Raw genomic sequence first — 144,179 nt, forward strand, 5'->3', positions numbered from 1 at the left:
TGAGAAACGCGTTTACTGTGCCAGCACTTCCCCACAAGATAAATAAGCTCTTCCAAATAAGTATTGCAAAGCTGCACTGTCATCGGATGTGTTATAAGTGACGCGTGCGCAAAGCGCACTATATGTTGTTTAAAAAAAATCATGCTCCACCGCCGCCTTTGTGTGTATATATATATACGCGCCCCCATTTGTCGTTTGTATCATCTGCATATACGCATTGTGTGGTGTGTGACCATGTGCAGCGTGCGCATAGAAGCGATCTTGGTGTTCGGCTGCTAACTTCATAGTCGCATGCTGGATCCCGGCCGCGCTTAGACTGAGTCGAAGTGCTATAGAGGTACCATGTACGGAGGTTTAGGCGCAAGTTGCTGAAGACCAGTTGGTCAAAACTTCCGGAGCCCTTCACTACGGCGTGTCTCGCAATCATATCGTAGTTTTGGGGCGTAACATGCCAGATGTTATTACGCAATGTACAAAAAAAAACAATCCCCCATTTTTATAGTTTAATGACGTGTAGCATTAACCACTTTATACTCTATGCTCGATTTTCTAATAAAAAAAGTGACTGTTAGGTTAGTTTGTATTTTGAAAAGAAAGTGATCATTGATTCATTTTTTTCTCCAGCTTGCACCCCATTTCTTTCTATTCGACATCATGACGTCTTTTCATTATTCGTATGCGAAGAGGAGTAGCCATTACCATTGTTGGAAACAATTTCTTCCTCTCGTCTTATGAAAAGAGAGAGAGGGGGAAGAGTGCTGTCCCCTAATTTGTGGACAAAGATAGCATATACATGGTGTGTAGACCATGGCCGATAAGTTTTTGATAGATAGATAGATAGATAGATAGATAGATAGATAGATAGATAGATAGATAGATAGATAGATAGATAGATAGATAGATAGATAGATAGATAGATAGATAGATAGAGTGATTGATTGATATGTGGGGTTCAACGTCCCAAAACCACCATATGATTATGAGAGACATCGTAGAGGAGGGCTCCGGAAATTTCGACCACCTGGGATTCTTTAACGTTCCCCCAAATCTGAGCACACGGGCCTACAACATTCCCGCCTCCATCGGAAATGCAGCCGCCGCAGCCGGGATTCAATCCCGCGACCTGCGGGTCAGCAGACGAGTACCTTAGCCACTAAACCAACGTGGCGGGGCGCCGATAAGTTTTTAAATACTTATTAAATGTTACCACACAGTTGACACCGAGACTTCACAATCTACACAAAGGAGTGCCTTAATTATACCAAACAATGCGAAGGCGCTTTGAGTGCGTGCCCGGGCCGCGGCAATAGGCAGCGTGCGCTTATACTCAGCCATAGATTTGTTGAAAATGTTTCACACGCAAATTAAGCGCTTCGTTGGCAATTATTTCTGGTGTAAGTGTCTTGTCGGGGCTTGGGCATTCTGTTGCATCTTTTCTTTATATTATCATTTTGTTTTTCTGTGCGATAACAAATAGTTCGCGAAGTGCAGCTGAAATGTTCGTAATCTGCATGTTCCTAGTCACAGGGCGCTTTTGGCCATTTAACTTGGACATCCCGGTTCAATGTGGTGATGAATATTAGCTTTAATCATCATCATAGCCAGCCTTTTTTACGTTCATTGGAGGACGAAGGCGTCTTTCAGTTATCTCCAATTTACCCTGTCTTTTGTGAGCTGATTACATTTTATTCTTGTGAGCTTCTTAATTTCGCCACTTTGCATCTAACTCGCTTTCGGTGGCTGCGTTTCCCACCCCTTAGTATTTCAATCGGTCACTCCAACTGACCCCGTGCCCGTGTCTGCGCTACACATTATGTGGCCAGTGCAGATCCAATTATTTTGCTTAATGCCAACTAGAATAGTGGCTAACCCCGTATGTTCTCTGACCCACGTGGTCCTCTGATCGACAATCTGGCCATCGCGTTCCGTTCCATTGCACGCTGCTTGGTCCCAAACTTTTCCTCTAAGTTTCTTTGTTATCTTTCAAGTTTCAGCCCGTAGTGGCAGCATGTGATAATTGTTCCCTTTTCACTTCCGAGGCAGCGACAGTAGACGTGGTGCCAAGACTCTTATTGGGAGGGGGGGGGAATCCACGGCAAGGGAATTTCTTCAGTGGGGCAAAGAGGCTATAAGAACATATGCGTTCTGTTTTGGCTATGCTTCCTCTTAGGGGGGGTGGGGGGCAGGCGGAATTGTCTTGGGGGCTCCATCCCCCCACCCCCCACTGTCACCGCCCCAGAGTGGCAGATTGCCAGTCATAATTTGGATAAGCCTGCCATACGTGGCCTGGTAACGTCATGGTATGCGTGTGTCCAAATATCTATAAATAGGCGAATGAAACCATTCGTCAATAATATTTCACTATAATAAACAGATATGTTGATGACAGAGTTAATGAACGAGCAGTCCCATCTACGCTTCTAAAAGTACGTGAGATCTATCTACAAAGAAAGCGGTTCAACCACAGCGACAATGTAAACAGGCATGCCATCTCTACCAGTTCGTAAAGGTAGTAAAAGTGCGGGAAGAATGTTCCCGCGACTGACAAGACAATCCTCCGATGTTGCGTGTCAAAACACACGCGCCCTCCATTAATGCGATTTCCACGGTGTGTGACGTGCTTTATTCAGGTGGCGCTCTGTTTCCTCGACAACCGGCGAACATGTGGTTTTTGAGGACATTGAACTCATAGGACCACCGTGCGAGGAAATCAATGGGAGCGGCTAGTGAGTGGCGCAAATCCAGAAAGATCCCAAGGGAGGGCACACATCTTTTAGTGGCGGCAATTTAGTTTTTATAAATGTTGTAGGTTTTTTGTTTGCTAATGTAAAAACTAAAAATTGTGCCTTGAAATTAAATTGGGAAACGAACATGGGTTCCCAGTTCACGTAATGGCATTGTTCTGTGGGGTTTTTTCGAAAACTGATCGAGGGGCAGTTACAATTTCAGTTGTGGCACACAGCTGTCAGGTATTGAACCCTACATATTAAAAAAAAGGCATTAAAAGAGCTGACTCCACTGTCAAGCCATTCAGATATATAATTAAGAGATATTTCACTCCTAGCCTAAGCTCAAAGGGGGTCAGGACCCCTCCAACCCCTTCCATGGTTTACGCCACTGCTTTCTTCACACATCAACTCCTTCTGCGAGCGTGAAGTACTCTAGGAATTGACTAAAGGACCGCGAAGCAAGGCTGCGCAAGTTTGTCCTTGTCGCTTCGACAGATGAGACCGGTCGGGTACTGTCTTGTAGCCTAGTTTAGAAGGCTGTTCGCAACTCAAGGTAGGTAATATGTACGAAATATGCCGAAAAGAAATTGAATACTGATCTTGTCGAGTGCCGAGGACTAGACAGGATTAACTGACATTGAATTTTTTAAAAAATATAACAACTTCAAGGACGACAAGTTTATTGAGTTTGCGCGTACTTCAATTAGGTTAGTAAAACATATAGGGTGAAAACATACAGGATAAGAAATAAATTCGAGAATAACTAAGCGCTACGCTTCGCAGGATGAAACGGACAATGACAGGCGTAACCTTAAAAAAAGACAGCAGATGGCTCCAGAGAACAAAGACGGGTAGTCGATATTATAGTTCACATTAACACAAACAAAAATTCAAAATGGATTCGGGGAGGTGGGGGGGGGGGGGCAGACAACCACTGGTCAGTTGGAAAACTGAATGGATTCCAAAGGATCGGAAACGATGACCAGGGTGACACAGCCCGGCGAGGCAGGGAGGTGAATTTAAGAAACTTGGAGGAATAAAATGAAATGAGCTCACACGCCGTAGCAGAAATATACCACCGTTCGCGATCACTGCGTGACCTCTACGTGCTGCAGTTGGCATGAAAACAATCTGTTGGTGAAGGTGTTGAAATCCTTTATACATATGCGAGTGCCATTGTATAGACTCCACAATCGTTCTCGGGGAACACCGTACTTCTGGGTGGCGGGCAAAGCTTATCTCGATAACATCGAAAAGCTTTTTTATTAATTTATTTTCCCAGAGAAAGCTGTGTCGAATACGACCGAAGCATTTATCTGTTCCGTTCTGGAGACGCATTTTGGATACGCGACAATCACATCGTTACTGCCATGGTAGAGGAGGAAGTGAATGTTGTGAAATACAAATTGAGTGGAAGCGATTAGTTTCTTTCTAAATTCGCCGCCACAGGACCTCACTACACTTGAACAGGCGAGCAAACAAAATAAGAACCACTGACAACGAAAGTAATAGTCCGTCCATTCATTCGAGACAGCAGCGAAGCCTTTACTGTGCCCTGCATTTACCGCAGCAGTCATAAATACACGGGGAGAACACCGACGCTGGATTAATGGTTCACTCCGTAAGCAATAACCAGTCATATCTTCCTTTACGTCGTCTTTGTGGCATCCAACTAACGAACCCCTCTCCTCACACCCCGAGTTTAATACATCTCTTGATACACCCGCAATCCCCCCCCCCCCCCCCTCCCCGATAAGGTTGCTCAAGCCTTTGAGTTTCTTCAACCACTTGACAAGTACAGGAAAACGCACTGTAGACGTGGTCTGGTGCGAAGAGGTGCGAAGGGGAAAAAAAGCTGCATGTCACAGCTTGACTGGCTTTTTCACCAAAAAAAAATTAAATTGCAAAATTACAACAAAAATATTACAGGCAGCGGAAAGCGACAACACAAAAAGAACACGCGTGTGGCTCATGACAGCAAATCATAGAATAACAGCTTTGAAATACATAAAAAAGTATTCTTAACAAAGCAATGTCTGAACGACTGAAACTAAGTAACCATTACAGAAATCATCTCACATTCATGAACAACACAATCAGCACATCCGATTTAACATGTCAATTTTAGACAATACACGCAGATTATCAATAGTTAATTTCCATTATTTCATTGCACTTAAAAGGCTCTAACGTAGCGTTTCAAATTTACAGTTAGCGTGAGGACGTGACAAGTCTCCGTATACCGAGTAACGTGACTGTCAGAATGTAGCTGCAAGGGGGCCAAAGTGCGTAAAAGGATACTTCCGCTGCGTATTTCTGATGTAAAGGTTGACAGAAGCTGGTACTCGTAGTAACTAGTAATTCTTAACATTTTATGTTTTGCGAAATGCTTCGAATTCGTTCATTCATAAGGAGCATGCATATATAGCACGCGCAGTAACGTCCCCAAGCGTTGCGTGCAGTTGACAGCCGTTCACGTTCACGTCGGCTTCCCGGCGGAGCCGGCCACGATGACATATGCAGCTATCCTGACTCGCCTCACGTCTCGGCGTGCAACGATAAGCAGCACATGACTGCCCCTCTCAACGACCCGGCTACCTCGCATAATGGAGCCTGGAAGAGGCTCGAAGCTCCGATTCGGCAGCCTCTAGAGCTCACTTCGCCGCCCCACGACTTCAGGAGCCTCCAGCCATATCCAGCAATGTATCACACAAACAAAAGCGAGCGAGAGCTTGAAATAAAAAAAAATATCGAGAAAATCAACGCAACGCCGGCTGAACTCGCAAGAGAAAAAAGCGGAGGGAAAAACCAACCACTTGCAGTGCAAGCAAAACGAGGGGAAACGCCATGGTGGAGAGGTCGGGTGATGGGGAGGAAATAGAGGGGGGAGCGAAGGGGGGGCGTCGAACGTACTCTCCGCACCAGCAACCTTTTTTGTCACGTGATTCAGTTGCTGTAAAAAGATGGGCGCCCCGCGTGAGGCTAGCCCGCGACGCGGTTAAGGGGGGGGGGGGGGGGGGGGGCGGAAAACTGGCATAGCGGAAGTGACGTTTACATTCGCCTGAAGGTGACGTCAGGGTTCGATCACGAGCGTGAACGCGCCTGCCTTCACCGCCTTCACTATATCTGACACGGCGCTTCAGGGTCGACGCAAGCTGCGGTGCTAGTTGCTCATATCTTCGACAACGCAAGCTATACGCCAGTGTCGCACACTATCATTCACCTACACTCCCATCACATTCGTATGCAGTTTACCGTACTGCAACACAATTAATCACCTGCGAGACCTCAGTCATTGATTGCAGTAATCGATAGTGGTATGGGGTCTACGTAAGTAAAAGTGTATAGGTGACAAGAAATACTTTAAATATTTTGGATTCCCTCTAAAGTCTCAAGTCACTTCACTGACACCTCTTCGGTATTGGGACTATGTAATATAATTTGTTTTCTTTATAAGCCAACTATAAGTGATCGCATCAAGTATAGTACACAATTCTCCCGGATATAAGTGCCATATAGTCCTTGCACTCATTTACATCCCCCCCCCCCTCTTTTTTTTAAACGATGTATATCTACTGAATAAAGGAATCAAGTTTCGTGATATATAATGCAATAAGCGCCGTCGTGCTATGACATATACGAAAGGTAATGGGGCATAGAAAAATGTGGATGTGATGTCTTCAGCGGCCAACAGCAAAATTTACTGTAGGATGTTAGTGAAGGTCACCCTATAGCTCAAGATTAAAGATCATTCGCAGTGGGTAGTACCACTACAGCTGAGCTTGTGAGAAAAAGCAGCCTATGTTTTTTTTTTACTTTTTCCAAATATATATCAAGAAATCACCGTTTACCTTTTATTGAAAAAGACGACTTCACCAGAAATGTCGATGTGAAAGTGACAACATAAATGGAAAGCAGCAACACTCAGCCACTAAAACATTGGACAGTTAGATGAACAAAATTTTCATTAGTACTTTTCTCTACGCTTTCATAAAATAACAATTTCTTTCTTTTGACACGTTTTTATGCAAGAATATATCAATGCGTATATAACCAATACGGCCAATACGTCAGTATGAAATACTCATTTGCCAGTATGAGCAAGCATTATCAGCAGATACTTTCTCATTTCGTGATCCTCGATTACACCTTAGGAAGCACAGCTTAACAGAATTATCATATCTCAACCAGTCTGGTCAAATACTTGTAGAGGAGTTACGGCGAAACTAACACTATACATAAATACTTGCGACCATTCAGAACATTATGGTGCTGAGAGCAACTACATAAGCTCCGCGCTATAGCGCACACTGAAGCAGTAACACTCGCTCTATACCGCAGCTGCAGTTAACTGCATTTTTGCCAATGGCTTGATTGATTGATTTGTGGGGTTTAACTTCCCAAAACCACGATATGCTTATGAGAGACGCCGTAGCGGAGGGCTCCAGAACATGCACCCAAATCTGAGCACACGGGCCTACAGCATGTCCGCCTCCATCGGAAATGCAGCCGCCGCAGCCGGGATTCGATCCCGCGACCTGCAGGTCAGCAGCCGAGTACCATAGCCACTATAGACCACCACGACGGGGCTTGCCAATGGCTTGATGAGGTACGACTTTCGTTCATTCTATCGGTAAAACCATTCTTTTTGTTGATTCTCACATGGCAAAATACGTCCGTGCGATATTTCTTTGTTTTTTTTTTAATATTACTTGCTTACACCACTTGGTGTGTCAGAAACATCAAGGTGTGTAAAAGAGCAGAGTAGGGTGTTGTGTAGCCCCTGCTACAAATCAACAGCTTTAACAATCAAACGAACAAACAAAAACATACAAGAGAAATAAATTATATTAATGTACAGAAGTCATGTTACCTTGGGCACAACTGCTGGTTTTGAAGATGTATAACTCGAGGGAGGTTTGTGAAGAGGCATTTCTGCACCTCGTGAGGGTTGCATATTGATGAATAATCATAAAAAAATTGGTGCATATTATTAATTGGATACTTCTGGTGTAAGCCGGTGTTAAAAGTGAACAGAACAGAAGTGAACAAAAAGGCTATCGGCGTGCTGCAGTGCACATCATAGTTAAAAACAAACCAACAAGCAAACAAACAAACAAAAATAGTTTTGTTTTTTTCATAAAAAGGTAGCACCAAGTGAAAAGAGAGACTAATTTGAGGATAAGTGTGGTCATTAGTGCGAAGTGCGGTGTTGATTAATACGCCTATGATGACGTGTAGCATATAAATAAATGTTATCGTATCGGGTACCGGATTTTGAAAAAAAAAATTCTTGAATGTCTCGCGAATTAATGTGGTGCAACTATATATTGCACCGACGCCACATTTACGCATTTGTTAGATAATTTAGTTCGTGTGATCGCCGGTTACGGTACATTGTGTAGCTTCGGAATAAAAAAAAAGGAAGTTTTTTGTTAAATAGTCGAAGCAGAAATTAGGAAGCTTCGGGTGCGAGCTGCGAAGCACACGTGAGCGCATTTTTAATTAGAACTGGGCCATACTCCGTTCTGACTGCGTTCTGAGGCGTTACATATTCGTTCTGTAATACCCGTGAAACCCATTCTGATGCGTGAATGCTCTTTGAAATGCCTGACAGTATCAATTGTGATGTTGTACCAGTAAGGTGTAAAATAGGCACCAAACATGGCGCGAGGAATATCAATGTCGGGCTCGTAATGCAAGCGAAAATAAATGGTTTCTTAAACAGCTCCTCCGCTTGAAATAGTAGCATAGGGAGGGATTCCATATATTTCTTTCCGACTGTAGCATAGACAAAATATGCTCAAGATGATAAGCCATGTACTTTCCACAATTTTCAAAAGCGAAATAACTCAGTAAAGTTCTGCTGAGAAAGATAAACTGTTCTATTGACACCCGTTCACAGGCATGTCTACAAGTGGACAAAACGCAAGCACAGTGGATTTCGTCTTTCACGTCCAGAGATAGTCAATAGCTTCAAACAGCACTTTTAACCAACGACATACCACATGACCTTTCGGTTGATTCAAGAGCAGGATAAAACGTCATCGGGGACAAACCTGCAACTAGATAAGACACGAACACAAAGAGAGTACCCTACGAAGCGGGTTATCTGTAATGTTTAGTGCTCAAAACGATGCAATTCCTCAAAGCGATAGTGCACGTCGTAAAATGGACGCACTGATCCATTCTGAGCTACGAAACGAGAGGAGATCTAAAGCTAATCGCAATTTCGGCTGGTTCGAAGACACAGTGGTGCCGCCTTAAAGAAACACCCCTTAAAACAGGTTGATCATTTCAAAAGCTTACGTGTTACCCTGATTATATAACAATGAGTCAAGTTAACTTCAAACCAAACCAATTTTATTCTCCAATGTACAGACTGAATGGTCATATTGGGCTAGAAGCTATAGTACGTATTTTGACCTCGCTCGAAGACCCGTCAGTATCCCGAAAGCACCGACGCATCCATTTTGAAATTAGAAAAATGCTGGGAACCGAGTTCATATGCACGGAGGAGTTAGTCTAGGCATCAAAAATAAAGTAGACGGACCGACACCTTGGGTTACACCGATTTTCATTGTTGCCAAACGACATGATCGCAATGTATCCAGGGTGCGTGTTAACAACGACGAAGTCAACGAGACCGTCGGTAGACAAAGGCACACCATAAACCCTTTAAAATCTGTTATCAGTGTTCTGAAGGTTTTAGCCTCTTTTTCAAAGTTGGTTCTAAAAGGGGGCTACCATCAGCTCAAACACGATGGAGATTTTGATGGGTGATAGCCACATTCTCAACCAATTTCGGCCTTAGAAAATACAAAAGACTCCTGTTTGGCGCCGCTGACGCCGAGATTCTCCATGATGCCGTAAAAGAAATTCAAAATGAGGAAATAATAGTTCATGTATGAGATATCATCCTTATCTTTTCGGTGCACCACAACGGAATATGACTGAAGACTACGTCAGGTGTTCACGCATCTGCGAGACGTATAGATGAATCTAACCGAAAACAAGGGTTATAAAACTTAGCAAACAGATTGTTTGGTGATGCCTCATTTGTGGATGTCGGGGTTTAACCCGGGCGAGATTGAAGCAATGTCCAGTGTGGCACTTTCAAGACATCCAAATAAGGTCAAAAACCTTGTTGGCATCGTAAAGTACAGCAGTCAATTTATTTCTCAATTGGTTCAGACGGAGAATCCAAAAAGAATTTGCCCACATGCTGGTTCAGAATTCTTACATTATGCACTGCCACGAGAGACAGTTCATGGTAACCGAAATCCCGTGACTGCAACTGAACAATGATAGATGTTCGGGTCTGGGAAACTCTGCGTCTTTGTGAATCGTCAGCCACCAGGAAGCCAGCACGGCTGGCAGCTGAATTTGAGCTTCTCAGACTTTAGTCAGAATCAAATTATGCTTCACATATTACAGCGAAAGCTGTTACGAGATCGAAACTCGAGTCACGCGCGGCGCCGTATAGTTGTCCGCCGCCGCCTGTTTGCGTAACCACTGTCAAACAAAATAAGAAAAAAAACCTAGTACCAAGGACATAGCGGTGCTCAACCCGGGTACGCTGCGTGCCAGGCCAGTATTCAACCATAGAGCCACGCCGGGGCGTGGTATATGTTCGCAAACTTGCTTTATAGCAGACTTGATGTCTGAAAAGGAACCACATTAATACGAGTCATAAAGCGTTAAACAAATAAAGAACAACCAGGCGTCACACAATGCGAAAAGCGTAACGAGTGGGTCGTCCAATGCTCCAAACCATTACAAAAGTTTGTTCTTGATCACCTATTAACTGTGGCGCATAATCATCGTCAGCCACTGCATGAGCGATTGGCACAAAATTCTTAAATCAATCAATCAATCAATCAATTAATGTTTATTAGCATCATAAATGTACATTGTGAGTAAGTATGCAGGAGGAGGTCCCAAGGTAGTAAACCGCTGGCGGGACCTCCTATGTTAATACAATGAAAAAGCTAAAATACGAATAACGAAACAGCAAGTCAGAGAACATTTCGAACTGCAAGTGTTTAGCGGATATCACGCTTCTCAGAAGAATGACGAAGGATAGCATAGCGAACGCCGGCCTACTGTTCAGAAATTATTATTATTAATGTCGTAGTGGGTACCCAGCAAGTGTGCTTGCACCAGTTAACCAATGAGTGTTTAGAAAAGGCTCTGAAAGGACGCTTTTGCTTTTGCTGTGACGGTGCTGCGTCTTCCGCGCAGGCCTGGCTTTTTAAGCAACGCTGAAAAACGAACATGCCACACGAAGAAAGGCAGGCGCTAAGTATGTGCATGTGTGAAACGTCAAAAGAACAAGGCAATGGTATCTTAAGCCAACTTTTCTTTATTTAATTTCCCGGGAGCACTTTTCTAAGTAGTCACCAAGTTTAACTACCAGATATCTGATTTTGCATTGAGAAGCGTGTATGTCGACCAAGGAGGTCTAAAAAGTCTGGAGTAGAAAGAAGCTCTCGCAACACCTTAGGTGAAGCCAGCGCTTAACCACTATAGTACTTAACCTGAGAAAAACTGTCGTTTCGAGTAGCGCCTCCTTAGAGATTACCCTCCTTTGCTCTGTAAATGGAAACGCTAGGCTAATTATCAAATACGATGATGATATGTGGGGTTTTAACGTCCCAAAACCACCATATGATTATGAGAAACGCCGTAGGGGAGGACTCCGGAAATTTCGAACACCTCGGGTTTTTTAACGTGCACCCAAATCTGAGCACACGGGCCTACAACAATCCTCCTCCATCGGAAATGCAGCCGCCGCAGCCGGGATTCGATCCCGCGACCTGCCGGTCAGCAGCCGAGTACCTTACCAACTAGACCACCGCAGCGGGTCTAATTATCAAATACGAGAGCGCTGTTCCTGACAAAAGTAGCATATCAAACTGAGCCTTGACGACTTAATCACCAATAATATTTGCCAGGACCTTGATGCTTTTTAAGGAAACCAGACACAACGACGCACGCTGGGCCAGTATCAGTCCGAAAGTTTTCATCATACTACAATGGTGATTATACTATAGGGCCTAACGAAACTCAACAGAAGTGCTACCCTTTGTCGCGGTGACCGTTTCGCGTCGCGTATGGTGGACAAACCACTGAGGGTAGCGCCGTTTATTCAAAACAGTGGCAACGTTCGTTTCTTCGTGTTTGCTCGGGGCCTGCGTCGACGACAGCACGTCGCAGCGTCACAGAAGTGCACGCACACTGACATATTGGTGTTCCGCGGGGTGGGGCGAATCGAAACTCAGCATGTGGCCTCTATCACAAGATTTGCAGTTCACGGTGGTCTCCCAACGAATCACCCTCGCTCCGACGTGCGCGCACATCTCGAAACGCTAGAGCGTCACCATTACTTCGCAAGTGAATAGGATGGCAGGATGGATGATATTGAGACGCCCATGCATCGCATGCAGATTGTGCTTTTCTACAATGACGAAAGTGTCGTCTATGTAGTGATTTTGATTGGTAAGGGTAGAGTTGACAAAAATACAGTTTCCACGTGTTCCGTTAGCAGATCTGCCGTGATTGCCGGCACGGGACTGCCCACTGGAACACCGTGATGCAAAGTTTTAGCAAAAGTGAAATATGTTTGCTTCAAGCAGAATCTCAGCAAAATCATAACGTCATCTGCTGTCAGAGAAGCGCAACTTACCAACGTACAATCGTTTTGCAGGTATTTCTCGATTACATCTGTAGCCAAGTTAACTGGTACATTAGGGAACAAAGACACGGCATCAAATGATACCACAACATCCTTATCAACAAGCTTCTGCTGACGTATCATGGTAACAAGTTCTTTGGAATTCTTGAAAGTGTTTTCTTCCGCAAGTGGCTTTGAAACTTCACACAATATTTTTGAGAAGTTGTATGTATAGGAGAAACTAACAAAAGAAACAATAGGCCGCAGGGGACAGCCATCCCTGTGAACTTTCGGCAATACTTAGACTCTCGGAGTCGCCCCTCGTAAGACGAAAAAAGACGACAGTATGACGTTTGGTCAACCATTCTTCTCATTTTTGGCCTGCGCAAATAGTCTACCAACTGCATTTCACAAATTAAAGTTGGATCATGCTGCATTTTTTGAAAGGGCAAAGGATCATCCAAAATTAGTTGCATTTTTTTCATATATTCATTTCAGTTCAATTCAACAATGTCTCTAACCTTATGGGCTTCCAGGACTACGACAGATGAATCGGACGTCAGGTTCTCAAGCGCAGCACGTTCATTACTCGTGAGAATTGACCGAGGCGTTTGGGAATTAGCCAAAATGTTCACCATGCGCCTACGAGCAAGGCTCACGGCCGCTGTATCTTTCATGTGACGGAAACATTCCCCAGTCTCTACAATTATGTCACGTTTTGGAAGCGCATAAGTTGCTATAGCAAAGTTAATCCCCTTTGAACTCTTCAAAAGAACACTCACTTGGTCCAGTGACAGCCGTTTTCGAGACAGGTTGTGTATACGCTTGTGACCTCAGAGTGTCCTTGTGGAAGCCATAGTTTGCAAAAGGGCAAATTTCTTGTTGTGGGCACGCGCACATTTTTCTAGTTCCAGAGATTCCGCCCTTGATAGAACATCACTGAAATCGGCGCCACGTGTGTGATCTTGATAATGTGTACGACACTGGCACGGGAAGAACGCTGGGGCCCAAGAAAATGTGCAGAATCATGATTTATTCATTGTAATCAAACCACATACAATAGTAATCGCGGTACTGTGCCGGCTGTTTACGGGAAGATATAAGATGTATTCTTTCATCGGATGTCATCTGTGTATACTGACGATGTCACCCATATAAGTGTCGAAACGTCTTTTTGTTGTTTTTGTTGTTGTATGAAGCCAGGGATAAAAAAAAAACGTCGAATATGAATTTCCCTGGCTTTTGGAACATTTTTTAACGTAGTCAAGTATGGTACGACAGTAAAAGGCTAATTCACTAGTGTTTTTGGATGCTAGTATTTTCAAGACGTTAAGTGCATTGTTCGCCTTCCTTTTCATGTTGTTCAAATGACAAATGAAGTTTAGTTTGTTGTCAGACAAGGTACAGGAACTGGTGTTCTTGTTTGAGCGGTTGTATATTGTTTATTTTAAAAAAATATGATCCGGATGTATTGTAGCAAAACAGCCATTTGAGCTAATTGGTAACGGTTCCTTATGACTTCAAAAAGTGAGGAGCAGTACGTAACAGTGACTAGAAAAAAAGTAGAGTGCGCCTGCGTTGTTCCTCTCTTCTCCAGTCCCTGTTACGTGCTGCGCCCCGCTTCATGCAGTTGCAATGATTCGGATACAAGCCACGCTTTTACGAGAACAGAATGGTCACGGTTTTCTGAGTAGAGAAGAGAAAGACATGTTGATCTGCCCATCTGGTTAGTTCTTTGATGGTTTGCTGGATCTGTCTTTCGCTTGTTGATATACTAGAAGCCCGCCATGCTATTAGAAGGTTGTCAACATAGACTGAATACATGACGGAGGGTGGGATAACGGTGTTTCGAAGGTCAGCTGTTATGTAGAACTCCCGATAATGCGCGGACTTGCAATTCCCCACAGGCGCCACTCTGCGAGTTGCGTAACGCGCGTGCCGACCATACACCGGATGCTTCGCGCACCGCGGCGTATAAGCAACGTGTTCACGCGAACGGAGCGCCACACGTATACAGAGAAAAGCCTGCGTTATTTTCTGCAAAGAAAAAAAAAAGTCACGCCTGTCGCACAGCGAAACGGCCATGCATCGATCGATACACAGGTTGCGAAACTGTGTCACGTGATCGCAAACGCGCCTTAAGCTACGGACAAAGCGCCGAGGTGCCCGTTATAATGTCGTTTTAACTGGTCTGAACGCTCAATTAACCAGCGCCACGCGCGTTCTGTCACCACAGGTCCACAAATCGTCAAACTTTCGTGGTGCGCAATATTATACGACGAGTATATAGTGGTGTCTCATGCAACCCTAAGACGCCCGATCAGGGTTCAGGAGTTGCCATTCCCGAATTGGAATGACTCCAAAATCACTCCACATTTTGGCGAACCCGGGTGGAATTGAGCGCCTTTTGCACGGAATGAAATGGGAATGGAATCACGTTTTTTTTTTCTCTTGAAAATAGAGCACATTTTTCTCTACACGCTGTTTTTTCAAACTTCGAACATTGTTAAGTCAGAGCCTCGAATTTAACAATGAAGCAGTGTTTTTAAAATGGCTTGGCTGATTACAAGCATGGTATGTTACAGCAACGCGCCTTCTAGAATGCTATACTTATATACACTGAATTGCTCCGAAGTTTGTATCTATTGTTCTCGTAACCGCAGTTCTATGCCGTTGGTATTTCGTGCGGAACTACGGTGGTGACATACTGCTTGTCATTTCTTTCTCCTCAGTGATACGCCAGCCGTCTGCTGTCTACGCACCCTTCACATCTTTGTTCTTGCTTCTGTCGCTGTCGGCTACTTGAATGCACATTCGCAAAAAGTGCTTCTCTAAGTTGTGAGGCGTATTGACGCTGGCGCGATGCCTGTGTTCGCTGCAAGCTTTCGTACAGCAGCTTGCGTGCCGTCTCACCTCATACTCACCCACTCTGATGTTTTGGAGAACCGTGAGTGTCGTGACCTTCCCATCTCGCATAACGAACTGACAAAATATTTTTACCTGGCGCGGAGACAATACCCTTTACCGCACAGAAAACTAAGCACACCTCAGGCTTCTTCAAGTCTGGGCGTACCCTAATCTCACGCTATTGAACAAAATTCATCCCGAAATGCAGCCAACTGATATATATATATATCAATGAGATCTAACAGACAATAATGCCAAGGAAGGTATAGGGGAAGTTATTAGGCCAATTGTAATGTAAATGAGAAGAAAGAAAAGTGGGTGAAAAGATAACTTGCCGTGGGCAGGATCCGAACCTGCGACCTTCGAATAACGCGTTCGATGCTCTACCACTGAGCTACCACGACAGTTATGCCCCCAGCCACTTTATTGGGTATCTATGTCCATATAAGCGTGGGAGTGTCAGTCAGCGCCACTAGTAGCCATGGCGGCAAGTGTGGCACACTCTTTATGAGCCTGTTTGGCGTCACGTAGCATGCGAACTTATTATACTAACTGGCAGCTGACCAATAGTCCCTCTTATACAACCTAAAGGCACCAAGTCTGCCAGTACGAGACCCTCGTTAATGAATAAGGGAAACAAGTGTATACTTAAGGGCTCGTTTTAGATGCGGAGCATCTAATACTCGAGGCTTGTAGTGCGGCGCCGTCCGCAAGCTTCCTCCTCCTTCTTCCACCATCTGTGCATCCCTTCCTCCTCTACACACCGCGCGCGCTTCACTCCTCCACCATCTGTGCACCCTTCCTCCTCTACACACCGCGTGCGCTTCTCCTCCTCACGAACACTCACTAGCTGTATAATGTAGCGCGCATGCGCCGTCACGCTTCGAGAACATCGGCAGCTGACGCGCGCGCATGCGCCGTCGCGCTTCGAGAACATCGGCAGCTGACGCGCGCGCATGCGCCGTTGCGCTTCTCCCCCTTCTCGAACATTCGACAGCTGACAGTGCATGCGCCGTCGCGCTGTATATATACTCAAGGTCGGTGCTCGCTCGCTCAGTTGCCGCTCGTCGGTTGGTTTGTACGGCGCGTCGACGTCCGAGGTCGCAATGATCGGCGTCCCTTCGACCAGCGCCGGCCAAAGTGTTGGCGGAACCGCAACCAAGTCGTCGTCCGAAGACAAGGCAGCGCGAAGAAGAGCTCGCGACGCCGAACGTAAACGTCGGCGTCGAGTGGAAGATGCTCAACTTAGAGAACGTGAAGCCGCTGAGAGACGTCAGCGTCGAGCAGCAGCACCGGATTCGGCCGCTTTGAAACGTAAGCGTCGACAAGAGGACCCGGACTTTCGAAAACTGGAAGCCGAGTGCAAGCGTCGGCGACGAGAGGCCGATCCCGATGCTGCCCGCGAGCGCAAGCGCGCCGAGGTAGCGGCGTGGCGCGCCAAGCAGTATGCCACGCCCAACGCTCGCTTCAAGCGCGACTTCCTCGACCGAAGCTTCGGCCACACCTGCAAGGTGTGTGATCGTCTTTGGTTCGATAACAACTTAACTCGGATCGGCAACATTCAGAACAACTCCAAAGCGTTGTCGGTTCTTTGCGATACGTTTGGAAAGGGCACCGACTATGCCGACTACGTCGTGTGTGCTACGTGCAAGCAGTCGTTGATTGCCGGTCGAGTTCCCTCGGCTAGCGTGAGTTACGCTCCGCATCCTCCTCAGTGTTCCCCCGAGGGAAGCTGCGGGCAATTTTTTTCGTGTTTACACTATATATATATATATATATATATATATATATATATATATATATATATATATATATATATATATGTGTGTGTGTGTGTGTGTGTGTGTGTGTGTGTGTGTGTGTGTGTGTGTGTGTGTGTGTGTGTGTGTGTGTGTGTGTGTGTGTGTGCCTTCTGCGACGATATAGCTAACTTGGAAAATATGCTCTGGCGGTGCCCCCGCGTTACGCTACATGTGGGGAAGACATCACGTCGTCTGAATGGGAGGGTGCTATTACAAGCTACGGACTCGAACTACAGTTATGGGCAGTTCACCGGGCCCGCGACGCAGCAGATAAACTTGGTCTTTCTGTTCCGACGTGGGAGCGGCCAGCAACGTGCTAAAGCACGTTCTGAAGGACCAAATAAAGCTCGTCTATCCATACGAAGCAGCTTTTGCTCGGGGCTGTGTCCGTCTTTTCCTCATGCGTCCATTGCCTCACTGCACATGTGCGTCTCCCCCCCCCCCCTCTTTCTCTCCCGTGTGGGCGGCGAAGGCAACGAAATACTTCCTTAGTACACAAGCTCGCTCCGTAGCCGTCGATTGTCGGTATCGCGGCATTCCACGTTTTTGTGAGACAGAGCGCATCTGCTTTGGTTAGCGCAGGATAACGTTCGATGTCTGTGGCGTACGCTTTCAGGAACCGGCTGTTGAGCTGATCTATATTTATGTTCGCCGGCGTCAAGCGATGGTCACCGGCAGCGTTGGTCAAGTAGAGGCCTTGAATGTTGGCGCACGTGCTTAAGGCGACATAGACGAGTTTCTGTGGGTGCCGTTCACCATGTTCCCGCTGCTTCGCGTCACACATGATTTTCTTTAGTGGGAGATGGCGTAATTTTTTTAATTAACCGCAAAGAAACCAGACAAGCTGCATGCTACAAGCTTCGCTCCGAAATGGTTTAGTCAAAGTGTCATCTAATTTCATTCGACCCCCTTTAGTTAGCCAGTCAAAAGTATATGGTGTAAAAGTGTGAAAGGTTTGCACATTTCTACAAAGCGGAACGGAGGCATAGGTTAGAGTACAAATAGATGCATTAGTCAGCACCAGATACTCCATGCAATGGTTCCCTTGGATACTCCCACACGAAAGTGGCGAGTACAGATACTGGTCTTTTAACTCGCAAGCAGTTTAGTACCTGACACACGTAAACAATCTTTGCGACAAAGAAGAAAGACAGTGCCCACCAGCGTGCAGGCGACCACAGAAAATTCTCTTCCCCCCTTCATGCTTGCGAGAAGATAATGAAAAGCGTGAGTGCTGACAGGCAGTGCGGCCTGCATTGATCCCTATACGATACAAACTCACAAGGTGCACAAATAGCGCACTGTTCCAATTGATACCAGCAGATCTAGAGGGTTTTTTTCCGCCTCACCAAATATTAGTTTTCTACATATTCACGACCGCTCCAGACACGTGGCGAAACTGCTCAGTCTTTTTGAGCCTTACTTTTATTAGCATGAAAATACGCTATGTCATCATTTTAGCATTAACACATTTAAACTTCATCATCAGCCTGACTACGTCCACTGCAGGACAAATGCCTCTCTCATGTTCCGCCAGTCAACTCGGTCCTGTGCTTGCTGCTGCCAATTTATATCCGGAAACTTCTCAATTTCATCTACCCACCTAACCTTCTGTCTCCCCCTAACCCACTTGCCTTCTCTGGGAATCCCGTTAGTTACCCTTAATGACCAGCGATTATCCTGTCTACGTGCTACATGCCCGGCCCATGTCCATTTCCTCTTCTTGACTTCAACTATGATATCCTTAACCGTAGTTTGTTCCCTAATCCACTCTGCTCTCTTCTTGTCTCTTAAGGTTACACCTATATACCATTTTTCTTTCCATTGCTCGCTGCGTCGTCAATTTAAGCTGAACCCTCTTTGTAAGTCTCCAGGTTTCTGCTCCATAGCTAAGTGCCGGCAAGATGCAGCTGTTATATACCTTCCTCTTGAGGGATAGTGACAATCTACCTGTCAAGATTTGAGAGTGCTTGCCAAATGTGCTCCCCCCCCCCCCATTCTTATTCTTCTAGTTACTTCAGCTCCGTGGTTCGGCTTCATGGTTATTACCTGTCCTAAGTAGACATAGGCTTTTACGATTTCAAGTGCACTATTACCTATCTCGAAGCGCTGTTCTCTTCTGAGGTTGTTGTACATCCGTTTTCTGCAGATTAATTTTAAGACCCACCTTTCTGCTCTCCTTGTCTAACTCCGTAATTATGAGTTGCAATTCGTCCCCTGAGTTACTTAGAAATGCAATGTCGTCGCCGAGGCGCAGGTTGGTTGCTAAGGTATTCTCCATTAACTTTTATGCCTAACTGTTCCCATTCTAGGCCTCTGAAAATCTCCTGTAAGCACGCGGTAAATAGCATTGGGGAGACTGTACCCCCCTGCCTTACACCCTTCTTGATTGGTATTCTGTTGCTTTCTTTATGAAGCACTATGGTAGCAGTTGATTCCCTGTAGATTTCTTCCAAGATGTTTATATATGCTTCGTCGACGCCCTGATTCCACAGTGTCTGCATGACTGCTGATATTTCTACTGAATCAAACGCATTCTCATAATCTATGAATGCTATGTATAGTGGTTGGCTATATTCTGATAATTTCTCTATTACCTGATTGATAGTATGAATGTGGTCGATTGTTGAGTAGCCTGTTCGAAATCCTGCTTGTTCCTTTGGTTGATTGAATTCTAATGTTGTCTTAATTCTGTTAGCAATTGTCTTTGTATATAGCTTGTATACTACGGAAAGCAAGCTGATCAGCCTGTAATTCTTCAAGTCCTCGTCATTTCCTTTCTTATGTATTAGGATGATGTTAGCATTCTTCCAAGATTCTGGTACTCTTCCCGTCAGGAGACACCTCGTAAACAGGGTCACTAGTTTTTCTAACACAATCCTTCATCTTTCAGCAGATCAGATGTTACCTGATCCTCACCAGCAGCTTTGCCTTTTTGCATGCTCTCCAAGGCTTTTCGGACTTTTTCTATCATTACTGGTTGGGTGTCATCTGGGTTACTGCTAGTTCTTAAATTAAGTTCGTGGTTGTGCTGACTACTGTACAGATCTCTGTAAAACTCCTCCGCTAATTTTACGATCCTATCTATATTGGTAGTTACTTTGCATTCCTTGTCCCTTAGTGCATACATATGGTTTTTGTCTATCCCTAGTTTCCTCTTCACTGCTTTGACGCTTCTTCCGTTCTTGAGAGCATGTTCAATTCTCTCCATATTATGCCTTCTTACATCAGATACATTACGCTAATTAATCAACTTCGAAAGCTCTACCAACTCTATTTTGTCTGTTGTACTTGAGGCTTTCGTGCTTTGCCACTTAATGAGACTCTGTTTCCTGAGACAGCTTGCCAGTGTCCTGTCTAACTACAGTACTGTGAACTTACTTACAGCGCAACACCAGAAAAAATACAGGACAGGGAAGGAGTAAAACAGAAAGAAAAGACGGCGCTGTTTCTTTCTGTTTTACTCCTTCCCTGTCCTGTATTTTCTCTGGTGTTGCGCTGTAAGTAAGTCCACGATGGATCCTAACCAACTGGCCCAACTTACCGTCTTAACTACAGTACCTCCGACTTCCACTGCACACTCCATAATGATACTCACACCATCGTTAGTTCAAACATGCTGACCATGCAAATATTACAAGTAAAGCGGGAGAACTGTCCTATGGGAATTAGTTGGGTGGTTCTATATACTGCACGAGATATGTCATGCCACATCAAGCTACTATACTGTGACTTTGGTAGCGCGTTTTGCATCATTTTGCACTAGTAACAGCTTGGTGAGGCCTAGTGGCTTCATATTTAGAGCAAAGAAAGTAACGGCGCGAAAGGAATAAGGATGACAAAGAAGCCATTCTGCAGTTGTTAATGCATCTGATAACATCTGCTTTATGGGGCGTCTGTAACAGAATGAGTACATTGATTGATTGATATGTGGGGTTTCGTCCCAAAACCACCATATGATTATGAGAGACGCCGTAGTGGAGAGCTCCGGGAATTTGGGTCAACTGGGGTTCTTTAACGCGCACCTAAATCTAAGCACACGAGCCTCAAGTATTTTCGCCTCCATTGAAAATGCGGCCGCCGCAGCCGGAATTCTACCTCGCGACCTGCGGGTCAGCAGCCGAGTACTTTACCCACTAGACCATTGTGGCGGGTTGACTAAAACTAAAACCTGGACGCCGATTCTGAAGTTTTTTCGTCCTACATTGATGTTCCAGCTCAGAGCGAGAAAAAAAAAATCGAAAAGAGTCCCTTCTCTGTAGCTCATCCGAACAAGGCACTATGAATTGCAATTGGGGAGTAGATTCACAAAACTAGTCCTTGAGAAGCCGCGGGCCACGTGTTTGAGACCCCTGCATGTGGAGCTAAGGAAATGTGGACAATGTGGAGCTAAGGAAAGTGTTGGGGAGCGGTGTGCGACTAGGGGGGAATTGGCTCGGGACCGGAGCCATCCAAGTATCGGCCGCGAACATGACACACCAAGGAACGTGGAAACGTCGTCGTATACGGAGCCCAGCCGCTGGGCCCTGTGTACTTTGACGACCCAAGCAACGCAGAAGTGACCACAGCTTAGATTGCCGATAACCCTTTGTAAGCAATCCGTCGGTCAAGCGTGTGCAAATGTGGTTGATTTTTTTTTTTTTTTTGCGAGGCGAGTTTACGGTTTTTCGAAATTCGCAGTACGACTGCTGTGTTGTCGCCTGTTTCTAGACGCATGAGGGGGCCCTGCAAGGCCGGAACAAACCGGGGTAGCGCTAGCCGAAACCATCCCATGCGTCCAAGCGGCGCCAAGACATGGGTGCCGATCACAATAGCGCCTAAGGTAAGAAAGACAAGTCTAGGAGGAGTGCCGAGGACTCGGGAAGCGAAAACTCTCCTAGGTGAAGTGGAGAACTTAATGAAAAGCAATAAAAAATTCCAAGGCGGGACAACACAGATATCCACGATCCGAAGGCGAGCATCGTGATCAGTATGCTATCGAGGCGTGGTAGCTGAACAAGCATTCCTGCGAACAGTACGATAGCGCTGCTATGGGCGAGAGTAGGAAAAAACAATAGAGAAATAATGGAAGAGAGAAAGAAAGCAGATTATAGCAAAGAGGTGTGATGTTGGGTTAACCGACCTACACTGCGAGCCGACTTTCGGCCGAAAGCGGGACAAAACATCGTGCCGCAAGCAGGTTGGCGGCACCAGCCGCAAAAGCGGGACGTCTGAACCTAAACGTACCGGGCCCGACGGTTTCGACTCCGACTCCCTTGCCATTTTATCCTAAATGTCTTTTCGTGTACATTTTACGCCATTCTAATTTGAGTACGTTTTAAAGCTTTCGAAAACATTTTGTAGAACATGACATCGATTTCGGTTGTCCATGCTTTTTCGTACGCCAATTCAAGCTCTTGACTTTCCACAGAGAAAGTTCTCATGGAGCACTAATGGAGAAAAAACACTCCATGAGAAAGTGACGGCCCTCTATGAACGAAAAGAACACGCGAATTAATGTGCCCCTATTACGTGGACGCTCAATTTAACATTTTAGCTGATTTTTCCTCAAAACATGTTTTTTTATTTTATTTACATGAGTAGCAATAGTTTACCTCCAAATATTTTCCCCATAAAATTCTGCATGTTATTCCTTTAATATGAAACAGTGCATACAAACTGAATGAACGAAAAAGAGCAGTAACGTTTTTGTACTATCACAAATTGTGCACAAAACAAACCTGCCAAATATTAACTTCATCGGTATTTTTACATGAACGCACCTATAGGCACATCGATTTGGTGATTTTGGTGGTAGAATGGCACAGGCTGTCCTCCTTGCATACATACCAAGTCTCGTTTAAATCACTTATTTTGGAGTTACGACTGTTAGCGCAATATGCTTACTCTAACGCAGATTTATACAAGTTAATTTTTAAAGATTTTTAGCAATTTGCTCATTTTAACATTTCAAACTACTGTAGCTTTACAAACCAAACGTATAATTGCGACTTTTGGACTACAAGTGTAAACACATTTTTCTTGAAGGTGGTGACCCACCTTCAGTGATGGGCACGTTACCAGTAAGACAGTGTTACAATCACCTAAGCCAAAAATGTAACTGTTACAGTCCCACAGTTACCAGTTTCCAAAACTTGTCAATGTTCAATTACCACGAAAAAGTAACGTGGTTACTTTTCTGTTACCGCATAAAACAAGTACTGGATTAGATACCAAATGATAGAGTTCAATAAAAACGTACGAAGAGGTACGGGAAGTGCGTAACGAGCGATGACGACGTTCATTCTCGATGTTGTTCAAGTTGCACAAGACCCTGTTCACAGAGTTATGCGTCCGGTGAGCATACAAACCGATTGGGCCACGTTTTCGCAAAAACAAAAGACCTGTGGACGATCAGTGCAGGGCCACCTACAAGTACGAGATTGCAACTGGGAAGCAACATATAACATCGGTGAAAGGGGCAGCAAGAGATCAAGGTTGCTCTAGAGTCCTCTGTGCAACGCGTTCTTAGATGCAGCTTGTTGAACACTGCTGGACGGAGCATAGTTTTAACCTAAACAATGCGACGATGTTGCCTCATGAGCGGACGAGGAAGGGGGGGATGGGGTGGGTTCTGCAAACGTTTGTGATCGACACCCAGTTATTTTTTTCCTTTTGTTGCCAGTATATACTGAGGATTCCACTTGACATAGAAGGCGAAACGATGGTCGTTTTATCAGTGGAAGTCGACCTATGTGAATTGGTAGCAAAGTTTCAAAGAATTGCTTTGCCAATAGCGCACGGCCTTCTGACCTTCAACCATTTAGCGCTGTTCTTTTCTGGCCACCTGTTAAACCAGAGCTACCTAGACTGCTAATCTAGGTGGCTCTGGTTAAACACGATTAGCTGAAGAAATGGTGAAGAAATTCTCGGCCAGCACATCAAGAAGAGAAAAGGACATTAACTTGGGAATCAGTTGCAACGTGGTTGATTTACGATATGCAGTTTACAAGTAAACTTTAAATACGGACTTCTGCATGGAAGATGTTCCTATTAACAGACTCTTTCCCTTAACTGTGAAGCGAGTTCTATAGTAGAAAGTTTATAAAGGGAGAGAGGATCTGGCACCGAAGAAAGTTATAAGTGAAAAGCGTACAACATCGCTGTTTAACGAGTGTTTCTGTTGGAAAATCTTTTATAAAAGCAAAAGTTACTGTTCCCGTATTCTCCGTTGCAACTAGTGTAAAAAACAACGGTGTTAAAGTTACAAGTTCCTCTAATTAGAACGTAACTAGTTAGTTCTAGTTATTGCCTAAAGCTGCCTACCTGAAGTTCAACACATTATTTTTTCTAACAATGAAGTGTATTCCTCCTTCCTGCTTATTAACATGTTGATATTCGTGCACGTTCCGGTGGATGCACCTTGTTACATTTGTGTGCAAAATAAACTTGCGCGTATATCAGTCAAGAGCCATAACCGAGAAAATGATGCGATAAGGTCAAAAGGAACAAAATGTAGAGGAAGAACCCAATAGGGCAATCGAATTTTATAGTTGTGGCTTTGTAACAAGAAAACGCGTTTCGCAACCTCAAGCTCAACATCAATGACTTCATAAGCCCTAGCTAACTTGTCCTGTGCGCGTTGGCACGGGAGATTACCGCACACATTTTCCTTTAGTCAGACATTACTGCATATAGTGGTACATAACGGGTCGAGGAAACGAAGTAATGTCTTCAAAATTTAACGTAGGGTGCTCAAAATGAAGCGACGCCAACAAAGATGCCGCACTAAACGTTAGGACAACATTTTTGATGTTTTCATTTTTACAACTATTAAGTGGGGTTTAGGCAGTCTGTTCAAGCCAGCGCACACATGCATGCACACACACACATACAAACACAAGGGGAATCTTAAAGTACTGTTTATTCGTTTCATTTGTACAAAAACAAAGGAAAATTTTTACAGGTCTGGGAAGCTGACAGCAAGTAAATATATCGGTCACTTTGAAGCACATTTTTTTCGATTCGCCTACGACAAGACACGCGGTCGCGGCACCGAGTATAAATAGTGGACGAGATACACGTGGCTATAAATTAGCGAGAGACGCACGCGCATGCACACACACACAAGACGAAAAAAAAAAAGCTAACATCGCAAATACAAAAGAAAGCAAAGCAGAATTCTTTGGCCACCTGAAAACAAGTCTTCTCTTTCTCAACACATATTTACTATATTTATATGTATACATATAGTATGTGCAACTCGAAAAAGCCGCGGGTATGCAGGTCGCAGCGCTCTGTAAGCCCGCTGCCTCGAAGCAGGGCTCGAACAGCGAGTCGGAAGAGCACCACGCTCTGCTGCGGAACGGAATGTTGCGTGGCTGTTCGTGCGACAGGTGCAAACACACCGCGAACCTATGGCACACGCTCTCTCTCCACCCGCGCTGTTTCCAGCGGAGGAGGGAAAAGGAAACGCAGCCGAATAAAAACAGGCGCCGACACACAAGCGCAAAACGACGACGACACAGAAGCTTGAGCTCATTTCGGCCACCTTCCACCCCTGATTCACCTAATCCTGTGACCGCTATCCACTCTTCTAAAGTCGAGCACTTTTCGGGAATGGCACTGCCACCCAGCAATAAAATATCCACAATTCTTGACAATTCGCCATGCTAATTGACACGGAACGTCCTTACAACAGCTCATGCCGCAAAAGCGACCACGCTGATATCGCACCCTGCATGCACACTACATTTACTTAAAACGCCAACCACGTGAAATACTAAGAGAGCGCTGGGCATTCGTAACACGTGGTTCCCACTTCCGACACACGCCTCCTGGTAAGTACCCAGCGCAAAGCGTTGCAAAATGGAAGTGCACACCAAAACACATTTATGAGAGTCGAGTGAAAATATGTGCGAGTGCGGTGCCGCAATGGGAGAGACGAATGGGCGCTGGAAATCGCGGTTGTACGGAGACATCGCAGAGGCAAGGTCACAACCTACAGCAGCAAGTCTCCATCATACAGCGTCGTATATCGAAGCTCTCTGTACTTTTTTAAAAAGCCTCTCGGGTCTAAAACCATGCGCACTAGCAAAGGCACACGGCACATCGGCCGTGTGTCAACTTAGACGGGTCACGGCACGCAATCAACAGAGAAGAATGTTAAGTAGACGTGCCGGAAAACACACGGCGCACCCTGAGGTTAAGAACATATATGAGGCGTGCTTGAGCGAGAGGGCGCCACTTCAGCATATTACCCACAAGGCGTGTCACGCGCTCGGACACTTGCGTAACCGCCACGCGAGCTAGGAGATCTGAATGCAGCAGCGCTCCTGTTTCGTATGGAGAAAGGAGCGTAAACCGGCGAGCAATGTTGGCACACAATGACATCGTTGAATTGAATGACGGGCAAGCATATGCATCTTTGCCCCGAGCGCAGAATAAAGAAGAGTGAACCTATATGAGAGAGACAGCAATCGTTCCCACGTGCAGCGCAGTTCGTTTGCTTCAACAATGCCCTTACGCATGCCTTTTTTACCGAAAGCTATGCGCATGTCCTCACATCTGAAGTGGCGGCGACAGCTTGATTGGGACCTATGACTGCTTCCCACCGATTCTCGCCGATGATTTTTTCGTACTGTTACCGCAGGCGTGTGCGCACAGTGAACAAAAAAACAAAGATTAAAAAGAAAGAGAGAATCTGTCGCCTTGGTCAAGCGCCGAAGGACACCCGGAAGACTAAACTAAAAACGAAAAAAAAAAGAAGTTTGAGGCTGGGGCATTGTGGAAGCATTGGGTCCCTCTTGGCTGGCAGTTCCTTTCGACAGCCCAGCAGGCCCACGCGTCTAAAAAAGGCCCTTCTTTTTTTCCTTACGCTTCTCCTTCCCGTCCAGTTGTCTGCAAAAGAATAAGCAGGGGGGGGAAAGGGTGCTTCATGTCAGTGACAATTGTGAGGGCAAGCTTAATTGCAGTGAGAAAAATGCATGCCCACTACACTCTACTCACTTGTAGCCTCGCAGCGGATGTAGGGAACGAATAAGCTTAGTTTTAACATTATGAATTTCTATATTTCCCCCACATCTAAGACAAAAGACAGCTTCCACTGCTACTCTGGAAGCAAGACTTACTTGAGCACATTGGTTCATGGTTAATTGAAAAAAAAGGGGGGAGGGGCAATAAATATAGCACCAAGAAAGACACAGCTCTCATCCAGCATTCTCTGCCATCTCAACACCTGTTTTTGCACCCTGCTCCCCCCCCCCCCGCCCCCCATTTAATGTACAGGCCAATTTGCATGCTGGGCCTTTGAGTCACCCTCTCACATGCACGCCAAGTTTTTAAATATGACTGACAATCACACACAATACATTACAACCATTCCTGGAAATGCCTTGAGTGGAATGTAGATTTTCCTAAAGTAAAAGGAAATGGGGGGACCAGCAATACTGTAACGAACCATAAAAAAGCTTCAACCATCCAGAGACAGCCAAGAAGAAAGCTGCCTGAAGCTTTAAACTTTGGAATTGATAAACTTTTGTGTGAAGTGTTCTCTACGAGGCCTGGCTATTGCTAACACAGTTGTTTTCGCCAGCCCTCTTTGATTGTAGCTCAGGTTCACAGGTTACAACTTGGGTGATGGATGGCTTTCTCTTTTTGCCGACTGTAGCACACAGCCTCTAGCAGGCTGCAATAACTATCGTAATATGCACTATTGTGACCCTAGTAATACAATATTCTAGTAAATAGCTGTAACACAGTTCAAGATTTTAAGTCATGCCAGCAGGGGCGAACAACCTTTCATGACGTAAATCAGGAGTGCTCAATATCAGCGAGGCCATGAAACCTCCAAGTGCTGAAAACAATGAACTAGTGATTTCACAAGTGTGCAAACACTTCACGACACTAGGAACATGTGGGAGATGCTCCTACCAGCATATCTGTCAACTTTAACATCATACCGTTCTGCACATGCATAATGCTTTCGTGGTTCACCCGTCCTTATTAAATGGCAAGTGTCATGAATGAAAAATTAAAGCCAAACTGTCAAAATTCTAGCCGAAATGAACCAGCCAACCGAAGTGCCACCTCGTGGGGTCATAATCTTGGGTAAAAACACCCTTCCCCAGCAACTCCTCCACCCCAAATTGTCCCAAATAACATTCTCACAACTGTCACCGGATGAACTCGTCAGAACCCTTAAACAGGAGAAACAGTTGGCCATCATTTCCTCTAAAATTCTGCGCCAACACCTTTCATGCTCACATATTATGGTAGTAGCATAAATCTCCAAGAGATGAATTCAAATACATAAGTGTTTAGGGCTCTGTGTCTTCGGATAAATAAAAAAATAAGTCCGACAAACACTCACGAGAAGAACTTTTACAAAACATTTCTGATAATCAATTCAATTTTAAATGTTAATATGACCCTGTTCCGTTTTTCATTGAAAAGGCATGTTCTAAGAGCTCATTGATACATCTGACGGTTTTGCCAATATTAACCTAACATCTCATCAACAGTATTTTGTAGACCGCACCTGTCGAATATTAAACAATTTAACAATGCATAACATAGTGAAATAGACTAAATTTTTAAACATATTTTAACACAGCCCACGACTACGCGGACACAAGAGAAGAAGGGGCAAAGTCACGCGCTGTGTTAAATTATGTTCAAGTACTGTCACCAATTGACCCAGCTTTCAGTCCTTCTATAGACTACATTCTGTGTGGACACCAAGGCATTGTACAACATGTAGAAGTAGTTGGCAAGATCCGATGCAGTGACCATAGAGTGGTAAGCGCTCGTAATCACCTAGATGTAAAAAAGCAAAGACAAAAACTGATAGGCAAAAAGCCAATGATTGAACTAGCACCGAAAGAGAAAGTACAGGAATTCAGAGTTTCTCTTCAGAATAGATTCGCGGCACTAAACGAGGTAATCGACGTTAGCGTTGACACAATGAATGATAACCTTACTACTATCATCAAAGAGTGTGCAATGGAAGTCGGAGGTACAGTCACTAGACAGAACAGTAGCAAACTATGTATCTGAGGAGACAAAAAATATCATCAAGAGACGACAAACCAGGAAAGCCTCAAACGCAACTGAAAAACCAGAGCTAGTGGAGCTTTTGAAGTTAATAAATAGGTATAAAGTAGCAGACATAAGGAGGTATAAGATGCAGAGAATCGAGCAGGCTGTAAAAAGCGACAGAAGCCTAAAAGTTGCGAAGGCAAACTTGTGCATAGGCAAAAATCGGATGTATGCAATGAGGAGCAACGGAGGCAATCATCATACCCAATATGGATAGGATAGTTGAGGTGACAGAGGAGTTTTACAGAGAGCTGAACAAAAGCCGAAACAACCAGGATGATATCGTAAGAAGCAATAATAGCCCAGAGAAATTCGACATCCTACCAGTAACGACAGGGGTTAGTAAGGAAAACCCTTGAAGGAATGCAAAGAGGCTAAGCTGCTGGTGAGGATAAGGTAGCAATGAAAATGCTGAAAGATGGCGAAGAAATTGTGTTAGAAAAACTGGCCACATCATATACGGACTGTCTCTTGACAGGAAGGGTACCAGAATCTTCCAAGAATGCCAACATCGTCTTAATCCATAAGAAAGGAGATGTCAAGGACTTGAAAAATCACAGGCCGATCAGCTTACTGTCCGTTCTCTACAAACTATACCCAAAAATAATAGCTAATAGGATTAAGGCGACATTAGAGTTCAATCAACCAAAGGACCAAGCAGTATTTAGTACAGGCTACTCCACAATAGGCCATATTCAAAGTATCAATCAGGCAATAGAGAAATACGCGGAATACAACCAACCCCTATACATAGCCTTATTAGATTATGAGAAGGCGTTCAACTCAGTCTTGACATCAGCAGTAATGCAGGCAATACAAAATCAGGGCATCGAAGAACCCTACATAAACATACTGGAAGAAATCTACAGTGGATCCACAGCAACGATAGCTCTCGATAAAGTAACACAATCCCAATAAAGAGGGATGTAAGGCAGGAAGACACAATCTCTCCTGTGCTATTCACCGCATATTTAAAGGAGGTGTTCAGGACCCTAGATTGGGAAGAGTTAGGGACAAGAGGTAATGGAGAGTTCTTAGTAACCTGCGATTCGCTGATGACATTGCCTTGATGAGTAACTCAGGGGACGAATTACAGTTCATGATTACTGAACTGGACACAGAAAGCAGAAAAATAGGTCTAAAAATTAATATGCACAAAACTAAAGTAATATGCAACAATCTCGGCAGAAAACTGCACTTTGCGATAGGTGGAGAGACGCTGGAAAGTGTAAAAGAAAATGTCTACTTAGGACCGGTAGTAACCGCAGAGCCAAACCATGAGAGTGAAGTGACTTGAAGAACAAGGACAGGGTGGATCACATTCGGCAAGCATTCTCAAATCATGAATGGTAATCTGCCACTAACCATCAAAAGGAAGGAACAGTTGCATCTTGCAACTACGTACTTATGAAGCAGAAACCTGGAGGAAGAGGGTTCAGTTTAAATTGAGGACGACGCAGGGAGCAATGGAAAGGAAAACGATAGGTGTAGCCTTAAGAGACAAGAAGAGAGCAGAGTGGTTCAAGGAACAAACTAGCGTTAAGGATATCACAGTTGAAATCAAGAAGAAACGAACATGGGCCGGGCACGTAACACGCAGGCAGGGTAAGTGCTGGTCATTAAGGGTAACTGACTGGTTCCCAGAGAAGGCACACGCACGAAGGGGAGACAGAAAGTTAGGTGGGCTGATGAGATTAGAAAATCCGCAGGTATAATGTAACATAAAACACAAGATTGGGTTAATTGGCAGATCATGGGAAAGGCCTTTGCCCTGCAGTGGGCATAGTCAGGCTGCTGCTGCTGATGATGATGAACATAGATTTGTGGGGTTTAACGTCCCAAAACCACTATACGATTATGAGAGACGCCGTAGTGGAGGGCTCCGGAAATTTCGACCACCTGGGGTTCTTTAACGTGCACCCAAATCTGAGTACACGGGCCTACAACATTTCCGCCTCCATCGGAAATGCAGCCGCCGCAGCCGGGATATGATGATGAACATAGTTGAGTTCCTGTCACTTGGGAGACTTCACACAGTTAAGTCGCCAGTGCTTTTTTACTCGGTCATCAATCGAAACGACCACACTTCTATCAGTGACAGCAACCTCATAAGAATGCTTGCATCTATTACAACCTTTAAGGTTGTAATACTCACAAATATAGGTGTTTTGCATTCAAAAATTTGTGCTTGTATGTATACGTGTTTCAGCATTCAAAACTTTCCGACAACTAAAATATGTTTCATGTGTCGAGATGTTTTCGAAGATATTTGATCCAAGATACTGGAGCGTTAGGAATAATGCCAAAATGAACCCTTTAATGCCTGATTTATGAAACTACTGAACAAAATAAATAACATTGTCATTTTCCAGCTTGAAATAACAAACTCTAAATAATTCCACAATCAAATTGTACAAAATGCTACTTGAATGCAAGCTTTTATGCGTGTTGCGAATTCTCTACATGCCACAGAAGCGACGACCTTCCAACGAAAAACTTGCTTCAAAAGTGTATAGTATGCCCTGTGCCACCTCTTGGGTGCGTACACACCAAATAAACAAAATTATTGAAGATGGAACTCGCGTCGCCAAGACCAGAAAGAACAAAGAAGTGAGGACTGTTGCACGCGCTTCACCCTCTTCGCCATCACCTACGAAATAATTGGTTCTAGCATAAAATACCCAAAACAAGACGGCGCTAGATTTTTCATGCTGAAAGCTATGTTCCTTGCAAGTACTCGACAACCAGCATTAAAGGTGGCACGCGTTTCGTGACTTGCTTGCTCGAAGTTTTTCAGAGTGTCGCGAATTCGCGACACTCGGCACTAAAGGGTTAGACTACGAATTTTCACTTAAAAATGAACTCTATAAAACACCCTCCAAATTTCAAAGAAAAACAAACTGAAAACACAGAGCCCTTATAGTATTGTATTACATATCGGGTGTTTCAAGAAATGTGTCCAATATCCTTAAAAAATCGAGAAAATACGGCATTTACTCTCTCTGTCTTCGAAATTGCCTTTTCTGTAGTGGCAGGCATCTTAAGATGATTGAAGACATCATTCGGGGAAGTAATCAAGAAGGTTAAATTATTAACTTTTTAACTGGCAGTTAGGTGGTTAAGTCAAATGAAAGAATTTAAGTCTTTCATAGAAAGAACCCATTGCAGCTTTGACTTTTCCGCCTCTGGTAATAATTGCGAATTAATGCGATTCTCCCAAAATCTGCAGTGAAGCCGAAATGTGGAAGAGCGCAACTGCCATATTCATCCGAGATGTCCAAAATGAGTGAGCATCGTTATATGAACCATAAACAACTTTGATGTGTAGACGTGTGGGCTGCGCTTGCAATAATAGCTTGCATGACGCACATACATTAACAAACGGGGAAGAATTGCACCTCTGTAATCGTCTTGAACAGTGATGTCATTCTAGTCGTCTGCTTATTGCGTGCATTAGAGCTTCGATTGCATCGTTGAATTTGCCTGAAATTCATTATGCCACAGCAATTAATAGAGGCCACCTTTTATAAGCAGTGGTGTTTCACCTCTCCCATCTGACTTAACTGCATAGCTCCACCTATTAAAAGTTAATTTAACTTTCTTAATTACTACCCCAAATGATGTCTTTGTCTTAAGATGCAAGTCACTACAGAAAAAAGCACCGCCGTGGTGGTCTAGTGGCTAAGGTACTCGGCTGCTGACCCGCAGGTCGCGGGTTTGCATCCCGGCTGCGGCGGCTGCATTTTTTATAGAGGCGGAAATGTTGTAGGCCCGTGTGCTCAGATTGGGTGCACGTTAAAGAACCCCAAGTGGTCGAAATTTCCGGAGCCCTCCACTACGGCGTCTCTCATAATCATATAGTAATTTTGGGACGTTAAACCCCACATATCAATCAATCACTACAGAAAAAACAATTGTAAAGACAGTGAGCAAATATCACATTTTTTTCTAATTTTATGAGGATATTGGACACATTTCTTGAAACACCCTGCATAGGCATAGCCAGATGGAAGTCAACTTGCCTCGCCCTCGTCGACATTTTTCTCTTTGTATGTGCAACACACACACAGACACACACACACACAAGTACACATGCACAGTACTGATGTATTGAAAGGTCACATCAAATTTTCAGTATGATGATTTTTATGTGCGATTGCTCAAGACAACCATGCCATGTCGTGATGGATCTGGTTATAAAGATAATGTTCGCTCTTGCCTATGTGTTCTGACCAGTTCAGGTTACGCCGTTATGACTCAAACTGAAGATTGTGGAACCTAAAGTACATATGTGCACTACTTAGCCTTAAATGGTTCCGTTTCAATCTATGAGTACTGTACATAGATGTATAGTCTCCACCCTCACAACAGAATCCTGCCTACACCCCTGACAGATTCTATTCGTCCAATAAAGAGCTAAATCCTTAACTAAAAAAAGAATCCCAACCCTTTTATACAGAAAACTGATGCACTTGACCAAAACTTCAGAACTATCAGCTCCAAAAGGTCTACTTTATCTGTCGCAATAGCAATCGTAGTAGCTGCCAAGCAAGAACAGAGCTCACAAGAAAAGTTCAGGCTTCCATCTTTGATAGGACTTCTGTACATGAATGGTCAGCTTTCTTCAAGCATTCGAATGTTTCAGTGGCAATGTTCACAGGGCAAGTATTGCTTATGCCCCAAATTTATTAACGAAGAAAAAGTGACATTCGAAATTTCAGTGTTATATTATCAAATCAATTTATTTTTCACAGCATATACACTTAAAAATGGGTACCTGGGTAAAGAGATCGTCAAGTTACTTTAAATGAGGCAAGGCAAACTAAAAAAAAGGATGTTTTCAACTGCACCCAAATAAGTAAGATTTTGGCATTTCAATATTATATTTTAATGACTATATGCAATTATGCAATGCAAGAGCAATATGCTAAACTTTTTTTGTGGCAACATCCACACCCAGGCCGAATTTCCCCCGAAACCAGTCACTTAAGTGACATTACCACCTTTGAACTACAATGCATTATTACTGAACACAAAGCTCACACATGGATTGGACAACGAAACCATGCCCAAGCGATACTCCCCAAATAACCATTACAAATGAGGAAAACCTGCAATGACTGATGTAATAATGTGTGCATGAAAAATGGCTAACATTCAGGACCACGAACAAGAATCATAGCATGTATGACAAATTACTTTACTGCTTTTTTTTATCCCCTAAGGCATGAGCCAAATGTGATCTCTGCCATGATCTCATGAGTAGCGAGCTGCAGCCCCAGATAGCTACAAAACATTCACAAAAGTGTTAAATTTTGGTGCTTTTAGATGATCCACTTACAAAAGGATATCGAGCAATCTGCTAATGTCAATAGTCATTATTAAAGTTGTTCAACTCAAGACTTATCTTTTGTCACTGATTTGATTGGCACATTGGAATTGAATAATCATGAGCCTGTTTTACGTGCAAAATGTTTTGGCAACACTTACTCTATCACTAATGATAGTCGTCCCCAAAGTTTATACCAACCAGTATTCCCTACAATACAAAAAGGGCTAACGTGGCTTGCAAAAACACAATGTGTTACTGGGGAGCCATTTGAATGTAATAAATATTCAGTGCAATTTTTGGCAGGATTACATTGCCCCCCACCTGAAGAAGTGGCAAATCTTCTAACTACTCATTCATTACAGTCTTAGACCATTATCTATTTCAGTCCTCAGAAACTTCCAAGTTTTGTTTTTTAAGTACCAGCTCGCACACTTCGCTAGCCTTTCCAAAAATGCCTGATGCTACACCACAAAGGCAAACCACAATATGTATAAACGACCATACCTGCATATAGAAACTGTACCACTCACATGTCCAGTAATTTGATGAGTACTCCAGAGTACTGAGCTTAGTGCTACAAATTTCGATCACCTAGAAGATTTATTTCAGCTGTGCTACAACACTTCAAGTGAGCAGTTGTCTGGGAACAGACATATGAACGGCAACTAAAAAATGTATCATAGCTCTCAGTGGCTTCATCTCGCCCCTTTCGATCTATAATGGAAGGCAGGAGCATAGCACACTTTACAAAAAGCCTTTCATCATAGCCTCTACAAGATAAGCAGATTATCAATTAAAAACAGCAATGATACAAACTAATTAGGCCATGAAAGAGAAAAGGAGCCCTGTGTCTATGGAATGACCAAAGACTCCTAAAACAGGTTTCTGCCATGAATGGCACTGCTCATTATAAGTAAGCAACATGAGGGCTGTCTAAAAATAAAATATAATGTGAATAATCAGAATGGATATGAGCATCAAAACTGAAGAAAGCATGCACAGAGGAAGCATTGGTTGTTGCCTAGTAAAATTATCATCAGAAATATGCTAACATACAGTCCATATTTCAGCAGTTATATCATGATGCTAACTTTTATAGTTATAAGCCACAGAACCTCATATTGACTGAGTTCCAGGGCTTTGATGTATGCCTTTCAATTCAGTGCTGATATGACACATATGCCAAAATATATTTCAAACATAAAACCCTGCCATAGCTGTTTATGTTCAGTCAGAACAAAACTATCTTAAACTATAAAACAGAACGAAACATAAAATAATCAACAAAATAAAAAATAATAACTTTTTGGTATGTGAAAGCCCATTAATATATGTAGCTGGTATCAACAATGCAAAACACAATGGAACACATAAGCAGGAACATATTACACATGACAATGACGTGTGTGCAAAGCTGAAGCATTGGGCAACATCTACCAAAATATGAGAGAAGAGGTAATGTCCTTTTGCTTAGTTAGAAAATGAAACTTTACCACTATACAGATATCAAGGTGCAAGTTTGACTTGATAAATATAAGACATCAAGGTGCAAGTTTGACTTGATAAAGCTTATACTTCTGATAGCAGCAATAAAAACTTGAAGCTCCATACTTGACAAAGACTGCAGTCTTGATTATTGGCGACAGGATACAGCCAATCACTACTTCAAACTATTACAGGGGTGGAACAGGGTACATGGGTTTGGGAGCAGTCCTGGGAGCAGACAAAAGTGCTTTTTGTCGCAGGCTTGGAACAGCCAGAAGGGCCTTTTCGAGCAAGCTTAGAGCAGGTTTAGCCCGGTTTAAAGCACTTGTGAAGCTACATTTGTTCAATGTTACATTTTTTAAACACTCAGGTAAATTGCACAATAGCCTCATTATTGCGATAGAAATTATATGGACACTCCCGAGGCATTTTTGCTGTTCCCACCATGTCCCGTCAACTTCTAGATTGATAACATACTCCCGCACATCGTATGTTCTATCCGCGAATAAAAGGGCGCGAGAGGGGGTGACGAACACGGCTGGAGCAGAGGTCAAGCGATCCGGTCCATTTCCGCTGCTCAGAGGGTCCGTGCAACAGCATTCGATACACCCGCCTGAGCGGCCTCTAGTCGAAGCAGAGAGGTGCTGCGACGCACTACGGCGCTGATAGGAGAGTTTGGCGCAGCAAAGGTGGTTCGGCACCGGATGGCGCTGGTAAGAGAGTTTGGCGCACAATGGCGCAAATGGCACAGCTGTTCCACCCCTGCTGTTAGATTGACCCATAAAAGGCCCCCAGAGCAGGGTCATCTATTGAGATCAGGCACTTGCTTCAAATTAATATCAGTCTGCATGAGCAAAGATGTGCGTGCAATCTTAGGCATGGCTACTGATGACCACAGACATGTATAAGTTGTGCTGGTGATTGTGCTCTCACTAACTGGCAAAAAGCATTCAGATCACATGGTAGGCTGAATGTGTCATGTGCTTCGTTACAAAGGCACGAAGCTTAAGAAGTAGTGGTTTTTTTACATCCTTTGTTTGTAGAGCTTACCCTGCTGTACCACAAATTTGTTCCGATTCAATAGCAAGAAATGACATATTTAAAGAACAACTTGTTCTTTATTGTAAGTTGGTGTTACCAGTCACTGGAATGCAGACTGTATAGTTCCCTGTATCATATTCTGCTACTAGTCACTGCTGTAACAAAAAACCCACACAGATCTTGTGTTTACTAATTACCTAAGAAAGCATACATTTGAAACACGCTATTAACTATTCAGTAACAGATTAAAAATGTAGCTGACATGTGGTTTCCTAAGGCACAACAAATATGTGTTGGACTAGAAAAAAACAAGTGTGCTCCTTGGTCACGTTTATCACAAAATTATGCCCCAGTTATGGGCACGTACAATAAAATATAAATATATTAAACTGCATCAGAAGTAGACACAGGGTGATAGGTACCAGAACTTTTTTTTAAAGGAAAGGAAATAAGTTCAAGCTGCAACACAGTACCCATGCTTCAGAACAGGAAAGCCTATAATATGCCAACCTTCTGGCCTGACAGAAGCACAAAACTTGAACACACTATATCATCAACACTATGACAATATAATATATAACAATGCAACGAAGGACCAAGAACATAAAAATAATGTAATAACAATGTGCAAAGTATAAGTGCAATAAAAAACAGTTGTGACCAGATCATTTAGCTCAAAATGACAAGGATGTGCTGCCTCTGAAACAACAACTACAGTGCTATTTACAATGCAGAATTGAATAACCACAGCTCAATGGTAACATGTAATTAAGACTGCAACATAGGGAACAAAGTTAAACCTTGACATAATGTCGCAGAAAGTGCAAAGTGGAAAAAAAAAACATGCAAGAAGTCTTTGTCATAAATATCATGTGCAAGATGATGAAGTGAACAGCACTGCAAGGTATGCAGGGATAGTTTTTTGCCCATTTTAGGCTGCATGGAAGGCAGTGGCACAGAACACTCAAAAGAATAGAGAGTTGTGGAAAATCATATAATGAAATAATGAAAACACTATAAAATACGTGCCTTTCAAGAGATGCAGGCTATGTAAAAATAGAAATTCTTATTGTGGGGTCGGTGGTGGGGTAGTAACCAAACCTACAGCATGCCTGAGAGTCTGCAAACAGGTGTTCTACAGGTTGCTAGAATGATGCCAAAACGGCCCACAAAATCAAGGGCACTAATCTTGCACATGTCATGAAGCATTCACACAGCTCTGAAAATCTTCACAGAAGTGAAGAACTCAAGTGAAACAAGCGACATCGACAGAAAAATAACTTTGTAGTGTGCTGTATACACAGAAGCAAAAGAAGAGAAAGATGTGCCAGTCCACCGTAATCTGGGTGACAAGCAAAATAAACAAAAGTAACTATAGCCGGCCAAAGCCAAGGTGGGTGCCGAGGAGGCGGATGAAGGGTTGGTAGTAGGGGCGTGCATCACTCTCTACATCTGCTTGCAGTTCTTTCGGACAGGCGCAGCATACTGCATGCATTTGCGGCTACTGAAGTGGTCCTCAGAGACAGACCGGCGCAATCTGAAAGAGCCCAACAACATCGACAAGGGCCACTGTACAACCAGGCATTGTCACAAGCTGCTTCTTCTGCACTTGCACCCGGTGTTCATAAGCACGCACAATTTCCAATGCAACTGCCTCTTGTCAATGGTTAATGCTCGATTACAAAATGGAGTTTGTAGCAACATTAGAGAAAGTAACTGGTCATAAAAGCTTCTCAATATGCAATTGATTATGGACCTTCCTTTTTTTGGAATGCAGTGGCAGCAGTGTGTTTACGACTACATTAAGTTTCAGTGCAAGTATTCAGAAAGCTAACAGGGAAAATGAAGTAATTTCTTCAGTAGTTGACTGCAGGTGGATGTACTGACATGAAAGTATAAGAAACATGCCCCTATACTGAGCTGAAGCATGAGCTATCGTGAATTTCTAAGTTAACTTATATCACTGTTCCAACTGCAAGGCAATATTGATTCCAGCTAGAGATCGAATATATTTGCAGCACATTGCAACTCGCCGCAGAGGTGGGTGAAAATTCTTAATGAGTGTAATTTGAAAGCTGCAGGTTGGGTCCCTGCTGATGGCAATGGCAAGTTATTTTGCCGCCCACTTTACTTTATTCACATTTATATCACAATTACTACAAATAACATCACTTATGCTTTCCTTGGCCTTATTGTCTGTTAGTTCTAATTGATATTGTGTCAGTAAAAACAAAGTTTTCAGAATCAATTGAAATTATGTAAGCGTCAGAATACAATCAGTATATGAAAGTCAGAAGTGTACATCATGGAGAGAGCAAGGGAAAACCTTGTCCATTTCCAGATATGCATAAAAGGTGGAAAAGATGACATTTAGACAAACCACAATAAAAGCTTCAGTTTTTAGTGAAACAATATAACCACCAGTTAAAAAATTAATAAGAAAGAACTCTACAATTTAAAAATACTAACAGTGCAATGACCAATATGAACAATATGAACATATAAGTGTGGTCATCACGAAGTATGAAACTTTATGCTAAAGAATGCAAAATAAGCATACAAAACTGACTGCAAGTCTGGAGTGCAAGTTGTAAGGTGTGCGATCCTGTGAAGTAAACTTAATGCATAATATTGCCATCTCAATATTAGGCACTACTTGTGCATTACTTGTGCAAGCTTGAAGAACTTCAAGGAACGGTAGTCACTAAGATCAGCTAGTAAAATGCTGTAATGGTAAAGTGCTCAGCTATGAAGCCAAAACGAATACAATAAAACCACTTGGTATTTAAAAGGTTATGTATAGAAGACACCGACAAAAGAGAACATAAAAGAGCAACAGAAATGCCTTACGAGTGCGTTTCTTGCATGTCGAACCTTCAAGTCGTCCTTGTACATAATATTAGACTAATGTGAAGATGCCTTTCCTTGTAACTCAACAAAACTGGCACAGTCATTATGGTGGCTCATTTCCCCAAATTATTTGACTGAATAATATAGAATAGAGAAAGCAGTTCTGTGCTAGAAATGATTCTTATATTTGAGTAGAAGAGTGCAATAAGTGACGGTGTTGTTTACAATAAAGCCAAGATGTACAGAACCTTCAAAATAAATCCAGAAAAGCAATATTCAGAATTCATTACAAAAAGCTATATTTCTGCATGAAATGTTTAACAATTTGAAATTGCTTTAATATTAAGATATTAACAATAACAGAAGTAACTTGAAGTTCAGATAAAAGGATAATACAAACTTGCCTGATGATGTACTTATCTACTTTCACATGTGGGTCTTGACTAACTTTACGCATCATGCCTTGTGGGCTTTGTGGCGATGCCCCCCCCCTAATGGCAATAAAAAATTAGACCTTTCGTTACCTCAACTGATAATTACACCCTCTAAAATTTTAGCAGCAGTAGATGTCATCTGGTAGTTCTGCATGCTAGTGCATGGCAGCCAAGTGCCACCTCCAAAAGCTCATGCCCATTATTGACACACACAGCATTAATGGAATCCACGCTAAGTTGCAAGAGAAAAGATTTCTGTTATTTTGCAAAGTCTGCATAGAACATACGGTAGCATGTGAGAAGGCAACATTAGCATTTTGTTCTCATCACCTCACTTTGGGCTGACACGGAAACTACACAGCCGATTTCAAGTTGAAAGTGATTGTATTCTTCAGAAAATGGCAATTGGGCAGCCAAAAAGTTTTGCATCCACTACTGGCAATGAAAGCATGAAGAACTAAAAGCCACCAATATGTACTGGGCCTCTGGTGGACCAAGGAGAGGAAAATACTCACAGGCTAAAGTGGCCTTCCCTCAATATGTCCAAACACTTCAGCAGAACGATGTGCCATTTTAATTAAACACCCCAAATCAAGCACACATAATCAGGCACAAGGAAGAAGGGCATCCCAGCACAAGATTTCCAAGCTGCCAATGAATAGACCACACGATTCATGCTATACCTACAGCCTGACGAACTCTAGCCTAATATAATAATAATAATAATAATAATAATAATAATAATAATAATAATAATAATAATAATAATAATAATAATAATAATAACAATAATAATAATAATAATAATAATAATAAATTCAGCAGATCTCATGTACCTCGGAATCGACGTTATGAGAAGCATGCGGAAGGAAGGTTACCGTGTTGCAACTTCTTTTATTGAGTGACACGTCATGAAATGACGCTAAGTATATGTACAAATGTTGCACGCATAGACAGATATTGAAGACTTGCAGATGTTTGCATAACCAGTTGTTTGCACTTGCGCAACGTGCCAACTGGAACATGTGTATTAGCAACACCAGAAGCTGCTAGAAGCGCTGATGCTCGCGAGGATGCTGGCAAAACTACCCGTGTATTGATGCAAGGTCGCCTTTCTCGAATTGCCGTAAAGCCAACTTGCGCACCGAAATTCTTGTATAACCCGCACCATGACATTAACTCCAAATTTCCTGTACATTTTGATCGCGTGATACGCGATAAAATATATTCACTTAGTGTGCGGCAAGGTACGTCTCAGTTAGCGAGAGTTCAATGAATGCCCTTCCTGGGACCGAAGGATGAGTCAATTATCAGACCTTATCAACCTTTCTGGTCTATAGATGAAATTTTGATACCAAGAAATTCCGCGACAATGAATTTTTCCCCACATCCCATCAATTTCGTTTTATCGGGATTTGGCTCTATATGGTATGTCAGAGACATGAGCATCTAAAATGGGTCCTGTACAGAAATCGAGAGTTATGAGCTGGTTCATGTGGTTCATTGATAGATATATATTCAGAAAATTGTATACAAGCCTGTATATTTAGATTTGTGGAGTATATAATGGTTAAAAGCAACATTGTTCCCATAGTGAAATTTCCCAATTCAACTTGAATACGAATATTTGAGCAAAACAACAGCCAAACCACAAACAGCAACTTCTCAGCGACTTGCTGCCTGGAGGAGTATGCTTGGTTCCAATTAATGAAGTCAATTAGCATGAACACGCCTACGACTGCCCTTATGTGAATACACTCAGACATTACTCAAAGGTGCACTTCCCCAGCTGTATCCGTAGACAAAAATGCCAATCTGATATCTATCACGGCCTCAACACACTAGTGGAAAAACGCACACAGTGCGCGGCTGGCATAGAAATGCTGTGGTGGCGGTATAGACTCGTGGCCTACCCACCTTTTTGGAATGTTTACAGGGCATTTTGTTATTGCGATAGCAATTATATGGACCCTCTTGGCTGGTTTTTGCCACCAGCGTCGGCGTCATGCACCGTATATGTATACGTATCTATATATATGAAATATCAAGAAAGAGAGGAAGTTGCCCGCCCTCTGCACCTGATTGGTCTGATTAGTCTCCTTAGCCAGCGGGAAGTGGTGCACCATGACAAATGACGTAGACCCATTTTCGCAGCACAGAAATGCTGCCACGTGGCAGCTTTGGAGGCTCCCCTTTTGCTGCTAGTGTGTTAAGGCCGTCAAACTACGAATACTTTATACAGTTAAAAAAAAAAGAAACTCTGCAATGAAGAAAATCGGCAGGATAGCCCGACACTGATACCTTCTTTGAGTGAAGCTGTCATCTTCACTATGTGTCTCCATAAGAGAATTGCTTATTACTACATTAAAGTTGCTATGCTGCTGATGAGCTGATGAGAAGTGCAAAAGCAGTGATCAGCATTTAGTGCACTGACAGTGGAAGTACAAAGCAATGCATAGCGTGCATCATTTTGTGCGCATGATGTGTGCTGCTCAGACAACAATATTGTCATACAAATAGGGGCATGAAACATAATGTGCTTTGGATGCATGTGACGCTTCCACAATTACTGAAGCCATGGCTCAGCAGAAGTGCCATTTAGACATAAATAAAGCGATACAGCACAAAAGTGATTAGTTTTAACAATAGTCTACCCCAGTCCATAAGACACACGACCACTGTGCTTGCCTTGAACCCATTAGTAAAATAGTTGTTGCAGTCAATGAAGCCAGAGCAAACAAATGCAAATTACGTTACAGGGATTCAGTACACCATGTATAATTTGATACATCAAATATACTGACATATACAATTCAATAAAAGCACACAATGTTCGTGCGCAGTTACAACAAAGTGCTTTGGGGGATACTAACTACTGTAAATCTCGAGCTCTGTCCTAATGATTACTAGTGTTCACCTCTTAATTATTGGGGAAAACTTCCAGACAATCTGAAGCAAGGGTATGCACTTGGAACATACCATGCAACCACAGCTTCAAACTCCAACATATTTTCCTACAAGGTTGCACCTGATTCCACCAGAATGTTTAGACACAGCCAGTATGACCACAGTTAACTGGCCCATGGTAAATTATCACAAAAATTAAATGATCATTTTATATTTCATTAGCAAGTCATTGCACCCCCAAAAAAATTCAAACCCTGAAAGCACTGCCCAAGTTCACCATGTTTATGCAAAATTATAAAAAAACAGGTAACGTTGGTATGAATCCATTGGGGAAAATTTCTCAGTGTGCACACAGCAGGCAAGAACAAGAGGACGTCCTTACTTGTCTTCTTCCCTCATGTCCTTGTCTGTAGTACGGTATGTGCGCTGAGCAATTTTCCATAATTACTATGTCTAAATTTGAAGACGAAAATTGTATGAATATCTTAGAAGATAGTTCTCTTGCATTGCAGTGCATTTTGAATTAATAATAATAATAATAATATGTGGGCCTTACCATCCCAAAACCACGATATGATTATGAGAGAAGCAATAGTGGAGGGCTCTGGAAATTTCAACCACCTGGGGTTCGTTTAACGTACACCCAAATCTGAGCACACTGTGAATTTTGATTGAACAAACCCCATCACAAAAGCATGTCATCGAAAATTTTGTATGACTACACTGTAAAAACACTGCAAATTTCTTTCATGGTTTATTCTGTGAAATATCACTGATTTTTACATGACTAAGTATTTGTACCTCAAGTTTGCATCATCCAAAACAAATGACAGCCAGAGCAGCCATGCAAAGCTGTTCATTCATGGTGATTGTTTGGTGGATGTTTGGTAATCCATGGTGATTGGCTTTGAGAGCCATTCTTCCATTAATTTTGCCAAGACGGTTGCTTTCAAATGTTAAGAACCCGGAACTAATTTTTACATTCCTACACTTTGTGTTCACTTGATGCCACAGTAAGGGATCTTTAAGAGCACTTGCTTCAACCAAATTTATCGGAGAGCAATATTTAAGACTAACTTAGAAGCAGCACAAAGAACTTACAGCAGAGAAAACATTAGTACCCCCAGTATTGCCAGGCATGCAGGAGTATTTAGGTCATTTTAAACCAAAATTCAACACACTTAATGCACAGCTTTTCAATAACAGATCAATGGGGAACATAAATTTGATTGCACTGATGATCCTCAACATATTGGCCCTTCTCTTAGCAGCCTACAAATTTCGCCAAATACATGATATGTATTATGAATATGTAGACTGAATGCTACAGCAAAATTAGCCTCAACTTACAAGTATTCTAGCACTGCCCTTAAGTGCAATGTAATGGGTGCCATAAATGTAGAAAAAAGAGAGTGAAGGCATGCAAACAATAATTGTCGCAAGAGCACAGATTGGGAAAGGCCCTTCAGTAACGACAGTTTTATACAGTTGCAGATAGCGAAGTGTTGCTGTTAATAAGAGGTTCTGCAAGAAAGCACCTAAAGTGAATAACTGTTGGCGAGGGCTGAAGCATTGCACACGATATGTATGAAATCATTGTGGGTCTCTTGAACTTGCACAGTCCAGTGACCATATTTTTTCATTGAGCACTGCCAAGATAGAACAACACATTATATCACACTATCACACTAACATGAATCAACAAAAATGGTTACAATAGTGGTGCTTCTGTTTTACTGCCAATTAAGTTTAAATGTACATGGAAGGTACATGGATGCAGTGTCTTCACAATCAACAGGGTTCGTACAGGTTTTGAAGGCAAAAATTCAACAGTCTTTAAGGACTTTCAAGGCCCGAAAAAGTGTTTTTTCAAGAACTCATATCAATAGTTGATCTCTTGCTCGTCATAAAAACGACAAACTTATTGAACATTTATTCAACAGCCTAAGACGAGTCGAATTATTGAACAATCTCAGACAAGTTTAAGACTACAGTGAGGCAGAGTGTCCATGAGAGCTCCAGAAGTTTTGCAGTTATTCCTTCGTTGATGTTTAACAGTTCTTGTGTCCCGTTTTGTTTTTTTGCTGTTTTCCTGAGACTGTTTGACCTCACTATGTATGTGACAATACCTCTTCAACAGATGAATTTGCTTTCAAAGCAAGCCAATTTACTGAACTTATCAGATCAGCAACTGTTGCTTCTAGGTTCACTTTTTTTTCTCCTTCAATTATCGATTTTCTCTTCCACAAGGAGCCTTTTTGAATCATTCGTTTCTTGTTGCTTCCTCTTCTAAACGTGCATGGTAACGATGCCTTGCAGAGAAAACAGAGGTCTTCAGTTACTTTGTTATAGGGATGTTAAGGATCCACCTGCCTTATTAACGGCGTCACATTTAGCACATTGCATTGCATTGCATGATGTATGGGAGGCTCTTGAGGTTTTCCACAGAAACTTGCTTATTTACACTAAACCCTCTTTTGGCAGTTGCTTGGCCACGGCTCAACACAAGCAAAAGTTCCATTACTCTCCACAGCTCACTGTACGACGAGTTGAACTTGAGGAGGTAAAAAAAAATGTATGGCCTATCCAAACTCTTTTCGAACAAACGAATCTTGTGCTTCTCTATCTGTAGCGTTTCAACATACTCAGCAAGTACAGTGTCTCGAAAGTAATCACTCAACCTTTCAGTAACGATAAGCGCGTTCAAAACATTCTTCAGACCTGCTAAACACTGGCCTGGCTTGGTGCACATTTGCTGAGAATCCAGCGAGGTGAGGCCTCTCACCAAGGGGAACTTCAGAGAACTCTTCTCAAGAACTTTTTTCGTCACACTGAGAAGGAATTGCTTACATTCCATTTTAAATGCACATGCCTCTTTTGCAATGACCGTAGACTTCTTTGGAATTTGTATTTCCAATGTCCACTTTCTCAAGTGCAGAGTGGTTGTTCACATCTTCAATGTTGATTTTATACAGGCCTGTAGGCCCACTTGATGCAGAGAATACTGAGCACTTCAAAAACCTAGTGAGCAACTTACGGACAATTGCTTCAAGACCCCTAGCCAGAAAGAATACAAGTGGTTGGTCCACCTGATATTCCGCGAGGAAAGGTTTAAAAATTAGTGCAATTGCAAGGACGAAGTTCAATTTTGCTTGACTTAGCGGGTCACTACAGAAATTTTGCAAGTTCAGAAAGGAACCTCTTCACGTCTTGCAGACTCTATGTACATTGCCACATCAGGCCACAGGGCCGGTGCACGTTCAGTCACTGGAATGTTCTCAACCCAGCAATGAGCAACATACTTGAGAGGAAACGTCTCCTCGGTCACCATTGAGGAGTCCTTACGCCCGGCTGGGGAATCTTGAAATAACAGACCTAGACTAGACAGGAGAATGTCCAATCCCCACTTGCTGGCAGTTACACCTGCTCTATATGCATTGTGCACCACATACAGACTGCAAGTACCTAAATCAAGGCAGTTTACCAGATAGTTTTCTAGCAAGTGCTTCTGAAAAATTTCAAATCAACGTTTGGTCCGTCAATGGAAACTTGAAGAAGCTTTGCAAGTGGCAATGGCTTCAGCGCCTTCAACAATCTATCTTCAATGTTATCTGTCGTTGCATTGCCCATAAAAACGACTGTTAGGTGCATGGTAGTTATCCTTTGAGATGCATTCCAGTATCTGATGTGAATGTCCATCTGCTTCTAATGGAGGTAATCATTTGCAGATTCATTAAACAAAATCACTTAGTAATCGTACTTCGCTATTGCCCCGTGGACAGATGATAGAAAGAAGGTGCTCAAACCATGGCACGCAATGTACGTGAACTAACTTTCTCCACACGTAAAAGCCTTCGCCACTTCGCTGTCGGAAAACATTTTCCGGAACAGTTCGCTTGTTTGTGCGAATGAGTTGCACGAGTAATATGAGGTGACAACCTTCAATGCCCACATTATCTCGGCTTCGGTCACTGCATTATGGGCCTTGCACGCGGTATTCAAATCTGAGCACTGCGTTGGCACTGAATGAACGTATTCGCCACTCTCGCGGTGTGTTACATACTTTATTAAGGAGCATCTTGCTGCGTCCTCCATGCTCTTAATGTGCTTTGCATTCCTCTGGTGGCTCTTTAGTCCAGACTTCCCCATTGATGAGACATCGAATATCTTTCCACATGACCTACATCTAGCACAAAGCGAATTTATTGGGTCCGGCACGACCCAGTCTTTGTATGCAACGTAGCTGAGCCACAATTCTAGGAAAACGCACTACCCAGGGATCGCGTACACACACAACTACATTCACGTCCAATGCGCGTGCATAAAACGTACTTTGATAAAGCAAACAAGAGGTGGCGAACTAGCGGGCTAAATGTCCATCGCCGACGAAAAACGTATACACAATACGGAAAACTAAAGGGTGGTGATGGCGGACAACTGAATCAGATTGGATTGGCTTGCATTCCAAGTGACTTACCATAGCTCTCAATGTGGCCGGTTGCTGAACGAACACTCGGCACTGCTGAAGTCCATAGACTTTTGACATTCTGTAGCTAAGTCACGGTGTTGTTGTTGACGGTAGTTGTTCGGGGAAAAATGAGATGCCTAATTTCTACAGCCCATAAGGGAGCACTGCGCAGCATCTCATGGTGTGACCCAAGTAGCGACAACTGCCTCCCCTTCCGACCACTTTTTACACGCAGCCGGAGTCTACCCCGCATGTTCTTCCACACTTACAAAGTTTACAAAAATGCGTACATTTAAGTACATTAGCCACGCACCTTTCAGCGAACAATGTGCAAACGCGACTCGTTTTTTCCCCTCCAATAATCGCCCGTCGTTAGTGAGCAGGGGATGCTGTTTCACTGGGCACTGAGAAAGCGTTAGAAAAACAAGGATACCGGAAATAAACGTTACCTAATAAGATTCATTGGCCACGCTTCAATGGTTGTCCTTAGTTGACAAAAGAAAAAAAAATAATCTAGGGACTTTAGGCACCGTGAACGGAATTCAAGGGCTTTCAAGCACCACTTTCAATCACTGCAATATTCAAGGGTATTCAAGGCCTTGAAAATGACACTTTCAAATTCAAGGGTTTCGAAGGTTTTCAAGGACCCATGCGGACCCTGACAAGCACACAGTGACAGTACACTAATTTCAATGCAGTAAACACAATCTGCTTAGATGCTCTTTTGATGTTGGGTCCGATCTAACTTCCTTGGAGCTTGCTTAGGACACTACAGCAGGCCCAAAATACTATGAAAACACTTTGGTCTCCACAAAAACACTCACTCTTTAGAGTTGCTGTCCACAGCCATTTTGCGGAAGACATCCTCCATATCCCTGTGGGCCATTTCAAAAGAGGCCTTCTCCTTGTCGAAGTTGCGCCGCTTGTCTTCTAGCTCAAGCTTCTGCTGCTCCAACCCTTTCTTCATCTGCTCATGCCTTCTCTGCAACTAAATAAACATAGTCCTATCATTAGTCGCACTAGCAGCATGTTTGTCATGTACGTGTCAAGTGAAACTTTAAAGAGAATGACAACAATTTTTATAGGCCCTGTTTTTTTTATTGCAACAGAAAGCTTGCCAATCAGTATCAAGACACAGAATTGTAATGCAGAAAATGCATTAAATATTTATAATCTGTTATTTTCATTAAAATGAGAATGAAGTCGTGCAGAGTGGAATTTCGTTGATTAGTTTTTCACAGGAACTGGAAAATAGAATGTATTATGCAAAAAAAAAAAAAACTTCAACCAAAGAGATTTTAAAAAATGGGGCAGGGGGGGGGGGGAGGAAATATGCAAACTAGTCACAATCGACCAAGCACAGGCTCCCCTGCCAGCACATAAATTCAGGTTCGTTAAGCCTTTACAATACAAGTTCACTATACTATGTCTTCAGTGCGTTTATACCAAACAAAGAGAGACAGATATATATATATATATGAACATGTGTAGAATAACAGAGACAACACAATGAATACAGCAAGAAATCCTTAACTGATACCTTATCAATTTTAACTAAATGGCAAAGTCTGTCAACTTCATCTATAAAAGAATTGGTTAATTCATGCACAAAGCAGGACAGCTAATGATAATCTGAACGGCATACTGTCATGGCCAGCCCTCGTTCTGGTGGTCTTGAAGGCTGTCTAAAACTTGACATGGCTGTTTTGTACGTGTATGTTCTGTATTAGCATCAACAGTTCACAGTGACACGCATGGATGCAACAAATATGTTTCACTTACCTATGTGTTTTATGCCATACTTTTGAAACCTATACAGCACTGTACACATAACTCCAGTCGAAACAGTTCATTAAATAAGAGAGGTCACGCAGTAATATGATTGCTCAGACCTGTGACAGTGCATAACTTGCGCCAAGCCTGCACTAAGGCAGATCGTTTTAAGAATGTTGCAAGTGTGAAGTGTGCTGCCTCAATGTCATGAGCATGAAAAATCGCACTTGTCTCCAAGAGACAGATGTAGCTCATTATATAGATTTGAAACACCATTACCTCTTGTAATCCTTTCAGTAGCGCTGATATAAAACTGCTGGAAGCTGCACTAGTATTCATCTCATAATTGAACTTTCACTGACATTGACGCAATCAAAATCTGATGACTCCTGTGTCCACCGTGCTGCATCCACCGTATAAATAAATAGAAGCTTTATTCATGAACAATCATAGCCATGAGGGATGAACTGAGGGATGAACTACCAGAAACTGAGGCAGCAGTGAGTGATGGCCGGGGGATACTTTAAGCACACCTCAAACTATGTTCTCCAATGCACTCTCACACTGCTATAGTCAGGAAGTATCAGGTGAATCAAACCACCTTTCATTTTGCTTCTGAATGTCTACCTCACTAACCTTGCATTGAATCAAAATAAAAAGTGCCCGCTGTACATGAGTATCTCATGGACATAACATGAATTAAAAAAAAAAGATATAAGCTCAGACCCGAGACTACAATATCATGAAGCATTTGTTTAGAACCTCCACATTTTCAGACGCAAGTAGGACGCAAAATGTGCACAATGCAAAAACTACAACCCTTTATCCACAGGAAATAAATGCATTTGGTCTCATTCTCAGTACTGCTTGCAAGCTTTGAATGTACATGAGGTTTGACGATCACTGATCAGATCCAACAAGCACCTGAGTTCAATCTGGGTCAATAAGTTTGAATAAGGATTGAATGCAGTTTGATTGATTCGCCACAATAAAAAAATTAAGCATTGACAGTTGAATGCACGATGTCACGCCACATGGGTGCATCCACTTGGGCAGTGCACTAATGCTCGCCCGTACAACGTCAACTCATGGGGATGTTTTGTATACATATTATCATCATCAGCCTGACTACGCCCACTGCCGGGCAAAGGCCTGTCCCATGATCCGCCAATCAACTCGGTCTTGTGCTTTCTGCTGCTACGTTATACCTCACCTGCAACATATGTATGTATATTTTTAATTATGCAGAGCTGGCTTGATGGCAGATATGCTTTTGAGATGTGCCTTTACAACTGGTTACAACAGGAATTCGCTTCACAGGAGCACTACCAAATAGCTCCAGCGGCAATCATTTTTCAAAAAACAAGGATAGAAAAATGACCATGGGTTTCTGTTGTAAAAATTATGGACAATCTCCCTGAATGGAACCCTGATGAAATGCGAAGCAGCAGCTGAGCGCAGAGTGTTGACCCGGTTGAAATGGGCATTGATGCAGGTGCTGGAAGAACGGTTTGGAGTGAAACTAGATGCAGCGTTTACTCGAGTGAAAGTTTGTTTGAAATGCTTGGACATGGGAGGCGGGTTGGGTTTCCTGTAAGTTTCATTGCAGAAAGACTGTTCGATCAATGTGCGCTCGAACGTTGTGAGCAGTGGAGAGGGTGAAGCAAGAAAGATAACACATGGCGAGCGGGGACAGGCTAGGGAGAGAGTGACGTCAAGGCGGCCACACTGCGAGGGAAGGCGTGGCCTACTTGGCACTGCCCCAACACCTGCAGCCACGGGAGTGTGGTGCGGACGGAGGAACAGCGTTACACAGGCTAGTCAAAGAGCTGCTAAGAAGGGTATGGTTCCAGAGGTGTTTGCACTCTTTTCATCCTCATATATGACTTTCTGTTCATCAAGTTTACCAGCCTCAATTTTGGTGAAGAAATGCAGAGCATAAGCAAAAATGTTCTCGGGCATAACTTGACCAAGGTAGACTGTGCGCAGTTGACTAAAGGATACAAGACTGGCACGGCAACTAAATGGTCCATTACATTGACAACAGCTACTTACTAGAGCAGTGATGATTTGATATGCAATCAAATCTCCAATCTCTGAAGAAACAAAAAAAAGTTTTGAAGCTATCTAAAGTCAGGGCTATACTACGAGTGTTGCAATGCGAGCTTGTTGGTGATGCATTTGAAAGAATTTTTTGTAGCGCAAGGCGAAATTCGAAAACAGGAAGGGATAGATGGAGAGGATCCTCTCCATCTATCCCTTCCCGTTTCCGTATTTCACCTCATGCTACAAAAAATTCTTCCAAGTACTATACAATGCAACATGGCTCAACAATGTAAAGTATTTTCACTATAACGTGCAACCCTCCCCCAACTAGCATATCATGTGAACGCTTCTATACAGCACAGTACAGTGTCCTTTTTTTTATGATGGGGAACAAGCGAGTACATGGCATGCACTCTCCAGTGTCTGCCTACAACACCATGAACAGACAGATAAGGAAAGTGCATTAGTTTTTGGAGTCATCTATTAGCAAACAACATAACCAGTCATGGCCATTGGAGAAGTGCTGCTCAATTGCGTGCCTGCTCCAGTCTTGTAACGGACGATGCCACCAGAAGCGGACGTCCTTTCTTTATTTGTAGGCTGATGGTGCTGTAGGCAGCCGTGGCAGCGTGCAGGCCACGTAATCGCCTGTATCCTTTCATAAAAAAAAGGACACTGTACAACTTTACATAAGTTGTAACTGAAGATGTAACCCTACCATACACTTACAAGGGCAGGAAGAGAATAACTGCTACAAGTTGCCTCTCTGCAACCACTCAGCACCACTCTTTCCCTTTTCCTTTTCTTGCTTGATATGGGAAGGTGTTTAATTAATGAGAAATTGCTGCTATTGCTGCTATTAATGAGAAATTGAGGGACAACTTACGTCGGCTTCAGATTCCTTAAGCTTCTGCATCTTCTCACGGACCTTCATCTCAAACACCTGTTCCATCTCCTTCTCCATCCGTTGCATCTTAGCTTCATGGTCTTTCTTTTCCTCTTCCATTTGGGCCAGTGGATTCCTAGAGGGTGACCACAGCCACGAAATGGCCAAATGAACGAGATTAGAGAGGGAAATTTCTAATGTCTACACACATGTGTACATCATGTCCCTGTGTACATCATGTGCTACATGCACATTTATCTCCACATAATTCTAATAATCAAAGACTGTGCACTTTCCACACAAAGAAAAGGGCAAACATAATTAGTGCTACAAGCTATACAGCAGAGACCAGATGGTTCTGTGATGATTTTTACGAATACACAAAAACAGGGCATTCAAGGGGAAACAGGAATTGTTGCTGTACAAGCTGCATAGTAGTGGCACATTAGAAATTGTTTCAACGTTACGAATAAAGCCACCTTTATTTTACATTGGTTCACCAATTCTGAAACCATTTAGCTTTGCACACATATAACAACTACAAAATCAAAAGCTTGGACTTCAGTTAAGTTCTGAGACTTTACACAACAAACAAGAATCTGATGATAAGACAGGCCAACATAAAGAAATTCAAAGTAATTTTTATCCCCCAAGCCTAGCACCAGCTCCGACTAATGCAACAGTTCCCATTCTGCAACTACAACAGGTGCTTCGTAGTTGCATATTGCATGTTTCTACTACCACATATAGTTAAAATAGTCGTAATTACGGTTCAGATCCACATACAGTTAGGTGCCAAAGGAACTAGCATGACCATTTGAAGACCTGAGTTTCATTATTTTTGTGAGAGCATTGAATAAGACCTGAAGAGACTTAAGAGACATGAAAATCAGTTTCGCTTTCATAAGTTAAAACTAAGAAGAAATAAAAGCAACATTAAACTCTGGTGAAAATGAAAATGAAAAGCTGGTGATAACAGCTGCAAAGCTTCATGAAAATCGAAATGACCTGTCTATATAAAAGCGAAGGACCAAAAGGTAACACTAGGAGTCAATCGTGCTCCACAGAATCAGAACAAAAGGTCCACAAGCATGCTTCGAGGATGGGTCACGCAACAGAAGTGTCACTCGATGACAGTAAAACATATAGGCATGTCAACATTCAAACAGCGAACAAAAGTACACCGTACATCATAATACAGTGGGAGTTTTTTTCGGACTTAATCCACACACACAAGAAAAAAACAGTCTCAAATGATAGCTAGCTAAGGCCAAAGACAGATATTCATAAATAAGCACTAGTATCTTGCCATGAACTCTAGGTACAATAAATGCAAGAAACAAAGGAGAAAGGTTGGAAATATGCATGGACAAGAAATGAAAAAAAAAGAAAAAAAAATGTTTTTGCAGAAGTTGGACGACAACTCATGGTCATTTTAGACTTTATGACTACTCTTCCATAGTGTAAGCCTTCCCGACAATAGGATCTGTGCCTAATCCCAAATATTCAATCATGTAAAATCAATCCTTTCAAATTCACTAAATCCACAATTCTCTCTCTTTCATATCAATGGTCGTTTTCTGCAAAACAAACAAGATGACAGGGATGTCTTTTATGCAAGCTGTACTCATACCTTTAAATATTATAATGCTAACTAAAACATGATATACTAATAAACTACTTGCATTTCATTCTGCTTAATACCAGTGCTACTTTTGTAACAATCAAGAAAGATGCAAGGTAAAATTAGTGGGTCTTTAAAATCACTGATATTGAAGAAAAGACGGTCTAATACTGGCTTTGCATCTAGTGCACGTGCAGAGCTACACCATGCCGCAAGAAAAGCCATAGTGCGGACGCCCATCAGGGTCCAATATCCATTCATGCAGTGAAACGAAACATGGCCACATGGTGGGATGACGCTGTTTGAATGTTCAGGAGTGGGCCCTTTGCACCATTTTACGGTTTTTGCGTCAAGTCACTGAAGTACCTTAGAGATGTGCGTTCCATCAATGCTAAACTGTGCCACATAGATAGCTCACTGTAGATAGCACATGATAGTGGATGTATGCGTGGTGGCCAAGTGGCTAAACGCACCGCGCCACATAGCAGAGGTAGCAGGTTCAAATAGCCAGGCCTGCTAAAAAGCAAGTTTTTCATTATTTCTTCATTTGCATCTGCCTCTAATTTTCACTCATGGTCAACACCTTTTTGCTCACAACAAAAGGCACTGCCACCACCGACACAGACATTGGAATTTTTTACAAAATGAGCTCTTTAGCCCTATTGCGTTCAAATAACATTGCTATTTTCTGAAATGAAAAGTCTTTAACAGTTGAGTATAAAAATTTTGATGGGCTTCGAAATTAAACAGATGCAAAGGGCTGCAACACGTAGCAGTAAATGTGAAATGTAGTAGCATGAGGGTAACGTTAAACTTATGTTAGTGTGCAATGTTTACCCAAGTGTGAAAAGACCACATTATTTTGCAATCTCGATCATACTATTAGGTTGAAGGGAGCAGTTGCTCATTTCCTTTAGCTTTTCATTTTTGCTTTAATATAGTTGTATTCAAATCCACTGCGTCATCATACGTCTGGCAGAGAAGAGACAATCCATCAAATCGCTTAAACGTGCACCGGAAAAGGCATGTGACCAGATCCCTCTAGAATTCATCACGGTTATGTCAAAGAATCTCCTGATTAGCCTGCATCAAAGCGCTAGGTGGTCATTCTGCAACTAAAATTTGAGTTCTTGCACAGAATTCATTTACCTTTTGAACAAAATAAAGCATGCCTCATTTTATTGATTTGTTGACACGTTAAGTCTATCTTTTCGCATCATAGTATTTTCCAGTAATTTTGAGTAAACTACAAGCCTACATACAAATAAACAGTCCTTCCTAGTCAAAGAAAACGATAGCACACTTATGCATGCGATATGTACCCTCCTCTTCAAGTGTCGTGACACTCGGGCTAACGAATTTCAATTTGCAACTGTAGTGCTGCTAGTGATGCAACAAAAAGGCAAATCTTGATGACAGAGATTTCAAATAAGTGTGCCTCATAAAAGCAACAGCTTATAGAAATAAAAAAACCTATTGTTTCCTTTAAGATAAAAACAAAAATGGTCATTTATTCCCAGGCTGACATGGCTGCTACTTTTCCAATTCTTTAGGGTGACATGTCTGCCGCATTCCAAATGCAAATTATGTCGTAATGATGAAGTTGTATACCATGTCATGGTATAAATGTGCGCTACCATTATGATGTTTCTAGAAGTAGCTACAAGAAGCCCAGAATAATCTACAGACACAAAAAAAAAAAACGAACAATTTTATCTACACGTGAAGAAAAATTCACTTTGACATAGCCAACAACATGCCAGATCTTTTGCACTTAGTGGAGACAGCCCTGCAGACGGCGATTGACACAGTTGAGGCCTACCTCTGAAGAACCAGACTGCGCTGCTCACTTACTAAATCGGAGCTGCTTCTTTACAAGCCCATTCAGCGGGGACGTCCCCCCAAACACCTACATGAGCAAAGACCCTGTGACACCATCACCCTTCACCTTCAAGAAGGCAGCCTTATCCCGCACGTCCCTAGTATCCGGTTCCTCGGTCTCACTATATCAGCCAATGGCTCTAACCGCTTGGCTCTCAGCAAGATCTCTGCTCAATCTCACAACACCTTACATCTTCTCAAACCTATATCCAACCGAAGAAGTGGTCTCAAAGAAGAGAGCCTTCTTCGCCTCATGCAGTCTTTTGTCCTGTGTCATATCACCTACGTTGCTGCTTATCTGAACTAGTATCGTGCAGAACAAAACAAGCTCGATATCCTCATACGAAAGGTCTACAAGCAAGCACTTGGCTTGCTTGTAGACCTTTGTAGACAAAAGCCCTTGCCCACGAACCTGGCGCCACATTTGTTGACGCAGCTCAGTATTCTCAAGGCACACGTTTTGTAGCTGTCGCCACACACAATGGAGTCTTACGCCATGCAACCAGCGTCAATACTTCGTCTGCCGAGACGGCTGAAGAAGTGGCCATCGCCCTGGCCACTCTAGATCCCATCTGTGACACCATCGTATGCGACTCTCGCTCAGCCGTGACTAACTACAGCAAAGGCAGCATTTCTCCTCAAGCGCTTCGCATCCTCTGCCAGGCACCACACTCCAAAGAAAACATGATCACCCTGACATGGATCCCCGCTCATGCGGGCCCAGTCCACCCCCGCCTCCCCAACCTCAACGAGGTCACCCACTGCCGAGGCCTTGTCAATCGTGCTGGAGCTACTACAGACGAGATGAACACCAGGGACAACCTGACTATCTACAATGATCTGGTTAAGAACTTTTATCTCAGACGCCGAGCCTTTCCCCTACCTCACCCAAAGCTCAACCGGGCACAGGCTACCACTTTGCATCTACTTCAAACAAACACGTATCCCTCACATGCCAGCTTTCACCTCATATTCCCGGACGTGTACACAACCTCCCACTGCCGGTGCTGCGGCACTCACCCGGCTACGCTTCCGCACATGCTGTGGGATTGCTTGGCACAGTACAGACACACTAACGCCACGACCCTTTCGTCGAAGCTCCATGAGGCTCTGCGGAGCCTCGCTCTTTACGACCAAACCTGGGCGACCCAGCACGCCCGTGAGGCAGCGTCGAGGCAAGCCCTTGACGTCCCCTCATGGGAGGCTTAGGCCCGGCCACCTACACCTGCTGGTTTCTTATAATAAAGTTTATTCCTCCTCCATTATAGCAAAATTATATTTTCCACATGCCAGATCTTTTTTACTTCATTATAGCACATTTATATTTTCCAGAAAAAAAAGCATGACTAACAAAACTTTCTTTGCTGTATTAGTGTGAAGTTTAATTACGTCAAAGTTTGACTGCATTAAAGGATGCCAAATGTAAATATTGCTTCCCTTTCATATCTTCGCAAGTGTAGCCAAAATATGCAGCTAACCACTGGCAACTTTCTGTAACGTTACCAGCCCTTTTGCACAAATACAGGGGCCTCCACAAGCCAAAGATGGAAGATTATGAACAACACTAGCTTTTTAAATGCACCTCAGCATGATAGGGCATTCACATTGCAGCACAAAAGCTATTGCATTTTAATACGGTGTAGTAAAATAACGGAGGCTCTGAGCAACACTGCCGGTTATGAGGAAACTGCACAAGAAAATATTTAAATGAAGAGTGTGAGCATTTGGTGCCTGCATTTTCTTGTCATACAAAACCAAGAAGAAAAATTTTCATATGTATTTCATTGTAAGTACATGCAAGAAGTGTATAATATTTGCTTTGTTTACAGTGGCCGATAGAACATGAAAAATTCCCCATGTTGAGTGCACGTGTTTCGTAAACAGAATTTTTTTCTCATATTCAACATGCTCTCAAATAGCCTATAAATTTACCAGAAGGCATTCAAAACTTGCGTTTTCTAGGCTCAAGATTTCTAATGACTACTTCAGAATCAACTCTTAAGCTAAGTATTTACCATCAGAGTACACAAGTGCAAGAATCATTAAGACTGAGCCAGATTTCTACCCACAAAAGTAAATGACAGCTGTACAATAAGTTTAAAACAACAGAACAGTATCCCTATTCACAGTTCCACTTGCATAACAGTGCCAGCCATGGTGCTCTAGTGGTTATTAGTATCCTTATTCACAGTTCCACTCGCATAACAGTACCAGCCATGGTGCTATAATGGTTATAGCGCTCGAATGCTGACATACGCAGGTCCCGCGATCAAATCCCAGCCGCAGCGGGCACATTTTTGGTGGAGGCAAAATTGCTTGAGGCCTGTGTACTTAGATTCAGATGCACGTTTAAGAACTCCAGGTGGTCCGAGCCCTTCACTACAGTCTCTCTCATAATCACATTGTGGTTTTAGGATGTTAAACCCAATGAATTGTAATTGTTATGACTTGCACCCTGTTGGGATGCACGTGCGCCCATGCTTCCTTTCCCTTTACAGCAGCGCGGCAGTCTAGCTGCGGGGACATGTCGGTCCCTTTGCGATAGAGACAATTCAGCCTCTTTAAAAAGGCCGTTCACCCCGCGGCTGGCGCGCGCTATCCTCCTTCTCCGGCTCGTGAAAACGGGTTACTCTCTCTCTGGTGAGGCAAGCAACCCTCGGAGGAAGCAGACATGGAAGCAGACAGAAAATGATGCTACATTGTAGTATAATGTCACTCATTTTGTTGAGCTTCGAGCACTGACAAATACTGTAATTTTTTTTGGTGAGAACGGCATTGAGAGGATACAGTGATGTGGTGATCTATACCAGCAGTAACTGTGCACATTGCATCACTGCAGCATGTTATTGCCTCTTCGTTCACAGTGGAGTTGAAACGTAGGCCGTATTTTCAGACAAACACTCTCTGCAATTGTGCCACTTTCCCTGCCATAAAATCCCCCATGTGTAATGATTAAAGTGGCAACTTAACCGCTGTTGTCCAACCTGCCAACGAGCATTCCTTAAAACTGATAGATGGGTCAAAAGTGACCATCTTAGAACACTGCCAGAAATAAACTGAATCATGCGCCAGCAAGCGATAAATTGATGTCAACGACAAAGAAAGCCATACGACTCTAGCAGACGAAAAGTGGACTGGCTACCAGATGTTTCTGGTTTGACCAATAGATTCTGCAGCGTTCTGCTACCATAATTCTGTAGTGAAAAACAGGTTGTGGTTATCCATCCGCAAGCCGTGCGAACCAGACGCAGATGAGGAGAATCACTGAAGTGAGGTCACGTGATGCATCACCCACACCACCAAATCTGGATTTGGTTCATTGTCTGAATGTGCCATAACTAGGGCTCTGTGTTATGGACAAATAAAAAAAAGTCCAATAAACACTTGCCATAAAATTTTTTCACACCTTGGATTTATACGATAAGCTCTGATATTAAAGGTGCATTTTTAAAGCTCTTTGGCCAACAGTGGCCCTTGGGCCATAAAACTCCAATATCATCATCATTATCAAAGCTGCAATCATCAGTTGAAGAGAGCGCACCTTCATCAGCGACAACAACCTTGAGAAGTGTGCTTGTGTCTACTACCAGCCTTAAGGTCATAATACCAACAAACACAGGTGTTATGTATTCAAGTATTTGAGCTTATCTATTGTGTTAGCACATCCAAACCTTTCAGGCATCCAAAATGCACCCGGTGTGTTCACATGTGTTTGTGTTCAACTCAATTCACCTAATACTTCAGAGTAGTGCAAATAATAACATTAATAGGTCCTTTATTTTTTCATCTCTCACAGAGGGTGAGAGAAAAGCCAAAAAGCGGCTCCTCTCGAAAAGTGAACTTTGGAGAGTTTGAACAATCAACAGCATTATGAACACTTAAGAACATGCGAGAAAAAAATGAAAGAATGCAAATACAAGACTACCAACAACCATGCAATCCATTTTAATTGAAAATAATATTATTGAGAAGACATTGTAACATCTACTGCAAAATTCCACACCCCACTTCAGAGAATTGAAAATTTACAAGAAATCTACTCCGATTAACATTAAATTTCCTCCACAAAAATAACCTCTAAAAAACGCCTTCCAAATGTCAAGAAAAATAACCTCCAAAAACATGGAGTCCTAACCTTAACTGATACCACTGGCTTTCCAGACAATCTTTTTAGTGCCCATTATAATTCCACTTATTCATGGTCAGGGTTTCAGGCAGCATACTTATTTGCCAGCAAACTCTCCACATGCCTCAAAATTAATAAGAGTTTGGGAAGTTTTGTTTGTTCATATGCTGCTGTTTGGAGGTGAAGTTGCAGTGTCGCATGCTACACAAGCCAATGGTTAATTGATGAACTTCTTTTTTTTTAATCGCATCTCCCCTTAAGTCAACTTGGTCTCTCTACATTCTATTTTGGGAGAAATTAAGTTTTGATCATCATCATCATCTCTCCATTCATGTCAAGCAGCGAAGCATACAAAGGGAGGATAGGGCCACTAGCAATTGTAGGCCACAGCATAATTCCTGCTTTGTTCTTTATTCTCTAAAGTGTGGCATACTGACTGAATATAGGGTGAATTAAAAAAAAAAACGCAATGAAAAGTCGACCCTCGTCTTATATATCGGTTATTGGCAGAAATAAATGTGGAAGTCTTGCAACAATGGACAGCTGAAGTTGAAAGCCTACATCGCCATTGTGAGTATAAGCAGCGGAGCCATCGGGCAAGACTAGGCAAGGCCTACAGTGTTCCAGCAACGCCATTTTGCCTCGGTTATCTGCTGTCAGTCTGCTGTTTTCTATTTCCTTCAGAAATGAGTGGTAGTGGATGGCAGTTTACGATAGGCTTTAATAATAATAAAAAAGTTATCGAGTCTGCCGAAGCGCATGGCAACCTCGCAGCACAATGGGAATTTGGAAATTCGGAGAAAAGTGTCTGATACTGGAGGAGTCAAAAGCAGCGCATTGCATCCTGCAGCAACAACAACAACAAAAAATCGTTTTGTGGACATACTGCAGTGCACCCCGAACTAGAAACTCCCCTCGCCGAATTTGTCCGGGAGTTGCATGCAAGGTCGCTACCTGTAACAGCGGAGTGCATGCGCGTGAAAGCTCTCGAGATAGTGCGCGCCTCTGGGCTCACATGGGCGCGATGCAAGGGATCGCCATCGTGGGTGCGCCGATTTATGAAGCGGAAGGAATTTGCGCTGAAGCGGCGTACTTCTGTCTTTCCGCAAATGCTGTATCAGTACTGCATTGGATGGAACGGAGGACTGGGACGTTACTAGTGAAGAACAGACGTCGTCGAACTCTTCGGAAGAGTCTGAGTGACAACACTTTGTGGCCTTCTGGAGTTTCACTACATAAGATAAGTATTTAAATAAAAAGAAATGTCACTACAGTGCAGCTGGTTGTGTCGCATATTTACCAAGGTAAGGGTGCGCCGCAATACTTTCAGATTTTTAAAATTTTCTTTTGCGGAGATTCAAAGTTTGGGGGGTTGACCTATATTCCTGTCGGATTTGTGCACACGCGCTTACCGGACACGAGCGCAGTCGACGCCATCTTCAACTGTAGAGGCAGCGGTTACCGAGGACAAGTCAACACGTGTAAACGCTGCCGAAGCTCGAAAAACACAAAGACGAATTTACGGGTGTATGGCAGCCAAGGAGGAGCCCTGACGTTATACTCGTGAATCCACTGCATGACGATGATTATGTCTGTGCACCATAGTGACTCTATGGCAATAACACCCGATCACATGCCCGATCGCAATAAAGAGGCTTTAGATCGCAAACACCCGCACCGCCTCCTAGCGAAGGAGAAGATAAACACTTTGCGATTTCCACTGCGCAGTTAGCGAGCGGATGCATGCATAGAGAATTGTGAAACTTTTGCAGTCTTTTTTTTTTTCTTTCCCCGTTGTGAAGTGGCTTTGCAAGCGCCGGCGGCGGCGCATTTTATTCCCGTGTGCTGCTGCTTCTGCGTGTTCAGTGCAATGCTCAGCTGTATCGCGTGCACTATCGAAAGTACCTGGTGTCACTTTTCACGTACATTTGTTCCATTAATGATCACTAACGTGGCAAGTTCTGTTTGGCGTTGCATAAATCGTTGCCAGACTTCGAAAGCCAGTGTAGCCAGACTACCCCTGAATCTGGCAGCTATGTTTTCTCGTACAGTTTGAGCTTCTTTGTGATGTTTTTACATCTGCTCTCGCTGTTTTTCAAGTGTATGTGGTGTGCCCGTGTCACTAGGACGGCAGTAACCTACATGCCGCTTCGGGGTTCTCAGTATTTTGCGAGTGTCTGGGCTATGCCTGTGTCACTAGGCCGCCAGCAACCTACGTGCCGCTTTGAGGTTGTCAGTATTTTGCCAGCGTCCGTGATGAGCACGAGTCGCCTGGGTCACGGCACAGCTACGTTCAACTACGCACAGCTTTGGAGATATTCATACTTTGGCGGCAACAACGTATGCTGCCCATGCTGTGTGCGGAGCGATGCCGTCTGATTCTCCCTGTAAATCCGTCGTAGCACGAGGGTATCGAGTCCGACTTGTTAATATTAGATTGGAACGTACAGCGTGAAAAGGGGGCTCACACTTCTGCAACACACATGGGCCGTTAAGTAAAACGACCGTGTCAACAAACCGCACAGACACAACGAATTACACAGGAACCATACGGGAAAACCAGAACTGCAGGGGTAAATACCCTTAAGTCTGGCAACCGACTTATGCAACGCTAAACAGAACCTTGCCCACTAACGCATCGTATTTGCATGCGAAGCTCTCGGCTCTACGTTCTGTTGGTTCTTACTCATTGTGTCAACTGAGAACGCACGCGAACTTATGTTTTTTTTTTTGGCGTTGTAAGCATCGCATCTTGTTTTTAGAGGTTGTGCCATTCATACGGAAGGGCAACAAAGTTTTGTTGCTCTTATCGGACTACGTGTCTATGTATTGTGCGGTGTGAGCTCGGCCTTCACTGCGAGTTAATTATTTGTGCGCACTGGATTTTCAAACCCTACGTGCAGAATAGCGTATACAATACAGCGGTGTCGTCTTTTCGAGGTGAAGTTACGTGGCTTTTGCGGTGTATTCGAAAGTGCCGAATGATTCGAAAATATTGAATACCTGAATTCTGATCGAAGCGAATAACGAATAGGGCAGAATTCGATAGAATATTCGCCCATCCCTAATTTTTAGCTTCCCAAAAATCACAGAATCACCTCAACCCATTCAAAGACAGCGTGGTTGTTATACATGTAAGAGCCATATATATTTTTTACTTTACGGCATCTCGTACACAAGAAAGCAACTTTTTGTAAGCAATTATTGATGCCCTGCCAAAGGTAATCAGTTTACAGTATGTTTAAATGAAACTTTAGCTACTTTTCTGTTAGGCACAATATGTTTGTTACTGTCTAGCTTAATTTACATCATTGCCTTGTCTAAAGTATAGTAATATGCAACGTAGAAACATTGTGGAATGGTTGCTATAATGAGGGAATGCATGGACTTTGCACTGGAACTGAGCAAGGTAGGTACAGTACCAAGTTAAACGCAACCAGTAGGGTAACAACATGGACATCAGAATCGGTACCCTTAAATGTTTCACTGTAGGCAGTCTAACTAACTAATAGCAAATCAGTGTGAGAAACGCTAAGGCAGTCTAACTATTATAAGATTAGAGTGTGAGAAACACTACGAGCCATGTACAACTACCAATCAAGATGAACTTCATTGCACTGTCACAAATAAAAGATTCTTCCTCTCTTGAAGACCACAAAAAAATAGCAAGACTTCATGTAGGTAAGGTCATTACAGCCATTACACATAGAGAATCAGATTATTTCAACAAACCATCCAAGTAAAGAATATGCCAGTATTGAAGCCTGTACATCCACTTTTACTAATAAAATCAATTAAAAGTTATTTGGAAGGCTTAGTTCGCTGGACAAATGTTCGAAAATTTGTTGCAGCTTGCATGTTCAAGTTCTGCGAGGAAACGAAATTACTATTTTTTAAAAACTTTGTGAGCATGCTGTAAAATCAGCACACACACAGTTACTTGTAGCTTCAAATAGAGAACTAACATTATCAAGACTGATCTCAAAAGAGCCTCAAACAACACCCCCACTCCCTAAACACATGCACGGACTCCAGCAAGATTCAAAGTTATTATTGTTGTTCATTCTGTTGGAATAAGTTATATACACAGAGCATACAAGTGTTGTATAATACATACATAAACTTATTAGTATAAATTTACTGCCTGTTCATGAGTTATATATAAATATTGTAAAGTACAGTAAAACCTCGTTAATTCGAAGTCACTGGGGCCATGAGAAATCTAAAAATTAAGTGGGTTTTCTAATTAACAGAACATACAAAAAGTGGGATGCAAGAAACTTGAAACTACAGTCAAACTCCGCTACAACGAACGCTGCTTCAACGAAATTTCCGTTACAACGAAAAATTCATGATTCCCCATCAGTAGTCCATAGGAGTCAATACAGAACATACAAAAGGTGGGATGCAAGAAACTTGAAACTACAGTCAAACTCCGCTACAACGAACGCTGCTTCAACGAAATTTCCGTTACAACGAAAAATTCACGATTCCCCATCAGTAGTCCAGAGGAGTCAATGCATTAATATTATCACCACAACGAACACTTTTTCTTCGATCGTCCCACTTCAACAAACTTTTACGATGCAATTCCAGGCTCAGATACTTATTGCTTGCAGTAAACCCAATCTTTAACATGTTGATGCATTTTCAGAGCCTGAAAATGCGTCAACGAAGTGTAAAACACGCGTTGGAACCACCAGAAACCGCCGCTATACCGCCACTGTTCAGCCAGCATGGGCGCCGCCATCGCTACATAGTGATGGCAATGAGAATGCCCCGCTTTTGTTTTGCCACTGGCTTGCTTTTGAGCCGCAGACGATCCGAAGCTAAAGCTCATTCACCCAGTTCATGGTTTCCTTCTCGCAGCTGCTGGGTGCAACCGCGGCACGATGCCTTTTCCGATTCAGATGCTTATCATTATGTTCGCGCTTGGCAAGTGTGGTAACTAATCAGAGCTGCTGTTCGTCCGCATTATTAACAAAATCAGCTAGGCGCGAGTGATAATAAGAATGGATAATAAAAATGGCATAGAATAATGAAAAAGTCGCCGCTCCACGATACCCTGCCTCCATCTGGGCGTTGTCGGATACTTTTGACGGCGGACAGCTGCTGGAGTTGATGTGTTAATGCAACTGTTTGGTTTGTTTACGAAAGTGGTTTTAGGCGTTGTTTCAGCGTGCTTTTCACTATGGCCTCACTATGCAAAGGTGAGAATCATGTCGCGACGCTGCTGGGAAAGAATAGGAAGCAGCGGACATTTTTATTAATTTTCAGAATACACGTTCCTTTGTTTTGCTAGCTCAGATCAGCAATATTTTTTTCGATTTCACTACAACAAAATTTTTGCTTTAACGAAATTTTTTCCGCGCCCCATCAATTTCGTTGTAGCGGGGTTCGACTGTATTCGAAGTAATCAAGGCTGGTCGTTTGCTGTGCCAACTAGTTTGTAGCTCTAAGTTATGTTATCAGCAATACCTGGTCTTAATTTTGCCACAAACACAACGAAACGGTAGGCTTTGCTGCTGAAAAAAAAAAAAAAAAAAAACCGTCGTGATTAACTGAAACATGCCTGTGGGAAAACAAGACATCTTCACTGCAATGTAGTAGTGACACGCGGGCTGCATATCCCCTGCTTCTTGCTGCATCAACACGCCATTCTTTCTGGTGAAATAAAGAATTTATTAATAGCCAGTGCAGCGGAATTCACAAGGTATTTTGGATAAAAAACATACTCCTTAAAGCCTTCAAAGTTAGTTTTTCGAAGAAGGCGTTGCAGGCAAGAACTCCGCCAGCAGTGCAAGTGCATGCAAATTGCTGAAGCAACCGGAAATCGGAGATTACGATACATTGCGAATTCTAACAAACTGTACTTTATTTTATTTATATTCCCAGAAAAGATGGGTGCGCTGACAATGCCAGAAAAATTCAATATGCTGCCTCCATGTCACCACTACATTGCAGTGAAACATGTCTTGCTTCCCGCAGGCGCACATTTCGGTTGACCACAAGACTTTTTTTTCTTTTCTTTTTCTGTGCTGGCAGTAGCAAGGCTGGGGTGCTTCAGCTGCCACTCATTAGTATCGCTATGTTGCACTGCCTTGTGGCTATTAACAGCCGTTGTTTCCACGATTTTGCGGCAAAATCGGGACCAGGAATCAGCACATGGCACCCAAAGCTTTTGAATGCACCGGACTGATGCTGACTGCCACTTCGAATTATCCTCCGATATTTGCATTGAAAAGTACGGGAGTGTGAAAATATTTTGGATTAAGCGGGATTTTGCAATAGCCAAGTTTAAATTAATGAGGCTTTATTGTAGTTCTAGTCTACTGAGAGCATGGAAAACTACACTTCCAAAAGCTCTAGAAATGACTCTTCTATGCTATTCCTAACTTATAACTCTTTTGGCTTAGGGCAGGCATTTTCCCCAATTCATGCATATAACAAAAAAAGTGGAAAGATTGTACTCTTCATAGCAGAAAAAAAAAAGTTGGCAAAAATCACCATCATGCCCACAATATACACATAAGACTGCCTGCAGAAGTAATGCCAACTAAACCATTGCATGGGACTAACATGCCAGGTATCTTGAACGTGCTGAAGATGCCTTCATACATGAGAGCAAACGAGCAGCAAATATGCAAAGAACAGAAAGATGGAAAGCAGAGTGCAAAGTTCCAGTACAAAAAGAGTTTTCAGTACACCAAGACAGAGGATAAAGGAACAAGGACAAAGACACAGCGTTCTCTCAGGTACTTAATTGTTTTTTTTTTTGTCTCAAACACAAGCTCAAAAGATGGCACTTACCAGAACACCATGTAAGTGTTCAGTATCCTTTGTGGGCAAGAACTAGCAAACAATCAGTATGTCAATTCCACTGCCTCTTTTGTCTTTACTAAGGAACACGCAACATGACAAGATAACAAAAATGAAGGGTTAGACTACAAGCGAAGAGAAGAAGAGACAAGCAAATGTGTCCAGAAAGAGGAAATTAGAAGGAAGCATCTTTCACTCTACGCACACAGATCCAAGCTGTGCTCATAAGCAGAGTGCAACTTCAGTAAACGCAAGCAAACTAAAGGAATACAAGCCAGCATAAAGAAGGAGTAAAATGCAACAAGCCTCCTGCAAAGTGATGCAACTAGATCACAACCTTGGTGTATCCTGCGTATCTGCAACTCCTTTCTTCATAAATGGCTCTTTGTATTCAAAGGAAGGGAACTCTTGCAATGGTAGCATAGGTAACTCCTATGCACAAGAACATGACTTGTATAGCTGTGTGAATGGTAATCCCTTACATTACACGGCAACATGCAATTTTGCCGCTTGCAAAATAGTACACCAAAAATAATTACCGGACAAGTGACTGCCTAGCTGTTCTGTGCTAACTTATCATGCTTTTTATGAACTGCCACTAATTCCTGCAAAGACACTAGAACTAAACAGCAGTAAATAGGAACATTTTCTGCTGTTACTAGGATACAATCTAGGCAGGAAAGAAGAAAAAAGAAGTAGCAGATTTCATGTTCATAAAAAAAAAAAAGACTGTTCAAGCAATAATGAAAGATTCATAAAATGAAAAGCAGACAGGCATCAAATTCTACCTGAACAGCTCAAGAATAATCAGGCAGTTTTAAGCTAATTAGCATGTACTAACAAAAAAGTAATGTAGGCTGAATGGCTAGAAAATGGTGCAACTTATTACATGTGGCATAAACTAAAGGTAAAAAAAAAGCACACTTCTCTAAGGATGCAAAGGAAAGTTTTTTTAAAAAGCTAGTTATCACATGATTGCATTTTTTTCCCTTTAAATCACACCTATGTGCTTTTCAATGAAAGGTATTATTAAAAGAATTAAGTTAAAGAAAAAAGGAGATTGCAAGAAAGTTCGATGATCATCAATAACTTTCAGATGAAGTTTCATGGTAAAAACACATAAAAAGTAATTTTCTACAAATTATTCTACCAGCAGAAATGGATACTAAAACATGATTTCTTTATATATTATCATTTTTGCCTATCAGTACAGCCGCTTGCACTTTTAAAGGATCACCAAAATGCCAAAGGCACTCGTACCAATACCTGAAATTTCAGTACACCGCACAGGAGGTACTTTTTATGCCTTGACTGTTCTTATTAGAGAACGCAATGGTAATAAAAAGCTCCAACAACACTTTCATCTGCCTTGAAATCAACTGAAATGCAGCAAGTGTCCCAAGATATAAATGGCAAGACACACACACATGGTTCAAATAGCTGCATGTTATTAGTCCCAGAAACCTTTCCATCAGAACTTGTACAAGACCTAAAGAAAAGGGAACTTGTGGACAATGCTAAGAAATTTCTCCCACAAACTGAACAACCATGCAACTTGCACGTGCCAGTCTCAAACACAAGACTTCAAAAATCTGTCAACATTTCGGTAGCATATTAACCCCTCAAGTGTTTTATTTTTAAAAAATTTCCCAACCAAAAGTGCCTATGTTTTTTTTATATATGCAATTTTGAATCATGCAGTACTAAAAAGCAACAATGCGATGTCGAAAAAGTGCGTCATATGTGATGTTGCACTAGGATTGTCGACATAAAGCTGCACCGATTGACGAGCGCTCACAATGTTTACTTCAGAGGTATTTCACCACCAGTGGAAGTGTTCAATTCAAAGTCATCAATTTCATCTGCACTTCTGGACACAAGATAAACATAGTATCCGCATCACCTTCATTGAAAGAAGATGAAAAGCTTATTTTTCAGTTTGACAGGCCAGCTTTGCATGTGCTGTCACTACTGGATACCATGTTTTCAGAAGAAAACTGCGTCCTACCACAGGAGAAACAGAAATCGCCAAGTATATGCTTCCATTTGATGGTTGATACACAATCTAAGTAGCAAACGAACGCTTCTCATTCGAAACACTTAAGGGGCTAAAGTGAAGAGCACACTGCACTGTAATCCACAATGTTTTATATAGTTGTGATAGCGTGGTGGGTGCCTTAAACAAACTGGAGGAGAGACTGCTGTCACCTCTCAGTGTCAAGCATGTCCAACTCATTTTGTTGTTTAGAACTTGTCTGTAACTTGCCATATTTACAGTGCTTATAGACCACTAACCACCATTACGTGCCTTTAATGCTATCTGCTAAGCAGAATATGGTTACTCATTACAATTACAATGCTAGTGGTGCTATGCTACTAAGTTGATTGATTGATTGATATGTGGGGTTTAACGTCCCAACCTATGCTACTACGTACAGAATAGTTGATTGTTACAATTATAGCACAAGTGGTCTTGCTAACTCGCGCATAACTTGGCATCACAAGATGGTGTATGCCAGGACTTCTGCTTGCATGCAAGTCTTAAGCATTCCGCTTTATCTTCTACCACGTTCTTTTTTTTAATATATAGATTTTTTTAAATAAAAGTGTTATGGCCACATAGCCATATCATGAAATTCAATAATAAATAAGTAAAACTGATTTCTATTCCTCAAAAAAAGTATGCTATAAATTGCGATTCCCTACTAAAATTTTGTATGATCTGCCCTCAAGCAGTAAAAACTTTACATGCATTTGTAGATCAGTCTTTTCAAAGTAACTTTAGCAGTGGCCACTATTTCTGCCTCAACATACTGTTTATCTTCAAAAACAACAGATGCCATACTGTCATAGCATTTTTATAAAAGATCTGTACTGTATAAAAAAAAGAATTGTTACCACAATGGCTTCCTGCTTCTTTCAGAGAAGCAGCCCACTCAACTACACCATGAGGGAACCTAAAAAATTCAGCTAAGCACCTTAGGTTGGAATTTTTAAAGACTATGCCCCTAGCCAGGGACTCCCTGTTACCAAACTTCAGCTAACATATGTAGAATGCAATATTGATTACCTCAGAAACTTGAAGCCTTACAGTATTTGTGAGGAAGAAAAACACTTGAGAATGAGCAAGTGTTATTACTTTAACCAAGGTTAATTTTTGCTTTTTTCGAATGCAATTTACAAACACGTGTACCAATAAAACCTAGGTCTTGGAGATTTTTGTATTGGCAGCATTACAGTACACAAGAGTTTACACTATGAAACCCGCGGTGAAAAGAAATTACACAAGTAGCAGAAGAAGTATAGTTTTATTTAGTGCTCCTTGCTAGTCAGGACATAAGAGTGAATAGCTACAAAAGTGTGCTAAGCCTACTTGCAGCACTGCCCACTTTTTTAATACTGTCCATATATATTTGCAGTTAACATATGCTGACCTTGAGCATAACTAGTGTTTCATCTAACAAGATACTTGGGTCCCAAAACTTGACCGCAAACTGAATCAGATCTACACAGTTCAAATTCCTTGTACATCAATACAGAAAAAATTGAGCAGTGATTATGAGGGGTCTTGCCTATAACGAATGTATTGGTGTTTTATTAAAAAGTAAGAAGTAAATAACTATAGGGTGTTTTATCTTATATAACCAATTTGCTAGTCCTTATGAACTGTTGGAATATAGCAATAAAAAAGTTTCACTTTTCTGCGATCTCGAGCAGTGTCTAAGAAAACACGTTATTGGGCACTCTTGAAATCCAGAAACAAGTATGCAGACTCACTTGTTGGATCTGCCATGACCTGGCTCCCCAGTGCCTCCTACACCAGCAAGCTTTCGGCAACGGTAGTTTTCATAGTGGACACTGTTTGTGATGTCCTTCAGGTCCTGCATGTGAGTCCTAAGGGAAAAAAATATTTCTTTCATCTCAAACCGGTTGAATCTACATGCATATGTTGTTGACTTCACATTGCTGATTGTTTGCCACTGCTGTCATGCTAAAAGGTAGCTGTGGGCCTTTGTCAAGCTGCCTCTTTTGGAGAGCAGCTTTTACCTGCAGCTGTCTTTCATCAAACTATTGATAAAAAATAAACATTATTATTATTATTATTATTATTATTATTATTATTATTATTATTATTATTATATGCTCCATCGTGTTGCATATGCTCAACACAACAAGACTAATATTTTTACCGCTGCATGTCTTCCTGATGGAAAAGCAAAAAATCCATTAACGAAAATATGTCTGATGGGGTCATTTGAATCGTTACACAGAAGCCTTACAAATAAAGCTACTATCTGAAAATTAGCACAACTATTCAACATTATAGTTGCACCACTTCAAGTAGAAATTTCCGTTTCCATTGTGGTGTATTTAGAGTTTTCTCGAAAAGTTTGCAAGAGTCAAGACAAAATGAACTTAGATGTTAAGAGCCCCTGAAAAAAATCCTATATATATCATGTACTATTACAGACAAAAAAACAAACTATTGAAATGATTGTGAGTTCTTGTAAGCGGTACAGTGCTTGAAATGACTTTAAAAAATGAAAACTTCAGCAATGACTTACAGTTCTGAATTCTTGACTCTGAAAAGTTACCAATATGCAACAGCAAATATGTTGATAGTTTACTGTGGCAAACACAAACATAGTTGAATCATTTTAGAGAATTTCCATAATACATAGCAATTACAGCACAGAAACCAAATAATAAAATAGATATGCAATTATTTCATACCTAACAAGCATATTCCTCAAGGCAATATAGTCACAGTGGTCCATGTTCTCGACTGAAATATAAGACACATGGATAAGAAATTCAGCGTCTGACAACGAAAAATAGAAGAAATTCCATTAGAGAAGTGCGAGAAAATGGGGAATTTTTATGGACTATTTGCAATTGGTCCATAAATATCAGATAGTCGCCATGGTGAATGAGCCTTAAGGATGACACGCAAGTACCATACACATGATTCAGGTGAAGCTGTACCTGAAAAACGCAATATGTATAGTCCTTGATATTACATTTTTGTGGTGAACAGAGTGTAGAAGAAAGCCTGCAAAGTGAACAGGGAAAGAGTTATATATACATGTATTTGCTTTCATAGTACCATGTGATCAGAGTGGTTTTCTTGGCAACATGAATAATCTGCACGTCGCCCTATTCGAGATGATGAGACACACAGACTCTTCTGTCGTATGAATGTGTGCAGCCAAATATAATTAATCTTTTGTTACGCTAGTTGCTTGAAGACTTTTCGGACGGTAAAAAAGTTGCAAGGCACGGACGTATGCAGGGACTTTGATGTATCAAAATTAGTAAGCATCTCGCGAGTACCCCTGAAAAATAAGGAAAAATTTACTGCATGCAAATGATTTAGAGATAGCAGTCTTCCTTGCTTAATGCTGCTTAATGCTTAATTCTGCATGTACTATTTGCGTCAAATGAAACTCGAACTGAAACAAGCCTTCGCGACAATATAGTGCGCACCATCCAATTATCACCATTGACAGGCAAGCGCATCCTTTTCAGTAGCTCTATGTGTGCCTGTCCATGGCGATAAGTGGACGGCGCACACTATACCATCGCGAAGGCTTGCCGCTGTTCAGGTTTCATTTGCTGCTGATAGTACAATTACATGCGGATAAAAACTGGAGCAACAAACTACCAAAGTAGTAAAGCAAAGTAATGACTACCCCAAGAAAGGGAAAATAGACAACCACCCGTACGTGGCATGAAGCCAGAAAAAAATCCACACAAATTTCCCAGAAAGAAAGAAAAAATTTACTGCATGCAAATTATTTAGAGACATAGTATTCTTCCCTCTTTGAGATGTTTGAGATAGTATTCTTCTATGTTTGAGTTTTCCCCTTCCGAGAAATCCATACGGATAATTTGTGGCTTCGTGCCTAATACAGGTGGTTGTCTATTTTCCCTTTCTTAACCCTTCCGCCACCTTGCATGTCTCCGCAGAACTCATTTGCATTAATGACTACCTTGTACAAGGTGCTATAAAGAGCTCCGGTTAAAAGCTATCTCTGCCGCTTGAAGCAGAATTGGAACCAAGCTCTTGGAAAGCACAAAGTGAAATGCACTAATCTAATTTGTCTACAGCCTTTACTATAATCAAAAAGTCTCACCTTCGGCTACACCCCAAGGATACTTGCGGCCCCTGACTCTCCGCCCATTCACTTCAACCACTGTATTGCTGCCTACAACGGCAAAGGGTACACGTTCCTGGAAAGAAGGTAGAAACTGCAGTAACAGTTGTGCACATCCTGCTAACTCTGCAGGCTTTGATTGAATGCTTGATTCCATATCGCTGTTTTCCTTAAATGGCATCCACGTTTAACAGCATGCTATTCAATATATTTTGATAAATGTGCTTTTGATGCGAGCACAGTAATACATTTTACTAAGTTTGAGGATGCAAAACTATGTAGAAGATAATGCATGGTTAGATCTATATATTGTTATTTCCTTTTATTTCGTGCTTTTTGTAAAGTCAGCAGTGAATAAAAAAGCACATAACCATGCAACAACTCCAGGTTCCTATGACTGACTTTAAATGCAGTAGAAAGTTAAGGTTATTAAAGTTGAATTTACAGGTGCAAAATTGAGTAAGGCTGTGCTATGTCAGCCAAAGGGTGATAAAATATCCCTCGTAAATGAGGCATATGCTGCAGTACCTGAAGCTCATTGAAAAAAATCTGCTTCATCTCAAAAAAAAGTTCACAGTGTATCCATGGCTTGAATAATTATGAGTGGGGCGAAGCGTCCGTCTGTCTGTGTGGCAGACAGATTAACTAACAGATGCTTTGGCTCACTCATCATCATTCTGTATAAAAGACAGATGATGGATGGATGCTTCACCTCACTCATCATCATTCACTCCATGAATATCATAGAGTTTCTCGCAAAAGTACCTAGAGGGAAGAGGGAAGTGTGATGCCACTGTCTATGCGAACTTATTAAGAGGCCCAGTTGGAGCGCTGGGAATGATGGTATATGTGTCTGCGAGGCTTGTGTTGGCTTATGTTGAATGAGACCTCGACTCAGAAGTGAACATGACTGTGTAAATAAAGCGTCTCTAAAACTAAATGTTTAAATGCGAATCTCATTCATGCGTAATATATTCTAAAATAACAGTCCATTTACCTTGATGGCACAACCAAATGGTGAAAGAAACAGACATAAAAATGGCAGAGAGAACGCTCGCTTTGTCGTCTGCCTGCCAAGTTTCGCGGCCGTTGGTTACTTCTTATGCTTCATAAAATTGTATATTGTGGAGTCTCGATGTTGTGAGTGCCACCGCGATCTTGGATTGAACGGACACAGTTGACACGGTCAGAAGAAACCAAAACAACAACCATTTCTTTAGATACTTTTAGAACAACGATGATATTGTCAGCCGAATTATTATAACATCAATCGTGATCAACATACTAAGACATCCTTACACAATATTAAACAACACTTGACCACACATACAAACAAGGCAGTGTCACTAACGCCTGACTCACCACGTGGGCCTACCACAGACTGCCTGCGGTACCGTCCACGGCAGACCCACCGCTAGAGGCGACCATTCGTGCTACTGCCCCACACCAAAAAAGACTCACTTTTTTCTTGCGCGCCGCCACCAAGGCGTATCGCCAGCGCTAAAGTCTTCTTACCATGATGATGATGATAGCGGCTACGCTTGCGAACACAACGCCACATACCGCTGATTACTTGTGACCCCAAAATACGGCTTCTGCACGAGACACATGCGCCACGCGGCGCAAACAATTTTACAGGGAGTGTCAACACCCCCACATTTTTTTTAACTTTAATTCAAACTATATCCCGAAAAAACACAGAAGAAATCAGCTGCACAAGCTCTTACGAAAAATGACAACACATGTCCCTAAAGAACGTTTGTGCACGGCAACACCGCCGCCGATCGACAGTGCTGAACTGTCCGGCTCGACGACTTCACCTCAGTACCGGTCCCCGCAACAGCAACGTTGCCATTGGCGTGACAAACCGTCACTCACCCCGAAATGTCTTCCGGCTGCAACCAGCCCTCACGATGGCGCTGGACTGCAGGCAGTTGCGCAGGTCCCAGGCATCTCCGTTGCCCGACCTCATGACCGCATTCCTGGCCAGCGGCGCCGACGATGTGCAAAAGATATCTAGCCGCGGGCTACATAACTCCCGCCGCGTATATTCAAAACACCCGAAAGAACAATGCAGTAGGGCAAAGGGAAGGGAGCTTCGGGCTCCTCGCCCACGTGGTACGATGGTCAGTACTGCTAGTTAATACATCGGCGGCGGCCGAGATGCCTAGCTAAAATAAAAACAAAGGTCGCGTTTGCTAACCCATGCATCGACGATCCACCTAGTTGTGCCACGTGTGACAGGCGGCTGTGCAGAGCCTTAGGCCTAATGAGTCGCTTGACAACAACCGGCATCCACCAAGCACCCGGCCCAGGCACAGAAGACGCAGCCGTAAGGAGACATCCACTTTGGAAGGTGGGCCTATCGCTTGCCGCACACAGCAGCTTACCGAGCGATCGGCGCCCGCCTTCCCGGGCGGTGTCAAGACGCCCCGGCGTCGAGCTGCAATACCAGACAGCAACGACGCCCGACTCCCTGAGCCCACAAGAGATAGAAGAAGCTTTTTACAGAAAATCTGACCACCTACGAGGCTTCCGTACTCATTCGCTTCGAGCTTGGCCTACAATCCACGTGCTCTAAGCTTTGCTCACCCCAGGATGCAGATCACATGGCTCTCGTCCCAACTGAACGTTCTTAAAAACCCACAACAACAACAACAAAAAACCACTTGCGAGCAGAAAAAAAACCGCAACGTGCCGACAAGTTCAAACACGTCACAATAACCGATCTCCTCGCTCTCAACAAAGCATACCGCCGACGCTAGCCAAGAAGTTCCCCTAGGCCTACTCCACCCCGGCTCTAACAAAAGCTTAGTTTATTCTGAACAACATTCGTTTGATGCTCCAAGAGCTCCACGTCGGGCAGCCAGTGTGGGGTCTTGATGTGGAGAGAGAGCACCACCACGCTCTTGTAGTGAACGGACACAGCAGACACGGTCAGCATAAACCAAACCAACAGACATTTATTTAACTACTTTTAGAAACGACGATATCGTCAGCCGAATAATTTTACATCAATCGTGATCAACACACTAAGACATCTTTACACAATTAAATTAAACAACACTCATCAACACATACAAACAAGGCGGTGTCGCTAAAGCATGACTCACCACGTGGGCCCACCGCAGACAGCCTGCGGTGCCGTCCACGGCAGACCCACCGCTGGAGGCAACCGTCCACGCCACTGCCCCACGCCAAAAGAGACTCGCTTATTTCTTGCGCGACACCACCAAGACGTGCCGTGCCGCTGCCGGCGCTAACGTCTTCTAACCATGATGATGATGATAGTGGTGGTCAACTCTCGTGAACACGCCACCTACCGCTCAATAATTGTGACCCCAAAATACGTGTTCTGCGCGAAACACGTGCGCCACGCGGCGCAAGCAACTTTACAGGGGGTGTCAGCACCCATTTTTTTTAACATCGACGCAGAAGATTCCAGTGTTAAATAAAACACGTTTCTATGCAATGACAAAAATAAATAGCCTATTACGTGCTCTTGCAGTAATAAATCAATAATGTTAATGTGAATCCAGATGCGTCTTTGAGGTATACAAATTTAAGTCAAGTTCATATTCACATATGCTGTCATTCCTTTGCATCCATAAGCTCACTAGCGCCAGATCTCCCTATAGGTAAGTTTGTGAGAAACTCTATGGTGAATAAGCTGTGAAGTTCTTCATTTAACAGCACCATCTATACTCTTTAATCATCAACTATACGAAAACCATTAACACCATCTAGTGATATTTCCAAGGATATCCATACACCACGCTCTCTAGTGAACAATTCTTGAAACTATCTAGAAAACTATCTAGAAGTGGCTGCTACTACAACCTACTACCCCGAGGGAACAACCCACACCCTAAGGAGCATCTCCCCTAAAAACTGGCCACAACAGTCAGCACATCATCTCTTGAAGTTCAGACTGAGTGCAGAGGTATATGTGTACTTTAACAGTACATGAATGCACTTTTATTCACACTTCTGGACATATGGACACATAATGTGTAAGCCTATTAGTGGCTCATGGCATTGATTACATAATGGTTGCTACTCTTCCATCAGTAAATAAGCGTGGTATGTGTGTACGCCCATCGAAAGTTGAAAAATAAGTGCTTTGATGAATAATTCTAGATAACATGTCTTCGATTCACAAAATACAGGTTCACTGAATTGATGTTCATTACTCTCTCTGAATTTTTACCCGTGCTGCCTGTTAGAAGTTAGTCATCTGCAAATAAATCAAATCTTTAGCAGGTATACACTCAAACCTCTTCATAATGAAGTTGCACCTCACATGAAAATTAGTTTGTTATATCGAAACATTTGTTATAAAGGTATATTCATAACACTATATAGTGAAGACTATTCTTCACTTACATCATTACTACCGAGACTTCGTATAGCGAGGTTTGAGTGTATTAGACCGTTCATTTCTGTTGCGACCTAGCCACGAAGGTGTCTTGTCATGGACTGCCATTTTTGCGACCCGGCATCACACTGATCTTTTCACTGCTCTGCTTGCGTACGGAACGAACTAATCTGCTGTCATTACCGCCAGCGAAGCCAGAGTGGCAACATGTAATGGGTCCCCAGAAGTGAAATGGCAGATCAGCATGCACCAAGGACAGTTAGAACTCCTAGATACAACGAACCCAGCTGTCAACAAAATATATAACAGAAAAATTGTTACCTTAAGTGGCTTTTGTAGTTTGCTCTCTTCTTCGTCTTCTGGATCAGGAAATTCATAAAGACGGATTTTGTTTTGCGTGATCTCATTCAAGATCTGTTGCAAAAACCAAAAGGAACACATTAGAACCACATATGCACACACAAACATGTACATGTATGTGCAAGAATGAAAACAGCATGTGACGTGTCATTTTCTGTTGTGAATTGAGGACAACAATGATATCCTAAGTACGTGCACAAATTGCATACAAACAGTGCAAAAGAGAGAGAAACTGCTTTATTCCAGGTCAGACTGCTCATTCCAGGTCAGACGGATTCCAGGTCAGATGATGCGAGATGAAGAGCTGGTTCCATGTCGTACTTTTTTCCATGTGCTTCAATAGTGTGCACCACATTTGCTTTGTATTATATAAACTTTGCACCAAAACAAACATTATCACCTTATTTACACAATATTAAGCTTAGTATGTGATAAGTGCACAATGAATTTCACACCGATAAAGTCATTTCTAATAACCTTAAAAGTGCATAATGAATATTCCAATAATAAATTTTTACCACCTTAAAACTTACTCAGATTGCAAATAAAAAAATACAAAACTAAAGGTCATGCGACAAGAATGAAGCTGCTATTACTGAGCTGTCCTGGAAGACCCAGAACTTCTAAGTGAAATTTTTTTGGGGAAAATAAAGTGTGTTGGCATTGCATTGTACATTATTTAATGGAGAACTATGTGATCTACAAAATAATACATATAGTTTTGCAATTTTGCTACCCTCTGCATTCTTTACCGGTTATTAAAATGGTGTGTAAAGCTGAGCTGCCAGAACAATAGACACTGCTTGGGAGATTTGTGAAGTTTAAGGCGAACAAGTGATGGCTCTTAGAACAGTTGAAGATTGATTTAGGTGCTTCAAATATAGAAATTTTGACCTCAAAAACATGCACGGTACAGGATGCCAAACAGCCCCATTCTGTTAGATGAAAAGGAACTGAATAAACTTATTCAAGAAGATCACGCCAAAAGGCTGAGGTATCTGCAGCAATCATGGAATGCTCCCGCAGTACCAAAGAGTGCAACCTTTCCTACCAACTCGCTCGTTTGGCACGCATTTTTGTGAATAAGCTGATCAACTTAGTTTCATTGATCAGGACGAAACGAAGGGGCATCCAGAGCGACGCAAGTTTTTCAGGTCAAAATAGCAGCTCCCAAATCTCAGCAACCTAAGAGGCATTGCTTCTTTTCCATACACTTCACAAATCTCATGAGAGCATTTGTAGGTTTGACACCTCAATTAAATGCAAAAACCAGGTGTTGAATGTGCTTTCTAGTAGACTCCCCACTCAATTTGACAAGTTGAAAAGAACAAAAGGAACTGCTGTATTAAAAGCTAAAAATATTACTTTGTATGCAAAATTGCTGCTTAAAAAAATATGACAGAGATTCTGGGCCAACCCAACAGTAATAGTAAGCTAGCAACAGTGATGTTTCTAAAATTCAAGGAGAAAATTCAATACAGTGTTAGTTAATGGCACATAAAATACAACAAAAACTCATTAATGCAAAATCAAAGGGGACATTAAATTGCTTGAATTAAGCAGGGTTCCAATTACTGGGTAGACACTAAAATGAATAGATATCACATCACATTGTGCAGGAAGAATTTAAAGAAGCCTCCCATACACTTCACAAATCTCATGAGAGCATTTGTAGGTTTGACACCTCAATTAAATGCAAAAACCAGGTGTTGAATGTGCTTTCTAGTAGACTCCCCACTCAATTTGACAAGTTGAAAAGAACAAAAGGAACTGCTGTATTAAAAGCTAAAAATATTACTTTGTATGCAAAATTGCTGCTTAAAAAAATATGACAGAGATTCTGGGCCAACCCAACAGTAATAGTAAGCTAGCAACAGTGATGTTTCTAAAATTCAAGGAGAAAATTCAATACAGTGTTAGTTAATGGCACATAAAATACAACAAAAACTCATTAATGCAAAATCAAAGGGGACATTAAATTGCTTGAATTAAGCAGGGTTCCAATTACTGGGTAGACACTAAAATGAATAGATATCACATCACATTGTGCAGGAAGAATTTAAAGAAGCCTCCCTGGACTTACCTCAAATTAGGCATTATTCTCTGGCCAGTATTTGTGGCCAGAGATTTTGATAATTAAGTTTGTGGAGCTCCAACAGAGATCACAATAAATTGATCAGTCAGTAATAAATCAGAAACAAGTACCTACATGCCTTCATGTGACCAGTGAGCCTTATGTCGAATTACCGTATAAACCCGAATATAAGTAGAGATATTTTCAACGAAATACGTAATAAGGTAAAGTCGCCCCTCGTCTTATATAGCGGTGTCTAGCCGAAAGTGCGGCACTGTCTGGCAACATGTGGCTTGCATGTGCTTGTGAAGCCGGACGCGGCCATATCCGCATCGAAATCCAATCGCAGTCTGTTTCTTTTTTTCTCTCCGTCTGTTTTCTTTGTGTTCGTGATTTGCTTCCGATCTGTTGAGTTTTCGCTCCGCTTGACATTGCGCTGCATTCTTAGTGGCCTTTTTTTTCGTTCACTGAATATGTCTAGCGGTGCGAGGAGGCAGTACTCAGCTGCATTTAAACTAGATGTTGTTGGGTTCGCAGAAGTGAACAGGAATATGGCCGCTCAGCGCCGCTTTGGTGTATCGGAAAAAAGCGTGCGTTATTGGAGAGCGCAGAAAGGGAAGCTGCAGATGTGCAATCCTCGAAAAATGTCGTTTCCTGGACGAAGTGCTGTTCATCCGCAGCTGGAGGATAAGCTAGCGGACATTGTGCGGGAAGTTCGTGCGCGCTTGCTGCCAGTGACCATGGATACCATTCGCAAGAAAGCCGTTGAACTCGCTCGAGAAGCTGAGCTCACGAGAGAAGAGTTTCGTGCACCGCACTCTTGGGTGCGTCGATTTATGCGACGCAAAGGATTTTCTCTCCGGAGGAGTTCGAGGACAAGCTCATAAACTTTCAGCACTTCGTGAACCGGCTTCAGGAGCAGAACGACTACATGATGGGACAGATTGGCAATGCCGATGAGACCCCCGTGTGGTTTGACATGCCTTCGTCAACCACGATCACGCAGCGCGGCGCCAAGGATGTGAAGCTGTTGTCCACTGGCAACGAGCACTCGCACTTCACCGTCATGCTGGCATGCATGGCAGATGGTAGAAGGCTTCTGCCCTTCGTCATTTTCAAATGCAAGACAATGCCGAAGGAAGTGTTTCCGCCCGGTGTTGTTGTTCGCGTCAACAAAAAGGGATGCATGGACGTGGCCGTGATGCTTGAATGAATACGAGTGGTGTGGAACCGTCGGCCAGGTGCACTGCTGCGTAATCGCAGCATGCTGGTGTTGGATGCGTTTCGTGGCCACTTAACCGACGCAGTGAAACGCACACTTGACGGGAAAACGGACCTCGCCGCGGTACCAGGTGGTATGACGTCCACCCTCCAGCCGCTCAACGTTGCGCTAAACAAGCCGTTCAAAGACCGAGTGCGGGTGGAATACCAAGAGTGGATGTCCGGCGACAACCCCAAGACACCGACGAGCCGCCTACAGAGGCCTCCACTTGCGACTGTTTGTGGCTGGGTGCTTTCCGCCTGGCGCTCCTTGCCCGATTCCATGATGGAAAATGCTTTCAAGAAATGTTGCATCAGCAACTCGCTGGATGGCACTGAAGACGACGCACTGTGGGAGGTGGCCAGCGACAGACACTCGTCTTCAGAAGACAGTGGTGCTTCGTCGCACGAATAGGAGCAGTTGCGATGGTGGTTGAGGGGAGCTCCGACGATCGGGGTACGGTGCGCTCAATTCGCAAATAAATGTGGTTCAGCAGTTTTGGGTTGTTTGCCTTTTTCTTCTTTTTCTGTAACCTGAACTTGGGGGGTCGACCTATATTCCCACTCTACCTATAGTCCGGTTTATACGGTATATGAAGCTATTTATGCTCAAAATAGATTTCCATAGCCAAGTTAACACAAGAAACATTAAAAGTAATCAGCAATTTGAATTCACTTGCGTTTCTTCAGTTGTGATTCCAAGAGCATTGTTTTGTACCTTGCCTAAGAAATTCAGCACAGCATCCAAATTATGATCTGCTGAGAAAAGCCACAGTTTAGATGTCCTGCATCTCTAGCTTTGATATTTTTGAAATTGAATTCAAAATAGTTAATTTAATTTGCTTTAGTTTCGCAAAACATCGTGATCACTCAGGGCCGACTTCTGTGAGGAGCGATGAAAACTAGGGGTTCCCAGTTTGAATTAATCATTGTAGATATCAATGCATTTAAATTATCGGGCACAGTTACTTTAACCTTGGCATAAAAGTAGTATATGCATCACAGTTTCAAGGGTGTAGACGGTGCAAGAAAAGCTTAACTTCTACAAAACTTATGCACACAGCCCAGCCTTTCATAGAGTTGACTGGTCAGATGTTTTTCTTTACTCTTTCACAGGGCACAGCGAAACGCATTTGAAATTTCAGTTTTTTCCTGTTCTGTTTTGTAAAACTAATGCCGAGAAAACTGATAACTGCAAGAAAACTTGTACCAGTGCCCACAACAAAAAAATAAAGGTTAACAGTAGTCTCTTGAAGTGCTAGCACACCCAATGCAAGCTGCAATGAGCATGTGCTGGCTACGGCATGGCTCCCGAGAGAAAGTAGAACAATATCCGCCATTCCAACAGCATGTATATTCCAATGCTTCCTTCCTGGAGCAATAATACACTGGTCTGAAGAGCAATGTGGACCGTCTTCACCCATGTGCTTCACCAAGACATGGTGCTGCTGCACTTTTGCAACTGTTCTCATTTATATTTTTCACACTGCAACAATAGCTGCACGGTGGGCCAGCATAAGGAACATGAGCGGAAGCAAGGAATTGTACTAGTTCGAGAATGGGAAAGATGTTTGTTTTTGGAATGTGTAAGCGAGCACAGTGCAAAATCACTAAGGGAAGGAAAAAGGGGAGTGAAAAAAAAAACCTTAAGAAGTGGCCACCTTCTCAAGATTTGGGTAGCCACAACACCAAGCACCAGGCTAGAATCTCTCTTGCTCTTAGATGAACTGGTTTGGTGCTTGGCGGTACTGGAAACCAAACCCAGAGCCTACCGCATTGGAGGATGATGCTCTAGTCGCTCAACCACTGCTGTAGTACAGGGTTTTCGCTATGCTGAAATAACGAAATGCTCCCCCCCCCCCCCCCCCCCCCATATTTGCTCCAGAGCATTAGGGCGATGCTTGCCCACTGCAACTTGTACTGAATGCCATAGCACATAACTATGCCAGAGCAGCACAAAATAATGGCAAATAATTTCAAAAACTAGCCTACTGCTGGAACACTAAACAATCTTAGAAAATGTAGGTTAAATTGATTCTCACCGTTCGCTTGAATAAACTGCACTCCTCTGGCGTCATAGTGTCTGCTTTAGCAATCACAGGAATGATGTTTACTTTGTCGTGCAGCCGCTTCATGAATTCTATATCCAGAGGTTTTAACCTGCAATATCGAGATATCCAGAGGTTATATTGCAGGAGTCACTTGCAGATTGTATAAAAATAGTTGCACCACAACCATCAAATCAAGATATAGCCATTCAGAAGTGATTGACTGATTAATACGAGGAGTTTAACGCCCTAAAACCACCATATGATTGTGAGAGACGCCATAGTGGAGGGCTCTGGGAATTTCGAGCACCTGGGGTTCTTTAACGTGCACCGAAATCCAATGAAAAGTCAATAAACAGTACCTACTAAAAGGCAAGCAAAAGAGAAAACACTACCTGCAGTGAGAGCTTCACATAAATGCTGCTGTATGTAGAATAAACTAAGCAACTCAAGCTGCCTGCTTGGCACTGAAATAGTATAAGTGACCAGAAAGGCTGCAGTACTGACCCATGTCCTGACGGTGCAATGAAGTAAAGACAACAGTGAACTCTGTTATCGGGCAATGTTGTCCGATGTACTCGTGATTCTGCATCGAGGTACTCTGCATACTTTGCTTCGATGTAGTCGATTATCGGCTGCCAGCTGCACAAAATGAAAGGAGGAGGAGGAAAAAACAATGGTCATGAGTGACAATTCAAGGTTGTGCAGAAATAGCAACCACTTTGAGTAATCAGGCTCAGAGACTACGACTTATGCTGCCTGTCATAGGTGACCTTAAAAACCTTTATGTGGATGATCAAACAAAGGCTTTTTGCATAACATGAATGTCTGGACTAACTTAAATTAAATATCATGGTTTTGCATAACAGAATTATGACACATTTATGTGGCCTGCAGTAATGGGGACAACTGGGTTTCTCGTGTTTGTACCTAAATTCATGCAGGTAAATTTTTTCTTGCAATTTTCCACTATCACAATGCGGCCCTCGTAGCCTAAATAAAATTGATATCCAAGTTTAAAGCGTTGGGCAAAATAACAAATAAATATTACAAAAACATTACTTCATCTGACTTTCTGCATTGCACACATTGTTTTGGAAGGCAAGCAAGATAGTGGCAAAGAAGTGACAGAACTGAGCCTCACCACTGAGTGTTGTCAACTGCATCGCCAAAGCCCGGTGTGTCTACAATGGTCAGTGTTAGGTTGACACTGCCTTCTTTTAGAAGAACTCTAGTGGTCTCCACTTCTACGGTTTTCTTTACACGGTGAGATGGCCCTGGGTATTCATTTGAGTAGATGTCCGTCAAGAACATAGAATTGATGAGCGTTGACTTTCCAAGTCCAGCTTCACCTGCATAAACACCCACCAGTGATTTGGTTGCGCAGATAAAAAAATGTCATCTATTTGGCTAGATAAGACAGCGCAACCAAAGTCTTTTGTGACTGCCCACTGAAGAGCTTGGTAAGGCCATGTTTTGTGCTTGTCCCAAAATCCCAGGATTACATAAATGCTGTGCCAATGCTGCATCCACAAATAGGAACATCAGTGCAGGTAGTATAAAAGATTGGCAAGACTACACTGAAAGCTTGTACATGCAGCAGTTACTGTATTTACTCGACTGTAATGCGGGCACAAATGTAATGCTACGGGCGACTTTCCATTGCGTCCAGGAAGAAAAAATTGTTATTTCAGCATTTCATTGTAATGCAAGCGTTAACTTTAGGTAGTGAAAATCTGAAAAAAAAAAAACTTATTGAATTCGAGTAAATACAATAGTAACATTATTTTAGACCATTAGGAGAGCATTAATTCACTGGTACCTTTCAATAAGGTAAAAAAAAAAGACTATATTTAGTTGCATAATAGGTCATGGTGCAACATAAGCTGTAAATAACACTTTTTCTCGTTATGCTGAAATAACAGTTTTGTGCTACCTCTAAGTGCACACATGCAGGTAGCAGGTTAGAATAACTTTTGGTTCAAAGCTTTCTGCACATATTAAAATACAGAGGTACCCATCAGCACAAACTGCCCCATCAAAAGTATAGTCTAGCATGCTCACTGTGGCAAGCTTTGACTTTTCATTTTATGAGCGAAGTGAGCTACCGGTGGGACACTCTGCATATCTTCCAGGTGTGCCATGACCCAACAGTGGGTCACCGGTGGGTCATGGCATCTAACACCTGATAAAAATTTCTTATTTACAACCTCTTGCAACAAGAATCGCACCTTTGCATTCATGTTTGATAAAGTTATCCCATCAGCAAGCAGATGCATGGTCGTAACATTGCGGCCGCATAGGAGGAGCACAGCTGTGACCCATCGGTGACATACGCCGCAGTGAATGTGTTAATAAAATACTCTTCATTAAAGATGTGTGTGTTTAAGATGAGCTGTGGTGTTTCTCCTGATGTGTTCCTCTGTTTACAAAGCAGCCAACTGCAGATAAGATTTAAAACTAATCCTTTTTTCACTTGCTTCCTTTTTTTTTATGAACATGCTTTTAGAACAGAACAAACTTAATTATGGCCATTGAAGTTGATAATAATGATAACAATCTGCACTGCTTATAAGTGGCGAATAAGCTACCAAGCTCCTTTAGTAATATATGAGATAAGCTGCTTCAGATTTACAGCAGATGCAATGGTATGGCAGTGGCCAGCTTGACCAATGTGACAGAACTTGGCAAATAACAGCCACTATCAGGCCATTGTCAGTCTAAATTTGAGCTTCTCACGACAACTCCTCTTCAGCCAAGCTCAAAAAGATTGGAAAAGACAAGTGTTGTGACAAGCTTTCTAGTTCCATTGATTTTTTGATTGGTATTTGTACAACACATCTTGTGTTGGAGTTGCCTGCCACAATTCAATATATGCACATCTCACCTAATGAGCTTGCATTTACAGTAGGTTCACAGATTTGAACATGCACCTTTATTTTGCAGATCAAAAGCACTGACCAAGCCCGAGACGATGAAAGAATGTGTGTGCACAAGCGTGCAGTCAAAAATAAAAAGCTAACACTAAACCTGACAGAGAAGGGCAAATGAATGATTTACCAAAGGAGCATAAAATGACTTGGAATACCAATACAATAAATTAGAAAATGTAAAACACTGTGCACATGTTATGTCCAATAACATACAGCTAACCATACAGCTAACCAATAACACAAAGCTTAACCATAGGTGCCGGCTGGGGGGTGCAAAAGGGGCCACTTGCCCCCTCAAGCCACACCAGCAGTTGCCCCACCCAAACTACACCAGCGCTCTCCCCCTCCCCCAGCCGCGATGCAACACTGGTTTGCAAACTCCAAGACACAATCCTGACAGCGCTCATGCACTTAACACCAGGCACGTCGCTATGAAAAAAATAGATGGTGGTCGTGTTTAGGAGGAAGAAAGGAAAAGACACTAATTTCCGCAACCCATTTTGAAGCAGGACTAAGCGCCATCAAACTCGATGCGCGCGCGCGCGCGCGCACGCACGCACGCACGCACGCACACACACGCACACACACACACACACACACACACACACACGAAATTTCAGTCACACGTACTCAACAGACGTAGGGACAAGACCAACGAAAACGCCTGGAGCAACGACAGCTGTTAACAGGCGCGGACCCGTAAGTATTGAACAACAAGAACAGAAAAAAAAACGTTGGGGGGGGGGGGGGGGGATGAGATATGTGCGGGCATGGCGCGGCTGTGACGGCCTGTCCTGCGCCAAGCGCACACGTGTTCACGGCGCGACGGGTGATGCGCAGAAAGGCGGCGAGAACAACGGCCACCGTTATTTCCGGACGATAGGGAGATCAACAGAACGCGGACACAACGGCGCCGCGTCGGCTCAGCGTGTTAGGAGAGGAGGAGAACATCTGCGCATTCATGGACGGGCACGTGCGGCAGCAAACGCTATACACCATAAGAAAGAGCGCGGAATGACGCAAAAATAGAAATAGAAGAAAGCTGGGGCAAAGCAGCGCGATTAGAAAAGCAAGTGATGTCAAGACTGATTTCATAAGCAGGGCGGCGGCACAAAACGACTGAGGTGATGCTGCTCTTGCGAAGGTGCGTACTCACCGACAACCATAAGCGTGAACTCGAAGCCCTTTTTGACTGCCTTGCGATAGACCTGGTTGGGCAGACTGGCGAATCCCACGTAGCCCTCGGCAACCTCGCGGCTCCCGGCAGTCGAAGAGGAAGCGTACGACGGCGGTGCCGTCCCGCCTCCCGACGAAGACAAGCTGCCGGTCGAGTCCTTGCTCAGGCCCAGCAGGCCGCCGGGCGCCGCCGGGGGCGCCGGTCCGTCGCGGAAGAACAGCTCCCGCTTGGTAGACAGCTGCACCGGGTGGGGAGAGAAAGCAGCACTCAACAGCGGCTTCAGTGTCGAAAGACACGCATGCCGTCACTATATTCGATAGCAGGGCAGTTTACCGGAAGGAAAAAAACCCCGAGCATGCATCTTATCTGACTGACGACTCCATCACGCACGACAGTATATTCAACGATTACGGCAGAGCATCACTGTACTTCTCACAGTACGCAGCGCAGACAGGATAGCTTGACCCATTAACTACGTTGACTGTAGTAGTTATTAGCTGTCACGCGCGAACAAATGTCAAAACATAACAAGTCCACCAACAGCGGCACAGCTCCTAAGTGCGTAACCAGGCGACTGCCATGACATTCGTAGCCAACCTACAGATCCGTATTTTGTAGCCACGTGCCCCTTCTCATCCTTTTCCTTACAACTTTTTGGCGTGTTTCTGTAGGTCGTTTATTGAATACAACCCTGTACATTTATTATGCCCGAACGCGTGTATGAGTTAGGATTGAATGAATATCACTTATATTAACTTCTCCGTCCCGAAATCGCAGCCTGCTTCTCGCTTCGTTTCCATATCAAAGAAAAAGCGACGCAGGAAAGAATGCGTGCGCGTAACCCGGAACACAGGGCGAAGACGCAATCGTGGAGTCCCCTCCGGACAAAAGAGGAAATCGAAAATGAGGAAACCACAGAACTCGGCGCAACGAGGAAACGACCACGGATCTTTGCCGAGCCCCGTCACGACCTTCGAGCCACAAAGCGACGACAGGGCGCAGTGGGGGATTTTACCCTGCCAGTTGCTCGAGAGACGCCAAATGGAGGGCTCCAGACAGTCCACCTAATCGATCAGTGTCCGCACTTGCCACCATTGCAGTGATGTTGACGTGGTCAGAAAGTTAGTAAATCTCCATAACGGCTGCGCTGCGAACAGCACACTAATATGGAGGGCGACACAGTCGTTTGGTCGTCCGTCTTGCTTTGAGACGTCAGTTGAGCCGTTAATGCAACACCGAATGTGTTTTTGTAAACTATGGCAAGCACATCCTCTGTCTGATCCCTAAACGAGACTTGAGGCATCGCAGTTGATATATTCGCTGATACACATTTAGCAGCTACAAGAAAGTGACGTTTGAACATGCCGTAGATCAACAGTGAAATGAAGGGCTGATATAATACAGCACAGCTCCTCATTCCCATTTTTAGGGGCGAAGCTCCTTAAGCCGAGGGTCGTGCGTCCCAGATGTATGTATGTATGTATGCATGTATGTATGTATGTATGTATGTATGTATGTATGTATGTATGTATGTATGTATGTATGTATGTATGTATGTATGCATGCAGGTAGCCACATTCGTTTAGTCCTTGGAATGTCCGCTGGATGGCGGTACTTGCATATGATGAATATATGATGAAGAGATGCGAGATGGCGGTACTAGATAGACGAACGGACGGATAGACAGACAGACGCACAGACTGAAGTACGAACGGACTGACGGACGCTTGGACCCACCCATCATCATTCACTCCGTGCATATGCCGCGATTTTTTTTTTATCTTAATAGCACCCTGCTTGCTCGGGTACGTAGTCAGGTTCGGCCAGTCGTGACGAGTGGATGTCAGAACACATGGAACCGAGCGACCAGAACCGAGAGTCCCCCCCAAGGGCTGGCTCATTCGGCAACAACCTCACTCCCCATCCGATGGAGATGGCCGCATTCACCGGCATTCAAGCCCTTCTCAATGAGGCAATTGGTAAATGTTAGAGTGCTAGAGAGATGTTTTTGTTTTTTGCATTGTAGTGAAGTATAAAGAACCATGGCATAGTTTTTTTTCTTTACTACCAACAAAAGAAATAGAATGAATCGCTGAATTAAAAAGATTATTTGTACAACAAAATAATTACATGTACGTGCGGGCAACGGCATGAAAATATAAATGTATTCGATTAAAAAAAAAACTTTTCGGGGACCATTTCACTTCCAAGAGTCACCGACACCATACGGGCCATTCTATGATTCGTCTGATCCCCACAGCAACTCGAAATATCGCAGTGATGGTAAATTGACTATGAAGACAGCTTTTCTTGACAGCACTGTGGAAGCTACACAAGCGCACGCCTGCTGCCGCGCCAAATAATTGTACTAAAGTTTACTGACACTTTTCTCATTTGCCTTGCTGAAATGCTGCTGCACTCATTTACGAGACTCAAACAGTTGCGGGAAGTCATACATAAAACAGTTAAGGTTCGCTTTGCAAGAATGCATCCCCTTTTCTTTACATTTTCCTTCTCAGTCGGCCCGTTTTCCGGAGTAAACATGTCGTCTATGACGTAGTTAGCCCGCATCATGGTCAGTGCGCGGTCGCAAACGCGCTATCTAGTTCTCTAAGAAAAATATACTCGTAATATGGCACTAAAATGTACTATGATCCATTGAAGTGATTCTCACACTCACGTTTCAGTGTATATAATTGTCTGAACGCGTCAACGATCCGAGCGAGTGAAATACTAATAATATCCCGGGTTTGAACGTCCCCAAACCACCATATGATTATGAGAGACGCCGTAGTGGAGTGCTCCGGAAATTTCGGCCACCTACGTGCACCTAAATCTAAGTACACTCGCCTCGAATATTTCGCCTCCGTCGAAGATGCAGCCGGGATTTGATACCGCGACCCTTCGGCTCAGCAGTCGAGTGCCATAACCATTAGACTACCGCGGCGGGGCCGAACGCGTGGAACCGAAACCAGCCGCGGGCTTTCCTACGACTGGTAGAACAACACAAGTCTCCGCTCCGAGATAAGTTGTGGTGCACAAGAGATATTGTGGCGTTCGGAAATTCATACTGCACCAGCCTGCACATACTGCACGAGGCAATATTAGCTTACTGAGAAATCAAGGCCGCAATTTCGGTGGCGATGCATTCCGCCTCAATTATATCCGCCATTCTTGCCATCCACCGTGTTCACGGCCGGCTCCACTCACAGATGAATGCGAGATGGCACACCACGACACATGCTTCCCCACGTTATTTCTCCACTTTAGAATTGAAAAACCACTCCCAAAGGCATCAGTCATGAACACCACAAACGGCACAAGTCGTATTTTCTCTTCGATAAATTCCTGCACTAGAAGAAAAGGACTGAACTGATTACAGGGATACCGATATCAGTGAACAAGCACACAGCGTGATATGGCGCGACAGGAGTGGCTTTCCGTGCGCGGTCCGCAAGGTGAACTATGCAGAACAGGCAACCGGAGTGCGATGAAATCGGCTGTTTACACGGCAGGGTAAACTCCCGGCGCAAGGAGCAGGCAGCTATTGGTGCGTGAAATAACTGCGACAGCGCGAAACGAAGTGCACGAAACACAAAGCTGAAAGGCCAATCTGCGGTTCACGCTACTCACGTCCAACTCGCACGGAGTTTTCTAGCGAGCTTGTTATTAAATAGACTTGCAAGCGGCGAAACAATGTCACTCGAGTCCGGAGGGCGCTTCGGTGGCGTGCTGGGAAATTTCAACGAAACATTCCTTATCGAATCAAGAGGCTCACAGCGGCAACTTGAGCAGCCGCTAGCTGGACCAGCGTTCAAAGACCCGTACAGTGTGAAGGGGAAAACATAAAACGTGTGACACTCGACTCTGGAGATGGATATACAAGACAGCCCCGTTAGAGAAAGACGCATGGAGACAGAATTTCCCCACGCCAAATTTAAACACGGAAGTACATGAATGGGACGACACCAATCTGACCTTTTCGCTTATCTTTTTTCGTGTAAGCGAAAAAAAAAAATCACTGCTATTTGCTCGATACCTACACTGGCAGATCTCAGTTTAGCATGACTATGTTCTAATTACTTCATGATTGATATGTGGGGTTTAACGCCCCAAAACCACTATATGATTATGAGAGAAGCTGTAGTGGAGGGGTCCAGAAATTTCGACCACCTGGGGTTCTTTAACGTGCAACCAAATCTGAGCACACGGGCCTACAACATTTCCGCCTCCATCGGAAATGCATCTAATTACCTACTTCATGATTGATCAAATGACCTAACAAAACCACAGCTCGACGACATCAATATTCTACCGAGTAATTCAGTGTCAGCCTTCGGTGGACAAGATGTTAAAAGTGCTGAACAATGTTATACTGCACTGAGCGTATGCAAGAACTGAAGACAAGAGCTAGTGGAAACGCACGTGGAGAAAGTGGGCAATCGCACTGCTCGCGACAGCCTGGAGATTGGGCGATGGGCGCCACGGCGGCGAGTTACCCATTCAACAGCCAACGCAGCTGTGCCGACGTCTGAATAGATTGGTGGCACACACTCACGGAGCTGGTCAAGGTCAGGGCCGTGAAGGATGGCGGCTGCGGTGGCAGCGGAGGCGGCTGCTTTTCGGGCAGTGGCGGTGGGGACGAAGAGCGCGACGACGACGGGCTCTCGTAAACTCGAGGCCGACCGGAGAAGCGCTCGAGGCCCGCGTAGCGGTAACCCAGCCGGGCGGTGGGCACGTCGGCCGCCCCAGAGGACGCCGACCGGCGGGGAAGCGCCGGCATCGGTGCACACGACGACTCCACGGGACTCAAGCTTTATCCGAGGAATACGGAGCTTCGCTCAGACGCCGCACTACGAACGATGAGAGGTCCGACACAACCCAGCGGTGCTTTGGGGGCCAAATGATTTGTCAGACAGCCAGAGCGGACGCCGCGGCACCGGGTGCAGTGCGGCTGGCAGAGCCGGCGAGAGACGCGCAAAGCCAAACAGGGAGAAAAGAAGCGAGGGAGGGGTCGAGAAAAACTGAAACCATGCGAGGAAATGGGCGAGGAGAGACAACGGCGAGAGGGGGGGGGGGGCTAGAAAGAGAGCAAGCAACATGCATGCCAGCCCCCACGCCACCCGGCCGAAAATACGACCCCGGCCATGCGGCGAGCACGCAAAGAGCGCGCCACGGCCGCCCCCGCCCCACCGCCCTTCCACCATAAGGACGACCAGACTTCCGACAGGGCTCGACAGCGAAAGCTTCCACACACACTCCACAGCAAGCGGCCCAGACGTCTGGAAACGCTTGCCGGCCTCAGAGCGCGGAGGCACACCTCGGATGCACGGCTCGGAAACAGCCGACACCGGGAGAGTTCATTCGCCTTGGACAGAATCGCCCACACTTAGGTATCCCGCTAGCGTAACAACAAGCACACCTCCTAAGCCTGCGCAGGAGGCGCCAGAGGCCAGGGTCAATGGTGGCAATAAATAGGGCGGACGAAACCTCCACCGCAGAAAACCGTCCCGTACGAGAGCACGGAGCGGGGGATGCGTAGGGCAAACATCACGCACAGCAACGAAAATTACGGCACGTGCCAGGGGCGCACATCAGACCCGCTCCCATCTGGGCGCAGCTCCTTCCCCCTTTGCTTCGGCAAAAGACAAAGCGCACACACACCTACGGCCGCCCCACGTGCAGAAGCCGACGCCCCGCCGAGAAAGCAGTCTATCTCCTCGCACCGACAACGGGCGCTTTCTTTCAAGCGCAGACGCCGTCATGCAGACGAAGCAGCCCAGGTCGAATTCGAAAGACGCCCCGCAAAAGGACGGCGTCCGTTAAGACAAAAGCGGCACTTCGCAGCCAAAGAATGGGGTAGAAGAGCTGAATCGAGGCTCACCGTTAAAAGGGCGGAAGCGAGCAAAAAAGGCTCCATTACTCGCCATTGTGTAAAACGAGCCATGGAAACTGCAGATAGAGAACGCCGACTTTCGTCGAAAGCAAATAGATTCACGAACTGCGTGCAGACTTCTTCAAATGTTAGCGCCACACTTGGCGCGTTGGTATACATGTGGTGCGGCGTAGATGTCTACATCTATTCAACATTACCGCAACAATTTGCAAGCGTTGCGCTGACGCACTCAAAAACACACCACGAATGTACCCAGCCTGCGGTGCTTTTAAAACGGGACACAGACGACCGCCACATGATGTGTGCATATTACAAAGCGCCGTTCGATATCGCTGCCTCGGTAAATTGCCTAATATTGCTGTTATTTCATCACGAGCCGGTACGCCACCTTCACCTCAACACTATACTTCAACTTGCTGAAAGACAGGTGAAGCGCCCAAAGCCTCTTAGGGCAGGTATTTTCAACGCAACGTTTACAGATGCTTCGACGTTGTTTTCAACACGGTATACCGAGGGCGTGAAGGCACACGTTGTGATCGTGTCTTTGATCCGCATACGGCTGCACGTGTTTTCTTCAAAGATTGGAGAAGGAATGCATGCATGAAAATATACCGGGCGACGGCAGCAGCAGACAAAAAAAAAAAGATATACGTATGTCTCATTAGTTCCACCTGCTGTCGCCTTCGTGCGAGGAAAGTCCTGCACACAACATCGCAGTTTTTCTTCTCATCGCACCACAACAGTATTCTGCTCGCGTCGCTTACGCCAGCGCTTTGGAATGCCATCACGGCGACGCGCTTGGCGAAGCGCACCACCGTGTCGAAACCAGGTCCCGACTCTATTTGCGCGCACTAAAGCGGCCTCTCGCTCTGGAGCTGCCGCGGTGGAGACCTGCCGAATTCGTTCCACCCAAGAATGTCGCTTAAACTTAGATCCTTCCGGCACAATGCAATAAAATCCAACTGTTGCCGCTCTAATCGGGTGCCAACCGGTAGAATGCTCAGCACAGGCGCAGTAAAAAGTGATATCGCGGCGATGACAACTTACAGCAGCCTGGTGTATAGCCAACTGGGCTAGTTGGTACAGGTTCATTATGTTACAGCGCGACAAAGGAAAAAAAAAAGCCAAGGGACACACGCGACAGGACACAGCGCCTTCCCTGGATAAACACGTTTCTTGAATAGACAATTTATTTCATTTGATAGCGCTGCGTGGTGTCGTGTATGCGAGAGCTTTTTTTTTTTTTTCGTTTTCATTCTTGCCGAGTTGTAACGTACTATTATAGCGTTGTGGTCTAACCCTACTGCAGACATCCCAAGAAAAGCGAGCGGTACTTTAGGGAAGCCCCAGCAGCTGCCTGAGAGAGTTTTCTTACTGATGACAGTACGTCATTTGTCATAAATTGGTTCAGCTTCTGAGACACGCGTACCTAACCGGACTGCAGCCGTCTTAGAGAATACCGTCACTTGAAGCCGGTGCTGCAGTGATAGGCATGAGCCGGGGCGAGATTAGGAGCGCTACTGGCAAGGCCTTCAGACTTGAGAGGCATAGCTCTTCGTTAAAAACATCATTCGTTAAAAACAAACGCTCCGCCGCTGATTAATGTAACATTTGGAACAGTGCACGTTTCGCGAACTTTTTTATAATGTTTTGACATCACCGCTGCTTTCCACGACTTCACGTTCAGGAAGTGGCATCAACGGGAGAAATCGCTAGTCTGACGCACTCGAGTAAACTGCGCGAGAGAGTGAGCAATAATAATGCCGAACGAAAAACGGATTTGATCTCTGCTGGGCAACCACTCGATGTCATTACACGCTGAGGGAATACACTAACGTTCGTGGTAGCACCCCCCTTCACAGCCATGCACCGCGTGACGAGACTATAATAATAATAATAATAATAATAATAATAATAATAATAATAATAATAATAATAATAATAATAATAATAATAATAATAATAAAGCACGACCAGCAGGTCCTCAACAGTTGGTAGGCACCCAACTGGGTACCTTGCTTATACAAATTACACGAAGCTCGTCCGCGTAAAATATCACTCTCGAGCATAAAAGTTATTAGACAGGTTCCGTAGTTTGTCAAACTTGTTCGAGCGATACCGTCGGAACCGACCCCTCGGCGAGACAGTTGGTTAAAAGAGAGAGAGAGAGAGAGAACTGAAGGCCCGCCCCAGCATAGCAACTTTTTTTTTCGACTGTCGTCACCATTCGTGCCGGCTGGGCGACCCTCAAGATAACAGAGATAACAAGAACTAATGACGAAAGACGATAATATTGGACAAAGTAAACCGAATGAGTCGTAGGTGCCACGTTTTCTAACATTCGTCCTTTTTGTCCTTAGTAAGTAATTTGGATATTACTCAAAATCAATCGTTATCGATGGTATCAACCGCCCAATATTATGAGCAAGCTAATATGAACGCAAGTCGATACGGAAAGCTGGAAAATATGCGGTCCCACAGGGGAAACAACTATCATGAGGGAGCAGCCCTAGAGGGCAACTAAAACGAAACAATCTGTTTACTATGAAGACTCAAATTACATTGACACCATCATCGCAGGTTTATTATTAGACAAGAAAATCACGGTAAAAGTTTCATTTTTCTTAATTTCGCGCTAAAATCTTAGCGCGTGACGTCACGGAATTCAGTGTATTTTTCGTACTTTGGCACCACTAGCTGGACAAAATTTCCTGAAACTGCGACATGTTACGTCTCCGAGCCCCTCAGAAGACAGTGTGCGTCATTTTTACGGATTAGGAACTATGTAGGCCCTGTAGCACAGGCCATCTGAAATTCTATGACGCCACGGCAATTAGGTCGCGGGAATTTCAAGGTCAACCCCCGCATTCTCTTGCGCGTTTTCACACGTCAAGTGTGGTGATTTTGGTATTGTGGAATAGTAATTTACCAACTGGAGAAAAATAATTTCTCTCTTTGTGTCCATTTAACGGTCCTGAAAAGAGATCGTACCGACAAACCTTGCGAAGAGTAGGCAGCGTGTTGAATGCCCTAAACGAGCGCGCAAATCACACCGCAGTAATTAGGCGCCCATAACTACCTGCCCCGCAATTTAAGAAACGGCGATTGAGACGCTGCAGATACGATGTCACGGCATGACGGGTCGCCGCTAAACATAGGTGGCTCTGTTGAGTGGCGCGCAACGGGGAGGTGCCCCCCCCCCCCCCTTCCCGTCCGAAAGAGCAGCGGGACCCGTTGACAGAGAACAGAAACCTGTTGTCGGCAAGCTGAGTCGATGTTTATCCCGGAGAGCGGCGAAACGCGAGCCTGGGAAACCGCGCCCGCACTGCAGGCATTCGAGCACGCACGGGGGCCAAGGTCCGGACGGAGGCGCGCCACGGGAAGAAAATTGCACAAACCCTCTGAACACCACCAGAAAAAAAAAAAAAATAGTGAAATCACTGGGACGCGTACTGCGCCTCCCGTACGCGTGCCTTTCAAGCCAACCTTCCATCGCGGTTGTATACTGCTTATGGTGCTGGACTGCTCAGCCGAAGATTGCGGAATCAGATCCCGAACGTTGCGGCCGGATTTCAATGAAGGTGAAATGCTTGAGGTCTACGTACTTGGATTTAGCCTTCACCTGAGAGGGGCCCTCATAACACTTCAAGACATCGGTGCTGACAGCATCAACTCCTAGTGGCGCTCGCCAAAACTAGTGCGAGCGGATGTGACGACGGAGGGCGCAGGTCTGTGATTGGATGAATGAAACGTTAGATGTAACCGCGGCATTCCATCAAAATAGCGATTACTATTGGGGTTCTTTTTTTAACTTAACATGGTTTCTCATTAAATGCGCAAGAGAATAAAGTTCTCCGACTTTCTCAGCTTGAAAATTGCAAAGCTGCTCAAACAATGCACCGACCGCCACGACGCTGGAGGAAACGCACCGAGGACGCTCCAGGCGCCATTGTTTGAAGAAAGGAAAGGGGAAAAAATGTAAGTGTTGATGTATAGACGGTAACAAAAAAATGAGGATCGGTAAAACTAGAAAACAATGAGGAAGCGTTCGCAAGCTGCCTCGTTTCGCCCGTAATAACGGGCAATGTGGTACGCAAGCTACCTGTACGGTAGGGCTTTCAGTTAATTTCATTGGGCTGCCATCCGACGTCACGGGGCGAGGGAAACATGGTCAGCTGAGCCCGAGAGAATCGAGTTGAGGGCTGGCGTCCATTAATTCGTATTTAGATTTTTCTACGCTGAATAACTAAACGAACTGTGTGCCCCAAACGCTCCCATTCTTTCGGCTCTTATCTCTTAATCATTAGCGTATACGCAACCAGCTAGAAAAACATGTAAAACAACGAGGTCGTGAAAACTGTTAGAGGGCCCCTGTAAAGAGCAACAGATCGTCACAATTCTCGGAGTCCTGCACCACGGCGTCCCTCAGCCATTATCAGACAAACTGCGCGAGAAACAAGAATGAAAGGGAAAAAAAGAACAGCGCATTTCTTTTGTCCCTTCATCCACGTTTTCCACACAGTTTTCCTGATACCGAGATGCCAACTCGCCGAAGCCCCTCAAACCGTCGGAGCAGTTGAAGCACGTCGCAGCTAATTGATTATGAGTGCCGCCAGCTTTTCGCGCAGCGTATGTGCACTTCGAGGTCCAATAAAGAAAGCTGCACAGTAATTGACCGCTGGCAGGAGCAACGGGGAGACTTGAGGCGCCAGAAGAGAAACTCTGACGTGTACAACGAGATTGCCGTTTCGCTGCGACTAAACGGCTACAAGCAGGTGCCATCAGAAATAAAAGTGAAGATTCTCGCACAGCAATACAGGTAAGTGCAAGGAAAAGTCTATCGAATGATGGATTATGAAATTACTTTTGTAGTGGCACGCAAAATTTTTTTGACGTTCGAGCGGTTCTTGCCCGAACAACATTGCTGATAAATGACTCGATAGAAAAATCGTACGCCGAGTTTTGTCAGTGGCATGACACCTGGTGCATTTCATCTGACCGAAGCTCGAACCGGATTAGCCGTGTAGCAGCGGTCGTAAAGTTGATCGCGTTGAAGAAAACCGATCCAGATCGACCTGATGGCGATTAAAAGTGCCCGTGTGAGACTGGTATTAGTTTTGGGACATGAAACTGCAACCATTGTTATTAAGCCAAAATAATAGAATGTCGATGAGCCGAAAGGAACGCCATAAAGAGCGCCGATTAGAGACAAGCGACAGTACTCGCGGATACACGGGCACGGTTGCAGATTCAGTCTCTGACAAACCGTAGGGCTCAGCGCTGAAACCCAAAAATGAAGTACGCGTTTACCTGTTTCTTTTTATCATGAAAAGGTGTCGTCTTACTTTGTTTACCCTAAACAAAAAATCCGTGAAAGATTTTTTTTTAAGTTAACAACGCTCCAATGCAAGGAGCCTGAGAGAGTCACCGTGCAACGCTTTTCTCAAAGCGACATTTGCTCCTTGTTTTTACCCATGATTAACATACTGTAGCGTTAAATTCGAGCTGCAATGCGCGAGCTTTTAGCCGTAGCCGCAGCGACGTGTCTTAGGAAGACAGAACAACATATATATTGCCGCGGAAGGTTTCGCTATTACAGCGATGCGCATACTATATACTACGCTCTTCCTTACTACCCCGCACTTTGTCATGACGCTCATCTTGCCGAGCTTCTTGATGGAAAGACAGCGCGCTCGGAGGGCCTCGGGGTACTCGCATTCCTAAGAGAGAAACCATTCTCTCCCCCCCCCCCCTTTTTTTTTCGCCCTCGAGCGAAGCTGCAGCAGCCACGGCTGGCGCAGCACATTTTTTCTTGCAAGTAAAAAAGAATGCGAGAAGTGAGAAAAAGAAGCCGTGGGGCAAACGTTAATTCGTTCCCACCACACAAAAGCCCACCCCGATGACTAGAAAAAAGGCAAAAGTGAAAGTGTGTACAGTAGACACGACAATCAACTGAAAATGAGACGCGATCCATTAGGCATTTAACGCGACCTCTTCTAATTTCATCAAACGTGACACACGACAGCATAACCCGAGATGCGGAGCAGGTTCAAAACATTACAAATAAGCCGGGGGAGAACGTGCCATAAACGTGCGGCTCTTGCTACGCGCTTCTCAGTTCTCCATTCGACGAATTCGCGAGCCATCAAAGGCAGGACGCAAACGGAACACAGACACGAATAAGACCCCCCCACCAACCTCGCCCGTGCACAATAGCTAAACGCCATCGCGTCGACGGGATTACACCCGGCGACGGCGCGCGATTCGAGAACACCGGCGAAACGTATGGCGCTGATATATAACGCCCTAGTCGAATGTCATTGCGCGGCTACTGTATCGAGCGTAAGCGTGCTGACTGGCGACGCGACTGCATTCGAGGTCAAACCAAGGGCAATCGGATGGAACAATGGGAGCTTGTGCATACAATAGGATGCGGCACGCACATGCATCAAATATAACTTGGCACGATTTAAGGGTCACCCCACTCCTAGCACCACCTTGTATCACTCTTCGTTGGGGCAATGTCGCGGAAACTTGCAACGCTTGGCCATTCCACGTCACGCAGTACAAAAAAAGCTAATGGCTGAAATTCCTTAGGACGTCGAATGTGGCGGAACGGGGCACAGTCTACTTTCTTACAACGCACTCAGTTCCAGGATTAAGCGTTAACGTCAAGCCGCCAGGACGCGGCCTGACCATGCCAGCCGCAGAGCACGCACGGTTTTTAGCGTGTCGACGCATGCCCTTCCAGCGCACAAATGCATTCGTCAAAGTTGGGTCCGCATACGGGCCTGCTATATGGGCGCTCTGCTGGCTCTGTTGCGGTCGTCTGATGCCCATGCGTACCCTCCCGCGGGCTGGGGGACATTGCCCGCCAACGAACAGGTCGCAGACAGTGGGCGCTTATCACGCGGTGGCGCCGTCGCGGTTAGAGGCAGGCAAGCAGCAGGTACGAAGTAAGCCTCCAGGCCTCATGAGAGCGTTGAGCAAAGCGCATATCGCGAGGTTCCAGGCCCATAGAAGCCACAGTGCAGCGTCGCCCAACCCCGGGGAAATATCGCAGGCACCACTGGCGTGTCGACAGACGTCCCGGATATATCGCCCGTACTGCCGGTGGTTTCTTTCTTTCTTGTGCGACGAAGGTCACTGTGTCGCCAATGCAGCCAGGAAAGATTGCAAGCCGCAACTATGTGGATGCCCGAGTTTTCAGAGCCGAGGGGCCTTTTACGAGCCGTAGGTGACAAGTCGCGGCCTGTATCGGCTCAAGCGATCTGCTGCTCGACAGCAGACATTCAATTAGCGTAATGGCTGACGCCGGAGGAACACGCTAGCAACGGGGGCGGAAAGAGCCAAGAAGAAACCAAAGCTTCGTTTGTGTGACGAGGGCGACCATGCGCCCGATGAGGCAAAGAAAACAAAACGCGACCGAAGCAGGCAACCGGCAGTCAAAGGGGGTCAAAAAAGAAGGAAAGGCGATTGCGACGCACAAGTAAACGGCTGCCGAGCCGAGCGCGACCATGTGCGAGTGGGCGGCCATCTGGCGCAACATAATGGCGGCAGCCGTGCGCACCCCGCTGGTTGCGGACGCGGGGCTCTCTCGAGCAGCTGCGCTACAACACGGTATTCGAGCACACTGCAACAACGCACGAAAGACGTCAGAAAGCGACCACAAAGGTGAACCCGGCAAGTGCGTTTTGACAGCACGCCTCATTTTACGATCAAGCGTCGTGCCGCCCGTCGTATGGCTGCGACAAGAAGCGAAACCGCCGAATTTCGCGCGCCTGCTGTACCTCTGCTAGTGACTCTAGTTAACTATACACAATTACTGCGCAGTGTACGACAGGCGGACTTGCCCTTCGGGGGTGTCCATCAAAGGAACTCGAGATGTGTGAGCGTGTGCAAGCGCGAAACAGTATGCGAAAAATCGCGTCTGAAGAGGTAATACATGTAGAAATAGTGACGCAACGAGTCGGTGAATTCGCGCACGCGAGAGCGGCTGTCAAAAAGAAACAAATTTCTGGCCAAATAATTATTGGGCCATTGATGTGCTCGATAAAATATATCCTTAGATTACGACATTGCGTTATAATCGCTCACTTAGTGAACATCATTGATCAACTAAACGCGCGCCCCGGCCTAATGATCCAGTACAGACAGCCCTGCAGTGGAACCATTATTAGCAATGACACGGGTTTTCGCAATAGCGACATTCAAGCCTGCATAGATATTTAGAGAAGCGCCAGCTAATGCGACTTGCAGCAAGCATCGACCACGGCAACTTGTCGATGACGATAATGGTGTAGCGTGCTGTGCTTGAAGCTGATGTCCTTCGAAGTATTTTTCGAACAATTCTGACTTGTGCTCAATATAATGCACGGTTCACATTCAGAAGCATGTCATCATTTGACGCATTCGTTAATTTACACTGTCGGCCCCGCCAAGGTCGTCAGATTTTGTCTTGGGATATGCAAGTTCTTCTTTCTTTGAGGGGGTGAGGGCATAGAGTTTCCTAAAATAACTAGAGGGGACTCTGTCGCTGCGATCACTCAGAGACCATGGGAATGATGGAATGATGGGTAGTACTTGCAGGCGACAAATCGTACTTGCGGTTTCGTTTATTGCTGTATATCGGTTTTGTTTTGAAAGAAAGATTCAACCCTTTTGAACTTCGTGACCTGACTTGGAAACGTAAGTCTAAAAGAATAAGGTGGTGAAGCGCCATCGCTGAACATTTTCTGATTTTTGTTTCACGAGAAAACAGCCCCAAGCCACACGAACACACATGGAGCCCAAAGCAGGCCAGAAGTACGAAGATTAGACAAATGTGTGTACTACCCATCATTCCCACGCTCGCTGAAGCGCCGTGCGTTGCAGCTCCCATAGACACTAGCGCCAAAGTTCCCTCTAACGTTTATTAGGAAACTCTGTGGGTGGGGGAGGGAGGCGGAGCACCGTTGCGGAATGGGTTGCGGAGGGGGGGCATGAGTGAGGTGCCATTGTGGCTTGATGGGGAAGTGCCCCTTTTGCACCCCCCTGACGACGCCCACGAGCACCGCGTAGGGCTGGCTATTATAACGGAACGGTTGGCTGGTTTATATGATTGAACGGTTTATGGCGGCTTTTGTACGTGATCATTGTATGTTTACTATACGGGATCATGCTTTTCTTTTCTTTTTTGTCTCTGCCACCGAATTTGTGATTTCCATGTTTAAAGGAAATGTTCTTATCATTCTGCGGCACGTGTTCCCCATCCCAACGTCGCCAATCACCCAGCCACTATTCCCCCACAAATCTTCCAAGAAACCCGATGTACCGCGGACACGAAACTTCAGTATCTCTCCTACTGCCGCTTCGCCGTCTCATTTCACGGACGCACAGCTGCCACGCAGTGTCTGTCCCCCAAGTCCCGGAAGTTTGTGACAGATACGGCGCAGGGTGGCCGCACGCCGAAAAAGGAGGGAAGCAGGATAGCTGTTCCGGGCAGAAAAAACTAGACGCTCTGCGGCAGCCTAGTTTTCCCCTTCAAGAAAAGCTCGGAGAATGTCTCCACGTGCAAAACGGGCTTTTAAAAGCAATACAGACACAATAACCGCGTCTTCGTTTACATCTCGACGAGTACTTCGCCGATTAGAGAGCCAGTCCCGCGGCACAAATGAGCGCGAACGACGCCTACAGGGAGGGTTGCGAGTGCAAAACTGAGAGAGAGAAATAATAGATAGGAAAGGCAGGGAGGTTAACCAAGCTTGGCTCGGTTGGCTACCCTAGACTAGGGGTGGGGAAAGAGAAAACGATAGAAAGAGATAGACAGAAAGAAGAGTAAGAAAAAACTATGAACCCTCTCCCCGAAGGGAACCCTGATTGGATGAAGCAGCAGCGGTGCGCATGGCATTGACCCGGTTGAAACGGGCGTCGACGCTAGTGCTGGGAGAACGATTTGAAGTGAAACTGTTTGAAGCGAGAACGATTTGAAGCATCGGTGTTACCCGCGCGCCGTCTCTATTTCCGAATGCGATCGGCAGGCATTCTTCGCACCTCGTCGGTGTCATGGTCTACCAACGCTTGCGTTCAGCTTCCCTGGCTCGCGCCTCGTCGGTGTTCCAGGCGCGACGTCACCATTCGCGAACACGATCAGCTTCGCTAACCTCCAAAGCCGGCGACGGCTTGGAAAGATACACGCACACTAGCGGGAAGCATGCCCAGGCGGCGTCTCGCCCATCGGCATGTTCGCGCGGCAAGCAGCGGCGCGCTGTCCACACTGCCGGCACCGCGGAACCACGGCCGGGCTAGACGACGGCGCGCCTACCCGCGGCTTCTTCTCGCCGACAGATGGAGAGAGGAGGCGCGCGTGAGGAGATGAAGCCGACGTGAGGAGTGCGCTCGAGAATTGTGAGCGGTGGAGAGGGTGAAGCGAGAGATGACATGCGGAGAGCGGCGACAGACTAAGGAGAGAGTGGCGTCACGCGCGCGCACTGCGAGGGAAGGCGTGGCCTACTTGGCACTTGGATGGATTAACGTCATCCCAGCTTCTGTACTAAAACCTCTTGGGATGTGCAACTTTGTGAGTTTATAGCCAGCAAGTCTCGAAAAGTAGCTCCGAATGCACCGAAGCTGGAGCAGATTGCACACTTGACCGACACCATCAATGTTTAGGCAATTTCAAGCTATCTTCTGTAACTTCAACATTTCTGAACTACCATTGGCCGTATATGATTGGTGCATTACACTGTAACAACTATGATATTTGTTTGCCCTTCATAATTTCAGCATTGAGCTGTAAGTGTTCTGATGAAATCCAAACACTGCTTCATGGTAGTGACAGCTGGGACTTGTTGGTCAACATAGCTCATTTTTGCAGACCGACCATATGATCGTTTTCATTATTACGTTTCTTTGACACACGACGCTTGCATTCAATGCATGCTTGAAATTGTATTGTCACTGTTGCAAAGCATTTCATGTAAGTTGTGGAGGACTGAGTACGAACAATGATTTAACGCGGCAAGTGGCTTGTTGGTATAGAGGAGCACTTTAAGACATCACTGTGTTTATTGTGCCAGTAAACACTAATTGAACATCTCTGCATGAAGAAAGTAGTCCTTCAACACACAATTATTTTATAGCAAGGAGGCTTGAAGCAGGAATATTTCGTGATCGGGTCTCCTCTCGTTGCATATCCCATTTCATAGTGATCGTGACAAGGAAGCCACTGCCAAATTTGCGACTTGCTAAGCTAGATATTGGACAGAGTTGTCAACGACCATGCGCTGCTCTTAATATAGCTTGTGTTTTCAATGTACCAAATAAACTCTGCCTTTTCAAGATCATGCTAGAAACAAGCAATACTTGAGAAGTTAAATTGTTGAATGATCGTCAGTACATATAGCTGTCAGCAGTGTGAAGTGGAACACTGATATTGCCTTTCAGGAGTCATAGCGGCTAAATGTAGTTGTCAAAAACTGAAATGATCATGACACTTAATGCTCAAATGAAACGCTAGTTATCTCATGAAATTATGTACGACAAACTCAATAGCACCTTGCATGTAACCCGAGAAACCTGAATTCGGCTCTCCAGCTCATAAATTGCTCCCAACAGTACATTTGCCAGATGTCCAAATCCTCATTGCAGGTCGAATGCGTCGGCAGTCCAATGCGACTCGTTATTTATTCCGGCTAAACAGTGTGCTCCCGAATGCATATCCCATACACTTCACGCACAAAATCTGACCGTAGAGTATAATTTTCAATCTCATGGCAATATTTTTGTGACTAAAGTATGCAATAACAAACAGGACGGTCAAAGGCTAGCGAGCCGTTGACAAAAATAGAACGGGACAAAACGGTAAAAATGCACGCGAGTGAATGTGTGAAAGCGGCGTTGTGCGTGAATATGAACATTACAGGTCTATCAAAACAGCATGATTCATTCCGAGCACTGTGTGGCATAAAGGTTTGAAGCGTTAACAGTGTTTATGCCACATCTACGTAGATATACGAAAAAATTCTCTTTAGCTTGCGTCACATTTCTAAAACACAGAGTGGTAATTTTCACACTTGTTTTCTCGAGCCATTTACTAAATATTTTAAAGCGCGGCATCAAAAAATACGTAAAACGAATGATTAGTTGAATTTGTTTTTTTTTTGTGCAGAATCGTTTTTTTTTTGTCCAGAAAAGATATTACTCGCGATAGTGACTGTCCTATCTGGGTTTATTGTTGGTCCGAGCTTTCCATATTTTTTTTTCTTCTTGTAAGCGAGTCATTGCGCCAGCGCCGGCCCATAACCAGTATTTTTTTTTTTTCGCGGGGGTAGGGGGCGACTTGCTGAAGACCTTAAAAAAAAAAGTCATTTTTACGAGTCATTTTCAGTAAAATACACGTACCCAGAGTTTCGAGCTTCTATCCCCCCTCCCTTCAGCTATGGGCCAGCGTCAGCGACGCGTTATGAACGGGCGTAAACTGTGAAAGTAGACGGAGCCGCTGAGCCGCGTCGGCTCCTACATTCCAGAGGGGTGGCTTTCCTGCTTAACACGGACGCGCCTGCGGGCAAGATGGCAGACCTATGCGCCACTCTACTACCTACAGTAGCATATACAGTAACTTTACTCCGCCCCGGTGCGGAGGGACAACGTGACACAGGCTAGCCAAACAGGTGCTTCGCATCAATAAATTCTCGTTAGTGTCGCGTGTAGGAGTCGCTACGAAATCAAACGGGCAGGGCACCACTGTGCCACCGGCACTGTGAAAAAAAAAACAAACAAAAGAAACGGCCGGACTAGGCGCATGAGGGGGAGCCAGCCAGTGGCACCCGCGCTATCAGCAGCACACACGCGCGAACCCAGAAACCGTTTTTCCTGGAAACCGCAGAACCACATTCGACGAAATTCGACGGTTGAAATCTGGGGGTCGCCCCAAGGCAATGTTTATTTAGACCGTCGAACTTCTCTGAAAAACCGTTGAACATTTGAGAAATTTCGGAAAACGAAACTATGAAGCTTTCAACTCAGAAATGACAAATTGTATGAAAATTATTTCAACAAAAGCACACAGAATTAAGTGTCGACGTTCGTATGAGATAGTAGGTAAGGACACGAAACAGCCAGCTGTTATATTTTCTGTTAATAAACGAATTTTTTTTATTTATTTTCATCGCAAAAATGACAGTTCCTCCTATGTACTTATTCTGCTGACAACAGTCAATATCATTAACCTTATTTCTCATATGCAGCAGATAACACAGATCAGTCATTGGTTAGTCTAATAAACGCGTTTGGCATTCTATATTCATTTCAACGCGTGGCATCAGCGTTTGCTCCATGCTGAAGCTTCTCGGCAAGAATAACGAACACATATCTACGTTAGCCAGCAACTTTACTTGAGCCCCATGACTGTATAGATTGAAAACAGGCTGATCTGCTTCGATAGTGTAGGGATACACTTCCGGGAAAACAGCAGTGATAGATAAACTCGCCACCTTGAGATAAGATACGACCATAAATACCAGCGTGATCAGAGTGTCTGATCTGTTAGTCCTCAAAGCACAAACTGTGAACGCAGAATGCCAGTTGCGGAACTGATTACAGCTAAGCATCGGCTTGGTTCAGTTTTTCTCTTTGTCATTTTCTTTTCTGGCGCAGCCTCACCTAAAGCATCACACGATGCACTTTTTTTTTTTCTTGAAAAGTTTTGAAGTTATAGCCATCAATTTCTCTGACATACATTTAGATGACTGATGGTCTGCGACGTCGGAAAGAAACTCCGAGTTTTCCCAACCCCGTAAGGAGCACTCCTTATCAATTTTCGGCTTCTGGTATAGAACGACCACGCTTCTACAAAAGTAGTTCTATGAAAGTAGAAAGACTACCAAAAAAAAAAACACAGACGAAGGAGAGTACATAGGACGATCGCCCATCCTATGTGTACTCTCCTTCGTTCGCGTTTTTTCTCGTAGTCCAATAATGAGTTCACCTCGACCAAACGAAAGTTTTAATTATTACAGAGCGTCTTTGCATTTCGATTCCCTAAAAAGGCGGCTGCTAGGTTCGCGAATCGAACCCACGTCGTTCGTGTTCCAGAACGACGTAACGAGCGAGCCAAAGCGACAGTAATCACTATAGGTGTTTCCCTTTTGTGTGTGGATCGATTACCGCAATTGATCGACACGTGCTCGGCAGGAACCACAAAAGCTTCCGCTACTATTATTGTTATAAGACGGCCGTGAGCTGTACGACTTTAACTGTACTACTCAAGCTCTGAACTCTTTCTCCCAACGTACAGTGCAAAAGGTTCGTTAAAGATCAGTACACCCTCTTCATTCTAACACTTCAATGAGGGGGGCAACATTAACGAGGCTACGTTCTACTGTGGGTCAGACGTGGTAAGCCTTTATGCGGGGCAAAAATATATGTTTTTATTTAAAAGGGAGTGATTTGTATGTTTATTAAAATGTCGAATTTGTAAGTACGTATGGCCTCAGCTCGTGTCCCTGCCCCCCCCCCCCCCCCCCATGATTCAAGAGCGCGTAGGTAGGGGGGGGGGGGGAGGCGACGTCTGAGCAGCGGCCGTTGTCACCGAAAGTGAGATGCCACCGACGACCCATTTAGACTCGCTAGAGAGAGTAATAAAGAAGCGGCTTGTACTCACGACTGTTGGCGCGAGCAGCATCGCAGTCCCAAGGCAGCAGCAACAGCAACGCCGGCGACGTTCGAGGGGTCAGCCGTGCAGAATGGTGGTGGCATCAGCAGCCAGCGTGAGGGAGAAAAATGGAAGGGGAGAAACGTGACGGGGGAGAGGGCGATTAAGAGCGCTTTCCAAAGCAATGCTGCGCGCGCGTATATACTGCGTGCCGCTGCATATCAGCGGCGCAAGGCATGCACGGGTCGTATGGAAGCCAGAGGCGTGCTAGCGACCTCAGCCAGCTTCCAACACACCTGCGACACATTTACCGCGAGGGCCTGGCTCGGACTTCGCTGCCGCGAATCGCTTAACAGCTGACTCAGCACGCGTTATGGATAACTCGCTGCGTCAACGAGAGGCTCGTCCCGCGCGCTTTGTTGCAAAATCAGTCGTTTTTGTTGAGCTTTTTTTTTTATCCCCATAGCCTACAGCGGCCTTTGTGCTACGGAAATGCCGCCGCCACCGCCGTGTTGCCCCATCATGCACATGTCGAAAGCGTGCACATGCATACATAGCTGCGACACACACATCCGCCCTGCGGGCTGACGCATACGAATCAAAACGCTTCCAGTAGCAGCATAACGACCATCTACTTCAACAGGAACACATTCACAGATTCAAGGCAGCTTTCAACGGTGTAGCTTTCCCACACATCACCCAGACCACCCCGTGAAGCTGTTCCACAGTCGGAGCAGCGACAGTGAGCGGACGCAGGAAGTTTAAGAATGAGGACGAAACAAATCGGCACAAGTTCGAAGAAAAAAATCGCCTTTCGCAGTCACTTTTACGGTAAATGCATTGCGTGTAAGTACTCCCACGCAAGCTACGACAAGGGCGCCCACAGATCACGGCGGGCGAACATCTCAATTCAAAATGAAGGGCCCACTCCCGCGCTCGAAGTTCGGCCGCCAGTGAGAAGTTTCTCCAGCAGCGCGCAACGGAAAGGGCGCGAACCCACCTCCGGCATCCGCCCGATCGCTTCCTGAAAACGTCGACCGCGGCTCGCTTCGCGGATGCCACGTCCTTGAGAGAATCTCGCTAGGGAATGGGGCAACACCTCTACGAAACTCCCACCACGTTTGCGTGTGGGCCTCGACAGAGATAAGCAGCAGCCCGTTATTACGGGAAGCGCGCGGAACATTCATGAGCACCCGGCCACAAGCGCTTCCAGCGTGGAACGGCTACAGACGCCCTGAACTCCTCAGTCGTTTGCGTGCGTTTTCCAGTTCGCGCTTCCTCGGTCTCACAATCCGATCCAAGAAAGCACACACGTGGGAAAATTAGGTACTCGAAAACAGAGAATACAACAGTGGGAAGCCAACATACAAATTAGGTCGATCAAAACGCGACCGCATATAAGTTATGTTATGAATTAAAATGTCGAGGCACTAAGGTAAAAGAGAGAGTATGACGAAAATACAACTGTCAGCCGGTGAGAACGCCCACAGGTCCAGTATCCAAGGCTTGTTATTCCCTCGGAACAACATAACTCTCTCCCACACAATCTCGTCACTGCATTCCATTCGCTCGTCATCATATACAGATCCGTAACACCACACCGTGGCTTCGCTCGCTTCCGTACAAATCGCTTCTTTTCTTTGGCAGCTCACGTGAGAGATTCTGCAAGTACGCCGACGTGGTGCGTATAATATGTAGAACAGTGAGCGCACATATTCACATATTTAACCATCGCAGAAGACGCGTGCCAATATAAATGAGAATATATAAAGCTCCCGCGGCGGGCAGTTGATATCTTCCACAGAGTCAAAAGCGTGCTTTTTTAGACTGATCAAGAAGCCACATGCTCCGAAACTGCAGCTTGCAGACAGTGAGTTCAGTCCACAAACAGGCCTATATGGGCCACGCAGTGGAAATACCAAGGGCCGATTCCTGAACACAAGAGGCATGCACAAGCTGAAACTTTTATCATTCACGCTTCCGCTGCACTATACACGACAACAGATATTCCCAATCATATCTCGGGTGTCCCCGTATAAGCTCCGGTATTTCGCTCTCAAGATATGTGGGCACAACACTGCCAAGAACCACCACAGCGAGGCTGGGTTAATTAAACCCTTCGATTGCGTTTCGCCGCTGTCAGTGTCAATCTCGCCTCACACATTTTCGAAACCTTGGCCAAGCGATGGGGGGACCCTGGGAGATCCCGAGAGCGAGTGAACGCCATTAGCATGCACCCGCGAACAGCACGCGTATACAGTCGCCGCAGTGGCTCGTACGACGAAGGACAAACAAGGCATATGGGCGGCCGACGCCCCCCTCACTAGGCGAAAGAAAGCACGTGCTGCGAGTGAACGTTGAGGGAAGGAGTCACCAGCTGGCCAATGCATCCCAACAGAAGCACACCCCGCCATCACAATCTCTGCAGGGACACGAGTGGATTCAGCTATGGATTTCGTGGAAGTCCTTAAATACGGCGAAGACCCCGCGCCGCTCTACAGAGCGCCAACCGAGTTCCCGTGCAGTCTCCCAGCAGCAGTCAGCGAGGCGCAATACTTTCACACATGCTTGAGGCAGGGCGTGATTAACGTTCATTAATCGCTGCCAATAAACGAAAAAGTGGGGCGGCCAGTACACGAGCGAACAAGAAAAAAGCCAGAGAGGAAACAGCGCTAAAGGACAGACACCAGCCCCATCCCAAGGACGTCCGAGAGAAGGACCTAGCATCATAGACTGTTTGCCCATGCCTCGCCTGTCCCAAGCTTGTAGAGAGAGCGAAAAAAAAAAATCACGAACAACCAGCTAAGTGGACGCTCTTGCGGTGTACACTGCTGGCTCCGATAAGTTTATAATCTAGCGCCGCACGATTCGAAAACACGCGCCGTCTAGCCAAGCGCAAAAATGAGCGCACATACATGGCCAGCGGCGCCGCTCTTTCAGCGACCGTGAACGAAATGCCGGCGCGCACCGATCGGGCTGCGGCCACGCCCAGATTGGAGCACGCCTGAACGACCCTTCCGATGGGCAGGCGTGCTGAGCGGCTGGGAGGTCACATTACGCGGCTGATTGTCGCTCTTTACAGCCCACAGCCAACCGAGCGCGCTGTCTCCAATGACTGCGCACAACAACGCCGCGCACGATTGGCACCCCCAAATCACACGGCTGACACACTGAATGAGCGCTCTGGGCTTTGCCATTTCGGCGACTTCGTAGTGTAGATGGTAAGGTTTCAAATTCTCTTCCCAACTACTTCGCACAGAACAGCACGGCTGTGATAACTGCTAGCAAGCGCTCTAGCTTATTAGAGATGGGGTACACATTGCTACTAGAAAAACTAGGCACCCTCCTGACGGGAAGAGTACCAGAATTTTGGAACAATGCTAACATCATCTTAATACGTAAGAAAGGAGATGACAAGAGCTTGAAAAATTACAGGCCGGTCAGCTTGCTCTCCATCGTATGCAAGCTATTTACAAATGTATTGCTAACAGAATTAAGGCATCAGAATTCAATCAGCCAAAGGAACAAACAGAACTTCGGACAGGCTATACTAAACAATCGACCACATTCATACTATCAATCACGTAATAAAGAAATGCTCAGAATACAGCCAACCACCATACATAGCCTTCATAGATTACGACAAGGCGTTTGATTCAGTAGAAATATCAGCAGTCATGCAGACACTGCGGAATCAGGGCATGGGGGATATAATCTCGCCAATACTATTTACCACGTGCTTATAGGAGGTTTTCAGAGGCCTATAACGGGAAGAGTTAGGAATAAGAGTTAATGGAAAGTATCTTGGTAACCTGCGCTTCGCCGATGACATTGCATTGCTGAGTAACTCAGGGGACGAATTGCAACTCATAATTACGAAGTTAGAGAAGGAGAGCAGAAAGGTAGGTCTTAAAATTAATCTGCAAGAAACGAAATTAATGGACAACAACCTCGGAAGCGAACAGCGCTTCGAGATAAGTAATAGTGCACTTGAAGTTGTAAAAGAGTGTGTCTACTTAGGACAGGTAATAAACGCGGAGCCGAACCACGAGACTGAAGTAACTAGAAGAATAAGAATGCGGTGGAGCACATTTGGCAAGCACTTTCAAATCATGACTGGTAGATTGCCATTATCCCTAAAGAGGAAGGTATATAACAGCTGCATCTTAGCGGTACTTAGCTACGGAGCAGAAACCTGGAAACTTACAAAAAGGGTTCAGATTAAATTGAGGAGAACGCAGCGAGAGATGGAAAGGAAAATGCACTTTTCTCCTATGGGAATACGACGGGGAATCGAACCCGTCGCCTGTAATCTCAGCAGATAAACGCTACTTTAGGGGGCTGTTCTTCGGACGCATATCGATCAGCCCTTACTCATGTGACAGCCTCCAAATGACACAGCACCCCAGTTACGCTCGCTCCAAGTGACATTCATTTGTCCGCCTGACAAGAACTCATAATGAATGACAAGATACTAAATGACCAGCCCTAAATTCATTTTGTTTTTTCCCGTTCCATCAAATGTATGGGCTCTTTGAGTACCTGGTGCTGTATGACCCAATACCAACAAAACGAAGTACTCTTTTATCTCGGTGTTACGTTCAGCCCATCAACGAGCGAAATTTCTAGATTTCTCGTGCGGGTGGCTTAGACAGTATAACGTTTTGAAATTTTAACAATAAAGAAAATGGCATATTGCACTCCTTACAAATCCTTTATCTCACAAAAGGAGCTCTGGCTTAGCATACGGCCACATTAATATTTTCAATATGGCTCACATCAAATAATAGAAATCTCCAAGGAAAATAAAACGAAAACCTCAGATACTTCGCCAATCCCAAAGAACGGGCATGCCGAGGAGTACACGGAAAAATACTGGGCCACAGTTTCACATCTTGGCGCCGTTTGGCGCGATTGGCGCAGCTATCACATCACTGCGAGTTACGTCACACACATTCAGATGCACAAGCGCGACAGCGAAACTTCAATGTTCACTTTTTCTTCTAATAATGGACCTACGATGAGAGTTCTCAGCGAATACAATTTAAACAGCGTGGTATCGTAGTCCCTACCCCGTAACATCCCAGTCGTGGCTAGAAGTAATTGTTTCGTTAAAGAGAAAGAAAAAAATCTTTGCAGCAGTTCTCTACCAGCCGCTGCTTGTGGATTACCAGGCGGTGAAAGCGAGTAAGCAACAACCCGAACGCCTACCGACATGATTCAACACAGGTGTGGCGCGGCGCACCTCGCACTCCGTGAAACCCGTCACCGAGCTGCGATGCAAGTGACTCAGGCGCGGTCCGCAGGGCACCGCAACGACGACACACGCTGCTCCAGCGAGGAATACATTTTTTTTTCCTCGGTAAACAGACACAACGCGCAGGCACACCGACGCGTTCACAGCGTTGACGAGGCTTCGCATTTCTAAACCTCGAAACAGGCTTGGTAAAGTGAATTCGAGCCACAGAAGGAAAATTCAATGCACTTACATGAGGACAAAAATTACAAGGTACTCGATCCTTCCGAAAGAGAAAAGATCGCGGTTTCATTGTTACGATAAGGACATGAGAATACGGAGGCCGGTGCGAGACCCTGCAGCCGAGTTAGTTGCACAAATGATCACGTTTCACGGGCGAAGCTCCTTAAGCCGCAAGTCTGTACATGCGTGTCTCTCTCGGTACGTAACCGCTTAGTTCTATGACTCACTGAGCAGGTGCGGACGGACGAACGGACGGACGGACAATTCACGGTTTACCGATAAAACCCTTCGAAGTTTTTCCCCACTCATCATAATTCGCTCCATGGATATGCTGTAATTTTTTTTTTCAAAGTTTTGGCGTTCTGATCACTAAGTCTAAAATATGAAGAAAAAAAAACGCACTGCAATCATCTCAGCTCATGTCGACAGCGATATAGGGTAACTATAAAGGCAGAGAATGGAGACTGTTAGGCACAGGTTAATCTCTAGAAGCGATGAAGTAATCTCCGTTAGAATACTTAAGGTGCATCATCAATCGAGCGCCTTTCCAGCATGCCACTTTCAGAACACATTGATTGGCACAAGGCTAGCGGGAGTAGAAAATACGAAAGGAATGTCTCTCACCATTACCCCTGCGCCACCTGAGCGCACCGACAAGGTCCCTCCGGTGAGGCGTGGCGCCGCGCTACGTCATGCAAAAGTAATCGGCAGATATCGATAGCAAATACAGCAGCGTAAGCGCCTATAGATGTGTCCCGAGGCGGACGTTTAGCATGGTCGAGCCTACAGTTTGGTTAATAATTGTTGAGGTTTAACGCCCCGAAACCAAGATATGATCATGAGAGACGCCGGAAATTTCGACTGCCTGGAGTTCTTCAACGTGAACCTAAATCTATGCACTGTTGCGCCTTTGGGTAGCGTGGTGCGGACTCGGGCCATCCGAGTCCCCGGAGAGGACGAGTAGAGAAGCCGGAGAAGGAGAAAAAAATGTTTATATACAGTATTTACATGGTAGCGTGGTACAACATGAAAAGAGAATCACACACGAGCGCCTCTGCGCTAGCGTTTTTATACATCGTCCGCCTTCCCAAGATCCCTTGCAAAGAAAATTTATGCGCAGGATACTCCAATGAGATCGTCGTCTTCCTCTCCGTCCCCGAAGAGGGAAAGCCAAACCCCGCCTCCCTCTGAACCTAGGAAAGGGGCAAGACATGCCCAGTTCGCTGTTTGGTGAGGGAGACCCCACGCGCCAGCGTGGCACCACAGTGAGATGACGTGGAATCCCATGCGCAAAGTCGCTCCCTGATGCAGCCAGGTTGACTCAAGCAAGGCAGAATACCCCGTACAGCTGCTGGGTCGACGCTGCTTCGGAGTGTTGCTCTCGGCGGCTGACAAAAGCTTGGCCAACGACTTTTGTGTCAAGAGGAGCCGGCGACGTGGTTTTTCCCGATTGTCCGCGTCCGTCGCCGTCCCGGTGCAGGGTTGACTCATCAACAGCTGCCAGGTGCCAGCAGGCCGCGAAGACCACGTGGAACTTGGGCGAGGCACAACAGCACCCCCGCCGCCAGATGATACATCGGGAGGTCGAGTTGTTCCATGCAGCTCGGCCGGGTCGATGTCGGCGACGTTCCGGCAAGGCTCTTGCTTTCTCGAAGGGCCTGGTCAAACTGGAATGCTCCAAGAGCTGGCCTCTGCGCCCCGCTTCGGTGAAAAGTGGGTGACAAGCTCCAAGAAACGACCTTTGTCAGCCACACACAATGCGACAAGCACCGCGTGCACGCCACTCTCATCGCCAGGCCTCCGATTTTACAAAGCAAACATCTTATCTTAATAACTTAAGCTCAAGGAAACAATGTGCATACCAATCGGGACAAGTGTCCAGTAACTCTTTCATACCTAACTCCATTTGGAATCGAGATAACATTATAATCAAGCTAAACAAGCAAACTGTAGAGCTCGGGACAACGAGGGAGTCAGTGAAAAATTTCTCTACGCCCTCACTGTAACACATTGAAAAAAAAAATACACATAAACTAGGTAAAGGTAAACAAAAAAATCAAACAAACCTTCCGCGTCTTTTGACGAGTCAAAACGCTCGACTTAGGGCGTCTGCATTTGTATGAAGGCCACCTCTCTTGTAGCGCACCTCGAAATTGTGCTGCTGCAGTGCTATGCTCCATCTGAGCAAACGACCATTCTTAGGTGACATTTGGTGTAACCAGGTTAGTGGAGAGTGATCAGTTTCTATATTAAACTTAGAGCCAGCAACATAGCAGCCTAGTTTTCGTACGGCCCAAACAATGCAAGCACATTCTTTTTCCGAAGTGCTATAAGCCTCTTCCCTGCTGCTCAATTTGCGACTCAAATACAAAACCGGCCGCTCCTCTCCACTCTGGTCCGTCTGACATAGCACTGCTCCTAAACCGCGTTCGCTTGCATCACACTGAATAGTGAAAGGTTTTGCAAAATCCGGTGCCCTCAAGACGGGTTTCTCACTCAATGCGTGCTTCAGCTTCTGAAAAGCGTCTTCCTTTTTAGAGTCCCATTGAATGTTCACAGGTTCGGTCTTGCGTAAACTATCTGTCAAAGGGCTGGCAATCTCGGAGTAATTCGGGACGTAATGCTGATAGTAACCTGTGAGGCCGAGGAATGCTCTCATCTCGGTCTTAGTGCTGGGACGACGATAACCGACCACCGCGGCTACCTTGAGTTCGGACGGTCGACGACGCCCATTTCCTACAATGTGCCCTAAATAGCTTACTTCAGCACAGCCCAAATGACATTTCTCTCTCTTTACCGTAAGACCTGCATTTTTGACCCGTTCCAAAACCATCCGAAGGTGTTCAACATGGTCTTCCCATTTGTCCGAAAATATCGCCACATCGTCTAGGTAAGGCAGCGCAAATTTCTCGAGCCCGTGGAGAACCTTATCCATCAGGCGGCTGAAACAATACGGCGCGTTCTTGAGCCCAAAGCTCATCATCAAAGGACGAAAAGTGCCCAGGGGTGAGATAAAAGCAGCGTATCGACTCGCGCGCTCTGTCAAAGGGACCTGCCAATACCCCCTAACAAGGTCTAACGTAGAAATGTATTTCGCCTTAGACACTGTCTCTACCCTCTCTTCAATGTTAGGAATAGGGTAAGTCTGGTCGACTGTTACAGAGTTCAGGCGGCGATAGTCCACGCATGGCCTTGGATCACGGCCCGGAATCTCAACCAAAATCAAAGGCGAGGTGAAATCACTGTCTGCTTCGATGATAACACCTAGGTCGATCATGCGGCGAATTTCGGCCTCTAGTATCTCTCTCTGTCTAGGTGACACCCGATACGGCTTACAGCTGATCGGCTTGTTAACCGTCAGCTCAATGTCGTGCTTAATCACATCCGTTTTGCCTGGCTTCTCGGAGAAAACGGTAGCGAATTCCTGTACTAAAAGCTCTAAATCTTCCTCTTGAGCCTTACTTAGGGTGTTCCCTGTGTCTACCCTATCGGACAATGTGCTGCTGACCGTGCCATCGGAAAGACAAAGGATTTCCGCGCCCTCATCCTCAGGAACATTGAGTGCAAGGTTTACTACTGCTTTTCGTCGCATGTAGGGTTTCATTAGGTTACTGTGATACACTTTGGGGCATTTCCGGCCCCACTTTACCTCGTAGTTGGTGTCTGAAAGCACTGACATCACTGTCGCTGGTCCCTCCCATTGTACGTCCAGCTTGTTTTTTCTTGAAGGGCACAACAGCATCACCTCATCGCCCACTCTAAAGACTCGCTTTCGAGCTGACTTATCGTAACGGGCCTTGGAAAGCGCCTGTGCTGCGCGCATGTTGCTCTCCACCACTTCGCGTGTAGTCCCCAGTCGCCCCAATAAATCCAGTACATAGGAAACCACATTAGGGTCCTCCCCATATCCAGTCCATGACTCTCGTATCAAGTGCAGCGGACCTCTCAAGTTCCTGCCGTAGACAAGTTCAGCCGGACTAAAACCCGTACTCTCGTGTGGGGCCGACCTCAGAGAAAACATCGCAGCTGGTATACACCCCTCCCAGTCACTTTTATGCTCAAAGCACAAAGCTCGCAAAACGCGTTTCATGACCGAGTGCATGCGTTCCACAGGGTTCGACTGTGGATGGTGAATAGAGCTATGCGCGATTTTTATCCCGCAGCGTTCTAGGAATGTAGTCGTAAGGCAGCTTGTGAACACACTTCCGTTGTCACACTGTATCTCCGAGGGAAAACCCACCCGAGAAAAAATAGACAACAATGCGTCCACCACGCATACTGAACTCAACTCTTTCAGTGCGATTGCCTCCGGGAACTTGGTGGCAACGCACAGCGCGGTCAGGACGTACCGATATCCTGATTTAGATGGAGGCAGAGGCCCCACGATGTCAATCACGAGCCGACGGAAGGGTTCTGTGACTATGGGCACTAGTTTCATTGGTGCCTTCCATTTGTCTGTTGATTTTCCTATCCGCTGACAAGTGTCGCATTCACGGACAAACATCTCTACATCCTTCCAGCACCCGGGCCAGTAGAACTCCTGAGCCAGCTTAGCTTTCGTTTTCTTTATACCTAAGTGGCCCGCCCAGGCGTTGCTGTGGGCCAGGTCGAGAATGTTCCGCCGGTATTTTAGTGGAACTACCACTTGGTTGTAGACCCGCCCTTTAGCGTTCTCATACCTGCGATGCAACACCTCGTTTTGGGTGTAGAACGAAACGTTCTTCCTAGAGTTACCTTCCTTATGTATGGCATCTAGCAGTATAGAGAGTGCGAGATCCGCCTTTTGATCGACCACTAGCGTTGCACGGTCGGTTCTGGCTAGCTGACACCAACTGGTGGACGCGGGTGTTAACACCGAGCCTGTCACCAAGTCCTCGTTTTCGGGCGTTAGAGATATTTCCTCGCTGTTGTCGACCATAGCCCCAGTTTCCGTCTCGACAACTCGCATGGCAGACTCATTTTCCGTCGCAACTACCTCAGGTTTTCCTACACTGCCCTCGGACGTCTGTTCCCCAGAGGGTGAGCTGCTCAGCTGTTGCGTCAGCTCGCGCGCCTTCGAACGGGTAAGGGCCATGCAAGCTATTTCGGTGGCAAATGATTCTCCACGTGTTTTTAACATTTCCTCAGACTTATTTGAAAATAGGTAAGGGAAGTGCTCCGGAAGGTTGGCTGAAATTGCTGCTTCCGTACACAATTGGCCGAAAGGGCCCTCGATTACAACCCTCGCTATCGGTAGGCAGACGCTTTGCTTTTCTGCCACTTGCCGAATCCAGGCACACTCTCCTATATAGTCTTCGGAAGATACGCAACTTGGATGCGCTACATCCATTGTGGCCGCCGAGTCCCTCAATACCCTACACATTCGGCCGTTCACTGAGAGTGTCCTCATGTAAGGCTTCAACAGCTTTAAGCTATCCTCTGACTCCTGAATTGTGGCAAATGCCATGTGCCTCTTACAGCTCCTGGCCATGTGGCCCTTTTCTCCGCAGCTGTAGCAAACAACTGGCTTCCGCGCTTCTAACGCATGCGCTATGTCACCAGGCGCCTTTGAACCTGATGAAGGTGCCGCCTTAGTCCCCTCACTGTCCTTTCCCTGCTGATTGTCTAATAACTTGGAATTTTCGGGTTTCCAGTTATTTCTTGCAAACCTCTTGCGTCCCTGGTTTCCCGACCAGCTTTCTACCTTTTCATTTTTTTCCGAAGTTCGTGGTGTATTGCGGAGACTACGGCGTGAGCAGTAATCTTCGGCGAGTTCTGCTGCCCTGTTCATGTCTACGTCTTTCATCCTATCCTGCACCCAAAGCCTTACCTCCTCGGGAATTCCCCGGTAAAACTGCTCAAGTACCATCAACTCAATGACCTTGTCATGGTTGCCATAGACTTGCGCGCTTTTGAGCCACTCTTCAAAGTTGGCTCTAATTTGGTAGGCATAGTCTGAATGAGATTCGTTGCCCCTCTTAGAGTGCCTGAACCGCAGGCGGAAAGCCTCTGTCGATAGGCGACATTTTCGTAGCAATGCAGCCTTTACCCTGTCATACACCTCGGAGTCCTCTTTATTCATTCTTGCGATAACATCGGACACTTCGCCTGGTAGTACGCATATCAGTTTTTGTGGCCAAGTCTCCCTACTAAACCCTGCATTTTCGCATGCTCGCTCAAAATGCACGAGGTATAATGCAATGTCGTCACCCGCCTTGAAGGTGTGGATTAGATCCTTTATCTTTGATTCTCCACCCCCTGAATTTTGATTTCCCACGGACATACGAAGCTCCAGTTCTTTCAGACGGATTTCATGTTCTTTATCCTCGCGATCCCTCCTTATTTCCTCCTCTCTTTGTTCACGGGCTAAGCGCTCACGCTCCTCTTTCTTTGCCAAAATGGTTTCTCTGGCCTCAATGGCCTCTTCTAAACTCACTTCCTCTTTTCCCAAGTGCTCCAAAATTTGTTGTTTTCTTTTAACCGAGCCGACCGAAATATTCAGCTCCTGACAAATTTCGAGGAGTTCTTGGACCTTAAACTTCTCCATCTTAGATATGCACACCGTTTCTCTTCTAAGGTAATTTTGCCCACGAGCCACCCAATTCTTGGTCTGCAAATCAAAATTTACCAAAATCACCCTACCACGTTACCGACCATCTGCGCTAACGAGTCTGGCGAAAAGAAGAGCAAACACGCGGCACTCACCACTTCGATGCAGCCGACGCAGGCGAATCCCATAAGCTGCCAGCCACTGTTGCGCCTTTGGGTAGCGTGGTGCGGACTCGGGCCATCCGAGTCCCCGGAGAGGACGAGTAGAGAAGCCGGAGAAGGAGAAAAAAATGTTTATATACAGTATTTACATGGTAGCGTGGTACAACATGAAAAGAGAATCACACACGAGCGCCTCTGCGCTAGCGTTTTTATACATCGTCCGCCTTCCCAAGATCCCTTGCAAAGAAAATTTATGCGCAGGATACTCCAATGAGATCGTCGTCTTCCTCTCCGTCCCCGAAGAGGGAAAGCCAAACCCCGCCTCCCTCTGAACCTAGGAAAGGGGCAAGACATGCCCAGTTCGCTGTTTGGTGAGGGAGACCCCACGCGCCAGCGTGGCACCACAGTGAGATGACGTGGAATCCCATGCGCAAAGTCGCTCCCTGATGCAGCCAGGTTGACTCAAGCAAGGCAGAATACCCCGTACAGCTGCTGGGTCGACGCTGCTTCGGAGTGTTGCTCTCGGCGGCTGACAAAAGCTTGGCCAACGACTTTTGTGTCAAGAGGAGCCGGCGACGTGGTTTTTCCAGATTGTCCGCGTCCGTCGCCGTCCCGGTGCAGGGTTGACTCATCAACAGCTGCCAGGTGCCAGCAGGCCGCGAAGACCACGTGGAACTTGGGCGAGGCACAACAGCACACGGGTCCCAGCATTTTCGCCTTCATCGAAAATGCGGTCGTGACTGTTTAATTATAGCGGGGTATACGACAGGGACCTGCGTTTCGTTCTGCTGACAAGGGTCGGGCCAGACGCGCTGTATTTCTCAGCAATAACGAAACACGCTGGTCTCCGAACGCTACTTTTGGTGAGGTCTTCTGGACCGCATCTCTGATATATGGGGGGGAGGGGGGTTAACGTCCCAAAACCACCGTATGATTATGAGAGACGCCGTAGCGAAGGGCTCAGGAAATTTCGACCACTTGGGGTACTTTAACGTGCACCAAAATCTGAGCACACGGGCCTACAGCATTACCGCCTCCATCGGCAGGACCGCATCTCTTGAACCGCCTGAATGAAACATATACCGGAATATATTCATTTGTTCATGCCCGAATCTATCTGAGTAATGCCATGGGAGTGGCCAAGGGCGAAATGGAGCGTCAGAGTAAATTACGTTTACTTAGTTATTCAGCAAGAAAACAAAAAAAAAAAACAGCTAAAGAAATCCAAATGAAATAAATATTGCCTTTGTGAAACGGCATGTTTCGCATTATAACGAGTGTCAAAGCATACAAATCTCGATGCGAGAATTCCGATTGCTACTTCGTGCTTACGCTTGTAAGCGCGTCGTTTCATTCCCGTTTCTCTTCCCGCAGATCATTCGTACAACCTCAGCGAAGGAATTTCATGCGATTCACTGAGAATGTTTTCTGCACAGGCGCACGCCCTTCGGAAGGAGGATGAACTTCAGACCACTACAGTGGTGACAGGGGTCTAGTTTAAAAGATTTTGAAACAAATTTGTTGCGAAAACAAGGATAGAACCTTAAAGAACAACAACAAAAAAAAAAGGCACGCAGTTAATGAAATATCATTTAGCTACACCGTGGCACGAACAAAGAAAATGCAGGCCTCTTTTGCCGAAGTTCTTTTTTTTTTCTGAACCACTGTTAGCCGCAGCGACGTTAGCTTCGTTTTCATACTTATGAAAACATTTATGAAAACAGTGTACAGGTAAACAATGCAGTCCGACACCTGCTGCTCGACGCACACGGGTTTCTATTACTGGAGTTAATTGGCCATCTCGCGGCAACGGTGCATTACGGCATATTTTGTGCCAGCGCGTCCAATTGCTTTTTTTTTTTTCACGCGATCGACTACTCACTTAACAGACGTGACAAATGCGTATGTTTTGGGCGGTACAATATCACCGATGGCGCCTTCACCACGCGTTTGGCATTTCTCAATGCTGCCAACCGAAGAAGATGTCCGCTGGCGCTCGTATACCCCTCGACCCGCGTCGCCCTTCTTCGCGGGTAACTATAGAGCGGCCGGCCATTCCTTTACAAAATCGCGACTCCCCTCCCTACATGGGTCCCTTCAGGCACCACCACGCATACACTATACCAAATAACGAGTGTCAAGGACGATGTTTTCTCTTCCCCACGCTGCCGTTCGCACTGAAACGGTCTTTCGCAATACGGGCAACTCCGAATCATCTTCAAGGAGATGTGCCATAAAACGCGACCCACGAAACCGCCCGTCCGCTGGCGTTATTATGTGCAGCGTTTCCCTCGCAAAGGCTCTCCTCTCCAACAGACCAGCTCGTCTTTTGTCTCCGCTGCAGTGTGTGTGTGTGTGGGGGGGGGGGGGGGCTGTTACGAAAGCCACAGTGTTTGGGCCACGGCCGCTGTTAGCGCACTAAACGTAGGTTCTGACCCCCCCCCCCCAAAAAAAGCAAAAAAAAAAACGACGGCGGATAATGTACGTGGGTGTGGCGTTTCGCCGCGGGCTGAACAGGCGCCATGAACATGGCAGCGATGCGAATGGCCCTCTAGTTTTGGTACAGCGCAAAACATGGCGGCACCCCCGAAGCGACTGCCACCCACTTGGCCCCCATCGTCTCGCCGTGCTGCCTTGTCCTGTATTCACTCATCCACGATACACGGTTTCGATACAGACTATCGGTTCGGCCACGAATGTCCTCTCTGCCCAAGAAGTTTTGAGCTTCCCGACGCATCCTTGTTTACACTAACTCTCGTACGGCATGCCGCAACGACTTGCCGCGCGAAACACGCTCCAATGAAACCTTTGAAGAAAGGCGAAGACACGTTCGCTACGCCCGTTTCTGCTACTTCTCGCGACTTAAAACGCAATAAATTATTTTTGAATAATTCACCTCCCAATCAGTCCATATCAAATACTGAAACCAATATTTATGGCCACCCTCGACTAACAGGCGTATATGCATGCGAAGTGACTGCTCTCGCGCGACTCGCGAAATGGTTTCTGTATAGTGTCGGACGCGACGCACGGAGAACACAGGGCACGGTGCTGAAGCGCTGCCGACAAGAAGTACGCAGGAGCCGGTAGCCAAGCAGGAACTCTCTTATTATATACAATGCCGCGCATATATACACATGGTAGTGCCCCTGAGGGCGGAAATACTTTACATGAAACCGAAACTAGCTTTGCATGAAACAGAAACACCTATATGTGCGATTATGTGCAGGAGCTGCGTGTGTACAGGAAATATGCGAGTGCATATACAAGTCAAAAAGAGCCATGAGCGCACGATGTGGTTTTGGTTGCCTTACGCCAAGTGACGACGACAGCGGCCCGAACCTCTTACGTGCTCCACACTTACATGACTGCCCGGCGCAGGGGCAGCCGTTCGCTGGTCTCCGAGACAACCGCTTGCTGTAATTTCATGGCCAATTAAAGGCAAGCCACATACTTGCCGTTAAAACGTGAGGGAGAAAAAAAAAACGATGGCCGCGGCAACCACGCAAGTTCTGAAAGCCGAGGCTAAGAAGGTCGCGTGCGCGGTGAAAAAGGCACGCGACGACGAGACGTGCGGTCCGTCATCGAATGTTCGTGCTTCTCCGGTGTTCCAGAAACGAAGTTTATCGCTATCAGCACTGCCACTCCTTTCCACCGTGCAGCCACGCCCGCCCACCGCGACTACCGTCACCCGTCGACAGCCCACGTTCAAAAAAGACGCGCCTGCTCGCATTCACGTACATATTGTTTTGAGGTTCACAAATTTGAATGAGGACCCGAAACGAAGAGAACTGGCTCCGCTGCCTGCAGCAAGCTAACGAGGCGAGCGACCTCAATAAGGGTGGATACGTGCTTGCTTGCAGTGGGTGTCCTCCCGCCGCGGTGGTCTATAACTAAGCTACTCGGCTGCTGACCCGCAGGTAGCGCGTTCGAATCCCGGCTGCATTTCCGATGGAGGCGGAAATGCTGTAGGCCCGTGTGCTTAACTTAAATTTGGCCCACGTAAAAACAACAGTTGGTGGAAATTTCCAGAGCCCTCCACTACGGCATCTCTCATAATCACGTGGTGGATTTGGGACGTTAAACATCACATATCAATCAATCAATCAATCAATTAATCAATCAATGCAGTGGGTGTCTATGTTTACCGCGCTACACAGCGAAGCTTCTGAAATGAGCGATCTCAATGCGTTCACGAACAGAGCGCCTCTTTCACATGCAAGCACGAATATCTTAATCACCTAAGCGTCAACAAATTCGACCTTTTATTATTGTTATTTTTTCAGAAGCCCGAGATAATAGGCGCTTACAGCAAGAGTCGCCGAGGCACCATGTCAATTTTCACGCAAGCCTATTAGTTGATTCCTTCGAAAAAGCGTGCACTCGTTCTGCCCCGATCCCGTTTAAACCATGCCTTGGAGAGCGTCTGCAATCACCGACCAGGTCTTTCCACGCTACGAGTCTCATATCGCAGGTTCACCTGTGACAGAGGTACGCACAGCATCCCGATCTCTGTCTTCCACACTTCGCCAGTTCGGGCCTCTCTAAAGCTTCCTTCTTACACATTGACCCGCTTGGTCGCCGAGACCCTATGCAGATAGTTTTACACCAACATATACCTCAACAACACGAAAAATAAGTATTGAAGTACTTTGAACACGAACTGCCCTCGCGTTCTTCGTTTTTTTTTTCCCTCGTTGAACGGACATACTGCTGCGAATACTAATTCTGAGGGAAACGCGGTACGTTCGGATAAACCGGACGCTCTCGGAAATCGAAACCGCTTATACTCGTCAATGCGTCGCTAACACATAATTAAATCACACACGGAGATTATTTCATCTGGAACTATATATTGTTTAAAACAAACACATTTCCGCACCACGACAAGCAACTAAACTCTCTCGTCGAGGCTACACATGACATCCCGCTTCTTACTCATTTCAGTTTCACCTTTACAACGCTCTAACTGTTGCGATTACAGCGGCTCTCAAAAGAATGCGGCACCTTCAGCGTAACGGTCTCGCTTTCTTCTCTCTTACATCGACTAATTAGGCAGCATCTTCTACTACAATGTTGCTGCAAAATTAGTTTCCCTACGTCGAGTGTCACCGATAGCTATTTGAGCATTGCTAAAATGCGTTTTGGGAAAAAAAAAAAAAAACCCTGCAGGCAAAGGATGCTTAACGGCGGCGCAAGGCAACAACGCCCCGCATGAGGCCAGCTAGATGACTCTCTGCCCGCTCCTTCCACCGTCAACCATTACGGCAAGGTCGAACGATTGTATCCAAATGAGCTAGACGAATATATCTTTTTTTTTATTTTACTGCGTGTAATGTGAAATCCTTGCAGCCGCATATATTATAATCATCATCATCAGCCTGACTACGTCCACTGCAGGACAATGGCCTCTCCCATGTTCCGCCAGTAGACTCGGTCCTGTGCTTGCTGCTGCCAATTTATACCCGCAAACTTCTTAATCTCATCTGCCCACCTAACCTCCTGTCTCCCTTTAAGCCGCTTGCCTTCTCTGGGAATCGAGTTCGTTACCCTTAATGACCAGCGGTTATCCTGTCTACGCGCTACATGCCCGGCCCATGTCCATTTCCTCTTGTTTTCAACTATGATATCCTTAACCTCCGTTTGTTCCCTAATCCACTCTGCTCTCTTCTTGTCTCTTAAAGTTACACCTGCCATTTTTCTTTCCATTGCTCGCTGCGTCGTCCTCAATTTAAGCTGAACCCTCTTTGTAAGTCTCCAGGTTTCTGCTCCATAGCTAAGTACCGGCAAGATGCAGCTGTTATATACCTTCCTCTTGAGGAATAGTGGCAATCTACCTGTCAAGATTTGAGAGTGCTTGCCAAATGTGCTCCACCCCATTCTTATTCTTCTAGTTACTTCAATCTCGTGGTTAGGCTCTGCGGTTATTACCTGCCCTAAGTAGACATAGTCTTTTACAACTTCAAGTGCACTATTACCTATCTCGAAGCGCTGCTCTTTTCCGAGGTTGTTGTACATTACTTTCGTTTTCTGCAGATTAATTTTAAGGCCCACCTTTCTGCTCTCCTTGTCTAACTCCGTAATCATGAGTTGCAATTCGTCCCATGAGTTACTCAGCAATGCAATGTCATCAGCGAAGCGAAGGTTACAAAGGTATTCTCCATTAACTCTTATCCCTAACTGTTCCCATTCTAGGCTTCTGAAAACCTCCTGTAAGCACGCGGTAAATAGCATTGGGGAGATTGTGTCCCCCTGCCTTACACCCTTCTTGATTGGTATTCTGTTGCTTTCTTTATGAAGCACTATGGTAGCACTTGATCCCCTGTAGATTTCTTCCAGAATGTAGACACACAGAAAGTAGACAGTCTTTTATAACTTGAAGTGCACTATTACCTATCTCGAAGCGCTGCTCTCTTCTGAGCTTGTACATTACTTTCGTTTTCTGCAGATTAATTTTAAGACCCACCTTTCTGCTTTCCTTGTCTAACTCCTCGCCTATATATTATAATACCAACGCGCAAAACGCGACGCCATTTTCGAGTTTCACGCGATTTGACGATCACGGGCAGCCACCCCCCCCCCCCCCCCCCCCGACACTAATGGAAGGCAGCTCACAAAACACCACGGGACTCCCACGAGCACTTTGCCAAACGTCTATTCTGGGTGACCTGAAGTTTACGACGGCGTAACAATCTCGAGAAAATCGCTCCACAAGCAAACTACGGGTAAATCAGACGCACTTCCCACGCGTTTTCGGTGCGTCAGCTGCGAACTCCAGCAAGTCCGCTGCGCACGATGCGACTAATGCGTAATGCTGCTCGAAATGAGTTATATACGTGTACCGATGATAAAATCAATTTCGAGGCACCCGTTAATAGGCATCTACTGCATGCAACTTGCGTAACGTGGTGTTAAAAGCTACAAATAGGTAAAGGAGTACTGAATAACACGAATTTCAAATATTTTCGTACATCTCCTCTAAATAAAAACACTGGCGTCGAGAATTTAAAAAAAAAGAGCATTGTGGTGCCTGGGAATGCATCGAATATACCACTAAAACACTTTCGATTTCGAACGGATGGCTTCTCAGTGAGGCGTGTGACGTCGTCACGGGGAGACAGAACTCGCGACGTGCTCGTGGCATATCTGTTCGGGGGGCAGGTAAACAACGATGAGTGCATTGTCGTCCCGATCTGCGATTCAGGCAGCCTGCAGGACGCAGAGTTCGCAAACCCGGTTGCACTGTTACACACGACTCATCGGGATAATGTCTATCGCGCTGGGACTGGCTTGCACATGCTCAAGAGGAGGACTGATAAACTTCTGTTGTCAGAAGCAGTTTACTTGGCTGGGCCTATCGCGAACTTGCGCAATGGGTCATAATAACTGTTGGGGTGTCTACAGTCCCAAAACTACCACATAATTATGAGAGACGCCGTAGTGCAGGACTCCAGAAATGTCGCCCACCTGGGATTCACTAACGTGCACCTAAATCTATAGGCACACGGGCTTCAAACATTCATTCGCCTCCATCGAAAATGCGGTTGGGATTCGATCCCGCAACCTTCGTCGGGTCAGCATCAGAGTGCCTTAGCCACTAGACCACCGTGGCGTAGCGCAATGGATAGCCCAAAATTGTAGTCCAGATGGGAGCTGCACAGGGCAGCGTGCCATATCGGCAAGATGGCGTCAGTTTTGATAGAACGGGTATTGGGGGTTTGACGTTCTCACGCCATTGCAGGAGCGACGAAAACTTTAACATTAAAGCAAGATTTTTTTACGTGTTGTCAGACCATGTGAGGAGAGCGAAAAATGTCCCTTTAGCGATATGTCCGAAATCGAGTCAGTACTCCTGAAACATCCTGAAACACGAGCGTCTTGGCAAGGCAGAACATTTCTACACTTGTTCCTCCGACGTCTGTTTGTGCTTGGCAGGCTAAAAACGCGAGACGAAGCATTTGGGGCAAAATCGATTGAATAGCGTCGCCTGCAGCGTGCGCATCGCTCTAGCAGTGCAAGACACTGCCGAACCACAGTTTTTTTGTTTTAAGCATAGAAATAAATGCAAGTCACACGCACATCTGCCTCACTTTTCGTGCCAACTCGACCCGTTATCATCACATCACTTCGGCGTTCAGCAGAAGGCGAAAAAAAAAATCGCACACAATTTCATAATTAGCACCCAAGAAGAAAGAAAAAAGCAAAACGCCGGGTGTCGTGCACCCCCATCACCAGCGCACACACATGCTCCAAAACACCCAGGCATGCAGCAGCCCAGACCAGGCAAACCACTCGCAGGCACCAAACCAGGACGTGCGTCCACAATGAGTGGCACTCACCGTGTCTGCGACTGGAGTTATAACTGGGGTAATCTACAGGCCAGGGTAACGAGCGGGGGTACATGTATCGAGTCCGGGCAGGATGGTGGGCGGGGAGGGACAGAACGCCCCCGAAGGGAAGAAACACGCCGTTAATAACACACACACACACAAAAGGGGCACTCGCAGCATAGGTCGGCATATGCACTCACTACTAATCACCGGCCCGCTCCACACTCGCTACTATCACGTCAGTGGTGACGGGGGAGTGTGAGTGAGCGGGCAGGTGAGTTTAGAATGGACGTGAGCATGAAGATATCCAGCATTTTATACTTCAAAACGACAACATGACCATGAGGTACACCACAGTGGCGGGCAGCGGAAATTTCCACCATGCGGTGTTCTTTAGCGTGCACCTAACATCGCACAGCACACGGAGCATGTCGCCTTCATGTGCACATATAAGTGTCGTGCGAATGAGAGGGCGAGACGGAGGTGATCACTCGTGTGAGTGAGTGGGTGTTTGCCCGTGAGCGTGAGATGGAAGTGATCGCGAGTGATAGCAGGAATGTGTGCGAGTGCATACGGGCATGGGTGAACACACGCCCAGCAAAAATAAAAAAAAAAAACGCTGTGGTTTGTAGTGTTCGGGTGACGATGCCACGGGCTCCGCGGGAACGTACCAACATCTCGTGGGATCAGCATACAACGGGATCACAATGCGACTAACACTTATATGAGCCTCAGACAGCGCTACACGGTTGCTTCAATCGAAGGCGGCCGTTCACCGATGCGAACTCGAGCACAATACTGACACAAAGAAAGAAAACGTGGGCATGGACTAAAATATGCTCGATGAACAAACTTCAAGAAGAGATGAAGCGCAACTTCCTGGCTCCTTGCGATCCCGATCGAGCAAAAAAAGCACGATGCTCGACTTATGAACGGCCTTGTTTCCGACAGGCCAAGTTGGATACCGCTTTACTAATCCTGCAGCGAAAAATCTTTTAACTACTTTACCATCACTTACTACGGTTACAGTGAAACTGCACTGAACCAAAAAAAAAAAGTCACTCAGTCTAAATGCTAACACACACTATGAAGGTAAGTCTACGGTTCGACGGAACCCCGTCTGATCGGAAAAATTCATAACAGGAAATGGCAAGCACCGACCTTTCTTTATAACAAGCCCCCCCCCCCCCCCCCCCCCCATAGCGGAGCCGAAACGTCATTTTTTTTTTCAACGATTGGTCGGTGCATACTGTTTCCCAACACCGTGAAGTTGGAATAAAAAAAAAAAAAGGGAAGGGGAGTGTAGACTAAAGAGCGCGAGCGTTGACATACTACATGAGTCCCTAGTACTTCCCAAGACGTACGTGCCCACGTGTCTTTCAATCAGAAAAAAAAAAACATCTATCAAAGCTTGCTGCAGGGTATGTGCAAACAGAAGATGATTTAAAAGAATTCAGGGAACTTGAGAGGGATTCTCCGCGACCGGGATTGATTGTAAAAGTGCATGGATGAAAATTACTGTAAAATGCATAATTATCCAGCACCCTCAGTTGTTAGCGCGGAATTACCTTTAGCTACATAGAAAATAAAGAATAACTTCAGGAAATCGTGACAAATATTTCGTTACTGCATTCGAATACCAACGGGCAGATGGCCCCGCCGCGGTGGTCTAGTGGCTAAGGTACTCGGCTGCTGACCCGCAGGTCGCGGGATCGAATCCCGGCTGCGGCGGCTGCATTTCCGATGGAGGCGGGAATGTTGTAGGCCCGTGTACTCAGATTTGGGTGCACGTTAAAGAACCCCAGGTGGTCGAAATTTCCGGAGCCCTCCACTACGGCGTCTCTCATAATCATATGGTGGTTTGGGGACGTTAAACCTAACATATCAATCAACCAACGGGAAGATGAATCGTCAGAAAAAAAAAAGCGCCACATGTAACACGGTTTCTGAGGCGTATACTCTTTATCAAAAGCAATTGATAAATCGTACCATCGCGCCGTCATTGACGGGTCATGTTTGAGAATAAAAAAAAAAAAACTCTGCTGAAAGTCGTTTCGCAATCTGCCAATTAGCTGCGCCGCCGGAAAGCAACAACCGTGGCGGTAGCTCTCTGAAAAAAAAAATGTGTTTGGTATCAAGCACAAACGTGTCATACGTCGCACATTTTCGCATGCAGGGGGCGCCGCGCGTGTAGTGATACCTTCTGGCGCGATTGCCCCAGAATACGCAAAAACAAATTGGATCGCCCTATGCATACATAACATGCCCCGCGAAAAACTGAGATAAGGGAGCAGGACGTTTAAGGGTCGCATATGCGATAAACTAAAGCTGATAAGCCGGTCAGAAAGCGTCCCTGTGGAAGATAATAATTCTGACTCAGTGACCACGGCAGTTGGCGAAAAAAAAAAAATGAGCCCCGATTACTGCAGAACGCGGAAGTTCCTACTATTGCGCTCCCGCAGGGCATATCGCGCAGTAGATAAGGTGTCACACTGCCATGCACGATGACGCGGGTTCTATTCCCGGCCACAGCGACCGCGTTTCGATGGGGACGAAATGCTAAGTCAGTGTTTTAATTATTTCTAGGCACGCCTCCTAGTGAACCCTTGGCTGTGGCACGTGAAACAAGGCGACGCGCTACTTTCGAAAAAAAAAATATATAGAAGCCCGAACGCCAACCCATAGAGAATCATACATAAAGAGCAGACACTGCCGTAGGGCCCAGCGGCCGAGCTACTTCGCTGCTTTCAGCGCCACGAGCGGCTGATCAGACCCGATAATGTCTTCAGCATTAATAAAAAAAAATTCTTTCCGATGCTACGACCCGTACCCACATGCTCCGAAAGTGAGTGTCTTTACCACTACTTAGGCAACACTCACCCACGCTTTCACGAGGAGAATACATGTACAGTACACCTAAACCACATGAATATGTACCCTTTGTGCAAAACAAATGCAGAAAGACAACACAGTCAGACTTTACTGGTTTGTTTGTTTTTCTTTTGTTAACGCATTATACGCCCTCAGCCGGACACGATGTAGAGCCGACATAGAGAATTCCACGAATCAATAAATGTTTTTCTTTAAAAAGCTTTGATGCCAAACTTCGGTCTTCGTGGTCCTCCTGAAGCGGCTATTACATGTGTCGAATGGGTGCGCCATCTAGCGCTTGGTCAGACCGTTCTTTGCTCGGCCGCGAAAAGGCTCGAGTGACCACTATTTGCGAAAGTACATTTCTCTATGGCCAACCCGTGGCGGGGCTATAGCGTATGGCGCATGCACAGTGGCGACAACTTAAGGGTTGCGCAAAGCCCAGAATACCCAAAAGCGAGAACTATAGTCTACATATGCCTTGCGACTCGTTGTCTGACCATGGTCGAATTACATAGGCCGCGAAACTCGCAACGGAAATTGCTGAAAACCTATTGCCACTGGCATGCTCACTGACGATTGAAGTATGGTGGCTAGAAAGGTTTGAAGCGCGACTAGGTGAGGAGGCGACAAACAACCAGACCAAAAATTCAATAGAATTTTTTCTCGAATAGTCGTAATTTTATAACTATACATTTACTTTACGTTTATCTGACACTTGGATAAATGGCTGATCGCCTCATTTTTCGGTCGAGGGCCTGGAATGGGGGGGGGGGGGGGGGGCGTATCCAGGCAATCTTTTTTAGTTCGGCGCATTGCCGGGTCAGCAAGGCATCGCTCACTTATGCATGGTGGTTTCCTGCGTACCTTCCATGGTTTACTTGCTTATGTGCTGTTCACTAACGTTACATATCAGAGCTGAACTAGCTCTCACAGAATATGTAAATAGCCGCGGCTGTGACCGCTGACTGCCTTCGCTGGCGCACGGCCTTTGGTGACGGTGAATGCGACACGCTAAGCAATGAGACGCTGCACTCTATACGGCTGCGATATTCTTCAGGCTGCTGTCTCGCTGCAGTGGTTTTCCGTTATATGGCAATGCAAGTTTTAGAACTGTTGTGCTCGTCATACCCCAATTCAGTCATCTGCAAAGTTTTCGGTGTATGTTGCAAATACGCTATTTGGCTAATAAAACAACCCTGCTTTCTTAATCTTTCCTGTCGGTATTTCTTTTTTTTCTCGCGCACGCAATTAGCGAGCCATAAGGTGCTATAAAATCGCGTACTTATAACGGCACGTAAAAGGTCAGCAATTAAGAAAAATTTCAAGTTCGTGCCATGTAGGGCAAACGCACGACGTTTCTACACCGCTTCCTGTTGTGACGTCATATTTTATTGCTTGTTTGCTGTTAGTTGTCCCCTCCATATGTATACATTACGACGGTGGCAACGAGCCACCACCTACTGGATACATGGACTTCAATGGAAGTTACGCTACCAGTTAACATATACCTTGGTCTTACAATGATCAGTTGGTGTAACTGTTCGCAAAGTCCACGAACTGTGGGTGGCGCGTTGTACGATTCAAGATGGCGCCCGGAGAAGGGTCAACGCGTCTGCTAGCCTAAGAATAGTGTAGTGCCTAGAAGTATATTCTAGACACCATGGGAACAGATAGGGCGTACGGACCGAGCCTCTATCAGCGGATAAAGTCGTGAGCTGCACTGAAATTTATAAGAGTCCTAGATACTTCCTGAAAGCATAAAATCTTACCACCCGATTATTTGCCACGGTGTGAAAGCTTATACTTCAGCTCCATTACCGTGCATGGACGACGGAGCGTCGCGCGCGGAACGGCACGAGCGACATCTGCAGTCGCAAATACGCCACATCTGAGCATGCGCGGCGCCAGTGATGTGCCTGCCCTGCAGTTTCCACCCTTCTTTATCTCCGGGGCCACGATGGCTGCTTTGGCCGTCGAAGCGCTGTCAACATTACAAAATCGAAATAAAACAACAACAAAAAAGAAATATTCTCGCTTCGCGATATCATATCACAGCGACAACGCTTTTACTTCGTCTTTCTTTGTTTTTTCGCGAAATCGCTTAGAGAGCTTTTGACGGCCAAATCGGTTGTTGCCTCTGCGGCGATAAACAGGGCTCAGTATTGCGAGGCAGGTACACATCACTGGCGCCGCGCATGCTCAGATGTGGCGTATTTGCGACTGCAGATGTCGCCCGTGCCGTTTCGTGCACGACGCTCCGTCGTTATAGACATACGAGGTGAGCACTGTACGCGTTACAGAGAAGTACCCGAACTAGAATTGACGCGTGTGGCTGCCGGCCTTTGTTCCAGAGTACAATCATTGTTGGTCGGCATAAGGATGAGATGACTCGGTTGATCATAGAAGCCGAACTTATTGATGCTCTTGGAGATGTATGTATTAGCAAGCCTTCAATTGCCTTGTCACCCAAGGAACTGGCGTTCCTGCGTACGCAGTGATACGTGATTTTATCCGTGAGGTTTTTCGTTGTCATATTTATCGTTTTTTCTTGTAGGTAGATGGCATTGTCGTGCATGTATCTGAATTACACGTGCTTATCTGCTTGGTCGCCTGACGATTATGGCTTAAAAGCAGCTTGGAGGTCGAAAATAAACATGGTGTTGATAGTAGCGCTCTGTCTTCTCAGTCTATTCTTTCCTGTGTTCGTTTTTCGCCTAGCGCTACATAAATTTCTTTCAAATGTTTCACCAACAAGCCCACATCGCCACTCTTGTAGAAGTGACGTACGAATTGACCGGCACTCCGAGGTGGTATGAATCGAGCCTGTCCGTCGGATTAGTAGTAGGCCGCTAGCGAGTAGCCTCATCGTTGCTGCACGGGACCGAATCTTTAACGTGGTGATGGCTTGCAGGCATATAACGCCGTCGTCATTACTTGCGCTGCCAGGAACACGGAGTTGCTTCTTCGAAAGAACACAAGCGTTTAACATCCCATCGAATAGCGTTTTTTGTCACAGCCATACTCAGGCTCTATACTCGGGGGACAACTTTCTGCGGCAATGAAGAGAAGGCTGCGGAACCAAAGCGGGCGTGCGCCATCGCTGAAGAACATAATCCCACAAATGTACCTGCTATTCGGCGTGAAAATCACAAAAAAAAAACGAGGTTATTTTCTACGGGATTCTGTTTTTAAAAAGATGCTGCACGAAACAAGGAGATATTTGTTTCGCTTTGTGAAGTGTCATTTCACGTTTTTGCGCGTCTGAAAAGGTCGCACGTTTTAGGGTGCATCTCACAGTCAAAATGGCGTATTCGACTTTAGGTGAGCGGTCGTCGCCTTCGAGCTATTTAGACGACTCACGGAAGGAGCTCGAGACGAATTTCACTCACGAATGGCTGCGTAAACAGACGTAGCAAATTTTAGGCAATGGCGATATTCGACCACGGCCGTCATTCGAAATGCGAGCCGAACCGGGCAACTTCGCAGAGGAGTTCATGTGCAGTAGCTCCGCCACCGTAGCTTTCCCTACATTGAGACAGAAAGTTGTCCCCAAGTATAGCTGTGCAGGAGACGTTAGCAGAGAGGCGTGGATTGTAGCCATAACTGCACGTTTGATCGCTTTAACCATTGCGCTTCGCAGGTCGAGCGCGTTGGCGGCATGCGGCGCCCCATAATATCCCCAATAGTTGCATGCAATGCACAAGAAAAAAATATGCTTTTATTTTGACCTCCCCGAAGGATCTGATACGTTAAGTGCAACTCGCTCTTCGTGAGCCAATCGCTCATCGTCACTGTCGGTGCACTCGCAGCCCCCCCTACGACCAGCGAAAGATCCTCGTCGTCAGGATGGTTTCTTTCAACAACACGACTGAAAGAAATCTGAGGAACACCCTTCGCCGAACGACTTCGACAACACCGCAACATCGCCACGTTTATCTGCGCGTGGAGAACATTTCGCGCTGAAACACACCAGCAAGCAAATCGCTCGCAGTGTGCTGCCACCTATCAACAAACGCACAAAAAACTAGTGGCGCAGCTCTACTTTCCGCGTGGAATGTTATGGGATTCATCCACTGTAAAAACACTGACGAATACTGTATGCAAGTAAAGCAAAGATAAGACGATAACATTTAACTGCAAAGGTCAGACGATAACATCTCAATAACCTACGTGGCTACAGAAAACCTCGCGCAGCTGATTTGTTTACATACTCGGTGAGCTATTTATGGAAAGCGCGAGTTTCCACCTATTTCCACAAAAATAACGCGTGTCGCAAGAACGAACCAGATTTATCGCGTCACGGAGGGTCCGGTGTGTTCCCTCATGCAGGAAACGTGCAAAGTGGTGGGGACACTGAAGATAACCCAGCAGAAAACAAGGGAGCGTCTGCCTACTGACCATCGATTCATGAGAGGACACCCCCCAATTTCCGTTTGGCTGCACGACAGTCTATGGGCATAGCGAATATGTTGCGAGAACCGCGCGACTAGTGTATTGTACAGTCGATCTAAAAGGCGTATTTGCTTCGTGAGCATGTGGCCAAGAGTCTCTTCGCTATAATTAAGCAATCTGTTAGCGTATACAGCAGCGCTATGTCAAAAACGCATCCCTCCCTTAAACGACGGCCTCTCCACTTTTTTTTTTTAAACAGAAGAAAACACACACACATTCGAACTTTCTCGTCGCCCACAACGCATGCTTGGCAGCCATAATCCCGTGCTTCTGTTTCGAGAGCCGCACATCAATAGCCTACGAGTCGCAACCCTTCGCACAACGAACATTCACACGCCGACTGAACGCTCCAGACGAACTGTGATTGCTATAATAATGTATGCTATCAAGGTACGCAAGTGGTGGAACAGGTATGGAGGCCTTACTGCCGATGGGCACGTTGCGTAGAAAGAACGAACTGTGAAGTATAGGGTTAAAATTGATATGCCTGCAATAACAAGTTGATACATCGCGGCTTTGTATAGTATACGGTCGGCGGTAGGTGGGTAGACAGTTTGGGTACTGTAGTTTGGGACGCGCTGGCGTGGTCCCTAAATTTTACTGTCTATGCTGCCAATGATTGTAGCAAACCGATGAGAAGACTGCCCACCTTTTCGAGAAGTGGCCTACTCGTGACTTAACTGTGATGTAATGTTGCTAATATTAATTGTTGCCGTTCTACATCCCAAAACCACGGTGAGTATGGAGGACGCCGCAGAGGCGGGCTCCGAAACTTTTGACGACCCGGTGTTCCTTAATGTGCACCCATATCCAAGTACCTCAAGCATATCGCCCCCATAGAAATGCAGCCGGGATTCTATTGCGCAACACAGTTCTATCGCAACCGCGCTCGCAGCAAAAACACAGAATCCTGACTCCGCTTATCACCAGGGGCGGCGCCCCAGAGTTTTCGCCTGCCTCTCCAAGAGCAAGCATAGACAAAACCCTCCATATCCCTCTGGAGAAACTCACTTGACGCAAGTCCCCCCCTCCCTTTGGTAACAAAGAATCCTGGCCCCGACCTTGCTTATCTCCCCTAAAAACGCACAGCACAAGATCGGCGGGTTTGGTCACTCTATGGCTGCTGATGGAGAGCCAAAACTGATGCGCCAAACAAGCGATAAGATCAGGTGAGACTGTATAGTGCACGCGGTCGTTCACTCTACCTAACTTAGCCCCTGGTAAAAGACGCGACTGCTCAGTCGGACGCCTGTTGGTATTCAAATTTCTAGTCCACTAAACTGTTATAGAGTGTCAAAAATAAATGCAAATTGACTGGTTGCAACGTCACTGCAATACATTTGTGCGAGCGATGCGGCCAAGTAACCTTGCGTTCACACATTACACGTGTCCCAACTCGTTCTGGCCTCCAAGCCGGCAGATAAGCGTCGCGATCAGACGCCAACCGGCACAGAAAACCACGGGCAATAGCGGTCACTTCGACACGCCCATCACGAGGCCCTAAAAATAAGTCTCTCGCGATGCGAGCAACAAACGTTTTCGAAACTGAAAACGCCCATATATTTCGGGGCATATAGTTTCGCTAAATGCTTGACCCTGGCGCAATTAAATGCCGCTTATTAAGAAAAAGAAAAGCCACAAATGAGACCGCGAAAGATGGTTGAGGCGGTCGAGAGAAGCACGACGTGGCGCAACCGGGGGGCCCAGATTACCACCGCCGGATCCCGCAGGTCGAATGTACACGGCGTGAAATTACTCCGCAAACAGAGCGTGGCCACATAAAGGCCCTCCTCAATGCAGACTGAGCGGCGCCCATACCGGTACGTATTTCCGAGCGAGAAAACGCGTGGCACGCTGCCAAAAGAGTCCACGCGTCATGCATGGCGCCTCTTATATACGAAAGCCACCAATCGTCCGTCAAGGGGACTCCTCCGCACTGATTCGCGCAGCGCGTGAAAGCAATCCTGCGGATCGATGTGAGGCCACCGTCTCCACGAGTAACGCTGTCGAGCGAACTTCATTCAGAGTAAAAAATAAAATTACTCGAACAAAAGAAAGTGCTGCAAAGGTGCAAGTGAACCTTCTCTTCAAAGCATTTGCACACAATTAAAACTAATAACAGATACATCCAATTCACAACAAATTCTGGCATCAACTTGTAGCCACACAAATGGAATCTTGCAAGCAGCACAAATACTCCCAAGGCGAGCAAAATTTACATTATTACAAAGCCAACCATACACGGGCGCCCCAGCTAAACTTAGGCCAGCTTAAAACAAACAAAAAGCTTGTACAATATGTAGTCATTAGACGTATACAACATTTGGTCATCTGTATACTTTCGCTAATACCGTTGCCACATCAGTGAATTCGATAACTAGAGAGATGGAACTGAGTACGAACACTTTAGCCATAACGTTAGCAGCGACACCCTGTATAACGATTCAGTGTACCGCCAAATAGCGTCCTCATGTCGAGTGCAAAAATATCTGCTTACTGTTGTTTGACAATAACTACAATACCCTTAGCAGTAATGGCAATGGCAACTCCACTTCAGCTATACTACAAACGTCTAAAACCCGTGTCATACCAAGCTGCATGCTCAGCTCGCCGCGACCGGGCTTCAATTCGAGCGCGATTTTGTCATTTGCTACATTCAAGCCGTAAACCAAAATGCGGCCTCGGTGGATTCGAACCCACGACATCATGCTCAGCTACTACTGAGCCACCGAGGCAAGTAGAGTCAGCATCTCATTGCTGCAACCACAACAATACGGCAGCATTCGCGAACAACGTTCATTCAATTAAAACAAAACAGGAAAAAAACACCCATACAGATACACGTCCTACAAATGCAGAGATGAACACACATAATATTTTGCAGACACACGTGGTTAACACATCGCGGCGTCGTAACACGTTATTGCAAACACCTTATTGGTATTTGCAGCAGCCTTACGGTGCGTGCTTGTTCTTAACGATGATGCCACATCCTTTAACGACCTGTAACTTACAAGAAAGGGGCGGTTGGATACTGGTGCGAAACAATGGCTAATTTAGTGTTTCCTCGGTAAAGAAGTTAGTTGGCTGACAGTATTACTGTTATTATTGCAAGGTCATTAGAACACAAATAAGACAACATTGCCCCAGTACCACAACTTATTATTACCTCTTTTTCATCGCACGGTACTCCACAACCTCGAGGCCATTGCGCTCGAGAGCAACACTATCGACCTTGGGCCACTTGAGCACCCTACAGATGATAGCCGATCACGACTGGGTTCCGCTCTTTCAATCAATCAATTCTAACGAACTGCCAGACTTTCGCCACATGTCCAGCGAGGCTCATATTACATGAGAGTTGAATTTTCAAAAGCATATCTGCATTCGTTGTGAGAAAATATTGGTACATAATCAACGAAGCAAAAAGAAAAGAAAACGCCAGGTCTGCACGGAAGGTGCAGTACAGTCACAGCGAAGGTTATAAGAGCGGCCTTTCAGAGCCTTTTCTTAACACTTATCGGGTAACTGCTGCAAGCACACTTGCTTGATGCCCACAACAGCATTAATAATAAAAATTCTAGGGTAGCAGGCCGGCGTTCACTATGCTATTTTTCGTCATTCTTCTAAGAAGCATGGTATCCGCTAAACCATTGCGACGAATTTTGTGCCAATCGTCCATGCAGTGGCTGACGACGATTAGGATTTATGGCTGAAGTGGGCATGCGCCACAGTTTCTAGCTGAACAAAAACAAGCTTTTGTAATGGGTTGGAGCATTGGACGACCCATTCGTTACGCTATTCGCATTATGCGACGACTGCTTGTTCTTTCGCTGCTTTAAAACGCTTTATTACTTTTATTAACGGGATTGCTTTCCCGACATCAAGCCTGCCTAAGGCAAGTTTGCCAACAAGTCCCAAGCACCGGCGTAGCTCAGTGGTAGAAATGGCACCCAGCGGACCTGGCTTCGAGCCCCACTGTGTCATTGGTACTGTTTTTTTTTAAATTTCGCGCGTTGTGCTATGGACACCGGCGGCGGACAACTACGGCAATGCGCGAGGCCCAAGTTATGATCTCATAACAGCTTTCGCTGTAAAACAGCGCGATACACTAGACAGTGAAAATTGATTGATTTGTGGGGTTTAACGTCCCAAAACCACCATTTGATTATGAGAGACGCCGTAGTGGAGGACTCCGGAAATTTTGACCACCTGGGGTTCTTTAACGTGCACCCAAATCTGAGTACACGGGCCTACAACATTTCCGCCTCCATCGGAAATGCAGCCGCCGCAGCCGGGAATCGAACCGGCGACCTGCGGGTCAGCAGCCGAGTACCTTAGCCACTAGACCACCGCGGCGGGGCTAGACAGTGAAAATAGACGGACGAAGTCGGCGCTTCGTTTTCTTCACTGTCACATGTTTCGCGCCGTTTTTCGTTTCGTCGATTTTGCTGGCGTCGTGTGCACAAAATCATTTCATCACCCCATGGCATCTACTTTCCGTTCAGTTTTCATTCGCTGCTGGCATAGACTTGCTCTTGGCGGTGTCTCAACTGCCACGGGCTCGCGCCAACGTCAAAGTTCGCGAGTATTTTTTAATCTGCTCCTCCAGACATGAGTTTGCTCGCCGACCGCTGCAGAGAGAATTCCTTGGCAGCGGATACGGCGCGATCGGTTGGACGCTCAGTTCATGCACCCTGTTCTAATAACGCAGCCCCCTCATCCGCCAAGAGAAAAAAAAAAGAAAGCATTCACAAAGACACAAAAATAAAAAGGAACCATTAAACAAGTTGTGGTCGTGTTTTTTTGAAAGTATTTCCCTTTGGTATGACATAAAATAAGATTTGACATGAAAGAAGATTTCGGCTGAAGGCAGACAAAATGAAGACACCGAGTGTCGAGCATCGCAGCGCTGGAACGTCACCGTATGAAGTAGCTTTCGCGTATTATCTTATGACCACCCGCATTAGGGCAAGAAAAGAAGTTATCGCACTTTCTAAACACAGTATCTTTGGTTAGATTTGCAGCACTGCATGATCTTTCATTACCGATACACAACTAAACGCAGCAGACGTGGAGAAACTTGACGGGAACTTTGCGGAAACGCCAGTCTCGTTTCTCGGTCGTCTCACGCCTTCATGGAAGCGCAACAATGAACGCGTACACCCCACCGATTTCATTTTTTGAAACTGCGACTATTTAATGGCCTAATGGCAAGTACAAATACATTATGTTGTAAAAAAATTTGACTGCCTGAAAGAAACCATCATCTTGCCCTAATTAAAGGGAGACTAAAAAGGAAAAAAAAAATAGCATTTACTCACAATTACCATTTTACTACACTAAAGACACCACGCCTGCTGCAAGAAGACGCTCGATAAGCGAGAAAAGGCGCAAAAGGAAAATGAGGGCTGCGACGCCTCGTGGAAGGTACCGCACCAGTCGCCTTGCAGTTATGCATTTTGACGTATACTATAGGGCCTACACAGTCCTTTATCGATAAAAATGATGTGCATTGTCTTTTGGGGAGCCAGAACCTTCTCATACCAAGTTCTTAAAAAAAAATGTACGTCGAGCCAATGTAGTCAAAATATGGAAGAAAAAAAAAAGCATTTTGAAATCCATGACATAAACACTGAAGATTTCAGCGGGAAATTTATGAGGTTTTGAAGGGGGTTTTCTCGTCTAATAATAAAACTATGGGTGTGAAAAGTATAAACTAATTTATTCTTTTTTTTTACTTAAGTTTCCTTTTTGAGAGCCATATGAAATAAAGTATTAATGAGGCCATGAAATGCAGTGATGAGCAAAAAAATAGATTATAACTTCAAAATGTCGACTTAGTGTAATAATAATTATTTATATACTATAAATAAAGAAATATAAGCATAACACTTACAAATTTCTAACTCTGCAAACATCATAGTTCTGTAAAGTGCATCTTTTAGAGCCCCTAAAAGTGGAAAATTAATATGAGAAGTTAGACAATGTTACGAGTTGTAAAGTTACTGCCTCAATGCAGGGCCTATCAAGTCTATGTGTCCACTGTAACTTTCCCAGTTATGGCTAATTAAAACTAGGCTACCACAACTAGACGACTCCAAACCAAGCTTATCCTGCTATCATGTCGAGACACACAGGCAGGTGCATGCATTGAAGCATTTGAGCATCTGCAACATTTTGCTTAAAGTCCTAAAAAAACTGTCACAGACGACAAAACTGCTTAAATCACATTTCCATTTTTTCAATTACATAAAGCATAGTTAGAGAACAGGAACATTAATGAAAAAAATCAACACCTATGATTCAATGCACAATATTTTCAGTCACATTGACCAAACCGAGACTGTAAATACTCATAAATTGGTCTTTTTTTTTTTTTTACAAATTCTTACATATCTGGTGTCTTCCCAGAGACAGCGGATGTGCCTTTTAAGGAAAATGCTGGTAGCGACTGTACACTCCAGCATCTTTGAGCAAAAGCAGCAAATTGACTTACACATCTCAAGGCAGCACATGGGATATGAAAACAGTAAGGCTGGGAATTAAGCTTTATATGTGCTCAGCAACACATGGTGCCACTTAGCACTATAGTATATATGCTGATACCCGGTCACACGGCAAATATAATGTCATTTCTTTGTAATGGCACTTGTTTGCTGTCACACAGAGAAACTAATGTCATTTGATGACAATGACATTTTCGGTCGAACGAGTTCCTGAAACACATTTGCATTCAATTTTAGACCGAATGAGTAGTGTCAACGCCAGGGACTTTTAGGGGGATGACTGTTAGCTTGGGTATACCCGACTTTCATCATTTGTAAATATATTGTTTACTAGATCAACTTATTACTGATTTGATGACATAATAGCACATGTGAGAGTTTCTAAAAAAGAAGCTATAGTGGCTAGATGCCGACCATGTTTGATTTTTGCTTTGTTGTCCTTGTTGCCTGTATCATGAATGTTGATGTAGTGACCAAAGCGGTGACTACACGAAATCGCTGCTGCCATCTTATTTCTGCATTCGGAAAGTCAGTCGTGCACCCCGCTTCAGCTGACTGTCCTCCCACCCAGTCACGCATATTGTCGGCCATGTTGGTTTTCGAGTGTGTCGTACAGCTGTGACAAGTTGTGTAAAACAGCCGCATTATATTCTGAAGCACATTTTACCCATAAAAATTATTTTTGTGGATACATGCATGTTGCATGCAAGTTTTAGAATATTTTTATTTCTCCCAAAATCGACGGCTGAGGAGGGCTCAGGTCATGGTCATCATTTCAAGATGATATTTGTTTGTGTGATGTGACAGCACGCAGGTAAAATGACATTACGTTTGCTATGTGAGAGGGATATAAGTCACCACAGCAAGACAAAACCGTTAAATTTAGGAAGGCCTGATAGGGTGAAGACTAGAACATATCAAGCAGCAATATGTAAATGGGAGTAGGGTACGGTATCATAGCATTCCAACTTTACCAAGCATAACTCTGACATGGCACCCTATAAATATGCAGATTAATATCTAGAAATACATAGAGAACAATGTATACTCAAGCTCCTTACACGATGAATTGCAGGACAGGAGTCCTATCACACCAAATTATGCTCACAGTCCCAACAGTAATTACAAGCTCAGCCATATTACCCACTTGCCATGTTACAGTGCTACGACTAAAGTACCAACACTTGCCAAAGTACCAAGTTATGTGGGCTCTTAGCACTGAAATTACACAAACAGACCATGTTTTGCAGTCTAACTTGCATAGCAACACACATGGTATGACAGATCATTCTTCATTTCCCTGGAATAAATAAAGGAGTACCATAGTGTCTGAGGGAAGGAGTTAAGCCAGATAAGTAGAGTGATCATAAAAGGAGGTAAGGTTTGCGAACAGATGCATAAGGCAAAAGTGTAGTATGGGTTCCACAGGCTAATTAATCCCTGACGTCCAAACATTAAGAGCACACTAAAATGGTTCCAGTTTCTCAAGTTCCAATATGGTGGACAACAGTGGCTTTCATATTACAGTGGATCACACAACTGATGACAGAACAATAATTTTAAGGACTTTCGTTAAACAAAAAAACATTGGAGGTTTTACACACTATAAATACTATCTGATAAGACACGCAGTGGTGGAAAACTTGGAACTAATTTTAATTATCTAGCATCGGGTCTGTTTCAATGCACCTAAGTAAAAAAGCTTGCTGATTTAATTAAAATGCCCCTTGAAGAGCTGGTGTCAGAATTATATAACTATTGAAGTAATTGCTGTATAAAGAGTGCTCAATATGCAAGGTATGAATGCTGACTGCTAAACATTAGGCTTGTTTTTATGTATTTTACTTGTCACAGTGGTTAGCTGTGACAGGTTTTGCAGAAACAAAACATATTCAAATTTTGCATTTTACATCGGCAAACCAACCCATATGAAAGAACACCTGGCTAATTAGTAATATTTGATACCTATCGAGTTCTCTCAAAGAGAATGCATATTGAAAAAATGATGAACCGCAAAAGGGAACGCGTGTCTTCAACATCCTGTACCGTTTATTTCTCTTTCTGA

The 144,179-nt window shown here is 45.0% G+C and overlaps 1 protein-coding gene across 5 annotated transcripts; it reads right to left on the bottom strand.

Annotated features, from left to right (window-relative positions):
• Positions 1-26,777: 26,777 nt before the first annotated feature.
• On the bottom strand, positions 26,778-107,938 carry LOC119176562 (septin 7-like protein pnut). 5 transcript variants are annotated; one of them, XM_075877880.1, is made up of 13 exons: positions 91,811-92,102; positions 87,232-87,490; positions 84,287-84,494; positions 83,650-83,784; positions 83,137-83,254; positions 77,722-77,814; positions 73,002-73,098; positions 71,599-71,650; positions 70,642-70,758; positions 66,856-66,897; positions 52,415-52,550; positions 48,534-48,697; positions 26,778-26,993 (listed from the first exon to the last, which is right to left on the bottom strand). In XM_075877880.1, the coding sequence occupies exons 1-13, from the start codon at positions 92,033-92,035 to the stop codon at positions 26,942-26,944; spliced, it is 1,698 nt and encodes a 565-aa protein (XP_075733995.1). In that variant the 5' UTR covers positions 92,036-92,102; the 3' UTR covers positions 26,778-26,941. The 5 variants fall into 5 exon arrangements, with proteins under 5 accessions (XP_075733995.1, XP_075733997.1, XP_075733998.1 ...); XM_075877883.1 differs by lacking the exons at positions 26,778-26,993; positions 91,811-92,102 and adding exons at positions 38,091-38,587; positions 107,790-107,938; XM_075877879.1 differs by lacking the exon at positions 26,778-26,993 and adding an exon at positions 38,091-38,587 and having other exon boundaries at positions 91,811-92,106.
• Between the last annotated feature and the right edge of the window lie 36,241 nt (positions 107,939-144,179).

The sequence above is a fragment of the Rhipicephalus microplus genome, chromosome X, assembly GCF_043290135.1.
Source record: "Rhipicephalus microplus isolate Deutch F79 chromosome X, USDA_Rmic, whole genome shotgun sequence".
Taxonomy (NCBI): domain Eukaryota; kingdom Metazoa; phylum Arthropoda; class Arachnida; order Ixodida; family Ixodidae; genus Rhipicephalus; species Rhipicephalus microplus.

What these genes read in the sequence shown, in the direction of transcription:
- LOC119176562 (XM_075877879.1), bottom strand. Translation starts at nt 92,035, where the DNA reads ATGCCGGCGCTTCCCCGCCGGTCGGCGTCCTCTGGGGCGGCCGACGTG. An exon ending in CCCTGACCTTGACCAGCTCC is followed by an intron (nt 87,491 to 91,810) that starts GTGAGTGTGTGC and finishes CACCCGGTGCAG; the next exon opens with CTGTCTACCAAGCGGGAGCT. An exon ending in TTAAGGAATCTGAAGCCGAC is followed by an intron (nt 48,698 to 52,414) that starts GTAAGTTGTCCC and finishes ATGTTTATTTAG; the next exon opens with TTGCAGAGAAGGCATGAGCA.